This window comes from Rhipicephalus microplus, chromosome 6, assembly GCF_043290135.1.
Source record: "Rhipicephalus microplus isolate Deutch F79 chromosome 6, USDA_Rmic, whole genome shotgun sequence".
Classification (NCBI taxonomy): domain Eukaryota; kingdom Metazoa; phylum Arthropoda; class Arachnida; order Ixodida; family Ixodidae; genus Rhipicephalus; species Rhipicephalus microplus.
In genome coordinates this window covers 119252228-119396406 of record NC_134705.1, presented here as the reverse complement: position 1 = coordinate 119396406, position 144179 = coordinate 119252228, and the positions used below count along the sequence as shown (strand labels likewise).

The 144179-nt window shown below is 44.2% G+C and overlaps 2 protein-coding genes and 2 long non-coding RNA genes across 4 annotated transcripts; all 4 read left to right on the top strand.

Moving 5' to 3' along the window:
* Positions 1-30803: 30803 nt before the first annotated feature.
* Positions 30804-32657, top strand: LOC142764905 (uncharacterized). Its single transcript, XR_012883955.1, has 3 exons — positions 30804-30871; positions 31302-31335; positions 32595-32657. It is a non-coding gene; the product is annotated as an uncharacterized LOC142764905 (long non-coding RNA).
* An 18682-nt stretch (positions 32658-51339) lies between these two features.
* On the top strand, positions 51340-80407 carry LOC142766008 (uncharacterized). The gene is made up of 10 exons (XM_075867820.1): positions 51340-51409; positions 52227-52366; positions 55703-55814; positions 60243-60465; positions 64773-64923; positions 71641-71756; positions 72989-73100; positions 76315-76482; positions 77444-77560; positions 79638-80407. Exons 1-10 carry the CDS (start codon positions 51340-51342, stop codon positions 79806-79808), a joined length of 1380 nt encoding a protein of 459 aa, XP_075723935.1. The 3' UTR covers positions 79809-80407.
* An 8271-nt stretch (positions 80408-88678) lies between these two features.
* Positions 88679-100611, top strand: LOC142764903 (uncharacterized). Its single transcript, XR_012883954.1, has 3 exons — positions 88679-88810; positions 95027-95095; positions 100582-100611. It is a non-coding gene; the product is annotated as an uncharacterized LOC142764903 (long non-coding RNA).
* A 3047-nt stretch (positions 100612-103658) lies between these two features.
* On the top strand, positions 103659-125424 carry LOC119168025 (uncharacterized). Its single transcript, XM_075865445.1, has 10 exons — positions 103659-103838; positions 106021-106103; positions 108456-108720; positions 112761-112974; positions 113996-114173; positions 115909-116033; positions 120669-120786; positions 121732-121905; positions 122961-123068; positions 125244-125424. Exons 1-10 carry the CDS (start codon positions 103805-103807, stop codon positions 125382-125384), a joined length of 1440 nt encoding a protein of 479 aa, XP_075721560.1. The 5' UTR covers positions 103659-103804; the 3' UTR covers positions 125385-125424.
* Positions 125425-144179: the final 18755 nt, after the last annotated feature.

Genomic DNA, 144179 nt, shown 5'->3' with positions numbered 1-144179 from the left:
AATATGTTCGACAGTAATGCGGATACAGACAGCATTTTTCCTTATGTGAAGTTTAATTCCTCCAACGCTTCCCGATAGATCTCGTCTACACCAACGTAGGAAATACCTCGGCGGCTCTCCGCTTTTCCTTTCCTTAAGTAGTCAAGAGTAGGAACCTGGGAACGATATAAGCGGCAGATTGTAATTCATGACGCCTGTTCGCTGTTTTCCCCCTCTTTTTCTCTTAATGGCTGCCTCCCCCATGATAATGTGGAAATTTACGACGCTGTTAGTGTCGAATTCAAAGGATCGTTGGCCACGTGAAGCCAGCTGTTTTGTGACTAGCAACAGCATTGAAAGTTGGGTAGCTTGGTGAGGTAGCATTCGAGGTATATGCCTCGCAGTGGTCGAGGGGCTAAGGCACTCGGATGATGACCCTCTGGTCGCGGGATCGAATCCTGGCTGCGGCGGCTGCATTTTCGATGGAGACAAAAATTCCGCAGGCCCATGCACTCAGACTTGAGTGCACGTTAAAAAACCCAGGTAGTTGAAATTTTCGGAGCCCGCCACTACGGCGTCTCTCATAATCATATGGTGGTTTTATGACATTAACCCCACATATCAATCAATCAATTTTAGGTACACAGCACTAGAAGATACATTATACTATTATTTTCCTCACTTGCGTGGTTCTCTCTTGCTTTCTCCCGCCCGCTATTCTCGCCGGCTATTTAATTCCAGAAGCCTCCAACGTCTTTACGGTACGACCGTTGCAATAAATAAGTCATTTCTTCCTGTCGCCATCGAGGAATGGAATAACTTACCGGAAGCCATCGTCTCAGAGTGTGACTCGGGCGCATTCAAACAACTACTAACAGCTCACTTAAACTTGGAAGCCCATTAAAACTCTATCACTGTCACGGTATTTTGCGCTCTTGTATGTGTAAATTTTGTGCGCGCATGTTTTTATACTTGTATAAGTACATTTTCTGTGCGTCTGTTCTCGGATCCTGCAAAAGTATTGCTCGTGTGTTTGTAAAACTTCTTATTTTTTATTTGTTTTGTATTTAGAAAAATGTCCCCCCCCCCTTTTGTAATGCCCCTAAGGGGCCCTTAAGGATCAAATAAATGATGATGATGATGATGATGATGATGATGATGATGATCTCTTTTGTATTCCTCGTAGAGCTTCGTCTTCGTTGTTATCGCGCTGTACCTGAACATGCACTTGGTGATACACGTCTCTCCACATCTTTCAGAGAACGAACGATGCTGAAATGAAAAGAACCGCATATACTCGTGTATGAGCTGCCCGCACGTATAGACTCACCCCCTACCCTACTTTTCGGACACGTAAACATGGGGGAAAAAACTCGAACGTCCCAACACAAAGACTACAGCGGCAGACTTGCTGCTGTACCTCAGAGGCCATCTGGTGCATCGTCGCGGAGTGGGTGGTGTTGTGTTTGAGCATCGCTCGCCGCTTATCAGCCAGCGCCTAAGTTTGTCTCATCCGCTCCGGACGATAATCTGTTTTTGCGTATGTGCCTATATGTCTGCCCCCACCCCTTGATTCATGGCGTGCCTTTATAATCAACTGAGCACCACGCCGTGGGGCCATTCTTGTTCACCGGCTTTCGGCAAGCATGCAGCATTTAAAACCTACGTTCTTCTTTCTCATGGCTTCTTCCTCTCCCGGCTTGGGGCCCGACTCAGTCAAACGAAACAGTGTGCAGCTCATGGAGACTGTTTTGTTGTGTGTCATGTCACTCCAACATTGTGTGGCAGAGGACGATCTGCTCAGGGGCCATGTCGATAAGTCAGCTTGTCTAGTAAGTGATTAAACATTGAATGATGAAATTGTGTTAAACATTTGTTTCCAGTTTTTTTTTAAATTACCTCCGCAGTAGTTGCAGTGGTGTTACAGAGTGATAGTGAAAAGCAATGATTGATATGTGGGGTTTAACGTCCCAAAACCACCATTTGATTATGAGAGACGCCGTAGTGGAGGGCTCCGGAAATTTTGACCACCTGGGGTTCTTTAACGTGCACCCAAATCTGAGTACACGGGCCTACAACATTTCCGCCTCCATCGGAAATGCAGCCGACAGCCGACGCAGCCGGGATTTGAACCCGCGACCTGCGGGTCAGCAGCCGAGTACCTTAGCCACTAGACCACCGCGGTGGGGCTAGTGCAAAGCAATACGCCCGGTTCGTGTATAACCCACCCGCGAGCAAGAGCTGATGAAAAAAGTGTCGCTCGCACAAGATTCTCATTTTAAGGACTCAGGATATCGCATTCAAAGATCGACTTACTTTGGACCTCACCAACCGAAAGCCGCCCTATCGGAAAAAAACGAATGGTGGGCATGGTGGAAACCACCACCCACCATTATAGTGGATTAATGTAGTGGGTGAATGGTGGGAAACACCCACCATGGCGCATGGTGGGTATGGTGGGTGCTGCAGTGCCGGCAAAACTTGAGCGCAAAATGACGTCAGAATCACCGTGACGAGCTGCCACAAAAAATAAAAAAGAATTCTATAAAAACGGTATAAAAAAACACCCGTCTCGTAAAAAAAAAAACAAGGCGCCACGGAGGATCGAACGTGCAACCTGCGGATTCCCATTCGGAGACGCTAACCACTGCGCCACACCAACATGACGGTGGTTGCGTGTTAAATACTTAGTTGGCGTACAAACTTAAGGTTAAACTTAAGTTATGTTTGTCGTCTACACAACATAGACAAGATCTACACCTGCTACTAAAAATTGCACATTTATTAAACACAAGCAACTGCGCCCTGTAACGATTGCCACTATGTTATTGGCACTAGTGCTATTTTTTTTTACAATTCACAACTTGAAGGAAAAAAAAAAACCAAGTGGACTGGGGAGCAGCAACAGTTTACCGGCGGGGTCTGCCAAGTTTAATATCCGTTTCACGCTCGTTCTAAAGGGCGACATCTGCTCACGCTTTATGACGCTTCTGGCTCATTTCATAGATACGCCCGCCTAATTTATTTGAGTGAGTATTGGGATGCTTTTCGCGCAATGTAGAGGGCGGTCGCACCAGCGCAATGCTGTTGCTCTTTCGCTAAAGCAACAACTACATAACGGCTTGGCCAAAACGAATGCAGTGTACCGGAAACATTACGCTATCATAATGGTTCACCAAGCACACGAATTGCCACGTCTGAGTTCTCGTACAAAAGCTAGAGAATTAAGTGCCGGCGAGTGCGACCGGCGGCTGTCGGTGAGAAGACACTAAATTACGTTCTCTGGGAGTGCTTTAATCGCGTCGCATCGATGTTTGTTGCTTCTTGAGCGAACAGCATACACAATGAAAAATGCTTCATTTAGGTTAATTGATGCCATATGGCTGCGCTGTATTGTCATACTTAATCGTCGTAATCGTGTATTCTGAAACCCGGAAGCACGGATAACGCAATTGTACGGGCTCGGTCAGTAGGCCTAACCTTTGGTGGAAATCATGATGGTAGAACATGTAGTGTACAGATCCCAGCTTGGTACACTATATAATTTGCCCGCCATTATAAGCCCACCCATCATCTGCTTACTGCTTCCCAGCATTATCGCGATGGTGGGCAGAGCTTCTCAGCTTGGTACACCATGTGGCCCACCATAACAAGCAGCACCCATCATCTGCTTAGTGCTTCCCAGCATTATCGCAATGGTGGGAAGAGTTTCTCAGCTTGGTACACCATGTAGCCCACCATAATAAGCACCACCCACCATATGCTTAGGGCTTCCCAGCATTATCGCAATGGTGGACAGAGTGTCCCATTATTGCCCACTATCTAGCCTCTGCTTTCCACCATCATTTCCACTTTACCCATCATCTGTACACCATACCACCCAGTATGTCCCGGCATAACCACCATATTTTCCACTACGTCCCACCATAGCCATCATAATTTCCACCATGCCCACTATTATTTCCACTACGCCCACCATGTTTTCCAGTATCCACCATGGCGATTTTTCCAATAGGGCGGATACCACAGACAGGCTAATGTCAGAGAAGAGGCACCGAAAATTTCCGTTTCTCACTTTACAGCGAGACCTGTTATGAGACCACGACGGCCGATTTCCGCGCCGTAGCAGTCCGCCACCGCAACCGATGTGCGCAACAACTTACGCACGAAAAAAATTAAACAAAATTGATCCTGCCCAGAGGCGGGTACAAGGGGGGGGGGGGGGGTGTGGTAAGGACAATCGCCCCCTCCTAATACTTGTGGCAGTACTCCCAACCTCTCTTTTCAGTACCTGTCGTCCAATGCATCGACGATAAGGGCAAACGAGTGTGACCACTGAGAGCGGTAATAGAAGTATTTATGCCGTGATGGGGCGCTTGTGGCGATAGTAACAAAACTAAGTACAAGAGAGAAGGACTGCCCTCCCTCTCTCAAGCTTAACTTCAAGGGACGATCCTCCTCTTGCCTAAAATATAAGCGGCTGGATCTGCCCGTGGTCCTGCCTCTCGCAGCCAATATTCTACCATAACGTCATGCTGGTGCTCGAAGCTCCTTCTAAAAAAGACCCTATACCGGCATCATGTCGAGAAGTTACCACATTACCATGTGTAACGGGGCGTGATAGAACAGTAAAATAACAACCCAGCGACAGAGAACGCGAATTTCGTAACTAGTTTGTCACTGAACCCTTACAACCTATTGGAAAAGGCTCAACCGTAATTCACCGCCGTCATCAGCTGTAGTATCAATGATGTGCCCACAACGCCTTATAATTGTGTAGCGGGTACCTCAATCCTCCAAAGAATGACAGCTAATGGTGTTGTGGGTCCTTCCCAACTTGACAAATTTTATGATTTATGGCGAAGTACGTACCTTCCCTGGATTAGGAGCCCCAGAAGAGTTTAGAACAAGTTCTGTAAGTGTAGTTCATCCAAGTTTTTGCTGTGACCACCTTTGTCGCGCAGGCATGACGTTCTTTTTTACCCGCTGTGAAGGTTTTTACCTATGACACACACACAAAAAAAGATGTGTGTGTGTGTGTGTGCGAAGGGGGAGGGGGCGTGAGTGCGCTGCAGTAGAACTTCACTACTCGTGAAAAAAGGATAACCCTGTAGACACGCCGATGGCCCTGTCAACCTTGCTTCTCAAGAAGGCTCCCTTACCGTGCGTCGAAGGAGACACCACAGCTTGTCGTGGAATATACTGTGGAGCAGACCGTGGTGAACGTCGTGTAGCTATCCGCGTCGTCAACCGGCGCAATGGTGCCTTGGTCCACGCGAACGTGCGTGTACATAATGATGTCACATAGGTTGTCGCCCGGGTACATTGAAGCCACCGTAGCCGTCTCGGACACCGAGCAGAGTAGAGGTTGCCCCTTGTACGGGGCTGCGCAAAGAACCTGTTTCGGGTCGCTTTTGAAGAATCTGTTAGTGAAAGTCATTACAAGGATGTTGGCAAACCTAGAATAACCACCATTCTTATAGGCTCGCGGAAAAATACCTGCGATGCAGTGTTACAGTGACATTTGTTACATTCTACTTGCGGCCACATTTACGTGTACAGCCAAAATGAAATAATGAAATGCATTTAGCGGCTTTCCCTAGGGGTAAGGATAGTGCTGCATTGATTACAATGTTTATTCGAAGTTTTCGACCCAAGCAATCCAAGCAATTTCCACGAGGCCCAGTTGCTGTTTTCGAAGGGGTGAGGTATTGCACGCATGTATATATATATATATATATATATATATATACATATATATATATATATATATATATATATATATATATATATATATATATTTATATATATATATATATATATATATATGTATGTATGTATACAAGAAGCCTCAACACGAGGTGTCAAAGTTTACAGGGAATGTCATTCGTTAATAATGCAGGGACCAAGAAATCGCGAATAAAACTTTTCGCACATTCCAAGAACACGAGCAGGTGACCAAAGGAGCACTTCGTCGCCAGAATAAAAAGAGACGTCGCGATGGAAGCAGCCGTAACGCTGTTTGCGATCTTGTTGACTCGCTTCTGTGCTGAGCCGAACAAGTTGCCGACCTTTTTGAAGTCTCAGAATCAACTGTTCGGGTGGGGTTGTGGAATTGTCAGTTTAAGTGCGAAAGAAGGAAGCGCCGATTGTGAATGTCGCAGAATGACCATAAAATAATTGGTATTCAAGTGGCGCCCGTGAAATTCGTCATAGGCGTAATTGCATCTTGCCTAGTGTACATATTTATTCTTTGTTTGACAACAGGCATTTTCCCTTGAGGCTTGCAGATTACAAAGGTCACAGTAATAAAACAAAAAGGCGACAAGAATGATCTTTCAAATTACCGCTCCGTATTCTTGCTGCCTGTTTTTTGAAAGGTTTAGAGAAAGGGAAATTAGAGTGATTTCGTTCGTTGAGTTACCACTTTATTGTCATAAGTCCTGCACAATTCGGTTTTCGTATAATACAAGTCATCAGACTTAGCCCTTATGACCCAAAAAGTGTTCATATTGCAAAAACATCAGAAAAAAAGTGCTTGGAATTTTTCTCAATATTTCAAAGCCCTTTGGCCTTATAACTCATTATGCCTTGCTTAAGAAACTTGATCACTATGGTATTCGGGGCGTATCTCATTTGCTACATCCTACCTTCAACACAGATGCCCATTCGTAGCTATAAGCGGGGACCATTCGCAGCTGGAATCTTTAAAAACAGGCGTCCCGCAGGGGAGCATAGTGGGTCCGCACCTCTTCATATTGTATATCAATGATCATGGTCAATGTTGACCCATTGGCAAAGTGCGCATTTATGCAGACGATAAAAGCGTGTTTTCTGAGGGTGACTTAAGTTCTTAAATATCAAATCAAGCTAATAGGACGCTTGCAAGTTTGTACAGGTCAGAAACGAGCAATTATTCTAAATTATTGTAGGAGAAACAAAGACAGTCATGTTTCATTCGCGTAATAAACAAATTCAACCCCATTAAATTGAGCAGGACTGAAATAGAAATACTACCGTTGTTCAAATGACTTGGCGTATAATTTTTCTGAAATAATGTCATAAAATTGCCGAGTGAATCGCTTGGTAAATTATCTAGAGCAATAGGTGCTATGCGCCACCATTGCAGTTACCTTCTTACATATGTTAAAAAGACTTTATTTAATTCAATGTTTCTTTTTTAGTTCAATACAAAAACACTAGAGTGGGGGACCACTACAGCCCAAAATATCACTGAGTCGTGGTACTACAAAAGAAAGCCATGCTCCAGGTTTCCATGGTGCCAGATATTTGGCATACAGCTCCTTTGTTCGCGAAGCTTAGTACCACTAAATTGAATCTTTGTAAACGTATAGGCTTTGTCGCATGCGTAGACTGGGACATATAAAAATGATGACTACCTAATACAACTGGCATTCCTACAACAACATAATTATTTTTATAAATTTTGTCGTTTAAAACTATGGCTTGTTATCAAAAACAAAACTCGATACGGTGGCGAAATGCTACAGTTTTGTTTACCGGCTATTTTAAATTGGTTGCACAAAAATGGTCCTAATGTATCCACTCGGTCACTAAAACGCCTACGTGACATATTTGTACGAGTGCTTGTGCTACCAAAGGTGTATCTGATGTTTTTTTTGTTTTTTTTGCTATCTTCATCACTAGAGATATTTTTTCTCTGGGTGTTGGAAATGTTTACACAATACCCTTGTTCATTATTTACCGTGTTTGTTTATGGTTCTCGCTGTTGTGTACATGCACTAGATATAGAGCATGCTTTCAACCGCTGTAACCACTCAGTGTGTGAGGTGGCCAGGTCCTCCTCAAGCTGCTCAGATCAACTTTTTCGCCTGGTTTCCTCGCAACGTTGTTGCGCAATAAACTCTATTGAATTCGTTCAATAAACGAGGTAGAATGGTGAATAGCCTGCAGTACGTTGCACTCTGGTATTGTGAGCAAACGTCACAAATGACAAGATGGTGTCGCAGTTGCCGTGAGCTGCTCCAATATACAAGAATATCATTTCAGTCAGTGTGAAGTGGAAGCTTAAAGCACTTCTTCAATAATTCTGGACAGAAAAGTCTTGCCGAAATCGATAGCTAGTGTGCGAAGCACACTATAGCGCAAGACAATGTCTTCAAGGAAGAAGGTGACCATGTCTTAGGTAGAGCCAGAGCACAGAGGAGCGGTCTCCACGTACTGACATGCCAGATGGTCGATCACTGTCATTACCCAGCCAAGTATGGCAGACGTTACGTGTAGATGTTCATTCCAACAGTGGCAAAAGGTTACTTCCTCTAAACATGCTATCGGTTGTAACAAGCCAGCGGGAGGTGAAGTCGGCCACTTGAGCCTTTGACCCAATGCGCCTGAAGAGACGTACTAGGTAGTCGAAATGAAGAGGTCAAGCCAGAAGAAGCGGCGCCTAATTAGGCTGCGTGTTTTATAAAACCCGAAGTTGCCTGCTAGGGGTTGTCGTAGCAGGTCTCAAGAACTTGCGCACTAAGCAAGCGTGGAAGTACTGGAATCCACCGGTGCGCATCTTCAGTGTAAACGTGCCGATGCAGCACGTCGCTTTCAAGTTTGAATTGCCCGAGTTGTCAATGCGACATGGCATTGGTCGAGGCGATTTTCTCCGGGGGCATTGAACTTGCGATGGCAGTACGGATCTTGCTGTTTACAGGAAGACAACTGAGTGTAGGAAGGTGAAAACAGTACGTCAACACCCGATATTTCTGATAACATAGGTGGATGGTGAGCGTCATCATTAGAAATGCAATGAAGAGGCTTGCACAGAGAAGATAGCCGTGGTAGCCCCTCCGTGGTGGAATAGTGGCTAAGGTACTCGGCTGCTGACCCACAGGTCGCGGGATCGCATCCCGGCTCCTGCGGCAAAATTTTTCGATAGAGGCGAAAATGCTGCAGGTCCGTGTGCTTAGATTTGGGTGCACGTTAAAGAACCCTAGGTGGTCAAAATTTCCGGAGCCCTCCACCATGGCATTTCTCATAACCATATGGTGATTTTGGAGCGTTAAACCCTATATATGAAAACCGCAGTGGTAGTGAGCAACGAGATAGGATGATTTGATATGCGGGATCAAATGTCCCAAAATCACCATACAATTACAAGAGACGCCGTTGTGGAGGACTCCAGAAATTTGGACCACATGGGGTTCTTTAACGTGCAACCGAATTTGAGCACACGGGCCTACGGAATTTTCGCCTCCATCGAGAATGCAGCCACCGCAGCCGGGGTTCGATCCCGCAACCTGCGGGTGAACAGTTGAGTACCTTAGCCGCTAGACTACCGCTGCGGGGCAGGCAATGAAATAGGGCGTCAGCATCTTGGTGATTTTTTTTTTCAAGATTTGTAAAAAACGTCTGCAGTGTACTCTTGCCGCCGGAGAACCGAGCAGCCGAGGCGTCCGGGCAAGTTCTTCAGTGACGACAACCAGCACAAAGCGTGGTGGTTGGTAATCACCGTATAGTGACGTCCATAAAGATATGGGCGGAATTTATGTACGGCCCAAACGACAGTCAAGAACTCTTGTTCTGTAATTGAGTAGTTTCGTTCCGCATTCGTGGGTGCCCAGCTGACGTAAGGGACAACTCGAGAGAGTCGTCGCTTAGGGTCTGTTGTGTCACATTGCAGGACGACGGCACCGATGCAATGGCCGCTAGCATCGATGTGCAGGCCGGTATGGGCATACTTACATAGCTGACTGAGAACGGGATCAGATGTCAGCACCAAATTTAGGGTGTCAAAAGCGATGTCGCAATTGGTTGTCAAAATGAAGACAGTGCCCGACGTCAGCAGCTTGTGCAATGACGACGCAATAGAGGCGAAGTGGTGAATGAAACAGTGAAAATAAGATGTAAGGCTCAGAAAATTTTGTAACTACCTCTAAAGCGTGTCACAGCAATTACCTTGTCAGGATCTGGGTGAACGCCAACTCTACTAACAAAGAAGCCCAACATTGTGATGTTCGTTCTGGCGAAACGAATTCTTTTCGTATTGAGTGGCAGGCCAGCGTTTGATATACACGTCGAAACTTCGTCCAGCTGCTCTAGATGCTGAAGGAAAGTCATGGTCATCATTAGTAGTTGGCGGCCATGGTGCATCCGTGTGAAGACGCATCAGGGCAAGAGGCTCAGTGTCAGCAAAACAGGCCACAACGATAGCTTGGGAGAAAACAAGTGGCTTAGATGTAGTATTACACTCAGTGACAAACGTACTACTGTCTTGAAATCCGGCCAAACTAGGCCCAATTACCACTATAACAGACAGCCACCAATCATAAGGTGCGAGAAACACATCACCATTAACGATCGTGTTGGACGTCAATGCCAGAACATTCTCGTCGCCAGATGAAATAAAAAAGTGGGAAACTGTGGCAAAATGCAGTTTGCCAGCGTACTCAGAGGAAAGTTTTGTGTCTATCATGTGAAGGACTCGCTGATGACAAGGTCGATGTTGTGACTAAGTCTCAGCCTAAAATAAGTACGTGAGTACATGGCAACTGAACGAGAGCCTCAATGTGATGAAGTATGACTTCGATGAAAACTCGCACAGTGCACACCCCAACAAGCTCAACAAGAACTGCATTGGCACACCGAAGGGGAGGTTCAGTATGCGGCGTTTATGCTTTCTTTAAAGTGAGCATAGAGTTCATCAGTAATAACGCAAAACGCTGCAGCCGTGTCTACCAACGCCTCAATCTATATTTTCAACACAAACTAACAGTAAATTTTAGGGCTGCTACAGAGGAGTTTGACATAGCCTGAAAGATTTACCTTTTCTACCCGAAGCTGCAATAGTTAGTTTTCTGGGTGATGACCCGCGGTCGAAGTAGCTGGCCGAATGGAATAATAGGAGCGGCGCATTGATAACAGATAGCGGCGACGCGGTAAACTGGAACCGCTTGCTTCGTCGAGGCTCGGCAGAGATTGTGAGCGATGTTCGCAGCGTTGTTAAGAGGTACTGTGTTGTGGGAACAGCCATACTAAACTCGTGTCTTTCGTAGTAGTCGTAACCGCGTCTTTCGTTCTACTGATATCGCCGAGAAAAGCTGAAAACGTGTCCGCAGGTTCCAAATTAGTTGCAAACTGGTCAAGTCAGGCGCCAGGCGTTGGAAAATAGAGGCGACGGTGGTAGAACGTTTGCCGACCCGTGCATTGCGGGTGCGTAGGGTATTTGCTGCTCAGGTGACGCGAGGGCCGCTAGGTGAACGTAAGTTGGCGTCGGTACATGGTCACACCTGGTAGTCTCTGTACAGCTGATAGAAACAAGCTTACCCCTGACAATGTTCCGGAGGCTGTTGGCAGGAGGCGTAGGGAGCTCAAATGGGCAGTGAGTAGCCTTTGCTTGAAGTTCCTCGCACAAGATGGAACGAGTCAACGCTCGTAAGTCACTGTATTTGGTTGCGGTAAGATGAGATAAGTTAGGCTGTAAATGTAGAAGATGAAGTTCATTAAGGCTCTGACACGTGGCGATGACTTCTTCAGCGGTAGTGGGGTTTAGCACTGCAAGGGTGTTGAATGTTGCAGCCCCACCTGTCGCTCCGTATCACTGAGTCATTTGCGCGTCGAGCATCGACAAAGTGCGAGAACAGTAGGAAGTGTGCGACTCGCCGGTACGACACGCTTCGATAACTTCATTTACGCGATGTCGCAGCGGATGGACGGGTACGAGATAATCTCTCGTAATTGGTGTCCAGTTATGAGATCCAGTCGATGAAATCCAGCTAGAGGTTAAAAAACCAAGGGTTCGCTACAGCAGTCAGGTGTAATGCCACGCGCACGAGTTTCGCAGATCGGCTCAGCAGTTCAGTGCATTTACATAATCAAACTGCTTCAACCAGTCGTCAACGTCGTCTCTACGAAGTCCTGTGAACATTGGCGGGTCCTTCTGGGGTATGGTGACCAAGTAGATGCGTGGGCGTAAGCGGCGACCTGAATGAAGCTCTAGGGGCGTATTGGAGTGGGACTCGTAAAAACACCGGTAGAACGAGAGGACTGAGGGACCAAACAGCGTGATCCACAATTTGTGAGACTACGTTCAGGCAGCAAGCCGCTTCTTTATTGCCCTTGAGCCTGGGCCCCTCTGTTAATAAGCAGCTTTGATGAGTATCTACAGATGATAGGATTCACATGCATAGATATTTTCTGTTTATCTTTCTCTCTCTCTTTCTCTCTCTTTTTATATATAGATATACGTAAATCATACTAAACCTAAAATCCCCAGTATACTTTCTTACATGGAGAAGTAGTTGGCCCGGTAGGAGCAGTAGGGCGTAGTGTAGGCAGTACTTCGGTGGACCAGCCTCCAGGGCCTCCGGTTCTGTGTGAGTAGCTCGTGATAGTCTTGGAGCTTGAGATACTCTGGGTTTTATAAGGGTGTGTAGCCAGAACCTGAAAAATTTCCACTTATTAATGAACGCACAAATGTACATTAATTCATTTTTGCGTGATACCCAACTTATTGCAGACTGCATGGCTCCCAGGCTGATACAGCTATATCAGGTGCGTTAATCATTCTTGAAGGGCTTGTTTTGTTTAAGAGTCATTACAGTACGAAAACGTGATCACGAGAATTGCCTTAGAATCCGACCACGTTTACGAAAGCATTTATATAAAATTACCTCTATTTTCTTCGTGAAACGACAACCGGACACACATCACTTTCCTTACCAATCTCTTCAGTTTGAGGTACTGTATAATAATACCAGGGTAAATATTCAAAATCACATAAGCCAATGCACGCTGCCACATAAATGACGCAATATCCGTACCTACCGGGAGGCCGAGGGGAAAAGAGAGTGTTCTTGCTGTCTCCCCATCACACTGTACCAGGAGTGGGGAGCATATACCTTTTGAAAGATGTTCCTGTGTAACTCAGTGACAAATATTGAATTTGCGGCCACGTTTTTCTTCTGTTTGCAGCAGGGGAGTAGCGTAATGATATATTTTATTGGAATAGCAATTTACGGACACAATTTTATTTTTCGCTGTCACTACCATCACCACTGTCGCCGTGAGGCACTGTATAACATCGCAGGGCAATAATGTCGACCCACTTATTGCATTTTCCATGTTGCAGTGAAAGTGTGCGAGAAAATCGCGAAGCGAAAAAAGGCACAGCATAGATAAACAGAAACGGCTGACACAACAACAATAAACAGACAAGGACCCCATGTACTCATCGGTTTTGCGTGATTGTGTCATTTGTGTCGGTTCATCTATGGAGCACATCGTTTCACTTGGCAATGTCATACCAACTAGCTACAGTCGAAGCAAACGTGCGAAGGCAGCCAAATATTAGGCTTCAACAGAAAAGCAAACGCACAGGCATTCTTCGCTGCAGCAAAAGTCCGATGGGGGAGGACGGAAGAAGGGCTGCTTAACTCCAACAGAAAAATCACGGCATGGTATTGACAGAAAATAGCAGATGACTCATGTGCTTGTCCTTAGATGTATGGTAACAGCCCTTTTTGCATTGCATCCATCGATAACAAGAATTGTTTCAATCACTACAGTGTCCCCGGGAGCGTTCGCGCACACCCTATTTTCAAAGGAATTAGCAGGAATTTTGCAGGTGTTCTGGTGTAAATAGCCTGCTAGCTTTTAAGCGCTCTACAACACTCAGAATCAATTGGCTTACTACAAGGGCTGCATGGTCTAACGGCAGAGCTTTGTTGCATAGGACAGCTCGAATGCTTAAGCACAAAACCTGCCGACGCACATGCGCAAGGCTTTACAAGCCCTACTTGTATCAATGACATCCTTTCGGAATGGGTTCCCGGGTACGGAACGCCTTTCTGCGTTCACGGTTCAAAATGTCACCTCACATTCTTGAAGCGCTGTGCCGTACATGTATGATGAGCACAGGCATACGTTACCTTATATCAGGGGAGCGTGCGCACAGGCGTCTCGAATGTTGGCGCTTTGATGCTTTGAACGAGTGCGAATTAAGTGGCAGTACGTATTCTGTGCTTCTTCATGCCATATTTGCTCAGGATTCACCATATACAATGCACATGTGTATCTTAGCTACTTCAGCTACCGCAAAGGTTCATTCATTACCATGGACGATAGTTATCGGGATTGTTTTATGTGCTGCCTGGCGTCAATGGGGGGGGGGGGGGCATGCACATAGAGCATGCCAAACACCAATAGATATTGTGAAATCAATCCTTCGTAACTTCCCGCGCATGATAAAAGTAAACTACTTTTGTGAAGAAAAGTTATACTTTCTTGTTACACGGATTCATATGACAAATGGATCTACCATGTTTTTGTGCAACAAGAACAATCATCATCCGGCTTGCTCATGCTGCCATTTCTTATTATTTGTGCCTCATCAATTACCTACCAGGAATGCTACGCCATGCTGCTCTATGACGCCGAGTGAGAGAGAGAGAAAAAAAAATAAGGAGAAAGGCGGGGAGGTTAACGAGGGCTGAGCCCCGGTAGGCTACCCTGCACCAGAGAAGGGGAAAGGGGTAAAGAAAGGTATCGAGGAGGAGAAAAAAGTCACTGACTGGGACTACGCGTAACAGCTTCACGTTTCACAACGCAAGCGATGAAACAGACTGGTGTCTTTGAGAAAACGCAACAGCGCGTTCGTTGCCTCTCGGAATTGGGATGGGCAGTGCATAGGCTAGGAAACATCAGTGCAGCAAATACGGTCCTTTCGGGCATACGACAAGGAAACACATTTTGTGAACTATCTGCCTTAGCTCACGGAACGCAGATATACTGGTACAACCAACCCTGCTACATAACTACCAGAAAGTAGTTGAGTCAAGCAGTACCTACACGTTTTGACAGACATGTTGGTTTTAACAACTCCACAGAATGTAGTTGTGACAATAAAGTTTCCAGTGAATATATACAGGGAACTCTGCAGCGCTAGCGTCTATGGGTGCTGCAACGCATGTCACTTCAAGAAGCTTAGACATGATGGGCAGTATTTGGATTGCTGTAATCTTCGTACTTCCGGCTTGGAGCTGCTTTGTCAGTGCGTAACTAAAAATGTTCAGCGGTTACGTTTCATCCACTTAAGCTTTTAGGCTCACCAGTTTAAATCAGGTAACGAAGTTCAAAGCAGTTTGTCCTTTCATTTGACACACAACTAAAGTGCGTTGGAAGCCGACAAGCACTAATACCAGGCAAATCTATGCAATATCCATCATTTTATGTGGTGGCTGAACAATCGCAGCACCTGAGTCTCCTCCGGTATATTTTAGAAAATTATATGGCTGTGACACGTACATGATGCACTCAACTGCTACACCAAGTCGGTGAGGTGGCTCGAAAAAAGGATGTGCAGAGGATTCTTGGTTTAAACGTGGTGGCGTGTTGTCAGCTTTAAAACTGAATTTGCACCACGTTTAGTGTTTATATTCCTGTGGTGCAATCTTGTACGCGTTCCAAATCCATACGGAGGCGTCCGGCTAGATCCTCTCACCGCAGTCTTTCTTACTACAGGAATGCATAATACAACATCACAGAATTAGAGCAGCCAGCTTAGAAAATTCGGTTACCAGAAATCTGAATATATGTTGGTAATACACTATTTGTGCCAAATAGCTACGAAGAAATTGCGTATTCATTGGGCCGTGCTATAACTGTGCTCAATGCTGAAATTTACCATTTCGACTTATAAGCAATCGTATCAGTGTGCACGCAGTACGCAGACATACTCAATACACTGATGCCAGTTTCTTCAACGCTTGAAGCGCCTTCTTACAGGGAGAGTTAAACGACACGATTACTTTTCTTCGACCCACACGGAAATCATGCAATTTATTTTAGTCAGGCGTCGGTGTAACAAAAATTGAAAGAGGTTCATTCGTTTTAGAAATTTCGCGCACTTGGTGTAATGGTTGCCTTGGTACACAAGAACATGTCTCTTTTTTGCGTGTTCAATCCACTGCCATTACTAGACGGCTGTAGCGTTCAACTTCCCGTGGTCGTTATTTGTATTTTAGCTTATTCTTTGTATTAACATAGGAGGTCCCGCCTGTGGTTTACTACCAAGGGACCTCCTCCTGCATAATTACTCGCAATGTACATTTCTGACGCTAATAAAGAAACATTGGTTGATAAAAAAACTGGCCATGTAATATCGAAGAAAATACAGAAAACAGATGTTTTCTTATACACATTTAGGCAGAGATCTTACATGTAATTGGAGTACTGTTGTTATTGTTGCGCTAATGTGCCGGGCTAACTATACATACACTAGCTGACAACCATTTTGTTCTATTGTGCAAGAATATTGCTGAAATAATTCAATATGCTAGAGAGACTACAAGCAATACACATTTTAGGAACCGAATCATCAATGCAATAGATAAAAACAAATAGACTGTAATAACTTGAACTCGATTCTACCTCGCACGTTGTCAATTTATTTATAGTACCTAATGTAAGAATTGCTGGCCGTATTGCATTTAACTTGCAAGTATTTTCATGTATGTGAAATTGTTCTAATCCGGTGCGCATTTCGTTTTTATCGGTAAGAAACAGCTCTTCTGGCATATTTGTCTCATATTTCTCCCATTTCAACAGAATGTCCCAATTAGTCGTTGGTTGTATGCGTATTATAGTAGTGTTTATGTGTTAACGTGCTGCCTCCTTCTGAAGTGCCTCATGAAGAGCGGGCGAAGTCCAGAGACAGAATATCTCCTCTTGCCCACAACGCTTTGTGGGCATTTTACGAAATGTCCAAATAAACGAAATGAAAATATCAACATGCTGGTAATTAGCATAATAGTAAGCGCAATGCTTGGTCTGGAGGGAGTTTTCCGAAATCTGGCCGCATCATTTTACATAGCAATGCTCACGGAAGTCAAATGCAATATGAAGCAACTTTTACCATTCACCGCTGATAACTTTGCAACTACTATCGATGAATAAGAGGTGACTTACGGGAGTTGAGCGATTTGGAAGTGGCTCGGGCACAATGAGTTCACCCCCTCCATTTCCCCCACCACCCCCGCCGCCTCCACCGCCGCCTCCACCGCCGCCTCCGCCACCACCACCCCCTCCGCTGGAAGCGTCGAAGCCGCCATACTCGTTTTCATCCAGATTCACTGAAACAAAATGGAATAAAAGAAATAGATAGATAGATAGATAGATAGATAGATAGATAGATAGATAGATAGATAGATAGATAGATAGATAGATAGATAGACTGATAGATAGATGTAGATGGGGATGGACATTTCTTTTGCCAGACGGTAGTAAGAAACAATTTCGTGAAAAGTGCATAACAGATCTCTATAGATATCGAACTCCTTAGAAGCCTGGTTAACGGCGGCAGCAGGGTACCTGAAATAGCGCACTGTCTGGGGATCCTGCTTGTTATATAGGGTTACGTTCGAGTGGGTTAACTGAGCCGTGTAAATAGGCGGGGTACAGGGGCGGCGCCAGGTCTTCTAAATATTCTAAATGAAGGGGCACCCACGAGTTCCAGTAAGATCGAAATGTGGCCACTCGTCTATCCGCGTCGAAAGATTTTTTTTTTCAAAATTGAACGAAACTATAGGAGCGTTGCGTGAACGCGCTTAAGTTCTACCAATCAATATTTGCGTTTAGCCAACTGTGAATGGTGCATACACATAGCTCTCCGTTATTATCCAGGCTCAGGTGACTCGCCCACAGCACGTGACCGAGTTTTCTAACGTGGCGAATTGGGGTACGAGCGGTCACTTTCTTTGTGCATTTTCTCTGTATGCACGTCCACATGCATACATGGGGTATGACGGAAAGAGCTGAAATCTACCAACAGTCTCTCGAAAATTGCACCTGCATTTATATATATATATATCATTACCACTTCAAACTCCTCTACAAACAGAGCTTCGAAAACAAAGCACAAAGAAAGAAAACACACTCACGATCATCGCTGAGGACGAAGATTACCAGGCCTACCAGGACGATTCCCGTGGTCAAAAGGCAGCAGGTCATAGCGAACCACACCTTGCCATTACTACAGAGATGGGAAAGAATTTTGAATTGGTCTTGCGCGGAAAAAAAGGCCTACAATGTAACCATGAGATGTATACTGATTGGCTTGTTTGAATAAGAGTAAACAATTTGATGCTTTCGCTAGAAGTATACGAGGGCTTTGAATTTCAATGACGTATGCAATGCGACGTAACTAACAGAGCAATAACCTATGTCTCACACGAGCCTTACTGTTTTACTTACCAAAAGTTAGGAAAGAGAGGCTAGCAAAGTTTGGATTGTGCTTGCATGGCTGTACAAGCACTACCTACCTACCTACCTACCTACCTACCTACCTACCTACCTACCTACCTACCTACCTACCTACCTACCTACCTACCTACCTACCTACCTACCTACCTACCTACCTACCTACCTACCTTCCTTCCTACCTACCTACCTACCTACCTACCTACCTACCTACCTACCTGCCTGCCTACCTGCCTACCTGCCTACCTACCTACCTACCTACCTACCTACCTACCTGCCTGCCTGCCTGCCTGCCTGCCTGCCTGCCTACCTACCTACCTACCTACCTACCTACTTACCTGCCTGCCTGCCTGCCTGCCTGCCTACCTACCTACCTACGTATTTACCTACCTACCTACCTACCTACCTACCTACCCACCTACCTACCCACCTACCTACCTACCTACCTACCTACCTACCTACCCACCTACCTACCTACCTACCTACCTACCTACCTACCTACCTACCTGCCTACCTACCTACCTACCTACCTACCAACCTACCAATCTACCAACCTACCTACCTACCTACCTATCTACCTACCTATCTACCTACCCACCCACCTGTTTGTCTATCTATCTATCTATCTATCTATCTATCTATCTATCTATCTATCTATCTATCTATCTACTTTTGTAATTCACGGCGCAGTGCTCCATCTTGACGTTTTCCTTCCTTCACGACGGAAAGTAGACCGTGATATGTTTGCTTAGCAGTACAACACTTCAGTTACTATATCAGCAGCGACGGCGTTCATATTACAGTGGCATGAAGCATCCAATGGTAATTGACAAGTAAACCCGACACAAGGGCAGATCTTCCTATCAGAAAAGCCTGACCATCGACAAGCCCACGATCGAAAAAAAAAGCACGAGTTACGGGAATTCAGCACATGCATGTAACGAGCGCACTAACACCCCCCCCCCCTCCTCCCATCTAAAACGGTCACCAATGCCGTGTTTGTTGTGTGCCGTGCCGAAACATCCGAGTTACGCAAGCTTCACTTAATAAAATATTGAAACGTAACACCGCTTTCATACGGCAGCTTGTTCAAATGGCATTGTACTGCAGGCGATTGAAGTATTTGTTACAATTCTTCTATAAAATTTTCATTTTATAGATTAATTCAGCAAAAAAAGCATGAGAAAAAAACAGCCGTGTTGCTAATAAGAAGGTGCAACGAACTTGTTTATAATAGCAGTGAACAGTCCTTAGTTGCACAGACATACACATGGTTATTAAGGCAAAAGCTCTCGACGACAGATCGAGCGCCAAAAGACAGGGAGATGAGACATCACAATGCGCTATATTGACAAAACAATGCATCGCCTCTCTCGTGTTCTTGTCTGTTAGCGCTCAATATGTCGTCAAGTTCCGCTTACGAACGCGTCCAATAATGGCAAGGCAAAAGCCTCAGTCTTTTCATTAGGGGGAGAAGAACTCGGCCTGCAGCAACCCCCACTATACCATATTGGTCGAGTAGACACCGCTTTTTAAAACGTAGGCACCGCAAACGTTTTAAAAAGACAAAAATAAATAAAATGAAATGAGGACCAGTTTCTCACAATAAGCCACGAGTTCCCGGATTTCTGGGAATATACTTGGGAAGTAAACAGTTATAGCAAGGTTAACAATACTCGTTGGTGATTGCCGTCAAGAACATGCAGTAGCTTAACCCTGCGCTGAGCAACAATGACTGGACATGTCCGATTAAGTAAGCACGAGGAAGAAACTAATAGGGCAGCGCCAGGACGACATAAAAGACAAGATGACAACACGACACAGCACATGCCAGTCGTCATCCCATCCGTTGTATTGGTCCCAGCACTGCCCTTGTTCATATCGTTATGAATCCAAACCTACTCGACCATCGGTGATTTTGTATTCTATAAAGAAGACTTGGCGCCCCTCTTGGAGGATTTGAGAGGATGGCCGTTATTCCTTCCTCCCTCTTCATGTCTGAACAGCAGGATTGTTAAAAAAAAACACTGAATCATTCGGGTTGAATCAATGTATGATTACAAACTAAGACGTTTATATAAATTCGGTTTATTGAAAAATATTGATATGATGGCTAGAATGGCTAGGTTGGAGAAAGGTTTTCCTGCTTATAATGTACGTCATCCTGAAGTGACTGATTGACATGGGGGGTTTAACATCCCAAAACCACCAGATGATTATGAAAGACGCTGTAGTGGAGTGCTCCATAAATTTCGACCACTTGTGTTTTTAAAGTGCATCCAAATATGAGCACACGGGCCTACAGCATTTTTGCCTCCATCGAAAATGCAGCAGCCGCAGCCGGGATTCGAACCCTAGACCTGTGGGTTAGCAGCCGAGTACCTTAGTCACTGGACCACCATGGCGGGGCCATCCTGAAGTGTGGCACATATAAAATCGTAGAATGAAGTACGGAAATCAATTGTCAAACTTTCTACTGCCTACATTTCTAAACTGCTTAATTAGGGAACATAACATTGACATATCTAGCATATCACTAAAACAGTGGCGATTAGTGTTTACGTATTGATGCAACCTGATGACTACATTTTTTATTCCTTTATTGTATGCTTTCATTGTTTCCTTTTTTAAATGCACATTGCGAAACACTTTTATTTCGGTTGTCCTTAGCCACAAGTCTTTTGTGCTACGTTGTGTATTAAGGAGTCAGGGCTATTTAAGCTGTTCTCGTAGCTTTTCCCTTCGCTCCTCGTAACATTTCTTTGTTGCGAAATAAATTTCAATTTCAATTTCAAATTGAGGACGAAGCAAGGATTAATATGGGAGCAACCTTGAGAGACGGGAAGATAGCAGAGTGGGTCCGGGAACATACAGGAATTTAGGATGCCATAGTTGAAATCAACAAGAAGAACTGTACAAGGCCCAGACACGTAGCTCGTTGGAAGGATAACCACTGGTGATTAAGGGTAACTGACTGGATTCCAACACAAATCAAGTGAGTGAGAGGGAGAGTGAAACGTACTTAAACAGATGAGATTAAGTAGTTCACAGGCACAACGTGACAGCAGAGAGCACAAGACCGGGTAGATTGAAGTAACATGGGAGATGCCTTTGCCCTGCAGTGGGCGTTGTCAGACTGATGATGATAACAGTATGCATAATAGAAACGCAAATGTAAAACGGGCAGTTGCTATCCACTAACGCATGACTGTTGTAAATGTCAGTAGTTTTATCGGAAAAAATGTGGATCGTGAGAAAAAGAATGGTTGTCAGAAAATGCAGTTTGTATGTCGAGGGTGACGTTGCACAGCAGGTCCTAACTTCCCTGGTGTAAACACATCATATTTCGCTAAAGTCAAACACATAGAAACACAGATAACACGTACGTTCCCCTTGGTTCAGGCTGTTCGATCCTCCTCACTACCGGCACTTCAGCGGCCACCAATGCATTCCTGCAAAACACGCAGAACCAGTTATAACAGTTATTGGGCAGCGCAATAAGCTTGCTTACGAAAGCAGCAAACCTTACATTTTTGCCAGCATATAAGAGTGTCATGAACAAACATATCAAAGACGAGTTTTGATGAGCTACTATGAGAGCGATGTTTAGAATAATTGTAAATATATCAGAGAAGCATGCAGCTCCGAAAAAAACTAATCGCGTCAGAAATAATATCGGCACACCAAAGACTTGGTGTGCACTACTCCAACACATCGCATGAGCAAAATTCGTATAACTCTCTTGAAAGGTGAAAGCATAGAAACAGTGATCCCACGTACATCTCACTTTGCCATGTCTGCTCTAAATTCTTGTCTAGCGGCGTTTTGTTGGGCTCCCATGGACTCCTGCAAAAAAATGTTACGGATTATAACAGGTAATTTAACACTTGGATAAATTGAAACATGCATCCATTAATTTGATAAAAAATGTTATTAATAAATCAATGAATGCGCTCATTTGTGAACATACAAGCGCGTAATAGGCTTTTCTGATAAAAGAGAGAACACCAATCACGGGCTTGTGGAATATTTATTATCAGCCCAGAGGAGGTTGCAATGGGCCGTAATAAGGGGAGGTTATAAGTATTAGATAATAGGCGGACTTCTTGAGGCCCTAGTTACCGCATATTGACGAGCTTTGCTTACTGCTAAAAAAAAAAACATTGTACACGAGAAAGGCACATAGTTAGGACAAGCGCTTGTCCCTTTCCCACTGTAGTAACCTACTGCTACAGGTAGCCGCAGCATGAACGACACCCTAGCTAGTGGTGGAACAACGTTTATTGATAGCACCACTGCAGCATATATAGTGCAGGGGTGAAGGGGTTAGGGAAAGAGAAACATGACGATATCTCTGATATGAGCGTTGTTAACAGAATAGTGTGCACGAACGTGTGCGCGCACGGCTGGCTTGGATGGTCGGCAGCAACGAACACAAAGAAAACATAACACCCGTGCTCTGTGTTTTTTTCTTTCGCTAAGTAATTCTCATCGAGTGTTACATCATACACAGACGACTATGGATCATCCCATTGTACTTACATCAATTACATCAGACGACTGTGGATCATTGTAATAGAACTAACGTTAGGCCACAACAAAATCATTCTCTACCCTAGAAAAAAATTGCTCAATACTTGGATACTTCGCTTCTGAAAACGTAACGTTCTTATTTAAAACAAATAACTGATACTGATGTAACACAGACAACACATACACTGTGCCCGGTGTTGGGGTGGCACTGCTACCCGGCGATGGTCCTTTATACACCCAAGGCCTGCAAACATTATAAAAATATGAAAATTCGTGCACTGCGGATGTAGTAAAATCGCGAAGACCATTTGACACGTCTTGCGCTAGCCACTCAGACATGCTGAGCTCCTGGTTTGGTGCAGAGACATGATTTCTCAATGAACGTAATCTTCTAGTGCTCACTCAAAGAAGTGAATACAGAAAAAAAACATTCAGACAACGCAAACAGTAGGAAAGGCATTTGTTTTAATAAGGGTGTAACAATTCAGTCATAAAATAAAACGAATTGAATCAGGCCAAAGAAAAAAAAAACTTTTTCCCTAGGTAGTATTCCAACCCACAGACACCGACCTTTGAAAGGAAGAAAATGACGTTCACTTGGCTATAAACAGCAAAATCTGTTCTTTCAGTTTCTTATTTGGCCATGTGATACTGCGAGTCCGTTTTAGGCTACCCTGTACTGTCATTTCGGTCTCTACCGCCGTCATCGTCATCGTAGCATTGATTTTACTTAATAATAATAATAATAATAATAATAATAATAATAATAATAATAATAATAATAATAATAATAATAATAATAATAATAATAATAATAATAATAATAATAATAATAATAATAATGTAATATTCAAGAGCTCGACCAAGTTCGTCTGATCAGGTATTATGATGAGGATGTCGATGCGGTCACTGACCAACTCAAGGTGATAAAACACAAACGTTTCGGGATACCTTCGGCTTCTTTGTTCACGGGACGAGGAAGCCGTTCGAGTGCCGAAATGTCTCAGCGAGTTTCCTTTTTGACTTGGTCAGTGACCGCATCTACATCCTCAATGATAAAAACTGGCCGCGTACCCGCATGCTTCGGTGCAAATGTCGTCGAAAGACTCTTCTGCCTGCCGCGCATATATGTTTTGCCGAGCCTCAGACAGCACCTCCTCCATGTTGAACCGGCCTCATCTGATTCCCATTGATAAAAAGAGGAGGCACTGCGTGGGATATGAACGCCATCTGGCAGTGCCATCGGGTATCATGAGCTTGTGCAGAACCCAGGGTCACTGCCAGGTGGCAGCGTAATATCGTCAGAAGAGCACTTTTTCGTGCGTAGCGTCGAATTTCATGCGCAGCATAAGAAACACTAAGCTGTTGAGAATTACATGTCTGTGTATTTTCTAGTAAAGTAACACACGACCTAATACCTAGATACGGAAGTCGTGCATCAAATATGCCTAATATTTGCGTTTTGTTCGAGAATGCTCACAAATACGAACGCCGCCCCCAGTCCAAGATGGCTGGGCACTGAGCAAGTGCTTAAACATTGGCCGAGTGGCTTACTCATTTACAGTGCCAGATAAATAGAAAGGTTAAAATTTCTTTGTGCAAGTTTCCTATGAAAGATAATCGCTTTTATAGTAGTAGTAGTAGTAGTAGTAGTAGTAGTAGTAGTAGTAGTAGTAGTAGTAGTAGTAGTGATAGTAGTAGTAGTAGTAGTAGTAGTAGTAGTAGTAGTAGTAGTGATAGTAGTAGTAGTAGTAGTAGTAGTAGTAGTAGTAGTAGTAGTAGTAGTAACCATGCATGTCGCGTGACTAGAGGGAAAATTCATGAAGTGAGAAAAAAGTGATGATGGTGATGACATTTTTACACTAAAGTAATAATTAACATATTCATCACAGCTTCGCCATCCTTTTGAAAGCACTAAATAACTCAAATTGAAACAGAGCAGACAATTTGCAAATCTACTGTCAAATACAGGCTCAACCTATTGCCTTTCCCCGACGTTTGGAAAGAAATTTATTACAGTAGGAAGAGCCTGAGAAATTATTCGTGAGATTTGAGGCAAATAAACATGGCTTATTGGATTTTACACTCCCTGAAACACATTCGAATATGCGTCTTCGATGTGAACGAAGCGACACGTGCGAAGGAAGCGACCCTCCTGTACCTATCGTTTCGGCAGTATGCAATCCCCGGGAAAGATTTCAGGTGGTTTTTCTAAAGTTTTTTTATTGTAACTGCAGCAGCTATCTCTGTCAGTGAGATTATTCACCCCTCTTGCAACGCACATCTCCCTGAAGGCCTCGCTATCGCAGTCTCAAAAGCAATGAATATGAAGGTCGGAAATAATACTTTCAGGTTGGTCAACAACCATTCCCTCTGTTGTATGAATTGAAGTCAATAAACATCTGTGATGACGATTCGATACGTGAGATAATGCTGAACAATGAACAACATGCTCCCGCAAAAAACAAAACAAAAACAAAAACAAACCAGCCGACATCAGTTCATTCTTCCACTTGTTAGCTTCCTAGCAATGCGAACAGCCTTCGATCATAGAATGTATACCTTACGAATTCCAACATGGTAAAAAATCAGGTAATACACGAAAAACCAGCAAATATTTTCGTGAATGCTTATTAGCAAGCTTGCCAGGCAAGAAAGCAAATGCTTTGCAGCATTAAAGGCTACACAATGAATGTTAAGAATTCCGCACGCAAATATGCGTACAGGTTTCAAAGTATCATTTTTATAGCGTGGGCACCTCCATACTGGCGCATCGATGGTGGGGTATTTCTAAGCTAGTACTTGCGAACATTGAGAAAGTTAGTACATATTTGTCTATGGGGACGTAGAGAACGTCATAGCGTAAAGCAGAAAGGCCTCAAAAAAGATTGGCGGCTCACTTTGGGGATGATGGTTGAGCGACAGCCCCTTGAAAAAAACATAATTACAAATTAGTTTATACTTACTAACAAAGAATCTTAGATGTCGTTAATGTGCATTGAAACTATTCAATTCAATGTACCTTCAAACTAACAACCAATTCAATTATACATCTCAACCAGCTCAACAATAAGTGTTACTGATACATCGCCTTCATCACCTCTTACAGCTGAAGCATTCAGTTGTGTTGCATAAGTTTCTTTGTAGTGTTTAGGTATAAGTTGTGCTGTCATGAAAAAAGTTTCAAATTATATTATTTTTAGGTTTCCTGCGCCTGATAACCATCATCTACTTATCGTTCGCACGAACTACAGTAACTTCAATAACAAACTTGAAATTCCCTTTGTGACATTATTGAATCGTGAGCCTTATGTTCTTGGTTCGTTGCCTCTCTCGTAACACGTAAGAGAGGACGTGGCTGTACTCCTTACACAAGAGATTACGCACGAAGAGTCTTATAATGTAAATATTTTTTAGAAGTTAAGTATGTTTTTCGAAACTCGGCTATATGCCTTAGCGCCAAATTTTTCTTTCACTTGCAAAGCGAAAACGTGTGGCCAGAATATTTTCACATGGCAGAATCTTGTGATTGCAGCGTTTGCCTTACCAACCCCTGACGGTGCTGTGTCATCTGCGGGAAAGAGTCGAAAAAAAAAACGGGCAAGACATTGTGAATGTTGGTTGGTTGGTTCCGCAACAGCTTAGCGCGACCCACACGGGGGGATAGGTAATGAAACGGACGGCGTCTTACTTGTTAAACTAATTCACTTATTGAAGAAAAGAGTTGAAATCATTAGGTATTACAGGGAATAATTTAAACTTGTAGGATTTCAAAAAAAACTGTAAAATGCATGGCATAATTAACACACACACACACACACGCACACGCACACGCACACGCACACGTACACGCACACACACACACGCACACACACACACACACACACACACACACATTTAGTATTCCATTCTTTTATACTCTCGCAAAAACGTGTAACAGCGTTTCAAACGCTGATTCGAGCACGAAAACGGCCCAGTAAGCGAAGGAGTGGGATGAGACGTCTTAATTGCTGTTCTCGCTTACACGACATGTGCGAGTGCCAAGCGATCATTTCAGCCTCATTCATCGCTCGCCAGGACGAAGTTCCTGTAAAAAAAAGAACACAATTGTTAGCGTGCACGAACAATGGGGGTGGGTATTACTTATGACTTCAGTGGAACACAAGAGCATGAGCACAAAGACAGTTAGGACGAGACGAAAATCTCGTACTGAGGCAGTTCTATAGAACCAAGAATCACATTCTTGTCTCTGTCCTGTTATCCCCCCCCCCCCAATGTATTGGTCATTTTGAAACTCACACTAGAAGAACATGGCTCTTTTGCAAGGCGGAAGTTTGAGATGCCTCATCCAAGTTGAAAAGTGACTGTCAGAAGCATTGGCGACCCCAGTGATGCAGAACGAATTCGGCCGAACGAGGACGAATTCGGCCTTGTTTGTGAGACTTAGCGCAAAGTCACGCAAAGACGAAAAAGGAGGACACAACGCGTGCGCTCACTTCCAACAAAAACATTAACACACTGTTAAAAGTTAGTGCACGTTGTGGGGGTCCTCCCTTCTCGCCCTTGTTGGGTGTTCGCACTGAATATTGCCCGATGCAAAAAGTCAGTGCGACGTTATGACGTAACTATGTAAAGCCAGCAGGACGTCACAGGTCGCCAACGTTCTCTTTTTACATTATCGTAACGCCGCCATGATGTAGCAGAATGACGCCATCACATGGCTCCGTCAACTACTCAAAGCTTATCCAATTCACACACACCGAGGCACCAAACATGTACAGGAGAAACAGATGGAAATGATCACTGTACGTGTTCGGTGTCTGGCTGTGTACGTGTGTACATGTGTGAATGTGCCGTGTATTTGGGCGCTAATTATATTTTTTATGAACAGACAACCAGCAACGTGCAGAAACCTTTCAGGCAAAGCGGAGAGGAGGGGCAGGGGGTGAGGGGGTGATGTGCTGAAGGAGAAGATGATCAAGATGTATTTGACCTTCCAGTCATCTTAAGAAATTTTTTGTCTTGAGTATCTTCAAGAATGACCTAAACGAACCACTACCACCTCATTGACCTTTTTATCTCGGTGAATGTAAGTTATATTGTGAATGAGAACACATTCTTGTAACTAGACAGAACCCTATAAAAACGAAGTTACATAAACGACTCAGACTTGGACGTGGTCAGTATTCCATTCAGAATGTACCTGAAGTCGCCGGTTCGTGCGCTCTTGAAGTTAAAATATGGGCACAAGAACACTGCTCCATGCATATTTAGGTGAGCTCAATAATCACAGGTGGAGAACAATAACTAATGTCACTGCCTCTATGGTATTCTCCTTGTGCTATGGTGGGTTGGGAAAAGGTAAACTAAACAGGCGCGCTTTGTTTATTATTATTAATGCACTCCTTAACTTCTTTTTTCACTAACAAAGTGCTTTAGGTAACCAGTGCACCAAGAATTGTACCAACATAAAAAAATATGAACATCGATCGGTTCTACGTACGATATTGTTCATCTCTGATTCGATTTGATTTAGATTGTTACCTTGAGCACTCATGCTGCCCGCTGTCGTACCTGCAAGAAAAACCAAACAAAAAAAGTGCAACATGACTAATCATTCCACTTACCATGATGAAAATTGCCCAAGCAAAATAGCATGAAAAATACTGCTCCCATGCTATCGTTCTGGAACAAGAATGTGGTAGTTTCTCACCAGGGTCATGGAATCCAAAGACCCATTGCATGATCTTCGTATTTCACACTCCTGCAACAACGATCTGTATCCCAACAACTATCTAGCCAAAATGTGTAATCGCTTAGCGAATGCTGAACCTTTAAGCAAGCCTGCACTAGAAACTCAAGCTGGATGGCGAGTGTCTTTAGACATCTCGAAAATGACATCGTTTAACGTGCTACTACAAACCGTGACTTCTAATGTGTTAACTGGACGATCACTTATAGCTATTGTTTCGATTGGAATGCAGAGAAGAGAGCTTACTGTGCTCAGTGCTTCAGAATACCAAAGAGCCACAGTCGAAGCGACAGGTGCAATTGCAAAGCTTTTCTTCTTCTTGACCAGTTCTGGTTTATGCCCACTACAGTGACGAGTGACTGCGATGACAATTATGATGAATATTCCCGGAATAATGGGTCAACCCACCACGGGGAATCGGTGACGACATGTGCGGCAGTAGACTACTTCGCTGAAGGAAGAAAAAAATGTCGCGAAAGTCAACTTTCATTAACACATCTTGCAAATCAGCAGCGAGAATTTTTTTTTGCGTCTAGTTGTTTCAGCTGATACTTTTAGCTATGGCGGCCACTTACAAAAGGTGTGAAAGACAAGCTGTCACACTGGTATGGTTGTCGAGGACGTCGTCAAAACAGACTTGGAGCTTCGCCTAGAGGGTCCCTTCTGAATATTTTACGTATAATGGCATCGCGCAATTTATCGTGCCCTAAAGGTAAATATATTTCATTGAATTCACGCGGTCAATGCCACCTTTTTGAGTTGGCGAATGTACCACACCTGTTCGGAGGCATAGAAACTGAGTAAAGATGCATAGTTGATTTGCGATAATATAGAAAGGGAAAACCAACAATGTTTTCTGTGCACAATGAAAAAAAAAAACCAAAGGGGCTTTCTTTACTCCATCAAAGTGCATGCACAGCTAAATAACAAGCTTTTTAAAAATATTCGAGTATTATGAGCCAGAATTACATCAGGTGCGCCATAGTAAAAGACACCGATTTTGTTTGTCACCACCGTACAACCTAATCTAACGACATGCGCGCTTTTTGCCTAACGCCTTCATCGAAATACGGTCAGCCTGGTTTATAATCAAACCCGCTTCGACTTTCTTAGCAAAAAAACACATCTGCTGCTTTGCTGAGACACAGAGGCTTTTATCAGGAGCACTATCAATGATTGCGATGAGTGATTGATATGTGGGGTTTAGCGCCCCAAAACCACCATATGATTATGAGAGACGCCGTAGAGGAGGGCTCCGGAAATTTTGACCTCCAGAGGTTCTTTAACGTGCACCCAAATCTGAGCACACGGGCCTACAACATTTCCGCCTCCATCGAAAATCCAGCCGCCGCAGCCGGGATTCGATCCCGCGACCTGCGGGTCAGCAGCCGTGTACCTTAGCCACTAGACCACGGCGGTGGGGCCATCAACGATTGCGTAAAATGCTTATGGCTGCAGCGAAAGCCTGAACGGCGTTTCGCACACACACACACAAAAAAATGATGACGTAGATGATGGCTTAAATGCATAGCTCATACCTACTCTTGGGGATTGACTAAGAAACGAGTACTTAGATAGAGCGGATCACTTATTTCTTGTAAATCTGATGAATTATAAAAAAAGTTGGAATAAATTCAAGTTTACTAATTGAGGGATTTGCAATCAAAACAGCCTTCTTTCGACTAGGAGTATTTCTACAGCAAGACAGATATCCCGGCGACAATTACACAACGGCAGTGATTTCACGTGTGGCTTTTTGGGCTTTATGACCAAAGTCCTCTACGCGTCTGTGAACAACTTCTTTCTCCTAAAAGAATGTTTGCGCACTCGCCAGCTAAGAGTCGGCAATAGCAACGTGAAGCCACTGCAGCATCTTTACCTCTATGTTGCAATGAAATGCATAGCGCAGCACTGAAGAAACAAACGCCACGCCTGCGTGAAGAGCGCAGCGCAGACACAGCGGATTGTGGAAGAGCGGAATTTCCAGAAACCAAAGCAAACTATTCTGGGGCTGCTAATTGAAGTACGCTGGATGAGGAATATGATTTTATTACTAGTTTTCAGATGAAGATGACAATGTGGCGCCTTGAAACACTAAGGCCACATTTTTGAAACTCCTCGAGGGGGACATTATGCGAGCACTTCGTAAGTGGCTGCCATATGTAAACAGTACTAAGAAAGGAACGAACTAATTATTCAATAATCTGGTGATATACACGTGTGAAATTTTATTAGCACATAATTGGCTTTCCATAATGAAAACAACATTGTCCCGTCATTGTAGTGGGTATCAACAACAAGTGGTCGAGAAGAAGAAAACCTTCTCACCGGCAGCGGCTGCGTCTACGACGGCTCTTGGAATATTTCAGGTGCTGAGAGGTAAGTTATATCGCGCCGCATTCTAGTGTTAACAAGAAGTCACCGGTGATGGGGTACGACAAAGTTCTTGACTGTTTGGAGCCTGTTAAACCGTGTCAATGTCCGAATTACCTGCTGACCCACTGACAGCCAGCAATACGGTTACAGGCTCCAGTAAAGGCTTGCATTCAGTGAAACGTGTCAAGCCCTGTAGAGGTGGCGGAACATACTATCACGATAACCACCAAAATAGGAATAAGTGTTGCAGGAGTGTGCATTTGTAGCGGCATATACGGACCGTTCGCACTCCTCAGTTGTGTGTCGCATAACCTCAATCTAGTTTGAGAAAGATAAGGTGGGAAGAAAAGATGGAAACTTGCTGTCTTTAAGCTATGCAGGGCACAAAACGTGACGTAGCGCTCATTTATCCGCTCTTTTTTTTTTTTTGCAGGAACACCAGCGGACTGACTACATGTATGCCATAGGTAACGGTCGAGATCATATCTGTTACGAATAGATCAGCTTTGGAGCCCCGCCGCGGTGGTCTAGTGGCTAAGGTACTCGGCTGCTGACCCGCAGAGCGCGGGTTCGAATCCCGGCTGCGGCGGCTGCATTCCCGATGGAGGCGGAAATGTTGTAGGCCCGTGTGCTCAGATTTGGGTGCACGTTGAAGAACCCCAGGTGGTCTAAAATTCCGTAGCCCTCCACTACGGCGTCTCTTATAATCATACAGTGGTTTTGGGACGTTAAACCCCACATATCAATGAATCAATTAGAACAGCTTTGGACATGAACCAAGCCCTGAGCAAAAGCGGTCGGCATTGTTTTTATTTTCATGAACGGCCTGGTTCATCTCGTTCCAAACCCCTCTGTGGACGAGGTTGTTATCATAAACGAAGTCTTAAGTCACAGAAAATTAATCCAACGTAACTACCCGTCTGTTCAGAGAGACAGAGACAGGAGGAATAGCGCTGAAGCAAGTGGCTTCCTAGTATAACTCTTTTTTAAATGATTCTTCGCTAGCACCCTTCACTAGCCTCCGAAAATACAAAAAATAAAGGAAACAAGCGCAATGTTCTGCCCTGGCATTTCTCGTCCTTCTGGCGCACTTCCTGACACAAGAGCAGTGTTTCACTTGACATCGTTTCGGTGCGTACTCTTGATTCGTCTATATACGCGAAACACCAACTGTGAATTGTCGCCTAGAATCTCTCGCTATGTGGTCGTCCACTTGCTTTTCTTTGTCTTGCTTGACTATCGTGCGTGGCTCACTGTTTTTATGTCTTCATCTGCACATTTAAGCGCGAAGCCTGATAAGGTCCATACTTTATGTACAGAAAGAAGGGGGGGGGGGGGGGGGGTCCAAAGGTCCCATGCCGCGCTGCCCTAGGCACACATAGCATAGTGCCATAGGAAATTCTGACTGCCTTTGTGCTTCTAAAAAATAATTTGCGAGGAAGAGATATCGCCAGTAGCTAGGTTGGCGGGGACGACAAACAAACCACTTCTTCGGCTTCGAACTCGGGGTGTTGAGGAGCTCTTTAGGTGCAACTAAATGTACCTCAGCGAGCATTTTGTGCTTCATATTAATTGAAAAGCGAGATGCATTTGAATCAGTGATTTGAAGTATCCACTGGTGAGCAGTACGAATTGCTTTTGCACTGGCTGTTTTATTTTTCATTTAAATGGGCCATACGTGCTAGTCAGTCCTGCACACTGAGATCTCATTCTGCATTGCTTTCAGAAACATCTGCGTGGCGAGGGGGGACGGAGGCCGAACCGGTCGAGTGGCACTCCCATACAATTTGTAAGTGAGAACAAATAAATCCAACTTAAAAACTTTTAAACTTGAAATTTAACAAACCCCCTGTTTTATTAACACAACCCATTCGCGTTCTCGCTACAATAGAAAGTTTTCTGTACTTGTCTTTTTTGACAGACGATAAACCACCACGTGAGAATGGTAAGACCACGTATCTTCAGTGGAAGATGCATGAAATGCACAAATATTTCGGCTACGCATCTTTATTTTCGTAACCAGATAAAAATGTGGTGCTGCTGGAAATGCGAATAAGAAAAGCGTATTGCGTCTTGCATAACAATGTGTACATATGTAGAAATAATAATAATAATAATAATAATAATAATAATAATAATAATAATAATAATAATAATAATAATAATAATAATAATAATAATAATAATAATAATAATAATAATAATAATAATAATAATAATAATAATAATAATAATGATAATAATAATAATAATAATAATAATAACAATAATAATAATATACATTCATATCTTAGTCATATAGGATGTATATATATACATTCATATATAATATGTACTATTCATTTTTTCCTCATTCTTTTTCATTATGCAAGAAGTTGGCGGGAGAAGTGTTTAATGCTGACACGACAGAATCGTTCGCCCATCTCCTCAATAATCTCCCTCTTGATTTTTCAAATGCTGCTATATCTTATGTTCCTCATTGGTGCTGAGAATAGTACTCTTGTAATACTATATATTTATTACATTCCTCATTCATGTTGCAAGTTCTCGTAAGTTTTGTAACTTTATTGATTTCTTTTATTCTCACACACAGTTATGTATCCACTCCTGCTTGGGCCCGGAAAGGGCCTGCAGTACTTGTAAATTAATAAATAAAATTGATATTATACATGTAATCCGAAGTTGAAACTACGCCAACTTACACAATTGATACAGTTCACACCGGGTGTTTCCTAAATTGTCTCCAAATCTTTTGTCTACATCAAGATATGTTCCTTTCTTCATATTTAAGAATGCCACGTGCCTCGGATCATTCTTGAAGTGCAACAAGTGAAAATACTCGATTCCCCATTTTTCAGTAACAAGTTTGACGATGCGTGCGAAAGTGGCTTGTGGTACCTTGCTACATTACAGTTGACAACATTGATCATGTCACGACCTGAAGCGATTCAGTAAGGACCTTGATTACACATCTTCTGAAGCAAGTTTAATTGCGTGCAATCGGAATTATGAGAGCAATAAGAGAATGAATGCCGATATTAGTGTGGCAACGCCTTCTTGAACTTCCAGCACGTGGTTGCCATGATATCCGCTAATCTGTTGATGTCTTCTGGTGTTTATTTATTTCATCTATTTTTCATTTCGATAGTGTTTCACTTCAGTAATCAATTTGAGTGCATTACTTCATTGAGCGAGACTTTTAGGACGCAAAGTTTATGACGTTAAAAGTTCGTTCAAGGCGCTCTGAAGTTTACATGTGACATCGACTAAATGGTGCTGTAGTTGTTCTTTCGAATAGTAAAAATGTAACTTGTACACCCATGCGTAGCCAACCAGACCACCGCCCCATGAAGTGATGTTAAAAATGTTCGGGTTTCTCTTGTTCTGTTTTCTTTTAGCTCCTCCTTATGGACCTCCATCCCCCAAGTAAGCTTTTTAGTGTCTTCTTGCTTGCCACAAAGTTTTTTATGTGCACCTTGAAAGTCTACAGAAGCACTTGCGAAATCAAGACTTCAAAGATGGCACCAAATGTGCATCATCCTGGAGGCTGTCGCGCAATAATAATTGTTAGACAAATCTACATACAAATTCTAAAGCGAACTTCTCTTCATGCTGACTACTTATCACCTATATATGTCACATTGACGGCACTATCTGACCCGATGAAGCTACGCATATTTTAACCATTAAAGCATTGCTGGTACTTTGTACGTACCTTGCTTGGTTTGTGCTCAATTGAGATTTCCTAAAATGTTGATGCTGTGACAGAATTCTGCTTGTCTTGCAATTGAGTTGTTGAGAGAAGCCACTAATGAAGTCTCGCTCTCTGCGTACTACTGTTTTAAGCGCTGAGTGATCAGGGATATTGATTGATTTGTTAGAAATGGAATGATGATTATACAATGACGCTAACTACCAGCTATGTCTCCTGCGTACATGTTCTATACTTTCGATATGGAGATGCTAACGCCAACTAAGAACGGTGCCTCGAAGCAGAGCACATGTAGAGCTCTCAAACAACGACTATGATTGCTACTACGGTTAAGAAAATGTACGTGCAGGGGCAACGTCACCGGTGTTTATCGAGGTATCATGTTGGGGAACTGAGGGGCCTCAGAGTAACCAGCAGACATCACTTCGTTCACGTAGAAGACGTTGATACGTAGGAATTTCAGTGTATACAGGTTTATAGGGCACATTTAATCTGACTGGTACACCGCGAATGATTTTTCAAGCCTTTGTGATTCAAATAGCTATGAAATATCAGAGACGATAAGACAATGAGGTGCAGCCTCGCAACAATTTCACTTTTTGTTTCCAGAATTGCTGTTTCAGTGCTTTCGATGGCCATGCAGCTCTTCTATCACAATGTAACAGAATAGCTGTCAAAAGTAACCATCAACAGACAACGAAACGATATTCTATTTGAAGGAGCCAGCAAGCACAAAATAAATCGTGAAATGCCTACTGCACGCTATTCTGTTGCGTTAAAGATCACTGAACGCACCATCACATGAATTTCTCGATAATATTTCGCAGCCGAATTGTCCGTTCAAAACGTGAGAACGGCAGACCAAGGGCGTGCTGTATGAGTTCACTACATCACGGCCGCGCGGAAACTAGTGTTATTATTAACTTTATCGCAGGCCTTTATCGACGCATAAGAGATCAAGGGCTGCGAGCAGTGTCTACCAAACACCAGGAGCAATGTACGTATTCTTTGACGTGAATTGTGACCTCTGTATGTTTGCTTTGGGAATGCTGTGACTCTTTGCAAGCGAAACAATGCAGTATTGCGCAACTTGACTTCAGTTTTCAGTGGTGTTTATTGGGGTATCATGTTGGGGAACTTAGAGGCACAAGAGGGACCTGCAGATATCACTTCGTTCATGTCGTTACGTTAATGCGTAGGAGCTTCAGTGTATACAAGTTACATGAAGGCACATTCAATCTAACTGGAACATCACGAACTATTTTCCATGCTCTTATTGTTTTATTGTCTGTGATATTTGACTCGCAGGAGTCGAATATCGGAGACGATGAGGCAATAAGGTACACCTTGACAACAATTTTCCTTTTTGTTTCCAGAATTGCCATTTCAGTGCAGCATTGCTTTTAATGACCTTGCAGCTGTTCTGGTATGAAGTAACTGAATAGCTGTATAGCTGTTAAAAAACCATTAGTAGACAGCAAAACAACAATCTATTGAGGAAGGCAGCAAGCACAGAATCAATCCTTAACTGTTTACGGCACTCTATTCTGCTTCGTGAAAGGGACACTAAAGTCAAATAACAATTTTCTTCAGAGTGAAAGCTCAATGTATAAACAATTCTAAAACGACTATATTATAGACATCAGTGCTCTATACTTACTGGAAAATTAAGGTAAATGCTCAAGAACCCATGCGCCGCAGTAGAACATTCTCCAAACGATACTGATGACGTCAGACGAACCACCTACAACTAATCACTCGTTCTAGTTGCAATAAATAAAGAACCCTCCAGGCATTAGGAGATGCAGAAAAATGCTGCTTGTTCGTTTCTTTTTGATAGATAAAAAAAAACACCGGATGTTTCTATGGAGAATAGCACAAGTGCATAGTTCAAAAATCAATTTTCGCGTGGTTAAACTTAGAGTCACTGTACAATAAAAGTAGTATATACAGTCATCATCATCATCATCATCATTATCATCATCATCATCATCATCAGCCTGACTACGTCCACTGTAGGACAAAGGCCTCTCCCATGTTCCGCCAGTTAACCCGGTCCTGTGCTTGCTGCTGCCATTTTATACCCGCAAACTTCTTAATCTCGTCTGCCCACCTAACCTTCTGTCTCCCCCTAACCCGCTTGCCTTCTCTGGGAATCCAGTCAGTTACCCTTCATGACCAGCGGTTATCCTGTCTACGCGCTACATGCCCTGCCCATGTCTATTTCTTCTTCTTGATTTCAGCTATGATATCCTTAACCCCCGTTTGTGCCCTAATCCACTCTGCTCTCTTCTTGTCTCTTAAGGTTACACCTACCATTTTTCTTTCCATTGCTCGCTGCGTCGTCCACAATTTAAGCTGAACCCTCTTTGTAAGTCTCCAGGTTTCTGCTCCGTAGCTAAGTACTGGCAAGATACAGTTGTTATATACCTTCCTCTTGAGGGATAGTGGCAATCTACCTGACATAATTTGAGAGTGCTTGCCGAATGTGCTCCACCCCATTCTTATTCTTCTAGTTACTTCAATCTCGTGGTTCGGCTCTGCGGTTATTACCTGCCCTAAGTAGACATAGTCTTTTACAACTTGAAGTGCACTATTACCTATCTCGAAGCGCTGCTCCTTGCCGAGGTTGTTGTACATTACTTCCGTTTTCTGCAGATTAATTTTAACACCCGCCTTTCTGCTCTCCTTGTCTAACTCCGTAATCATGAGTTGCAATTCGTCCCCCGAGTTACTCAGCAATGCAATGTCATCGGCGAAGCGCAGGTTACTAAGGTATTCTCCATTGACTCTTATCCCTAACTGTTCCCATTCTAGGCTTCTAAAAACCTCCTGTAAGCACGCGGTAAATAGCATTGGAGAGATTGTGTCCCCCTGCCTTACACCCTTCTTGATCGGTATTCTGTTGCTTTCTTTATGAAGCACTATGGTAGCAGTTGATCCCCTGTAGATTTCTTCGAGAATGTTTATATATACTTCATCTACGCCCTGATTCCGCAGTGTCTGCATGACGGCTGATATTTCTACTGAATCAAACGCCTTCTCGTAATCTATGAAGGCTATGTATAGTGGTTGGTTATACTCTGAGCATTTCTCTATTACCTGATTGATAGTATGAATGTGGTCAATTGTTGAGTAGCCTGTTCGAAATCCTGCTTGTTCCTTTGTTGATTGAATTCTAATGTTTTCGTTACTCTGTTAGCAATTACCTTTGTAAATAGCTTGTATAATACAGAGAGCAAGCTGATCGGCCTGTAATTCTTCAAGTCCTTGTCATCTCTTTTCTTATGTATTAAGATAATGTTAGCGTTCTTCCAAGACTCTGGTACTCTTCCCGTCAGGAGACACCTCGTAAACAGGGTGGCTAGTTTTTCTAACACAATCTGTCCTCCATCTTTCAGCAGATCTGACGTTACCTGATCCTCACCAGCAGCTTTGCCCCTTTGCATGCTCTCCAAAGCTTTTCTGACTTCTTCTATCATTACTGGCGGGGTGAAATCTGGGTTACTGCTAGTTCTTATAGTAATAAGGTCGTGGTTGTCTCGGCTACTGTACAGATCTCTGTAAAACTCCTCCACTATTTTAACTATCCTATTCATATTGGTAGTTATTTTGCCTTCTTTGTCCCTTAGTGCATAAATCCGACTTTTGCCTATCCCAAGTTTTCTCTTCAATGCTTTGACACTTCCTCCGTTTTTCAGAGCGTGTTCAATTCTCTCCATGTTATACCTTCTTACATCGCATACCTTACGTCTATTAATCAACTTCGAAAGCTCTGCCAGTTCTATTTTGTCTGTTGTACTTGACACTTTCATGATTTGGCGCTTCTTAATTAGGTTCTTCGTTTCTTGGGAAAGCTTGCCAGAGTCCTGTCTAACTACACTGCCTCCAACTTCCACTGCACACTCCCTAATGATACTCGTCAGATTATCATTCATTGTATCTACGCTAAGGTTGGTTTCCTCACTAAGTGCCGAGTACCTATTCTGCAGCGACACTCTGAATTCCTGTACTTTCCCTCTCAGTGCTAGCTGATTGATTGGCTTCTTGCGTATCAGTTTCTGTCGTTCCTTCATCAAGTCTAGGCGAACTCGAGACCGTACCATTCTATGGTCATGCATCGTACCTTGCCAATCACTTCCACATCCTGCACGATTCCAGGGTGTGCACTCCTTATAAAGTCTATTTCTTTCTTATTTTCGCCATTAGGGCTCCTCCATGTCCACTTGCGGTTTTCTCGTTTTCGGTAGAAGGTATTCAAAATCCGTAAATTATTGCGTTCTGCGAATTCTACTAGTAGCTCTCCTCTGGCGTTTCTAGTACCGATGCCATAATCTCCTACTGCCTGGTCTCCAGCCTGCTTCTTCCTTACCTTTGCATTAAAGTCACCCATCACTATAGTATACTGTGTTTTTACCTTACTCATTGCCGATTTCACGTCTTCATAGAAGCTTTCAACTGAAGCGTCATCATGGCTGGATGTAGGCGCGTAAGCCTGTACTACCTTCATCTTGTATCTTTTATTCAGTTTAATTACGATACCTACCACCCTTTCATTAATGCTATAGTATTCCTCTGTGTTGCCAGCTATGTTTCTGTGAATTAGGAACCCCACTCCCAGTTCTCTTCTGTCTGCCAAGCCCCTGTATCAAAGGACGTGCCCGTTCTGTAGCACCTTGTAGGCCTCATCTGTCCTCCTAACCTCACTGAGCCCTATTATATCCCATTTAACACCCTCTAGCTCCTCGAATAGTACAGCTAGACTTCCCTCACTAGATAAGGTTCTAGCGTTAAACGTTGCCAAGTTCAGGTTCCAATGGCGGCCTGTCCGGATCCAGAGATTCTTAGCACCCTCTGCTGCGTTGCAGATTTGACCGCCGCCATGGTCAGCTGCTTCACAGCTGCTGGGGACTGAGGGCCGTGAGTTATTTGACGTAAGCATGTGGGAGGTAGTGGCCAGATACTGCACCAAGGTGGCCAATCCTTCTTTGGTGAGGGAGTGCGTTCACGGCGGTGTTTGCCGGTGAGGCCGCACCCCAGGCCTCTTATTGAAGTTCCCTCAACACGCGAATTTTTTTTTAAAAATCCGGTTGGGAACTGCGCGGTACCGGGATTTGAACCACGGACCTCTTGCATGCGAGGCGGATGCTCTAACCACTACGCCATCGCCGACCGTGTTGTATATATCAGGATATATAATGTGCGAGAGTGCAGGATTCGGATGCGTCGTAGTTTGTAACTGCCGCCATTCGACAGACTGTCTTTTTGTTAATTTTGGGTGAGGGGGCGGAAATATGCCCCTCTGTAATCTATAATGTTTTGTAATGTCATTGTATCTGGTCATTCTGTCTTCCTACTCCCACTCATCTGCTGCGCTGTAATCACCGGAGGAGGCTGGGGCGGCACTTGAGAGGGCAGCTTGGTCGGTGAGCCCTCAAGCTTCGTCATATACAGCTCCGTTGTTGCTGTCTCCCGCGATGGCGTGAGCAGGTGTCTATATGATGTATGTGTTTCTGGGGCTTGTTCGACACCCTCCTTGTAGAATACGTAGTGCCTCCGGGGAGATGCGGCCATTGGCGAAATTTCTCACTGCCGTTTGCGAGTCACTGACTATCACGGTTGCATTTGTCTGAGCTACTGCGAGTGCTATGGCAACCTCTTCCGCTGTCTCGGTACTTGTGGTGCGTATCGTCGCGCATGTCGTACCGTGTTTGTTGCTATCGATTACGGCTGCGGTAAACCCCCGTCTGCGATACTTCCGAGTTCGAAGTATCGATATTCGACTGTACTTTGGAATAACATGCACAAAGTATATAGAAAATTTGGTGCTAAACTTGGCATGCAAATTAGAACAGAATTTCGGTGTGCAGGTTGGGTTCACGGGCACACCTTAACGGTAATGCAAGGAAGGCCACCTAGCAATAACACGCAGGTGCTTACTTTCTTTCTCGTCGGTTTGCAGCCGTAAGTGGTGGTTAAATACGGAGTTATGCACAAGAAAACACGAAGTTCTAACAACCCTTGGAGCATGCCAACCATGCCGTGCCTCTTACGAGCTTGCAAAAGCTTCCAAGTACAGAGAAGATGTAACACTTCATGCTTTAATTTTAGGCTGCGCTATATGCCTATCTATGAAGCGTATTCGCTACCGTTGAACAAGATGATAGCGAACGTGGTTTTCTGTACAGCGGCTGCGGCGAACGGTACTTCTGCTTACAATTTGTGCATGCTCTTTGTCTGTAGTGTTGCAGCAAGCAGCATCAAATTGAGTCGCTACACGTTGGATGGTACTTTCTGGTGGCCCATCATCGTATCAACACGACCACATTTGTGTTTGCAGCATTTGCGACAGTTATGCTGTCACGCTTAAACTAAGCGCGCGCTAGCTGGGCGTGTGCCTTTATAACGCCGTTGTTCTCATTCACAATTGCACGGCCAGTGATGATGGGCAGTATTTATGCTTTGAGTGCAGCGTTTGTGAGTGTATTCGAAGAAACCACTTTCGCCATAGGGCGGCAGTCTGCCACTAGGCCCTCCACAATCACACAAAGGCAGTTTTGTTTCCAAACCTGATCAATTATAGCTCGTGGAACGTATTGTTACGGCAGAGCACACAGGGAAACGAGTGACAGATGAGATATATTTACACGATGCAATGCGCAAGCCAAGATAGCGAGAGAGAGAGGGCACCCCACATCCCAGAATCACGTTGTCTTTCTCGCTATCCCTCTTGCTTCTATAGCGTGATGTAGTCTTGTAACATGACCCCCGAGTGCTGAAGCACCGTCTCGGTGCTTTCTATGATGTTGCTGAGCAGTAGAGCTTAAGGCAGGAGACATAAAGACTTCAGCGGGGCTATTCCATAGGTGACGTCGGTCACCTGGTGCAATACGTGGTAAGGTCCCGAGTACCGGAAAGCTGTTTTTAGTGGTGAAGCCCCCTTAGGCGTGAATCTGTCCATCCTCCGTCGTTGTTGTAGCCACCGGGATACGAGATGGCAGTACTTGGAGTGTCCACTAGATGGATGCATGGACGAACGAACAAACAGACTAGCAGACGAACGGACGAATGAATGAACGCACACAGCGGGCATGTGCCACAGGGAATGCGAGATGGAGCATATACAGTAACTCATGTTAAACTGGGCAGGTCTTCACATCTATCGGGGTGCAGTTAAAGCAAAACACGTCCACCATCTTGGAGCGAATGACAGAAAATTGATCAATGACCGTTGTTGCTGCTGAGGCTCCCACTGCTTCCGTTCTGTTTACTAGTGTCGGTGACCACGCAGTAAAGCCGGGCAACACTATGCACCGCAACAGCGACGTGAGCCGCTCCACTTCTTAAGACGGGTAACTTGAAGTGCGCCAACCCGGTGCAGGCCACTAAAACGCTATTTTATTTCAAAATAAGCCATTCCTTGGCACCAAAGTATTACTACAAGGTTTCTGGACTGCTATTTAAATAATCAACGTCGACTTAATAGTTGCCGTTAGTGTACCTTTAAAGATAACTGAAAGCATTTTCACATGAATTTCTTGATAATACTTCGCTGCCCAATTGTCGGTTCGAGACGCGAGAACGGCAGACAAAGTGCGTGTTGTAGTATCTCATTATATCACTGCCGCACGTTAACTAGTATTATTACTACTACTTTACCACAGGCCTTTATTGATGCCTAAGAGGTCACGGGCGGCGAGCAGTGTCTACCAAACACCAGGAGAATGGTACGTGTTCTGTCACGTGGATTGTGACGTTTGTATATATATTGACACGTGCGGTTCTTTTGGTTTACGAAGGAAGACGCTATCACTTTCTGTTAAGCGCAACGCGGGCCGCGTTTATCTTGTATGCTACTCTGGAACGCGTTACGACGCGTGTATAAAAAACTGACACGTGCGGTTCTTTTCGTTTGCGAAGGAAGACGCTATCACTTTTTGTTAAGCGCAACGCAGGCCGCGTTTATCTTGTATGCAACTTTGGAACGCGTTACGACGCGTGTATAAAAAGCCGGCGCAGTGCGCCACTGGGGTCTTTTTTTTTCCGTCGGCCGACGACTGTTCACGCCGCTGTTGCTGTGGGTTGTGTTTGGCCCTGTTTTGCTGGGCACAAGTTCGCCCAATAAACAGTTCGCCTGACACCGCCCTGACTCCTGCGTGCTTCCTCTCAAGTGCTGCGTGTATCACAACCTCGTGACATCTGGTGGAGGTGCTTCTCGGTCCATGTACCGTACGCCCCCGTCCAGCCGTGAGCCAAGCCCAAGCCGCCAAGAGGACGACGCCGACCCGGTCGTTCGAGTGAGCCGAAGACAACAAGGACTACCGCCCGAATACCTGCCGCTCCCCGACAAGGACAAGAAAACAAAGGCTGTTACGAAGCCGGCATCCACGATGACGGAAGCAAGGTCTTCGGCAACCGTGGTCGTCAACCAGCCCAAAGAGCCGCCTACCTTCCGCGGATCGACCAACGAAGACCCGGAAAGCTGGCTTGACATTTACGACCGCGTCGCAGCCCTCAATAAGTGGGATCCGGACGACAAGCTGCGTCATGTGTATTTTTACCTGGAAGACGCCGCAAGGACTTGGTTCGAGAACCGCGAGTCAACGCTTCGAACCTGGGACGACTTCCGCGTTGCTTTCCTGCGCACCTTTGCAAGCGTCGTGCGGAAGGAAAGAGCCGCATCACTGCTTGAAACTCGGGTGCAGCTCCCCAACGAAAACGTAACGATCTTCACGGAGGAGATGACGCGACTTTTCCGCCACGCCGACGCCGACATGTCTGAGGACAAGAAGGTTCACCTGCTTATGCGAGGAGTGAAGCAGGAGCTCTTCGCCGGACTGATCAGAACCCCGCCAAAGACGGTACAAGAGTTCCTCTCCGAGGCTACCATCATCGAGAAGACTCTTGAAATGCGGACCAGCCAATACGATCGGCGCATGTCGCCAGACGTCGCAGAAGTCCGAGGACTCTGCCCCGACGACCTGCGCGAGACCATACGCGCTATTGTTCGTGAAGAACTGCGCCGCATGTTGCCATCGTCTCAGCCCCAAGTCGCCTCTCTCGAAGACGTAGTCCGCGAGGAACTACAGCGCTCACTGAGCGTTCCTGAACGGCCACAGCCCCAACCGGAGGCGATGACCTACGCCGCTACTACACGACGACCTGTCGCCGCTCCTCGCCAACACCAGGACCCAACGTCTCCGCAGTTTCGTCTCCAGCCACCGCCGCCACACCCGACGCCTTCCCGCTCGCCAGTAATCCAGCGCTCGCCGAGGAAAACTGACGTTTGGCGCACCCCGAACCACCGCCCACTATGCTACCACTGCGGCGAAGCCGGGCACACCTACCGCTACTGCCAGTACCGTGAGATGGGACTGCGTGGCTTCGACGTGAACGCACCGCGTCCGCGCCCAGGTGAGCGACCTCGCGACATCGCCGACTACATCGCCGGATCGCAGTGGCAACAACGACGACCATCCCGTTCACCTTCGCCTGGCCGCTACGTCTCCCCGGATCGCCGCCAGTACACCGGCCCTAACCGGGGCCGATCCCCAAGCCCCTACCCGGGAAACTAAAGGCAGCAACCGATGGAGGTGCGGTTGCTGCACGACGCAATGCCGAAGATCCTCCTCCGCCGCTGCCGCCGCTGCCGATGACGACGACCACGACGCACGAACTTTCCCGACGTAGTCGCAGTACGCCGCCTGAGCAGAGTCTTTACGACAAAGCCTCGCCGCCGACGCGACATAGCAGCACCGGACCAAGTCGACGCAGCCGTGATCCGACGCCCCGACCTAACCGGAACGCCAGACGACGAACCACCGACCTCGACGTGATCATCGACGGCCACAGCGTCACCGCCCTAGTCGATACCGGCGCCTACTACTCTATCATCAGTGGTCTCTTCGCCGCTAAGCTCAAGAAGGTAAAGACTGCATGGGAAGGACCGGATATTCGAACAGCAGGGGGCCACCTTATAACACCGACTGGAACCTGCACGGCAAGAGTCACGATTCACAGCCAGACGTATTCTGTGAGTTTTGTGGTCCTGCAGCAATGCTCGCGAGACGTCATTTTAGGCATGGATTTCCTGGACCAGCAAGGCGCAGTAATCGACCTAAGATCCAGGTCAATCACGCTGTCCACGGATAATGCAACGGCGTCAGACTGCAACGTCGCTCACAATGCCTTGAATGTGACAGAAGAGCAGGTAACTATCCCGCCACTGTCGAGCGTCATCATTTCCGTCAGCACCAAAGCGTCTACCAACTTACAAGGTGTCATCGAAGGCGACCAGCACCTGCTCCTAAACCGTCAGATGTGCGTCGCAAGAGGCATAGCCAAGCTTCATAACGGCGAAGCCAAGGTAATGGTGACGAACTTCAGCAACGAATATAGGCACTTAAATAGGGGCACGACGGTAGCACATCTAAGCGAATTTGTGGAAGCGAGCAATGCCTTCGCCCTCACTGATTCTCAGGGAGCCGCAACGTCGACAGCAGTGTCCGCGCCCGCCTTCGACGTCAATCAAAGCCTTTCCAGGCAGCAACAAAAGGAGCTCAAAGCCTTACTCCACCAATACAAGGACTGCTTCTCGTCGTCGTCGAGGCTTCGTCAGACCCCTCTCGCGAAACATCGCGTCATAACCGACGAATATGCCCGTCCGCTCCGTCAGAGCCCCTACCGAGTTTCTGCACGGGAACGCGAGGCCATCAAGCAACAAGTGGACGAAATGCTGCGTGACGACATCATTCAGCCGTCTACGAGTCCGTGGGCATCACCCGTGGTGTTGGTGAAGAAGAAGGACGGAACCCTACGTTTTTGCGTCGATTATCGTCGCCTGAACAACATCACGAAAAAAGACGTGTATCCACTCCCACGGATAGACGATGCTCTGGACAGACTCTACAACGCCAAGTATTTTTCGTCGATGGATCTCAAAACCGGCTACTGGCAAATCGAAGTAGACGAGAGAGACCGAGAGAAGACTGCCTTCATAACACCAGACGGCCTATTCGAGTTTAAGGTCATGCCCTTTGGTCTTTGCTCGGCGCCTGCGACGTTCCAACGGGTTATGGACACAGTACTCGCAGGCTTGAAGTGGCAGACTTGCCTCGTCTACTTGGACGACGTAGTCGTATTTTCTTCCAACTTCGACGAGCACCTCCGGCGCCTTGAAGCTGTTCTTCGGGTAATCAAAGCCTCGGGACTTACCCTAAAGCCAGGAAAGTGCCGCTTCGCCTACGAGGAACTATTGTTCCTTGGCCACGTTATCAGCAAGTCGGGAGTGCTCCCTGATCCACAGAAAACAGCTGCGATCGCCGACTTTCCTGCACCCACCGACAAGAAAGCAGTACGCCGATTTCTTGGCCTCTGCGCTTATTACAGGCGCTTCGTGAAGAACTTTTCGCGGATCGCCGAGCCACTGACGTACCTCACGAAGGCCGACGTCGACTTCAAATGGGAAACGCCGCAAGTCGAGGCATTTCAAGAATTAAAGCGACGCCTGCAAACGCCGCCAATACTGGCGCACTTCGACGAAGAAGCTGACACCGAAATTCACACGGACGCAAGCAGCACAGGGCTCGGCGCCGTGATCGTGCAGAGGACCGACGGACTTGAAAGGGTCATCAGTTACGCTAGCCGGTCACTTTCGAAGGCAGAAGCCAATTATTCCACGACAGAAAAGGAATGCCTTGCCATCATCTGGGCTACATCAAAGTTCCGCCCCTACCTGTACGGCAAGCCTTTCAAAGTCGTGAGTTACCACCACGCCTTGTGTTGGCTAGCTAACTTGAAGGATCCATCAGGGCGCCTCGCACGGTGGAGTCTCAGACTACAAGAATTTGACATCACCGTCGTCTACAAGAGCGGACGAAAGCACTCCGACGCCGACTGCTTGTCTCGCGCCCCTGTCGATCCGCCGCCCCAGGATGACCAGGACGACGACTCTTTCCTGGGACCCATAAGTACCGACGACTACGCGGAACGCCAACAAGCTGACCCGGAGCTCAAGATCCTCATGGACTACCTGCAAGGCAAGACCGCCGACGTGCCGAAAGTATTCCGCCGAGGACTGGCTTCGTTTTTCCTGCGAAACAACGTCCTCCTGAAGAAAAACTTCTCGCCGCTCCGCGCCGACCACCTCCTCGTGGTACCTTCAGCGTTACGTCCAGAGGTTCTGGAAGCATTACACGACGACCCGACAGCCGGACATCTTGGTGTTTCCCGCACACTGTCACGAATACAAGAGAAGTACTATTGGCCTCGCCTCGTTGCCGACGTCGCCCACTACGTAAAAACATGCAGAGACTGTCAGCAACGCAAGACGCCGACAACTAGGCCAGCCGGACTTCTGCAACCCGTCGAACCACCTCAACGGCCATTCCAACAAATCGGCATGGACTTACTGGGGCCGTTCCCGACGTCAACTTCTGGCAACAAATGGATTGTCGTAGCGACTGACTACCTCACCCGCTATGCCGAAACAAGGGCCTTGCCCAAGGGCACTGCTGCCGAGGTCGCCATGTTCTTCATTGAGAACATCGTCCTCCGCCACGGAGCCCCCGAGGTCCTCATCACCGACAGAGGTACGGCCTTTACGGCTGACCTAACGCAAGCGATCTTGAGGTACAGTCAGACAAGCCACCGCCGAACCACCGCGTACCACCCACAGACGAATGGCCTCACCGAGCGTCTAAATAAGACCATCGCCGACATGCTGGCCATGTACGTGGACGTCGAGCACAAGACGTGGGACGCCATACTCCCGTATGTAACCTTCGCGTACAACACGGCCGTGCAGGAAACGACGCAGTTTGCTCCATACAAGCTCGTCTACGGACGGAGCCCAACAACGACGCTTGACGCCATGCTACCGGTCGGCACCGACGAAGAAGACCTCGACGTCGCCAGCTACCTGGATTGCGCTGAAGAAGCTCGACAGCTAGCCCGCCTGCGTATCAAGAGCCAACAGACGGTCGACAGGCGCCACTACAACCTTCGACGACACCACACCGAATACCAACCAGGTGACCTTGTCTGGGTCTGGACGCCGATACGACGACGGGGATTGTCTGAGAAGCTCCTGCGACGCTACTTTGGACCCTACAAGGTAGTCCGACGTCGTGGTGAACTGGACTATGAGGTCGTGCCCGATGGCTTAACGTCATCCCAACGACGCCGTGCACGACCCGAAGTCGTACACGTGGTGCGACTTAAACCTTATTACGCGCGCTGATTAGCTGTGACGCATTTTTAATGTAATTTATTGCATGTACTCTCTCTTATGTTCTGTCTTTAGCATCAGGACGATGCTTTTTCAGAGGTGGGTAGTGACACGTGCGGTTCTTTTGGTTTACGAAGGAAGACGCTATCACTTTCTGTTAAGCGCAACGCAGGCCGCGTTTATCTTGTATGCCACTCTGGAACGCGTTACGACGCGTGTATGAAAAACTGACACGTGCGGTTCTTTTCGTTTGCGAAGGAAGACGCTATCACTTTCTGTTAAGCGCAACGCAGGCCGCGTTTATCTTGTATGCTACTTTGGAACGCGTTACGACGCGTGTATAAAAAGCCGGCGCAGTGCGCCACTGGGGGTCTTTTTTTTTTCCGTCGGCCGACGACTGTTCACGCCGCTGTTGCTGTGAGTTGTGTTTGGCCCTGTTTTTCTGGGCACAAGTTCGCCCAATAAACAGTTCGCCTGACACCGCCCTGACTCCTGCGTGCTTCCTCTCAAGTGCTGCGTGTATCACAACCTCGTGACAATATATAGACTTTGAGAGTGCTGTGATTCTTTAAAAGCGATGCGATGCAGTATTGCGCAACTTGCTTCGACATTTTTAATTTTTTTTTGTTCAACCTACGTTAGTTTTATTGCTACATAGCTCCACGTTCACCTGGTGCAACTGCAAATTTTTACTACCTTGCTCTTGTAAGACATATCGCACGCTGAGTTTCACTCCACCTTTAGGCTATTCTTAAATCCTTTTCATACCAGAGAGTGTTATCCGAGGGAAGCATGCTGTGACCTTTTTGTGTTAGAGAATCGAACCTCTTATATATTTGTGTTTAAAAACAAGTTGAGTCGTCTTTATGGGTGCAACCTTCCTTGTATCCTCCCAGCACGTTAACTACATGTTTATTATTTTTTTTTGCAGGATACCACGAGTGTCCATTAAACCGCCGGCGGAGAGGAACATAGAGGAGATAATGCAAAATGAAATGTACGTGTGGATTAGTGTTTCAGTATACGTTAAAATAAAGGAACATCTGTAACATTTCTACTGCCAAAGTCAAGGAATAAAGTGCACCATGTCTCGAACGGTTCTACAAAGCAAATACGTGGCAACTTTCGAGAAAGTTGCCACGTAGTTTTCTTGTAGCAACATTCGGTATTTAGGAAGTTCGATAATTTTTTTCCGAACGTTTACGAGCATTTACGTGCGTTTTGTTGTAGCTGTGAGCGAAACCTTGTTTTATATCTGAATATAGTTTACTGATGACGTTTTTGCACTTTTGCAAGTATATAATACTTCCGGTTTGTGTAACAAGCTTACGCTATTGCACGTTGATTGTTATTATTGGATGCACGAATCACTTCGCAGGATTGCACTGGAGGCCAACAGAGTACCGGAAGTGAGACGTGTTGACGGCGAATTACCGAGAGAAATGTACGTGACATGTCGATGTCAGTGTTTTTACGTATTGTTTTTTTTCGGGAAAGCTCGCTAGTGTTTTGCAAGCGAAGTATCAGAGCACTGAGCAACGTGTATCTAGAGTGCCATTTTGTATTGTCTGTGATGACGTTGGTATTTTACATGTTTCTAGATTTTCTGAAATAAATATAAATATTTGTAAATGTGCGTTTGCAGGTGCCAAAGCTGGCTGCTTGTTTGCTACGTGCATGTAGATTACGTACAATCATCTTAAAGCCCGGCAGCAAAATACCTATCCTCACTTTATTAAACAACTAGCTTATTGCATATTTTTGCGTAAACAGTGTAGTGCGTGTGTGAGATTGTATGTATTATGCGTTTATCATTGTATATATCATGGTCATCACCCGCTACTTGGAGTAACATGTCATGTAAAATGCCGGACAAGCTTCTCCAGCTCTCCGTCAAAATATTATATATCCCTCTTTTTGCTTGCGCAAGTCTACGAGTTCCGTAACTTGCGCATGTTATGCTCATTTAGCGAAAATGGCGAGGACTAATAGTTGAAGATTTCGAAAAAACAGTGTACATTTAAAAAGTGTCAGTTTTCAGCTCTTCAGTGCTCGTCGAACGAACTGCTGAATCAGTGCAATTTTATGTTTTTGGTAAGAAGAATGTATTTTCCAACCAAAAGTACTTTGACCATTTCGTTCGATAGTTTCACAGAAAAGTGCACACCAGCGCAGTTTAATGGAGCCAAATTTAAGAACTGCCTGATACATGAAAGTCTATATTCAAGTCATCGACGTTTTGATCAACACTTGCTTGTTTGAGTTTAGCATATCATGATGGAGCTCGGATAAAACGTCTGAGCTTGTTTCGTTTATTTCGCTATTTTGCGATACATGTGTCCACAAGCTGTGATTTACCCAACATTTCAATAAACAGTACTCCTACAATAGTTGCACACGGGTATGGTTGTTGAATGGTTGTTCTAAAATAATGCTTGGTCACTGACATACGAGCTTACGGCCTTTTGGTAATCTCAGAAGCCACAACACACACACACACACACACACACACGCACACACACACACACACACACACACACACACACATATATATATATATATATATATATATATATATATATATATATATATATATATATATATATATATATATATATATATATATATAACGAATCTGGTCACGCGTTGCCAAAACAAAAGATGAAAGGCCTAAAGAATATTCGACGTTTTGAGCCAGTAGCTTGACCAAACCAATACTGTACTATTAGTAACTACATATGACGTGTACATATGTAGCAAATTTTTTCGTAACAATTAAACACTGCAGTGCTATAAGCCGTAATGTTCGCTTTTTGTCGAGTGATGTCTGAAACTTGACACTTGGTGTCTGCCACACTAATACCATAGCCAGAAATGAGTGGCCGTATATAGTAATACTGAAAAAGAAAGCAAATAATTGGCCGTGTATCTTCGTGCTTTGCTGCAAATGCTGTCGAAAGATGATGCAAATGCCGTCTGGAGGCTCTGCGTAAGAAATGAGCGCCATCTGGCACAAATGTCGGGAAAAGAAAGTTTGTGTAGAACGCAGAGCCACTGGTAGGTGGCATTACCATGTTCTCGCAGCCAAGTGTAGAAAACACCCGCTTTTCGTTCACTGCGTTGCATTGTTAGCGCAGCGTCAAAGACGCCGCAATCTTATGAACAACGCATATATGCATATGCTATGAGCGAAACACTTGCGGATAAATGTAGCAACTACTATATGCATATTATTTGCTTTTTGTTCGACATTGTTGGCAAGTATGAACGCAGCCAACAGATTAATGTGCTTGGGTGTTGAGCAAGAGCTTGAACTTTCACTGCGTGACTCACTCGTGCAACGGACAGACAGACAGACAGACAGACAGACAGACAGACGGACAGAAATTTCTGCGATAATCTATGGTCTTTAAGTATAGAGAGCTCCGTAAAGTATCACGTTGTGACACTGACAGCTACTGTTAACACGCAATGCCAGTCCTAATTTACGTTTGTTCTCATTCCATTAGCGGCAGCAAGGTGTGGGTTGTCATGACTAGCAGCTGTCTGGCCATCGCATTCATCTTAGTATTCCTGGTCCTCTTCGTCTTCGGCAACGATGGTGACTATGTTTTATTTGTTTTTGCTATCGAAAACCACGTACCTTAGAATAATTCGAAAGTTTTGAACCAGGCCGTTATATGGCTATTGCTACCGGCACCGCCACGGTAGTCTAGTGGCTAAGGTACTCAGCTGCTGATCCGCAGGTCGCAGGATCGAATCCCGGCAACGGCGGCTGCATTTCAGATGGAGGCGGAAATGTTGTTGGCGCGTGTGCTCAGATTTGGGTGCACGCTAAAGAACCCCGGGTGGTCGAAATTTTCGGAGTCCTTCACTAAGGCGTCTCTCCTCATATGGTGGTTTTGGGATGTTAAACCCCCCATCTCATCAAATCTATCGATGACTATTCCTACCATTCGACGGTAAACGATGCCTTACTAGAAAGGAGGACTCTTGCGACCCGTGCAACAGCAGCATTCCTTCAAAGAATTTAGATATTTGTATGAAACAAGAAAGAACTATCCGCCATAAATGGTATTCTTCTCTTCATCCACTATACACAGCTACTGCACTTTGAAGCCCTTTAGGTGCCTGTAGATAGTGATTTTCCAGTGAATTCCACAACGCCAACGCTGCTCCAGTACATGACGATGATTCAAATTGAGATCTATCTATCTATCTATCTATCTATCTATCTATCTATCTATCTATCTATCTATCTATCTATCTATCTATCTATCTATCTATCTATCTATCTGTCTGTCTGTCTATCTATCTATCTATCTATCTATCTATCTATCTATCTATCTATCTATCTATCTATCTATCTATCTATCTATCTATCTATCTATCTATCTTTGTAATATGTTTTGTTCCAGCGGAAATAAGCGATGAAGACGGTTACGGTGGCTCTAGCGCTCTCAGCGGAGGCAGTAGCGGTGGAGGGGGCGGTGGAGGTGGAGGCTCTCCCATCCCTGAACTATTTGTGCCTGACGCACCTGAAAGTCACCCAACTGCCGTAAGTTTTCTCATATTCACCAAACTGATCCTACCTTTAGGCATCGGTAAAACACGAAAGTGCGTCGTGTTTTTGAAGAGGTAGTTATAAGCATTTATTGTGCGTTGTTTCAATACAAGGGCAAAGGAATGATTGCTGCAGACACAAATTACAATGTTACGCGATTAACGGCAAGCAGCTCGAAACTTTCAGCGCACACCTCAAGTAGAAAGCACGCACGAAATGAGCATACACAACATGAGCGCGGACTAACGACTGTTTCAGCTCTACACTTAAAGCACGCCGTTCAAACAAAAAGCAAGAAGCACAGAATGAGCGCTCAAATCTACACAGTAGAAGCGAGAACAGTCCCAGTCCTAACTTCTTTTTTTGTGAGCAACGGGCGTCTTTTGTAACCGCGGCCATGGCAGCGAGCGAAATGACTTCGTACTTTTCCGAATCACGAGTCTGATGAGTGTGAAGGACAGGATAGACGACGTAGGTGGTGATGCCGGGAGCATGCCGATAAATGCTGATGGGGAATGAGGGAAAAAAGACTTAGATGGGCCAAGCACGTAGTGATGGACCGATGTTTTCTACCGGAACATGCCAATCACTTCTAAAGGTCAATGAGAGACAGGAGACTCGTATCGGACACAGAAGCCCACAGTCTTTTTTGAGTTAACGTGCTCGCTGCAGATTTTTTATTGTTCAACAAGGCGCAGGAGAAATCTCCCACCAGCACTACCTTGGAGGTCGAGATCCAGTGCCTATATATACGGGGTGGCCAGTGAACGGTTGTGCAGTGTGAACAGTCTTTTTTTTTTCAATCAAGGAACTCGCTAGCATACGCTGTCTGTGTCGGTGCTGCGAGGTGAGAGGAAGAGCGTAGGAGAGGAGAAAGACGGGAAGGGGTCTACTATGTGTATTCGCAGTGTAAATAAACGCTGCTGGGAGGGATGCCTAGAGGAGAGTGAACGGTGAGCAAGGAGAAACCGCGTGCGTCGGCGTTGCGAGGCGAAAGAGCGGTAGCGTAGGAGAGGAGAAAGGGGCGCTCATGCGCTGTAAGGGTAGTCACGCCGCACATCGGATTAAGTTCGACCACATGACTGTTCGCTTCTACAATCCACACGATCAGTAGAGGAATCGAGGACGCGACGAAAACACCGAGGACAAGGTTCGGCAGGTCAACGGGCCTCGATAGTCAGCTGAAAGGCATGCCTAGTTGGAATAAAAATGACAACCACTCGCGAGCGAACAAAACATGCACGTTGTGCCAGGTAACGTCAATCATTTCCTTTGTTGCCAGAAACTATCGCCGCACTATTGGCAAGCGCGAAAGACCGCTTTATAATTCAAGAAGCGTACGGTGGAGAGCTAGTCGCTTCGACACAGAAAACATAAAACTACACCAACATTCAGGATACATCAAGAAAGACGCTTCTAGATGTTGTTAGTCTGCGCTGGTCTCGCCGACATCTTTTTTTCTTGTATCTCATTTACAGACGTAGTGTTATGTTTTGCACCTCATAAATTGGTTGAGCCCCTGCCCCGAACTTCTGAGAAAAATGGAGGGGGAGGGTGATACTACTTAAAAGGTCTTTTTGTGCCCTCCGCTCATCACTCTCGATACATGCATGGATAGATCCAACGTTTCCAAGGCGCATAAATTGGTGATGTAAGTTTTCCGAATTCGCTATATTATTACGCAGCACACCATACTCCCAGGTCCTCCAAAAAGTGTATCTATTCACTAAGCATTTTTAAGTGAACAAGGTGAAATAACTTTGGAATGATGTCTCAGTGGGCTTTTTTTTTCGCTTCGTGCCCTGGCAGTGCCGGTAGCTGTATCTCTTCTTGTTTATTATTCTAATCATTCATAAGCAAAACAAATCATTCAAGGACCCCTGGGAGAGCAAGTGAAATTGTGCTGTTGTTTTGTTTTCAACCACACTCTAAAAAAAAAAAGATGCATTATTCTCAAAAAGGTTCTCCTACACAACAGTATTTGTCGTCTGACTTGCTCGCATTTCTTTTCCTTGAAACCCAGCCCTGGCCACTTTGCTGTAGGGAATGCTATGTCACATTTTTAACGTGCGTGTCGTTCAGGAACCATGGTGATAGCGCAAGGAAAGTACTCGAAGTAGATGATGAATACTGTTGTCTTGCAGAGACACTCCATGGTGAAATTGCATTGGTCGTGAAAGTTGGACTGTAAAGTGTCGTAAACCTATCGCCACAGGCATCAACGCCTGCCGACGATTGAAGCGCGATTAGGTGAGGAGGGGACAAACAACCAAAACCTAATATAATTTTTTTCTTCAAGTAATCGTAATTGTATATATGGTAAAGTTAACTAACTCTAAACTTACCTTACGGTGTATGTCATCCCTGGCTAAATAGCTGATTGTCTCAATTTTTCGTCGAGTGCCTTAAATGGGGAGGAGGGGGGCTTATCCAGGCGATTGGCTATCAGAGCTTGCGTTTTGTTCGGCGTGTTCTATGGTTCAGCGCGGTGCCAGGTCAACGAGGCATCGCTCCCTTTTTCGTGGTCATTTCATGCGTTCCTTCAGTCATTTTTCTGTATTTTATGTGATCTTTACTGGTGTAACATTCAAGAGCTTAACTAGCTCACAGATTGTGTAGATGGCCACTCTTGTGACTGCCGACTGCTTTCGCTGGCGCACGGCCGGCGTGCCCTCAGCGTTGGTGACGGTGAAGCAACGAGACGCTGTACTCTACAGCTGACAAAGATACATATTCAAAGCTGCTGTTTCGCTGCATTTGTATTAGGCAATTGGGCATCATAAGGTTTCGAACTATTGTGCTATTGTGCTCATGAAAAGTTGTCTCACATTTGCCTCGGCAAAGTTTTTCGGGCATGTTGTACGTACATCATTTGGATAATAGAACAGCTTTGCTTCCTCAAGCTTTGTTTTTTTGTTTTTCTCCTCCCGCACGCATTTAGTGAGCCACAAGACAGAATAAAAGCGCGTATTAAAAATGACACCTGAAAGGTCGGCATTAAGGAAAAAAAAATCCATTTCGTGCAATGTAGGGCAAATGTGTGACGTCGCAACCGCTTCCGTTTGTGACGTCGTATTCCCTTCTTCATTTCTTGTTTGCACTTAGTTGGCTCCTCCTTACGTAGGTTGCAACGGTGGCAACCAGCTGCCGACTACTGAATCCATGGGCTTTTATACATATACCTTGGACACTCCCCAAACACTGAACTTTTTTTAGAGTGATAAAAAGATCACTATCAGGGGGTCGTGTAGGTAAAAATAAGTTTCAGACGGCAGAAAACTGTACAGCAATGCGTGCTCGATGTGTAAATTTACCGATGACATTTTCCAGTTTCTGCCGCCCCGTGCTCGTACTACCCAGCGCACCGAAAGCCACGCAACCGAGACGACCAAAGGCGAAGTGACCTGGCTCACCCAAGCCACCACGCCAGCACCTACAACTTGTAAGGAAAGGCCGAACTTATGTCGCGAATGACATTTTGGTCGCAGGATTCTGACGTAGGCTGATCCTGCAGTAGTAACTTCATCTATTTAGTGTTATCCTTTGCCTTCAAGGTTGTTAGTCTGCGCTGGTACCATCTACATATTTCTGGTTGTGTCCTGTTTGCAGGCGAAGTTTTATGTTTTGCGGTTTATGAGTTTGTTGAACCCCTGCCCAAACTTCTGAGAAAAAATGAAGGGCGAGGGTGAAAGTGGCTAAACGGTTCCCTTGCGCCCCCCCCTCACTCCCGATAGATACGTGAATATATATATATATATATATATGGTTTCTAACAAAGAAAAAGAGCCCTTAAATGTACACTTCTTTTCTTCCTTCATAGCAAGAGTCTTGTTCTGGCAGACGTGGTGCCTTCAGGCAGCATACGAGGGATATGGGTCAGCGGCCAGCTCGTAATCACATACTGCGGGACGCCAAACAGGCAGAAAAAGTGTTCCACAATCGCCGTCAGGGTTGCAGGCGGCGCTGACTTAAACTCCCACGTTTGATGTATGCACATATTGTCGCAGTGTAACAATATGTCTATATGTTGTTGCAACGCGAACAAAGGATGACAAGAACTTGCGGCAGCCTAAGAGCGTGTTCGAGATCAGCTATACAGCAGGACGCCTTTTTCGTCTTTCTCCAAAAATTCACGGTCCCAGTAGTCAGAGTCAGCAAAACATTCACATCGTCAATCGCTTTTATTTATACACACGTGTCACGTGCCTCTCCTTATAGGAGCATCGCCCGGATGCTAAATCAGATCAGCAGTATTTTAGGGACGAAGCTCCTTAGCCCGTGCGTCATTCCTTCCTTTGTATGTAGCCACCGCCAGTTTTATTACACGATCTCAATTGATGGCGTTATGTATACATGTCCAATGATATACCTTCATGGCGCTAGTGATTTTCACAACATATCGATGATGTGAATGATAATGAGTGGAGCGAAGCATCCGTCCGTCCATTTATCTGTCCAACCGTCCATGCCTCCGTCCGTCCGCCCGTTCGTGCGTCCGTGCTTCTGTCCGCTTCTGTCCGGACGTACGCCGGTCTGTCTCTCCATGCATGCTTCTGTGCGTCCTTTTTCCTTTTTTCTGTACGTCCATTCATCCAGAATCACAGCATATCTACAGAGGGAGTGATAATGAGTATATATATATATATATATATATATATATATATAAATGTGACGCTATGAGTACTGGGAGACGTGGCCTGGCTCATACCCCATGTTTATTCCATTCTGATCTTCTTCTTCCTCTGCCTCTACCAACCATCGCTTCATACGTCACACGATTCCCCCTCCTCCCGAAAGATGGCACTGGTTACAAACTATAACAAATTAAAGAAGTGAACGAACAAAACAATGCCAAATTCACAGTTTCACGTCCAGACGGAGTTCCACAATCTCACTAAATCTTCAAGGCCGATTGAGCAGTCCAATGAATTTTATGACAACTCTGGTGGGCGAGGTTGACTGTTGCGTTTTGGCCAACTGAAGCACGCCTTGAACGTAGAAATTACTGATGACACAGCGATTCTCGTCATGAATGAACAAGGGTCGAAGTGCTTGTAGCATTTGGGAGTCGGATGTCGTAGGCACGAAGTTCTCCGTCGTAGACGCTGCTTTCTGTGTCGTGGCTGAGACAGAACGAGTACTTGCCGCCTGCATGTGCGAGAACCGAAGCTGATGGTATGATGCCTTTGTTCCTTCATTGTACACGTGGTAGCTGCACGTCTCTTTCGTAGCTTTCTGTGGTCTTCTCTTAGTTCGTTGAATCGTAGACACGGCGTTGAGAACTGGTGCAGAAAACTTTGTCGACGTTGCTTTCTGCGAAGATGGCTTAGGCATCGACTTCGTCTTTGCTCCTTTAATTGATGTTGTCTCTGATGATCTTTCAGCCACAAGTGTACTCGTGAGGAGGTTTCACTTGATCGTTGTTCTTGTTCGAGTAGCCGTTGCAGTTCTTGGAGTTCGTGGAGTTGCCTTTGTTGAAATTGCTCGTCTTCTTGTGAAAGTTCGTCAGATGGGCCTTTTTCAGGAACATGAGTCTGCTTTTCTTTAGATGGTGATGTGATCAGTATATTGTCGGTAGTCGACACTGTACTGCTAGGCTTGTCCTGCGATGAAAGCAGCGTGACAGGCTGATGAGAACGCTCCCAAGATGGTTGTGAGTCATCCTTGATTGTAAATGCTTCTGTCAGTTGACAATGCGCCGGCGTTGGTGGATTCGAAATCCCTGCAGTGCTTTGACTCCCATATGTGTTGTCACTTGACGATGAGAGCACAACAGACATGGATTCAGGTAGTTTTGATGACGTATGTTTTTCATTTTGCAGCGTAGTTAGGCTGACAGTGTTTGTCGAACGACCCTGGTCGGGAACGTCAGGGTGGCGGCTGGTATTGCGAGGATTTGCCAGCTCGTCACACGTAAATTCCGTCACACGCTCGAAACCATTTGGGCCTTGTGTGTGACACGATGCATCAAGGCATATGGGTGGTTCTGTAAAATCTGAAGTGTGGTGGTGCAGTGAACACGTTGAAAATGCCGATTTCATTGCACTTGGGAAAGGCGAGTTTAGGTTCAGTTTTTTGGCGAAATTTTCTAGATTCCTTTCGGTATACGGACGCTTTACCTTGTCTGTTGTGACGTGCACGTTACCAGTCGGTGTTCGAATGCGTGAAGTTTTTTCGGAAGAGTCATATGATGGTACAATGGTGGTATATTTTCTCTGGGATATCGTTTGAAAAATAGGCTTACTGCTGGAAGACTTCGCGTAACTGTGATGGGTCAGTTGAAAAGCCTTCCGCTGATGAGGTATGAACATGTCTTCATCGTATTCTTTGAAACGGGTAATCATCTCTTCCGTGATCGTTTGCCAAGATTCGTCGTTTTCGAATATGTGTGTCAGGTAAAACTTGAATGCCTCACCGGAGATGTAGTCAGTGAAGTTGATGATCATCTCCCGTTCCGACCAGGATGCAGCGGTAGCGTGGAGCTCGTACAGGTAGAACCAGTCCTGCACGGGTCCATCGTCCGCTGCTCCGGTGTACTTGGGGATGTCAGGGTCGGCCGATGAATCTGTCATGGTGCTGGTCGTTGTGTCCAGGTTGAAGATGAATTGGTAGTGGCTGTATGATCAGGGCGTCTTGTGGGGAACTGCGTCGATGACGAGCGACTGATGAAGGGGCAGGCAGGTCTCCATCCTGTCGACTTGTGTGACGCTATGAGTACTGGGAGACGTGGCCTGGCTCATACCCCATGTTTATTCCATTCTGATCTTCTTCTTCCTCTGCCTCTACCAACCATCGCTTCATACGTCACACACACACACACACACACACACACACACACACACACACACACACACACATATATATATATATATATATATTTATATATATATATATATATATATATATATATCTTGATGATTTTCCTAATGGCACCAAACAATACCTGAAACGGCCAACCCCATCCGCAGTGCCCACCAATATTTCTCAAGCTTCAGCGTTCATATTTGTGCACTTGTCAATTAAAAAGCAACAATTGCGCATATCTGAAGCAACATAACACCACCTCGACGCGTTGTATGTGTGCCTACTTACTTGGGAAGGCACACGTAAGGAATTCCAAGGACCATAGTGTTTATCACGCTGCGCTGACAGTGCAACGTGATGCTCAAAAAGGCAAGTGTTTCCAACGCTTCGCTAAGACGTCACATATCTGTCTATGCAGCATAGACAGGTGTGTCGATTCTGATTGAAAAAATAAAGCTATGTGGCACACGTGACCTATGTATTGCAGCATTTGTAGAGTGCAGATTGTGTTATTCTTACTCGCTTACGGAGTGCAACCGGACAAGAATAAATGATGTGGCTCGATATTTATCGATGAAAATGGCAAATACTTTTCGGCACAGAGGCGATCAGGTATGAATGTGGCATGACTATCATAGCGATCAACACACTGCGCACAACAAATGGCGTAGCGTGGCGTACGAATTTGGACACCCCCGCAGTGGGTGCAAAATTGCATCGGCCCGCCTGCTGAAGGTGACACGGCTAAATTTGACAGCTGTGCTGTGCGCGCTCGTCCTTTTCTATCTACCAGACTGTTGGTTCGATTGCTGGTTGATAATTCCTAAAATTTTGCTTTTTGATGCTTCTGAAAGCATGTTCACTGTTAAAACTTTCACATTAAAAAGATACCCTTCCGTGTCGATCAATAGCGACTTCAAAGAGATCGTCCTGATACCGTACAAGACTACTGATCCTCATCGAAGTTTTCTGGACGGCAGCTCATCTCGGTTTCAAAATATCTATATAACAGCACTCTTTTTGAGCACGTTCCACTAAATACTGTTCCAACTTGTGCCTTGTGCAGCGACAACCACGCCGCAACCTCTTCTGTGCTCGGTCTCCGAGACGGCCACGCTGGTTTCTCTGTACCCGGACGACAACCTGTGCGACATCGTCATGTACACGCACGTTCGCGCGAGCAAGAACCAAATTGTGGCGGTTGACGACATGGACAGCTACACGACGTTCACCACCGTCTGTGGAGTAAAATACTCGAAGACCACCTGTGGAATTTCATTCGACGCCCGGTGAGTGCAGTTTGTCTACAGACAGGAATACACAAGATTTGTTCGACATGGCCCGATTTTAACATGAAAGTGACCGTGTCCATACCAGCTCCGTTTAGAAGGTTCCATCACGCATATGACGTTTTAAATGTATGCTAACAGATCGCCAAGAAAAAAAATCAAGCAGGAAAGATTCTGTCACACGGAATCGGACCGGAAACCTCTCAATTCAAAGCGGGCGGCTCTAACCATTACGCCAAGGAGTGTGCGTTGTCAATAAAGCTAACTGCAAGCCATTCATATATATATATATATACCATACACCGTATGGTGGTGCTAAGAACTCTGAAACCTTGGCCATTTTCTTATCACTAGTGAGATAGCATGATGGGTTTGCGTTGGGTAAATAGCTTTGGGCGTTGCGATCGCTCTAAAGGTTGTCGCCTCGACGGAATGCCACATCCACGGAACGTGGTCTTTCCTGCCATGTCCTCCGAGATGGCGGGAGCACGGCGTGCACCTGCAAATCTCGGAGGCCATGCTCCTGCATGCGCGTTCATCAGACTCACAATTCGGGCGAAGATGAAGGCCATATAGTTGGCTGCCGCGGCCCCGTTTACGTAAAGAGAGCACTGATCTACACGACGAGTTAAGAATTTTGACAGTAGTTCGCGCGTGTACTGTGTATACTTTTGCGCTTGTTTCGTGCGTCTTTCTGTTTGAAGAGCGCACTTGAAAGGGGCCCTGAAACACTTTTCTGAGTAACCATGGAATAAAGTCAGTGGAAAAGCGTATTGCCTCACAAATTCAACGCCGCAAAATATTTTAAGAATCCGTCCAGTACAAGCGGAGTGACAAAGATATATCAAACGCTGCAATCGCATTATCTTTTCTCTCGTTCCGACAAAAGCGCTGGAAGCTAAGCAGGGAGGGATGGGAAGGGCAAAGAAAAAAAAACAAAAAACGTCACGCGTGCCTCGTGACGTCGAGAAGCTTTTTCTTTTTTTTTTCTTCGAATACGCGGCTTTTCAGTGTGGTCGGGGGCACAACATGGACAAGTGTAGGCCTCTCACAGCAATCTCTGTAACAAACGAGCGCGCCAAGTTCAAATCAGCCAATGGCTGATAGATGGGCAATCTACGTGTGATTTTTGAGCGTCATCCGTAATTAGTCGAGGGAAGATAAAGCAATTGTGAACCGACTTTGATATTGTATTGTGAATTCCAGGCCATGTGGTGTGCTATAACATCTGGCTCACGTGTTCTCGGGAGCCTCTACTACTGATCTGCAGCGTTTTTGGCTAGGCTCAAAAAGTGTTGCGGGGCCCCTAAGTTACCGAGCTGTGACAATAGTTAGTCCGCCCTCGTCCTGTGTACGCTCATTTCCTGCGTGCTTTCTGCTTGAGATGTGCGCTGAAAGCTTTGAGCTGCTTGCTGTTCATCACGCGACTTTGCAATTTGGTGCTGTTGCTAAAACAACTCACAATAAGCACTCAACTATACCTATGAATACACGTTTCACTTTCGTGTTATACCGATTCCTAGATAGGAGAATCGATGTAATATTCTTAATCTCCATTTGTTCCTTGACCTACTCTGCATTATTGCTGTATCTCAAGATTGACTTATCACTTTCCCTTGGATTGCTCCCTCCGTTTTCCAGAATTTTATTTGAACCCAATTTGTAAGCCTCCACGTTTATGCTCCGTAGGTAAGTACTGGTAATATTCCGCTGTTATATATACCTACCTCTTGAGAGATAGTGTTTGACAAACCATAACTGGGGCCTATTAAGCTAATAATTAGGAACACTATTCTGCTTAAATTAAGTCATAATTAGCCCTAATTATCTAAGTGAAGTGAATTTGAGCGGTTGCAGTCTTCATTTTTAAGCATACCAAGCAGACTTAATAAGCAACAAACTCAAAAAGCTGAAAGAAGCAAGGTGATCACAAGCTGCTGTATTGCTCAAATGGCTTGTAGAAGTAGTGCAAGCTGAACACGTTACTTTACATGCATAGAAGATGCTGCTTAGCGACCGCTGCATAAAACACTTTATAACTATACCAGCACCATGACAGTCGCAAGTTGAATTTTGGGGCCTTTTCAGTATCTAGAATTTGTACCTCAGTTCACTCATCAACCACTTTTACGTGCGGAGCATCTCTTTCTCGGGTGTATGTACCGCGGCGTCGGCGTCCGCACTCTCTCTAAGCATGCGCAACTTCTTTCCTCTTCTACGCTTTTTCCTCTCACCTCGCAGTGCAGAAACGGGGAGCGTCTGCTTACGTACGCTCGCTCACCCCTCTTCTCTAGGCATTCCTCTCAGCGGTGTTTACACCATCACTTCGCATGCGCGTCCTCTTCCCCTCTTTCACCTCGAAGCTCCGACGCAGGCAGCGTCTGCTAGCGAGTTTCCTGAGTTAAAAAACCGACTGCTCGCGCTGCACAACCCTTCACTAGCCACTCCATATATACAGGCACTGGATCCCGACCTGCAACCACCATGATACAAGTGCTCCTGCGGACAACCTGCCCGTGTAGTTGTCAGCTATGTTTGATAGAAGTGAAATGAGCTTCACGACATTGCTGCGTGTGCACCTCTGCTGCCCTCTAGAGTGGAAATTTCCATGCTGCAGGTGGAATGAAAGAAGCTCTCCGAAAGTGGACAAACACCCTTGAACGCGCTTGTGGGAGGCACGAACGTCACGTTGACGTAGCTGCGCTGTTGAAGTGTTGACTGAGTGACGGCGCTGACGTGCTCGCACGTGTTGTTTCTTTCATAAACTCTCGAAATACCCACATGCATTTTTGACGCCACGCTCGTTCTTGTATAGTCGTTTCTATCAACGCCGTTATCGTGCACTCCACATGGTCGTCGTGTTATGACCACCGTAGTGCGAGAACGAAGCAAAGTCGTGTGCGCGAGAAGCCCGGGAAATCTTGCTTAGCACTTTTGCTGATGTTTTCTGTGTTTCCATGGCAACCTTGGCCTTCGCTGCCAAGTGCGACCACGGTTGCTCGCACAACAGCGGAGGTGGCATACGCTGCTCGTTCTGCTTGCACGCAAATCTGCAGCTTTACGGGAGAGTTAGTGTAAGCGATTCATAACGGAGCGAGTTGCTCTGAGAAAACAGAGCGCACAAACCCTCCCCCCAATCGACCGGTGAAAGTACTTAAGAAGCTTGTGTTGCTAGAGCCAACGCCACTTCTATTTTTTTTCAATGCCAGCCAGATGTGCCCAATTCAGCCTTTCACCGGAAGCTTCCGCAATGCTTTGCCAGCACTGGTGAAGCCAGATTTTGCCCTCCAAAGATGTCAGAGACATGCTATTTTCTGGTGGTGCCCACTTACAGATAAAGTGGTTTGGATTTGTTTGTTTAAAGAGTGCGTTAACTATAAATTAAAAGGTAGGTGTTTCCGAAGAAATAATCCGCAGGTGCTAGTATCAGTGGCTTAATCTTCAGTGAAATTTGTCTTTAATTAAACTAGTAACACAAAGATGCACTTTGAGCACTATCTGAACCTAAAAGTACGCCACGTTAAACTCGTTCAGTGTGCGAGGAAAATGCTCCTTCTCAATCGCCGACCGTGAACAGCTCATCATGCCCCTAGTAAGATGGAAGCCACAGCCGCCATCTTCCGGTTGGCATGGCTTCTCTAATGGGCGACGGTTTCCACTCCAGCAATTTTTTTAAACCTCCTTCTGGCCACCCAACGTTGGTGCCTCGTGACGGAAATCATCTGAAGTAATTTGTTGTTAAAGCTGCGTACAGATTCCTAAGGGAGGCTTTGTGTTCACAATGTAGGCGGTCATGCTGGATCCGAAAGAGATACGATGATCTGAGATAGCGTGTCACTGTTAGTTGCGCTGTGCGGGCAACCGTAGAAGAAGCATCACTGCGACGCTGCTCCAGGTGCCGACTGTAAGAGCGCTGTGAGGTGGTGGCAGGAATGCTTCAAGCCACGAGGAAAGAGCACGAAGGAAGAAATCTGATAGACGTGTGATATTTGAGAGCAAAACACGTCTATTGTACCTCCATGGGAAAGCACTCAGACGCACGTGTGACGCAAGCAGCGCTACCCATCGCATCACAACCACTGCCTTGAACTAAGGCGGACTGACGGCTATACCGTTGAGGAGCCTACGTTTGCACTAGCACTGAAGCAAATGAAAGAGGCGTTGGTAGGTAGAGCTTGGATGACGACTACCCAGAACTAGGGAAACGTATGGCAGTGGGTATAAAAAAAACATCATGATATTGCATGTCGCACTTATGCGTGATGATTCACAGAGGTTTTTAAAGGGTTCCTTGTATCTTTTTGCAGCTTTGTCAAGGCCTCGCAATTCACGAGCGACATATCAGAGGAGCTCGCCCTCTTACGGCGGCAGAACGTCGTGCATTTAGGCATCCTCAACATGTACGACTACGACAACAGAGTCCTGGAGGCGTCCTTCTACGTGGAGCCTGCTCTCGATGTAAGACGCATTTAAAAGCACTGACTTGCCGGCTGCCTTCACTACTTCGTAGTGCCTAATGATAGTTATTAAGAGAAAGCAATTAAGATGATCAAATACAGACGCTGAAATAAAAAGCACAGCAAAAATGCTTTATGGTATTTCGAAATAAGAAACAAATAAATGGATAAATTGTTTTAAGAGTAAACGGAATACTATTGGCGCAGTTTGGTAATTGTTGATTCCTTTTCGTGTTAACGCTGGTCATTGCATCACTCGAGAATAATTGCTAGACTGTTTGTTATCAACAGATCAACCCTATTCGTTCGACGGTGGCAGAGGCAACGCCCATTGAGGAATCAGGAAGTATATGGCATGATGTGTTACAGAGTATGCGGTTATAAGGACCCGATACCACTCCGAGTTTGAAGAAAAGATAGTGTATTCTTTCTTGCTTTTACACCGGCACTAGCTTTTTCTCGCTATTCATTTCTACATAAAACATGCACACAATGCCAGCTCTATGTGTTGAGCCTATCAGAATAAGGCTTTCGGCAATACCTTATTATCTTTGTTTTCAAAGTAAAAAAGAATGCCTGAAACGAGGTGAAACGAGCTGATCACGAGTGATAGCCATGCAAGAAAAGGCAGTACGGCTGCACAGTAATTAACAACTTTATACCCTCGTATACTAACCTGTTGATAATACTAATATTAAAAATGAAGTTTTACGTCCCAAAGCCAATGATGTGATGATGAGAGACGCCGTAGTGGAGAGCTCCGGAATTTCGACCATATCGTGATCTTTAATGTGCACTTACTATGCACAGTACTCGGGCCTCCTCTACCTTTTCGCCTCCATATAAATGAGACCACCGTGGTCGAAATCGAATCAATGACCTCCGGCTTAGCAGCCGATCAGCCTAATCGCTGATCCAACATGGCGAATGTATAGGCAGCAATCGAGAACTTATTATGAGGTCACGCAAACAGACTGCTGGCTTCGTGAATCGCGTCTAAAGAAAGGGAAAGCTGGAAGAGAATGGCGCACCCATTCTCCGTATTTTAGTATGCTTAGGTTTGCTTTGACAGTTTAGGAAAGATATGCGCAAATTAACTTTAACGAGCTTGATTTTTAAAGACACACTAAAGAGACAGGAGATAATTTGTGTATTTGGAAATCATAATTCCACATTTCCTAAATTGTCACTCTTACCGTGAGATGGCACATCGCTAGCGAGCAAGCCCGCGAAAAGAAAATGTCGGTGAAGACGCAACCTTGAGGTTCCCGCACTAAACAACTTGATGTAAATATAGAAGATTTTTAGGGAGTCTACGAAATCCTACGTAGTTCCTAATGGGTAAAATTGAAGTACGTTGTCATCTGTGAGCGCCATAGACTTAGCGTACGATATTTCATAAAACTTCATCTAGCCAGTGTCGCGCAAGTATGAAAAATACATATTATTACCAGTGACGTCACGTGTGGAGATTTGGGCGCAAAATTTAAAAATGAAACTTCAACATTGATTTTCTTCTTTAATTATGAGCGTATGATGGTGAAACGTAGGCAGTGAAGTGCTCAGAGTGCACTTCATCATTCTAAAATGATTCATATTTTCACTTGAGTGTCCCTTTGAGCATAGAATTTCCCAAATATACACTAGAGTGAACTTTGGCACTAGTGTCTGTAGGAGCTGCAGCGCACGGCGCTTCAGCGAGTAAGGGAATGATGGGTAGTACACGGACTTGTGCAGTCTTAGTACTTCTGGCTCCGTGTTTGTCTGTGTGGCTTGGAGCTGCTTTCTCGCGAAACAAAAATGAGCAACTGTTCAGCGGTTGCGTCTCACCACCTTATACTTTTAGGCTTACCTTTTAAATCAAGTAACAGAGTTCAAAATGGTTCGTTCTTTCTTTTGAAACAAAACCTAAACACAGTGCGATTCATCACCTGCATGGGCGAAGACTAGGCAAACTTGTGTACTACCAATCATGCCCCACCGCGGTGTTCTAGTGGCTAAGGTACTCGGCTGCTGACCCGCACGTCGCGGGATCGAATCCCGGCTTCGGCAGCTGCATTTCCGATGCGGAAATTTTGTAGGCCTGTGTGCTTACATTCGGGTGCACGTTAAAGAACCCCAGGTGGTCGAAATTTCCGGAGCTCTCCACTACGGCATCTCTCATAATTATACGGTGGTTTTGGGACGTTGAACCCCAGATATCAATCGATCAACTACCAATCATTCCCATGGCCACTGAACGGTCGCAGCACCAGAGTCCCCTCTAGTTAATTTTAGGAAACCGTATGCTTTTGAGCCTGTTAGCTCGAATAAGGCCCCGACATCAAGGGGGCTTGAGATTTAAACGCTCTATAGCATCCCTTTCCAAACAGTTCACGTTTCCGGGTGTCGTCTTCATTCGTCACAGTTCCACGAAAATCCACTTACGACGGTTCGAGCCGACGTCAGCGATGCGGGTATTACGAGAGGTAATGCGGTGGTGACATGCCTCACTGCGGTAGACTACGAGGCTCCATAAAATCTTGCACGGGAAAGGTTGTGGCACATAAACGGAGTACTGGGCAGCGAAAACACACCGTATACACATTTTTTCGCCTCAGATCTGCGTTTTCATTTTATTCACATACCCTAAAGGCCCTTGCCGGGCATTACATAGGGGGGGGGGGGGTTACAGTAAACGGGATGAGGGTTAGGTTACATTTGAACAAATAAACAGTTGGTAACACCACTAAAGCACAGCAAATAACAATGAAACACTATCGTACAAAAAAATAATTCACTTTTTTTTTTTTTTTTTTTTCATACAATATTAGGTGAGCTTTTTAACATTTCTACAAAGGCGTCGAAGTTTCTTACAGACACAACATCATGTGGTAAGTCATTCCAAAGACGGAGTGCGCACAACAGAGGCGAGTTATAGAAGATGTTTGTACGCGCATATGGAACTAAAACTTTGAAGGGGTGATCTAGGCGCGGAAAATAGTGATGGGCAGGCAATATGTAAGTGGTAGCAAATGACGAATGATTATGATAAAGTTTGTGAAAATGGGATAGCAGGGCCAGCACTCTTCTTTTCTCTAGTAATGGGAGGCTCAGTGATGCTTTGATATTAGTGATGCTCGAATGACGCAAGTAGTTTCTGGTTATGAATCGGGCAGCTTTATTTTGCATGGATTCAAGTTTGTTAATTAAGTAAATTTGATGTGGGTTCCAAATGAATGAAGCATATTCTATTTTAGACCGAACAAGTGAGGTGTATGCTGTAAGTTTTGTCTTCCAGTTAGCTTGATGTAAGTGGCGTCTAATGAATCCAAGTGTTTTAGATGCTTTAGATGTTATTGCGTCAATGTGGGCATTCCATGACAGGTCGGCGGAAAGATGGACGCCTAAGTACTTTATTGATGAAACGTGTTCTATTGGCATTGCATTAATGAGATAGGAATTGATCGGGGGCTGGGTAGTATTCGTAAAAGTTATAACTTTTGTTTTGGAAGCGTTAATTTTCATTTGCCATTGATCGCACCAAGTAGCGATGCTATCAAGGTCTTTTTGTAAAGCAGTGTGGTCGTTTGGGTTAGTAATCTTTCTATAAATCACACAGTCGTCGGCAAATAAGCGAGTAGTAGATGCCAGGTTTTTAGAAATGTCGTTAATGTAGATGAGAAACAGTATCGGTCCAAGTACAGAGCCTTGGGGTACCCCGGATTTAACTTGAATCAATGTAGATGAACAATCATTTACAGTCACGAATTGATAACGATTACACAAAAAGTTATTTATCCAAGTGGTAACGTTTCGGTTTATCTTAAGGCAGTCTAGCTTCATTAATAGACGACTGTGGGGAACTTTGTCAAATGCTTTGGCAAGGTCGATAAATACGGCATCAATTATTGTAGACGCATGAACGGCATAATGGAGGTCAGTAACTAATTCGAATAATTGTGTTTCGCATGAACGCCCGCGCTGGAAACCATGTTGGTTAGGAATAAAGTAATTTTGCTCGGTTAAGTACGTCATTACTGCAGATGATATGATGTGTTCTAATAATTTGCAGGGTATGCTGGTGAGTGAAATGGGCCTGTAATTAGATGGCATCGATGAATCACCGGATTTAAATATCGGCGTCACGCGAGCGATTTTCCATGTGTCAGGCACAGTGTCAGGCACACATCCAGTGTCAATTGACTGCTGAAATAAAGCTACAAAAATACGGGATATGACTGGCTTAGTAATTTTAAGTAACTTCGGGCATATACCATCTGGTCCAGGGGATGAATTGTTTGCAAGACGTTCAATAGCCGATTCGATACCTTCCGGAGTGATCACGATGTCATTCATTGTGGCGTTAATGGAGTCAAATTTTAAATCGGCCGAAATGGGCTCCTCTTCAGTGTAAACAGATCCAAAGAATAAGTTCAGTTCTTCTGCAGCCTCTGACGGTGACAACAGTTTATCGTCTTTAGTTAGATGAATTGGCTGTCCCGAACATTTCCTAGGATTTACCACTTTCCAAAATTTTTTAGTATTGTTTGTTAGCAGCGCAGGTAGATCCTCATTAAAAAATTTGTCTTTAGCTGTTTTTATTTCTCTGTCGCATATCTTTGCATAGTTTCTGTACTCTTCCCATGCAGCATCGGTGCCCGAGAATCTTGCCTTAGAATACAAGCGCTTTTTTTTGTTGATGCACCGCTTGACATGCGAGGTGAACCATGAGTTGTGAGTCGAAGATGTGATTGTAATTGTAGGAATGTATTGGTTTTTTAGTTGCATGAGTTTCTCATGAACGATTCGCCAGTTTTCATTCGTGTCACGAGAATGGAGGCTGGTGAGAAAGTGATCAGAGAAAGACGACAGGTCGGACAGAATGTTCAGTACGTCAGCTCGTTTGTAGTCGTACAATACTTTCATCTGTTTTTCTGGTTTTACCACTTTTATCATGGCCTCGCAGTGTAGAACATTGTGGTCACTAATACAATCTAGTACGTGGACGCGCATATTCTCAGGTTCAGTAGTGAGCACTAAATCAAGAACAGAACTTCCGCGTGTAGGGACAGAGACCATTTGAGTCATGTTAAATAATGAAAGTGTATCAAGGAAATCAATACATTCATTTCTTCTTGTACCACCCGTAGGTGTGCATGTCCGCCAGTCTATTCCCGGATAATTAAAATCACCGGCTAATATTATTGGTGATGTTGGATGTTTGCATTGAACAAAACTAAGTGAGTCATTCAAATTATCGACAAACTCGATAGAAGCGTCTGGCGGACGATAGCATACCCCGACAATACAAGTTTCACCTGCTGACAGTTGCAGTACAATCCACAAAATTTCTAAGTGTGCGTCTGTGTCTAATAGTTGCGCCTTAAAATGACTTTTTACGGCAATCATTACGCCGCCACCCCGCTGGTATGACCTGTCCTTTCTGAAAATATTGAAATCAGCAGACAGAGCGAGTTCGCCGTTCGATACATCAGCATTTAACCACGTCTCCGTACCGAGAACTAGATCCGCAGTGCAGCATTCAACGATTGTGGCAAGTTGATCTTGTTTGTTCAAGATGCTGCGAAAATTACATACAACGAGAGATAAGGTATGTGCACAACGATTCCTGCGTCAAGCCGTGTTTACACGTGGTTCGTGCCTTGGTATTTGAACAATTGTGCTGTCATTAGTATTCCCTAATCCGTACAATCTATTTCCCAGGAGAACCTTATCAAAGAGCAGCTTATACTTTTCGCCAGGCTTTCGTTCTACTTTTACGAAATCGCGAAGTTTCTTTCTTATCATCTGTATCCTTGGCGAGAAATCCTCCTCTACCCAGACTCGAGGGGAAGATTTCTGTAGCTTGTAGGCGTTTCTTAGAATGCTACTCTTATCTTTGAAGTTCAAAAATTTCACTACAATCGGCCGAACTCGATCATCTGTGACTCGCCCTACTCTGTGGGCACGTTCTATTTCACCCGATTGAATTCCAAGATGCTGTGTGACAAATTCAGATACTATTTTTTCTGTGTCCTTCCATTTTTCTGCTGTCATTCGTAACGTCTTGTTGAATAAATTTTATTATCACAGGTTGTGCGTCCAAAACCATGATGTGATTAGGAGACGTCGTAGTGGAGGGCTCCAATAATGTTTGTCCATCTGGCGTTGTTCAACGTGCACGGACATTGCACAGTATACCATTTCGCCTCCATCAAAATGCGATCATCACTGCCGGGAGCAAGAGCATGACCTCCGGGTCAGCAGCGAAGCACCATAGCCACTATTCACTGAGTTGAGTAAATGTCGAGTTTGCAAAGGAAAAGTTTACCCGTCCTGCCTTGCGTGCTAAGCGATCAAGCTGTGAGCAACTCAACAATTTCAAAAAAACTACACTATAACATGGATATCGCAATGTTCACTAGAGAGATTTATGTCATTGCCGCACCACATGCCTTAGTTTTCAATAAAACGTTCAAGATCATCAAGTGCAAGGAAAGCTTTGCTTTTTCGGTATCTACGGTTGTGAGTCATTGTATGGACTGAGACGGAAGAAAGTCAATCATTGAAACAACTAAATAAAAACGAAGACGAGAAGTGGACTTGGTCGTGTTGAAATATCATGGTCGTCTGCGTTTCCTCGCGCTGTTAGCCACGATGAATATGCGCCGATTCTCCCATTGTTCTGTCCTATTTTCGAATAACAGTTTTCTTTGTCTACATTTTTAATTCTCAGAGAATAACGAGGCTGAAGGCTCCGACGTCACGAGTTATTTATGGAATCGGCTTCTTCTTCTACAACAAAAAGATCTCCTGGAACAGGCTGCAGGTTCTGATCCTCGCGTCGAATGCGTAAGTTTTAGCAAATCTTGAATTTGGGCTAGTTTGTGTACGGCATTGTAATGTGGCGCTGAGCAGGAATGTACGAAGATGTCACGAAACAAGAAGACTGGTCAGGTGGTGCATGCGCAAACTTTCAACTCTTGTAAGTTGAAACTCTCAAATCTCAACTCACCTGTTTAAACTTTCAACTCAATTGAAAGTTTGCGCACCCTGTGTCCCGTGCTATTGTTTCGCACTTCTTTGTACCTTTCGCTCATCGCAACTACATTACACTACGTAAGTTCTACATCCCGGACACCATTAGCTGATCAATTCAAATACCCAATGCCTCAAGAGTGGTGTTAAAGCTTCCCTACTCAGTTTTATTAAGGCGCAAGTGCAGAGAAAGTCACAGCACGGATGAACCAGCAGGCGAATGAACGATTGCATGGATTGCTGAATAGGTGAACTGAATTTCAAAGAAGTCTCTCCATAGCCGTAACAAAATGAAGGAACCGAAATGGCATGCCCGAAATATGAGATGAAGATGACAAGTCACTCCAATCACATCTCCAAAACGCAGATGTGTTCGTAGCGAAATGATAATATTGGGGTTAGGCACTGAACATGATGGCATGTTAATTCCGCAACAATCGTCATGGAAAAATAAATTATAAGCATACTTAAAAAATTTTTTTGGGACTGTAACACTGCTACTATCTCAATTCCTATTTTACTTCAGATTTATTGAGCTGGAGAGCAGTACTGTAAATTCTTCGATAAATATTTTTACTTATTCATAAAATATTTCACATTGCTCGATGATCCTCGTGCACTGAAATCTCGAGCATTAAGGGTTTCCCAAATGCAAAAAAAGCGCTATGGCTCCTTCATTAATCTATATATTTTCGTCGGAATGCACCCGTTGAATTAGTCTCTCCGTAGCTGTCTTTTACCTACAGATACAACGGTCACGTAATTTGTTTTCCATTCAGCTGCAGTTAAGTAGCTGTCTCATCGAGACCGTTCCTCGTATTACTGTGTTTGGTATACGCATTGCCTTGGGGAGTAATTTTTCTATCCACTGGTTTAAATTTCTTCACGCTTCCTTATGGTCCCCAGCCTTCCGCAAGAGAAATAAGCGGGTGGGCTAACTAACCTCCATAACTCATAGCTCAGGCCCTTTGTAGAACAAGTTCTTGTTAAAGCAACGTGTGAAGCTATCATTTTGGTCTATTGTGTGAACCTCTTTTTGCATTCAGGAAGGACATCATCGTGGTCATCACCTGCGTGTTGAGCGTGCCAAGCACCAGTGCGTGCATCGCTCTGCCTCCGACGACCTTCAGGAGCATCAATGACTACCCGCCTAGATTCGTGAGTGTGGACTGTCACATAATGGACCCTTTCGCGCTAAAGAGAAATACGTTTTTGACAAAACTTTGACATAGTCACATATTACTGGGCTAATTGGCGTAACGTCTTCAATTCAGCAAGGCTTGAACTCGGGAAAGCTGGTGCAACATTTGAATGAAGTGGCCCTGAGTGAAACGCAGGAAGGCCTACGGACAAAGAGAGCAGGGTAACTATTTAGAGAAACTTGCAACAGTTCATTTTGGTGAAAGGACGTCTAACATTTTTTTTACTGAAATTTTACTGGAATTTTAGGAGCACATTGTTGGTCTCTTCTATGTCTCCTTGGCGCATTGTGCCTTTCGCTCGGCGCAGTTGCATCAAAATATTCACCAACAGCTTTGGCTGCTCTTTCGAAGAACACACACACACACACACACACACACACACACACACACACACACACACACACACACACACACACACACACACACACACACACACACACACACACACACACACACACACACACACACACACACACACACACACACACACACACACACACACACACACACACACACACACACACACACACACACACACACACACACACACACACACACACACACACACACACACACACACACACACACACACACACACACACACACACACACACACACACACACACACACACACACACACACACACACACACACACACACACACACACACACACACACACACACACACACACACACACACACACACACACACACACACACACACACACACACACACACACACACACACACACACACACACACACACACACACACACACACACACACACACACACACACACACACACACACACACACACACACACACACACACACACACACACACACACACACACACACACACACACACACACACACACACACACACACACACACACACACACACACACACACACACACACACACACACACACACACACAGCGCTTAAGTGCTGTGTGATGTGTGTTATTCTTGTCATTGCGTCAATACGCGAAAGTCTCTAGGAATCCGTACATAACGCTAAACATACGTACAATATGACGAGTTACTAACCAGCCCAACTGCAAGATCTAACTGCTACCTTTCTGCATCCACCCTGCTTTTCGTTTCTTTTTGTGCACTGCTTCCTCAATGGGCTCACCACTTGCCATATGACAGTGGCATGCAATGTTGACACCATGTGATGTCATCGTGATGCCACGATCACAAGCTTCGGCTATCTTTATCATCACGATGACGTCACGTGTTAACGGCATCACACAATGATATTTTTTCATCACTCGTGTCGACGGCGACGCCACCAGACGTCAACGCCGATGGTCCATTTTCGTGTCTAATGAGCATCTAAGGCTTTCGCATTAATATGCACCCCAAGTATGGCTCCTACAAGGCAAATCCTCAGGGCAAGACAATAGCTCCATTCAGGTAACAGACAAAAATACTGAGCGGGAACCAGCCTGTCCTGCAGCACGTGTTTATCCACCAGGCAGAGTCCCGCAAGTGTAAACAGATACTTAGAGTGCAAGTTGTAGGTAACAAGATCAGTTTATTCATCGCCTAATGTAACTCCCCTAGATGCCGATGCCTGTAATGTAAAGAATTAGACGTTAGCCAGAAAACTCTCCTTAGAAGGGCAACGCTGAGAGTATTGCAGTGTTCGTGTCTAACGAACCTACTAAATGCTGAAAAGAATGTAAGACCTAATGAGAGTGGGTACTTTCCAGTTCTTCGCTTTTTAGGTGAATAGCTAGAAAAGAATAGAATTATTTGGCCACACTAGCAATTAAATTTCATAATTAAGTCGTAATTGTTCGTGAAATTTTGTGGCTGTGTTGTCGACTTTCGAGAGTTATTGATACAAATGCACCCGAGAATCGTGGAATACGATGATAAAATATTTGCTGATGTTTTTTCAACGCGTTCTTTGAGCACCCAAGGGCTTGATGGGCTGAATTAAGTAATGTTCTTGGTTTTCCGGGTGCAACACAATTCCATTATTAAACAAGAAATTAAATTCGTAGTGGGCGCTGCTCACTCTTGTGAATTTATTAAGTTCATTGCAAAAAAAATTACACTCGAATGCATTCTAGCTCAGTGTCATTCCTGTTACCGCTACGTTTACAAGGTGCCAGATGTGTTAAATTCTACTTCTAGAGGTGTTCTAGTCACCAGGCATTCTACAACGTCTGTCGTTTCTGAATCCCATAAGCGCAATGTTAGTTGTGTGTTAGCCCTTCATAGAAGTGTGGCAGCTTGGACTAGTTGGTATCACATGGCGATAGTTGTAGCGCGGGAACAGAACGACGACACAGAGACAACAAGGACACGTGTCCTTCGTGACCTTCTTGTCTCTGTGTCGTCCTTCTGTTCTCGCGCTATAACTATCGTTAGCCCTTCAGCTCTGATAATTTCGGGAGCAAGATAGCTGGGACATAAAATCAATTAAGTATGCTATCAATATGTTGGCGCCGCCTATGGACTGAGTTAGTAACTTCACAAAGAACTATGCCGTTAAAGTGTTTTGAGAAATGCACATATTCAAGACCGTTTACTTAATGTGGAAGGCTCATCAAACATGCACAGAGCCATGCAAACTGCCATTCCTATGTTAGTATTTAAAAATCACAGTAATCCATATCAGCACAATCAATCATTTAATCAGTCATTCTGTCATAAAAGACTTGAAAATTTAATTCAGATGAGAAAGATTCCCAATCTTGATAATGAAAAATAATTATTTTTAATTTGCACGCTTGAACAAGAAGACCTTGCTCTTTTTATTCATAGAAACTGTGTAATACGATTCGGTTTGCTCATGCATACATCAGTATTGCGCCCGAATGAACCAGTGCAGCTTCAGAGAAATCAGCCTTGCCTCTATGAGGGGCAAGCTTAATTATTATGAACAAATTGAAGCTCACAGTTATCCATCTTCATTGTAATAACTGCGTATTTTTGGACGCACACTTGGTACCTTGAAGTTTCTAATTTGTGGCAGCAGGGAAACAACTCACAGAGTTCCCCACTGAGTGAAAAAAAAAAACTCACGAAGCTGACTAGTTTCACAACACTCGCCGAATTCTTCTTAGTGACAGCAATTGCCCGAAAATTGTCCACTACGTTGTGGCGGAGTTCTCATTTTTCTCGCATTTTTCCTCTCCAACTGGTACAGGACTACGTGGTGCAAATGGCTAACGACAGTTTCAAGCCCCCGAGCCAAGTTTTAGCCTTCGCCTTCCAGATGGGCACCCTCATCTACAACATGACTTATCCCCACCGGCGGCCCGCCGACGCAGTATACGAGAACTGTAGTGGCTTCATTATCGGCGACAGTTCACAGGTTAACCGTGTTCTATGAACTGTGTTGTGTCGGAGGATACCAAAAGCGCGCGCGGTGAACAGAAATATTCAGAACCCTTCACTACGGCGCTTATACTAGCCTAAGTTGCTTTGAATCATTGGAACCCCTAAACCAACACACTTGAAGAATTTCAGTATTTATTTCATGGAGACCTCCAGTATGCCACTCTCCCTTATTAAGAATAAAACATTTTTAGTTTTGGTTGTGGGCAACCTTCAAGTTACCTTTAGCCAAAACATAGCGCGCTTTATTAAGCTATTCCAAGTGCAGTCACGAAAAAAAGCAAAAAAAAAACCAAGAACATTTGTACAATCTGAGCTCTAACAAGCACGAAATCTGACCACCACCCGTTGTACAAAAGCGCATATGCTGATGAATACCCAAACAGGTTATAAAACACGCTTTCCGAGTTCTTTCATATGTTTATTCACTATATCATTGCAGCTACAACTTCTAGAACGCTTTAGTTTTGCTTGTCATTTTCCAAATAGTGATGTTCCTTTAAGATGCTAGTCATCGTCTCTTTCTAAAGAGCGCCCCGAGCGACGTTTACAGCGGTGGTTGTGGCCTCCTTTGAGAATGGCATTACGTTGGGTTCGGCATACCAGTGTGACGTCATGTCATCGCCACATACGCTAGCCCGAACGCAAGATTTGTCTAACGTAGCGACAGCAAATAATGATGTGCGTAAAAACCAGCGCGCTGCTTGCTGGGCGTGGTGCTGTGCGTTCGGGTGAACGCTTGCCTAAATGCATAGAATTATTTTAAAATTTCGCAGTGTAATTTTCAATCACTACCCAATTTAAATGCTTATAACACCAAACTTGTCTCCCTAGCCGGCAGCTGTTTCGTGCTCTCATCTACTTTTGATTACGGGGGAGGCGGACATCTTTGTATTAGTAAGTGGATCTTTATTTTTTTTATAATTTCTTGCCCTTAGACCTGCGAAGCTGAGGAAGAGATTCTGACAGCTGAAAAGGCCGCCGGTAGCGTCGCCAATGTTCAACGCAGGACGCTGTTCTACACCTATGACACCGTTGAAACGATGAGGGAAAAGGTACATATTTTCACTTATACTTTTCCGCGTTAAAACTAGAAGCAGACAAAAATGTAGATTCATCACAGCTTTCACTGCCAAACTTCTTTACGACAGAATTTTATTCGTGTAATAAATACTTCTAACACATCCTCATACCTGTACTTTTTTTATAGATGAAAAGGTGCGCGAATACGTTATTAGTTAGTAGAAGTGCATTAAATACAACTTAGAAATATATCAAAACGCACTTGAAATTAACAGTGGAATACTTTAGGCTCATAGAAAAAGATACAATTGTGTTCGTATACCCACGTTTTTTTTTCTTTTGGGATCAACAAACGCTAATCACTACATCTTTTGTGATGGCACGCAAAGCAGATAATAGAATAAAAATATTAACTGATGTGCTTACGGATGCGTAAGACTGTCGACGTTCTCAAGCTCGATGAGAGATTTCATCCGAGAGGGCTGAAACTGCGTGAGATTATCGGCGTTTCAAATCTTGTTGGAGATGTTGCGGGTTATTTGGCGCAGTTGGCTTCAGGATATTTTCATAGGACGCTTCTGGTGTTCGGTAAAGGGCGAACGTTAAGACGTCCAGAAATAGAGAAGGAACCAAATTAAAAAGAATATTGAAAGAGTAAAAAGAACAAAACAAAATTTAAGTTTAAAGCTTCCACTCAGGATTCAGCACACTCGATATTCCAGAGATGCAGTGAAATTCCAAAGGTACCACTCATACCAGCCCTGCAAGCTGTGTAGTGGGGCAACCTGGATTTATCTACGATCTATGCATTTCAAGAAATAATTTATCCAATGATTCCATTGGTATGCAATAGATTAAAAACGGCGTACCTGTTTTGAATGAAGGAACGCACATAACATCCACGCTCTGCAAGTATGAGCAAGCAAACTTTGTGCGTGGTATCAAAGACGACCGCTAAGAGCTCATACAAACCAAGTTCATTAGATACTACGACATTTTCACTGCTCTGACACAAAGGATATCTTAAGAAGAATTGCTTTCAACTTTTGTATCCGTTACTTGTGTATTTCGTATATATACACTAAATACTGACTAATTTAATATGTACGTTTTTTGTTTCAATATTGAGTGCACGTTGCCTTGGCTTTCTTTTTTTGTATTCTGGCAGCTATTATATAATCATATACCGAGGAATACTTTTACGCTCGTATAACAATAATTGTGCAGTTTTAAGAAGCTTGTGGGGCTATGCATAGCGTGCGCATTCAGTAACAATAATATTTGCTGTGGTTTAATGTCCCGAAACCACGATATGATTATGAGAAACGCTGTAGTAGAGGGCTCCGGAAATTTCTTTCACGTGCACAATTTTAAGTACACGGGCCTTAACCCTTTTCGCCTTCCCGGAAACACTGCCGCCATGATCGGTATTCGATCCCGTGACCTGGGGTTCAACACCATAGCCACTAGGCCACCGTGGTGGATGGTGAATTCAGCAGTTACAGCTTCCAGGATGGTTGTACCCGATTCTTTCCAGTAAAATGTTGGATCTTTGCAGAGAAACCCGCAGGTAGTGTTTAAAGTTATATTCATGCCATAATTATTGAAATTCTGATTAGCTGAATGTTTAGCGCTGCTGGAATGAGGCACTAAGTAGTTGTAGCTGCACGCACGAAAATATAGGCTTGGGTTTCAGAAAGTTGGAATAATGAATTCAATGAAACGCCTAACTTTGAATTCGACCTATTTCTGACTGCGACATGTCCAAGCATAAGTGATTTGAAAGAATATATGTCGGGATGACTTGTACCCTTGTTATGTTTTAGATACGAGCGTACGTGCACGACATTTATTGCCTGAAAGGCTGCTTCACGCAGTTTCTTTCTTGCTGTAGTCACGAATTCTGTCTCTAAGAAAAATATTCATTCCTCGTAGTTATCGCATTTATATGGATAATTGTTGAAATTTGGGAAGTTGTTTGCGGGACGCTGGTTCATCTCAAGCTGTCCGTGACACCTTCATTGCCAGGGGACCACCAGCTCGAGAGATAAAGTTAAGTTGAGTTTTAGTTGTAACAAAACTTATACTGCAATACTATTTTTCTTTCAGGCCGAGTTCGTCATGACTACAAACAGAAACAGGGCCAACTTCACGTGGTTCCTGTTCAACGTGCACCTGACAGACATCTCTAAGAAGTGTCGCCCCAACGGTCCTTTCGAGCGGCTCAGAGAATTTAGAAAGTTCCACTACGACATTAGCCGTCGTCAGCAGACAATATGAAACTCTCAATGCACGGCCACGTTCATTCGAACACCGATGCTGGGCGTCAGCTGTGCTATTACAAATATCACCGGAACGAACGTCATTCTCCAACGTTAAGAGTGTCCACCTGTGATTGTTGTATTTTTTATACCGCCAAAGCGAAATATTCTACAATTGTTTTGCACATTATTGCAATGCCTTCACAATGTGCTTGTATTTAACATTACGCTTCACTGGTTTATAAGTTTTATAAAATGAAATAACGTTCCAGACCTCTTGCAGCGTGTGTGTGTCTTTGTGCAGTTTTTCAGCGATGTGGATCTGTGGATTACTGGTCGGACACCACAAAGCGGGAGACCCAACCCGGCTTTCAAAAGCATCAGTGGATTACCGCCTTCGAGACAAGTTGTGTGGAATGTCCAGTGAATTGAACATTCTTTAATTTCCCTACTGCCATCCTCATGAATACATCTTTCCCGGAGAGAAAAAAAAACGAATAAGACAGTGATGTGCCAATAGTTTGTAGTCTTGCCTAATAAATATATTGAGTGCTCAGACTATTCTACTTTTTGCAACAGAAATTATGATGTATGCTAAATTGTTTAATGGCAGTATTCCACAGAGAAACATTCTTGTTGACGGCACATGTTTTTAATGCTTTTCATTTGCAGATACTTCATTCCCCTCCTCAGGCCAATGCAGGAGTGAATACATTGGATAGTTTGGCATAATTTGAAGATTAAAAGAATAAGCAATTTAGAATTACGCATTTGGACAGTCATATCAGTGTGCACTACATATATGTTTTTGTTATGCGATAAGGTGGCCATCAAAATATTTTCATTTTAAGTCACTCAGATTCCATAGAATCATGCCATTTTCTTATTAAATTGAGCGTAAAGCATAGTTTCGTTTATTTCAGCTTTGTTGATAATTTATGATTCACTATACTCTGCAGTCGTTTACAATCAGCCCGCAGTACAAATTTGCGGCTCGGCAGAAATATGAATACCATTATTATAAACTAAAACAATAGGATGCCTGGGAACTGAGTTATGCGGTACACTGGAATACACTGATAACTCTTCCGAGGCACACATTTATGCTATACGCCTTGTCTTATGTTTCTTAAGCAGCATGCAGCGAACGTTAGCACCTTCCTCTCATTACGCATAGCTATTAATTGTTCTTAAATTCTGATGAGAAACGACGTCAAATGCTTCAAAGAAAAAAAAATGGCATAGGTGTGGCCTTTTGTATTCATCAGCAATTTCCGCTGCTGAATAATGGCAGATAAACCAGATCTAAATCGATGTCTGAATGATTTCCGAAATACACGTTTACCTCACCCAGACAATTGAACAGGCATTAATGCATGCGTGTCCGAAGCTATGGAAGCTAAAGTGCAGGGTCTGCAAAGCAGTACTGAATCTAGCAAAAATGATACTATTGCCATGGGAACTACACAGACATTCTCGACGGATGCTTGAAGTTGGTGTCACCATCACTGTCATGTTATGTATAAATTGCAAATTCATGATAAACCTCGCGCAGCATATCTTCCACCCGTGGGTAAGAACGCGTGAGCAGGTGCGATGATGGCAACTGTACAGCAAAGATCAAAAGAGCCGGCTCGGAAGGTGAATGCGATAACATCACCCGCCGTGTTTTAGATCTGCCATCGAGTGCTTTTCGAGCGGAGACGAAACGACTCACCCGTCTTGAACGAGCATAAAAGGATTCGCTCAACAACTCTCCTTAGAACATTATCACTCAGTAAAAGATTGTCTAGAATCACACCTCCAGACAATCGCTACATATATATAGTACTGTGCAAGAAGCCACGACTTCGCTGGTGCAAACACTTTCTTATGCACAAATTTGTTTTAGTGACACAATAAAGCACATGACACCTGCTGTAATTTTTTCTCTCATTGCTTGGTACAGGCAGCTTCGAAGAGGCACTATAGTAGAGCACGCAGTTTAACATAAACGTTATAAAGCATACCTTGAAACAAGCTTCAAAAAACGTGGCCAATAAATGTCTGTACGTTAGAAAGTCATCGGAAATTGTAACATGCATCTCTATTAACACAAATAATTATAGTAGATCAATTACGTAGTCACGTACTTTTGAAACATGTCGCGCATGTAGCGTTTCATAACATGCGTTTTTATTTTGCATGGTTTTAGAATAAAAAGATGGACAGGTGAGGAAAACAAATTTACTTTCAACAATGACCGAGGGCCTTGAAAATTTAGCAAAACAAAAGAATGGTAAATGCACATAGAGGTGATCGCGTTTATCCCTATACAGCCAGGCAGAATAGAAGCTTCGACAATCTCACACACAAATTGAGGCGTGCAGTTCTCCCCAGCAAGCATTACGGGCTAGGCCTTACTCACCATCCGCGTATGACAGCTATGCTTACAGTTTTTCGAGAGGAACGCACTTGCATTCAGGTTCGTGATTCGTGAAAATGTCACTCCTAAAACGAGGATGCGGAACGACTGGCATCCACACGCACTTACTAGGGGACGTTTGCGTAAGTAAAGTAGACCTCCACGGACCCTTTGCCCAACGCCTCCTCCATTTCGAGCAGGCCTTGCTTTGCCTATCGTGAAACACAGAACTCTACGGTACTTGCGAGTGCGTGCACTCATCAGCGTTTTTGCCTCATAAAATCTGCACTAGCTTGAACTATGCAGCTGACGTCTTAATAATCAGCGTTCTTGTGGGACACGGAAGCGCACAAAGGCATCGATGAGTGTCTTTTGCGTGCGATCGCAGATGCCGTGGAGTTGCATCACATCACGTTGGAATGTATACGGTACACACCGAAGGACAGGAAGGGGACAACAACAGAGAGGTGTGGGAGGCAATGCTGTCTATCCCGGCCCTTGAGGAGCAGCGAAGTCTAGACAGGATGGCTTAAATGAAAGTGAAAGCCAGCGGTGCCTTGGAATAGGGGCCCGACCAAACAGCGTTGTTCTGTTTTAGCCAAAACGAGGTCTTTTCCACAAATTAATTTGAAGTATTCTTCCAAGTTCCTCCAAGGGATGTCTATGTAGGTACACTTGAGCTGATGCGAGTTTAATTAGCGCCTGTGGCTGCTTATGATGCCGCATTGTCGTTTAATAGCGACCTTTCCATGACCCCTTTAACATGTCTCGAAGTAGCTTATTCGCAGTGGCGTTCATGCATACTTTCCGTGAATTACGACTTTCACAGAGCGCGGATAAGGTGAGGGGAAATCAGCATGGCACGCGCGACCTGCACATCTGCATTCCCCGTGCTTAACTGACACAGGAACAGCCACGCGGACGGACACACCAGCGGCTCGGCCAGGCTAGCCAAGGCCTGGAAGCTCATCGCTAGTTTCGGTTTCAAGGAACATGCCCGCTCCTAGCAGTCGCAATGCATTCTAAGATCCAGTTCAATGGAGTGAAGTTGATGTGAATGTTCGCATTTATTGGCTTTCACAAGTTTTTACGAATAAAAAAATTATACTCCTGTAAGACACTTTTCTTTTGTTTATATGCCTGTTTTATTCCTTATTTTGTAAACTTTTAGGCAAGGCGAAGCGCGGGAAGAGATCGGCTTGCGTTCATAGCGCGTGTCTCCGCTCCTGCTCGCCCCTCGCTCAGCGACGTGAAAAGTTGAATCGCGCTCAGTTATATCGCTCAGTTGGCGCGTCAGCTACAAGAAAGATAAAGACATCAAGTTGTGGTGGGCAGAGAACGGAAGCCGCAGTGAGCTATACGCCGAACAAGTCGACCAGACAGTCGTCAAAGATGGCTTTGTCGAGCAACGCATGTTTCCAGTGACTCGGCGGTGTGCTAACCCGAGGGTTTCAAGTTACGTGAAGGTTCTTCAGCGTTTCCTAAAGGCAACGGGTGAGCAGAAACGTTCGTATCAATTATTTGAGCAGGTATTCGTTTTGAACGTGCACATATGATTAAACTCAGTTCTCTGCAAGCCGGCCTGGACTGACAGAAAGGCAGTGTGGCTTGACTAATTGGTGAAGAGAACAAACAAAATACTGTCAGGAAAATGCGTTTACTGAAATGATTGAATTGATGAAATCATGTAGCCGGGTTGACTCGGCTACATGATTTTAGTTTCTTTTTATTTCGGCGAGTAGTTCAAATGATGTCAAGTAATTGTAGGTTGCTTCCTCGCCATGAAATTCTTGTAGCAGCGGATTGAAAATTTGTTACTCTTTAATTCTAATAGTGTCACTCAAGAACACGTGATGGACTATTTGCTCCTAAAGATTATTACAAAGAATGTCGTTGCGCCGAAGTTTTGACAAGCGAGCTTTTCTTCCTCAAGGCAACGCTGTTGCCCGGACGAAGACAAGTAATCTTGCCGAAACACTGTTTCCAGCGACGTTCTTCCTCGAAAAACTTCTGATCGCTTCAAGCCTCCCCGTGCCTTTGAACTTCCGTCTTGTTTTGTACTGAAGTTCCGTAAAAAAAAAAAAACTATGAGAACTGCCATAACAAACGTGATTGAGTCAAATACGACGTGCCCTAGTCGTAATTGGTGGTAATTTTTGCTTTATTTCGGATAGTTTGGGCTAAAAGTTTACTCATTTTGTCCGTATTATAAGATGAACCTCTTTTATAGATTAACACTTTAGCTCTACGTGTATATCTGTTTTTTATACAAAACGTGCAATGAAAAAGTTCATTTCATTTTGGCTGATTGAGTTTTGTTTACTGAAAAATCGGTTCTAAACTTTGACCTCTTCAGAAAAGACGAAAAAAAACGAAATTAAAAAATAACGATTAGGAAAATTTCAAGAATGTCCGCATCGCCCGAGCGGTGAGCAGACCTAAAAGAAGGCACGAGAGCATTCCGCTTGCACGCGAAGTGGGAAAGGAGGGCTTCCGCGGCAACCCTCCTGCTCTCGATTTTTCGTCCTTTTTCTCTATTTCTGGACGTTATCAGGGATGTCATGAAAGACATTATTTGTTCCTGAGTTATTTCTAGTAGAACGCCCGGCAACCATCAGTGGTAAAAGCGGCGCTGTCGCTGCCGAGAGTGAGTACATTGGAGGTATAAGTAGAGACTTTCCGCCCCCTGGATAAAGGCCTAAGCTTAGGTATCCCCCTCCCCCTTTCTTTTATAGAGGCGAAAATACTGGAGGCATGCTTTGACTTTAGTGCACACTATTAAGCCGATTGTGTTTCCGATTTCTGAAGTCCTGAAGAACAGAGTGTCTTATAACAGAACGGGTGTTTCAGCACTAATTAGGCTGTCTTTGTGTATTTAGTTGCAGCAGTGAGCGCGACAGCGCACTCCGAGGTTGCACTTATATACGTTGCTTTGGCTGCTGCAGGAAGGAGTAAGCTATGCATTGTTGCCGTGAGAAGGGTTACTAGGTGAGTTCGTCGTTTTATCTAATAAGAATGAACAGATTCAAGAAATCACTGCTGTGAAGACAGCTAATACCGATACGAAAGGTGGCCGCCAACGGACTGAAGGTCTTTGTATTGGCACTCACTCTTTCCGGTTACATTCGTAAAAAAGTTTCCTACGCTTAACACCCTCGGTAATTACTGCTCATACATGCAATGGTATTCTGAATGTTTGGGCTACACTGTCATTTTTTTTTCCTTAACGACGTATTCTATGATATACTCATCAGAAAACTTCTCAATATATCTCGGGCAAGCTGTACAGTTTTTAACAATTGATTTAAAGTTGGCTGCTGCAATAAATTCTCAGCGGAGTTTCGACCACTACTGAAGAGTGATTTTTTAAGGGTCAGAAGATGCCTGAATGGCATACTACAGAAGAACACGTGGTCAACACTCGTCCGGCCGGCCGATGATGTATAGCTGCGCGTAGGAATGAATACGGGTGCGCTCCACAGTTCAGACAAACCTATCGCAAAGAATCATTACTATACACCTCGGCGCATAATGCCCAGAATTGGTGTATTAGCGTTCCGCTATCGCCTTCCTGTAAATTAAACCTTGGAATGTAATTGGGAAACTTGATGTTTTTTGTTTTTTGTGTTGCAGTTTTCTTAGCGTTTTTCGTGTCAGTGTTTTTTGAACTTTCGCTCCGCCTTTTCTTAATCACGAACTTATATACCAGCCGTAGCAGGGAATCCCGTGTCTTCATCTGTGTTTCTATCTCCATCCTCACTTCTCTCATTCCTTTCTTCTCTACTTCTCTGCCTCCCCTTCTCCAGCGCAGGGTAGCCAACCAGATATTTGTTTTCCGGTTAACCTCCCTGCATTTCCGCATCACATCTCTTTCTCTTTCTTTATCCATAGCAGAACACCTAACTTGTCTTGGGAGGTTCTCAGTATATGCGCGCTCTTCGCAAACTATTCTTCTCTCACGCTTGTCCCTTAATTTTTACAGCTCTTTTCTGAAGAAAAGTATTACACTAACGTTTAACGCCACGCCAATGTCAGGCGTTTTCTTGTTGGGGGTTCCCGTGCTGATTAGAAGAAGAAGAAACCCAACGAACGTTTTTCAACATAAAGCCCACGTTAACAGATATTCAAAAAAAGAAAAACGGGTCGAGAAGTAATTTTCAATTCTGGATAAATCTGTGACATACCAAATTAATCGGGTTTGGCGAAACCAGCTGTCTGGTCGGCACCAAAATCAAGTTGTAGCTATTAGTGTCTACTTTGTTGTTGATTCTTTTTTCTCACTATCTAAATCTTTGGTTTCTTTCTTTTTTTTTAACATACTGTCTTCACTATACAACTCCCCCAACCCCTCCTTTTTTTTTCGTTGTAAACAATAAGGCAGTTATCTTCCATATGAGACTACGGTATATGTTCTCTTGGCCAATCCCCCAGAGTGGGTACGAGCCATGAATTAGAGGATACAAACAAACAAATCGGCGCACGTTCGTTCGAAGCAGCCGGAAAGCAAGCTCTCCCATTCCATCCTTTCTGGTTTTGAAGAGAATCGATAACAGTAAGTCAGAACCAGTACGCATTCCTTAAGGACGACTCGGAAAACTTAGTGCGCAGTCTGAATCTGTTTGCTATTCCCTTTAACATGGATGAAGCACTGAAGCAGTGGCACGAGGGTAAAGGCACAGTTTTTTCCCCTGAAGATTACACGCCAATGCCACTGAAGAAAAGTGTGCTCCTTGCATTCTCTTTTCTGCAGCCTATCAACATCTCGTTAATGTACAGTAATGAGCTCATTCCGCAGGCGAATTCCCTTAAATATTTGGGCATCATATATAATGACACATTAAATTGGAGAAGTCACATTGATGATGTGTACTCCAAGGCAACACGGGCCATGGGGTGGCTACGGTAGCTTGCAAACCGTAAAGTGGGTTTAAGAAGAGATGTGCTAATAATGATATATAAACTTTATGTGCGGCCCATCATGGAATTCGGTTGTGTATTATTTTCTGGCAGCGCAGCCTATAAAATGAGACCCCTAATACTGCTGGAAAGAGAAGCGTTGCGTTTGTGTCTGGGTCTACCAAAGTTTGTTGCAAATAACGTGTTGTATATGGAAGCTCGCCTACCTTCTCTGCTAAAAAGGTTTAAAATTCTTACTGTGCAAGCATTCTTAAAGATATACAGTTCGCACTAAAGACTCTCATTTTACGCTTTCATTCAAGAACCGACTTTATTTTTCGAAACCCATTGGTCGCGAGTACACACCCCGCAAATAGTATTTGCACAAGCGCTACTAAACCAACTGAATGTAAAAAGTAGACATATTGGTCCAATACACAACCTAAAGTCAATGCTTAGCATACAATTCGAAGATATATTTCCTCATAACGCGAAACAATTGGCATATAGGTATTTAAATGACCAGTTAGCAGATTATCTAGCCCACCTAGAGATAAGCAATATCATAGCGACTGATGCATCTGTGTCAAAAGAAAAGGCTGGGGTTGGCATCTTCTCTCCTTCTTTGGACTGGTCCTTTTCAATTCGACTCCCAGATTATACCCCGGTATTCATGGCAGAATTATTGGCCATTGTTCTTGCCCTACGCAAATTACCCTCTAGCGAATCATTAGCAGTTATCATTACAGATTCATTATCAGTTTGTAATGCACTTTCTGCGGCAGTAAATTCAGAGCTCATGAATACGTTTCGGCATTTAGTACCGAAAAACGTAAAAAAACTGCATTTGCTATGGGTACCAGGCCACCGCGGATTATATTTGAACGAAATGGCGGACTCTTTAGCAGCAGTATCCCTGGGTGGGCCCACCATCCCAGTTTTGCCAGATACGGCTTACGTAACCGCGCTAAGGTTCCGAAATGCTTGCCTGCAATGGGGAAAAGATAATTTGGATAAATTCAAAGATTTCGAGCATTTGAGCTATTGCTGGAATAAACAGTGGTGTGTATCTCGCCAGTTAGAGGTCACTTATACCAGATTGCGCTGTGCAGTTCCACAACTAAATTATTACCTTAATAAAGCTCAGCTTAAGGCGTCACCGCTATGCATTTGGTGCAACGAAATTGAAACAATTGAACATTTCTTTTTATTCTGTCATCGTTATTCTTATCAGAGAAAAAGAATTTTAGTAGCCCCATTACAAAAAGCTAGGAATACAAGTAAATTTACCAGTAATTTTATCATTTGGCGGAACTTCATTTGGTTACTGCCACAGGGATGTATGCTCCGCTGTGTTTGATTACATCAACGCAACTAAAAGATTACCATGCTAGTGAACCACTACCTTTTCAGATCTTTGGTTTATAATTCATAGTTATGTCTTTCGAAAACAAAAGATGGTTTGACCTCTTGCTCAGCACACATTTTTGTTTTTTGGTAGTATTATTTTAAGCTTCTTTTTCAGATTGGCTTGATTTTCAGTTTAGTTTCATTTAAGTATCCTGCCGCCCGGTTCTTGGCCCATCTTCCTTTGTGGGTAAGCGCCATCCATCAGAGGTCATCAGCATCAGCATCAGCAAATCGGCGCACGTTCGTTCGAAGCAGCCGGAAAGCAAGCTCTCCCGTTCCATCCTTTCTGGTTTTGAAGAGAATCGATAACAGTAAGTCAGAACCAGTACGCATTCCTTAAGGATGACTCGAAAAACTTAGTGCGCAGTCTGAATCTTTTTGCTATTTCCTTTTACGTGGATAAAGCACTGAAGCAGTGGCACGAGGGTAAAGGTACAGTTTTTTCCCCTGAAGATTACACGCCAATGAACCAGCTATGGGATTCCTTAATACCAAATACTTTATAAATATGCTAGCATTTGTGCACCCACAATTCTCTCGACGAGTTGTCTTGGTTCCAAGCCGCTTAATTTTCTCTTCGATTCATTATCTCGTGCAGTGCTGACCTCATTAGTCTTTGTCTGGCAGGGTAGATTAGAAGGCTCAGGTAGATTTGCAGCTCAGGCTAGCGGCTGCAAAGCTGAAGGGCTTGGGTTCAATTCCCATTGACATGACACTTTTAGAAGATAACTGTATAGTGGAGCTGACGAGCGCAGCCTCTTTTGCGGGTTGTCGGAGAGATGCCTTATCGAAGAGTTTTATTGCAAATAATTTTCGGAGTTGTCGAAGAATGCCTAATGGTAGAGTGTAGAAAACAGATTGAAGATGAGGAAGGCGAGGAAGAAGAAGTAGCCAGGGTCACGCTCTGCATATTTTTTTTTCCTGTTATGTCATTAATAAACCGAAGACGTATCGGTCCTGCGGTCTCTCTGGTCCTTCTGAAACATGGTGCCGCGACCAGGATATTTTTCTTCGAATTTATCCAAAGACGATAAATTGTGGCCGCTAGAAGGAAGCTACTTGGTGTAGTTCCGAAAGTAACCCTTGTCATCCTCCATGTTTTTATCTTCGGGGTTGGCATATCTTCGCTGGGTATTCTTTCCCACCACATGAATCGCAGTGCGTCTCGGTCATTTTCATGTATCTTGATCTGCAAGAATGCTTTTTCAGCGTCGGCTGACATAGCGATCTTGTGATGTCGAACGTTCATCAGCAAGCTTGTGATGTCGGGGTTTAGGTTTGGCCCCTTTTCCAAGTTGTCATTTAAGGATTCACCTGGGTTCTGGCTTGACGATGCGTCAAAGACGATCCGTATTTTTGTCATTGTTCGGTCCTTCTTAATACTGCTTGATGCGGCATGTAGTATACAAATTTGTTCTGTATATCGAATCCAGCATCTTCTTCAACGTTTTCTGCTATTTCTTGCTCAAAGTGCTCTCGAATAGCTTTGTCATAGGCTAGAAGTTCATCTTTATCCTTGCATAATTTTTTGGTCACCTGGATAAGCCTCTTATCTGCAATGGTGGTGTTGTCGTCCAATGTCACGTTTTCCTTCCATGGTAGCCGCACTTGGTATCTTCCTGCCTTGAACTCCATTGTTTGCCGGACGTAGTCTAGCACTTGTTCATTGCTCAACTTTGTTGCTAATTTCTCCTTGATGCCCATGTTTTCCAAGTCCCAGAATCTCTGCAGTTCGTCCGCAGTCGTGTCCGACTTGGCACTGACCTTGAGTACTATAACCGTTGATGATTTCATCGGCACACAATGAAGTCCTACAGGACCTTGGACCGTCCATCCCAATATTGTTTCTATTGCCATTACGTTTGGATAAATCTCGCAAATGCGACCAGTGACTACAGTCCAGTAATAATCTGCTCCAATTAATATAGAAGTTTCCATATTTTTTCTTTCTTTGTCCATCTTCTCGTTGTCATCAGCCAAACGAATTCCCATCGATCTTGCTCTTTCGTGTATTGTCAACGCTGGCGATGGTAGCACGTCACAGGATATAACTTCTATCTCCAGTGCCTCAATCGTGACTGGCTCCGAGATGGGATCCTGCCTCACGCTGACCTCGACGACTTTCATGTCTAGTTCCATCTCTCCTCCTCCAAATGATTCTACAGTAATCCTTTCGGATATTTTTACCTTGCACGCTTGTTTTCTTGCCAATCTTTTGAGGATGAATGTCCTCTGGCTCCCGTTGTCCAGCAGATTCCGTGCGTAGCACCCGCTGTCTTCTCCCTCCGTCCACGAAAAGGCTGTCTGCAGTAATATGCACTTGTGTTCATCGGACTGCTGTGCGTGCATGTTGCAGGACTTGCTGGTGTCTAACCGGTCAGGTTGCGCGCTTTTACGCACTTGCTCAACATCACCGGTTTGCTGCTGTGCTGACTTTCCTGCAGGCATACGTGGTCGACACATGGATGTTGCGTGCCTTCCCTTGCATGTTTTGCAGCGTACGTTAGCGCGGCATATCTTCGCGGTGTGGTGAGGTCTGGTGCATCTGAAGCACCTTCGTTCCCGTTGCAAGGCTTCTTTCTTCTGTTGCATACTAATGCTTCTTCTGCAATCTTCCGTGTAGTGTCCAGTCATCTCACAGAAGATGCATTTTTTCATCGAGGTGCTTTGAAGCGCAGATGTTCTAGTCCGCCTCATACTGTGCGGTGACTGGGTAACGTCGTATTTTTCCTCTCGAGTTTCTTCTCTGCTGCGTATATATATATGTTTAAAAACTCCATAATTTCTTTCAAACTGCTCGTGCTGTCTCTTGACGCTGAGTCCGGTTCCGTAGTTGCTGGTTTGTTGTCACCTTTCTTTAACTCCTTCATCTTCATCTCAATCCTCATATCCACCGGTAGCGCAGATTTTACAACAGTAGCTATCACTGTGGCGTAACTACCCATTTCCACTCCTAATGACTGCAATGCTCGTGTGTTCACTTACAACTTTTGGAAGAGTTTCTTCAACCCATCTACATCTTTAGGACTCTTCACTGCTTCCAAATTTGCAAGCTCTTTTATGTAGGTCTCTTTTAAATTATCTTTTCGTCCGAAGGTTTCTTTCAAAAGAGTGACTGCATGCTCGTAATTTTGATCAGAAAACCGCAAACCTTCTATGAGGGACGCAGCCTCCCCGCTCAGAGACGCCAGAAGGTAATTAAACATTTGATTCTTCGGCATGTTCACTCTGTTATGCACCGATGTCTCGCACTGATGCCAAAACCTTGGCCATGCTGTTTTTAGATGCGGAGCGTCTAATACTCGAGGCTTGTAGTGCGGCGCCGTCCGGAAGCTTCCTCCTCCTTCTTCCACCATCTGTGCATCCCTTCCTCCTCTACACACCGCGCGCGCTTCACTCCTCCACCATCTGTGCACCCTTCCTCCTCTACACACCCAAGGAGGATTAAAAAAATTGCTGGAGTGGAAATGATTGCGCAGATGTGAAGCCGTTCCTCTGGCAAGATGGCGGCTGTGGCGGCCATCTTACTAGGGGCATGCTAAAGTGTCACCGTTCAGCGATCGAAAACGAAGCGTTTCCCTCGCACGCCCAACGAGTTTAATGCAACCAACACTTTTGGGGCCTCATGGTGCTCCAAGTGCGTCTTAAAGTCACTAGTTTTCCGTAGTGAGCCTCTAATTGGAGGCAAAGTTCTTTGAAGATTCAGTCATCCATATTTGTTTCTGAGTGTTATTTCGTCAGGAACAACCATTCTTTAATATAGAACTACCGTAGTATTTACATAAAGTATCAAAGCCACTTGATCTTTAAGCGGGCACTATCAGAAAAGAGCATGTTTCCGCCATCTTGGCAGTGGCAATAGGTGGCTTCACTTCTGCTGGCAAGGCATCGCAGGAGCTTCCACTCCAGCAACTTTTCTTTAATTCTCCTTGTACACACCGCGTGCGCTTCTCCTCTTCACGAACATTCGCTAGCTGTATAATGTAGCGCGCATGCGCCGTCACGCTTCGAGAACATCGGCAGCTGACGCGCGCGCATGCGCCGTCGCGCTTCGAGAACATCGGCAGCTGACGCGCGCGCATGCGCCGTTGCGCTTCTCCCCCTTCTCGAACATTCGACAGCTGACAGTGCATGCGCCGTCGCGCTGTATATATACTCAAGGTCGGCGCTTGCTCGCTCAGTTGCCGCTCGTCGTTTGGTTTGTACGGCGCGTCGACGTCCAAGGTCGCGGTGAAATGAATTCCAACGAATCCACAAACACAATGATCGACGTCCCTTCGACCAGCGCCGCCCTTTCGCATACGTGTGTACGTGTTCACTCATTTAACACCCCCTCCTACAACCACGTTAACCAATTTAGCCATCGACCCAAGTAAGTCGCACTTTAACACCCCGTTAACCGATTATATGCTCTACATCCTCCTCAGTGTTCCCCCGAGGGAAGCTGCGGGCAAATTTTTTCCCCATCAAACTTGATCATCTCAAGACGTGGCAACTTAACAAGCTCTTGCGTCTCCGAGGTTTGGTTAGTACCTTGCACTGAACTCGCCTGTTCTGTGACTATTTTCGTTGTCAGTTGCGTCGCTTGTTCTAACTCGCGTAATCGCTCCTCTATTTTTGTCGTTGCAGCGGCGATCTTCATCTCATAATGCAAAACTCTTTCAAATTCTGCCTCCGCGTCGTCTTCTTAAATGAGCGGTTCTATCTGTTCGTTAACTTGTCTTAGCGTTTGTGACACGCTCTTAATCTGGTTCAGAAGCGTCATAAGTTGCGCTCGGTCGGCGTCTTCTTCTATCTTCTTATAGATTTCGCTCGTAAGTGTCGTCACATTTGCTCGAAGCGTCTTCCGCTTCTTCGATAGGACCTCTTTATTCATGCCTTAAATGTGTTGAAAGAGCTCTTGCCTTTTTATGCGCGTCTCCAACAGTCGTCGGTCATGGTCCTTCTCTCGACGGTTCGTCCTTGAGCCAGACGCCGCTTCTTCTTTCTTCAACCCGTTGTTGCGAATGGGGTTGAAGTCTGTGCGTCTGTCTTCAGATCATCCTGGTCATTAAATTTGTGTGGGGCCGTCTATGTCTTCGAGTGGCGACGTCGTTTTAGCGTTCGTCAGCTTTCAGAGCAGCACTTTCAAAGGTGGCGAAACAAATTTATGAAACGAAACTTTTGGATAGCAGAAAGTTTCCGTATGTTGACTGGCATCCATACTAGCTTTACACAGTGTGGCTCCTTTATAGCCTACTCATTTTATTGGACTTTGGTGTTGTTTTGAAGTGTCTAATTTTAAGTAATTCTACGGAAGAATATTTTGGAAGAACGACATTAGTGACCTGTCCGACTTCTTCAGGTGTAATGCAAAAAACAAGATAAAATACGAAATAACAAAACTACAAGAAATATTATACAGGCAGAGATAGTGCGCACATGTAAGACATCAAAAACTCTTTTTAAATGAGGCGTGCCGAACGTGTTGGTAAAGGTCTGTAAAGGCTATGCAGGTTTGTAATTGGTTATCCGACAGCATACGCTGAAATAATCACCCGAAACGTCAAACTTTTTTGACTTTTACAGTATGCAGTTTTTTCATTGTTATGAATTTCGCAGAGTGTCACAGATCTCGCGATGCGTTATTTATTATTTTTACTGCATTTCACAACCACAACAAAGTTGTGATTATATTTTCAACTTTCCTGAATGTTTTTGTCCGTAACCCGCATAAAAATTAGTAATTTATAATGAAACTAGACCCCAGTGAAGGTGAATATAAAAGAATTACTCAGTGAGGTAATCACAGCTAGATCGCTCATCGAGTCACTCAATCAACTAGAGAAATCGATATCAAGCGAAAAAAGGAGTAGGCAAGATACCCCTCCAAGTGTGTAAGCACAACAAATAGGTTCGGCTTGCTATCGAAGATAGTTGTCTCATTTCGCCTATAAACGCAGTTGTGGGTTAGTACTTGTGTGTGTTGCCGACTGTTTGTCTGTTTGCGATGTAGCATTAAAGTATGCCACTCGTGTTACGTCACAATAACACTCTTAAAGAAATCAGTATTACCTACGTCACCACGCGTTTGCCTTTGGGCAGTGTCTCCGTCACATGTGAAAATTATCACCTCTTTCTAAACTCTGAGTCGCAGTAACGTGAATGGCCGTCATACCGAACACAATGTACGAAGAGCGATCGGTTGTCGTAGCAAAGCGCCGTCATAAACAAGTCCCGCATTCAACTGTCACTCAAGAAATGTCTGTAATAGATGGCTTACAGACTTATTGCGAGGTATGCCCAAATAATATTAAAGCAATAGAGAAAAAAGTGTTCTTCCGCCTTCACTGTTTCACTAACTTCTATACAATGGTGAGGAATGCATGGCCGAGGCAGCAAACCAATTTGGCTGTGGAGATCGTCCCGTGAGTCGCCATACCACTCACTTTTCAACGGTACCTTTGTTGCGCCTTTGGGTGAAGGTCCGAGACAAATCTCAGTCTAGTCTATGTAACCATGTCACGATATCTTGCTCTTTTTTCCAGGAATGGCTGACCAGTCGCAAATGTCCTCCATGTCTTCGGTAGAATCATCTGAGATGTCCGGCATGTCAGGTATGTCGGGCGTACATCGTCTTTTTCTTACAACACTACCACGTGCAGGAATCGAACATAAAATCTCACAATGTCACCGACATCATGGTTTTGGTTTAGGTGATGTTGCAGGAAAATAAAAAAATATCAGAATATGCTGTTTAAAAAAAAGACATTGTTTGAACCACGGAGGCTGTGCCCATACTTCAGCCGTAGCTGCAGTAGCAACCTGAAGTGTTTATTGGGCCTACAAAGGAAGAATTATTCATTGCACATTGGTAAGTTATGCAGATCACTCAGCTAAAAGTTCATGATCAAACGAAAGTGCTGTAAATGTGAAGTAGAAGGTTTACGCCGACTGCAGTACACCAGCTTAGGATACAGTACACCTGTGGTAAAAAAGGTCATCAGGCTAAAACTATTCTTTTAACAGTGGAGCTGCTCTAGCTAGGGCCTGACGACAGATGAGCGTCTGCGTCCGCGTCCCACTACAGCTCCCAGATGCACATACAGGGGGCGTAACTGACTGGGTTGCGTACTAAGCGGTAGACGAGCAGAGGAAAGTGGCAAAAACGGAACTCAAACTTTATCTCGATGCGAACTCAAGCGTGAACAGCCTTTAGTCACAGTGCCAGGTACAGCTTTAGTCACAGTGCCAGGGTGGGTGTGCCAGGTACAGTCGAAATTGCAAGTGAAATACATAAAAAACCACAGCGGCATTGTTTTTGCACATTTGACGCCGAGTCTTATGGGTTAAGTTGTTTATCAAAGTGAAACTGTTTGAGGCTCTAACAATTTACTCTCACAGTCGCAAAATTGCGTATCGTTAAATACGACAGCAAAATAGACATGTTTTTCAACTGGCAGACGTTTTTTTTCATTGAATACACAATGTAGAAATGAATTCGAGCTATAAGGAAATACTTCCATTCCTATGGCAATCGTAAGCTGTAGGCTCATGGTTCACGTGTATTCACTGAAATGTTCTACCAATTCAGCTGAGCACTGGTGTGCCCCCCGCCGTGGTGGTCTAGTGGCTAAAGCACTCGAATGGTGACCCGAAGGTGGCGGGATCGAATTCCACCTGCGGCGGCTGCATTTTTAGATGCGGAAGCATCTTATACTCGCGCCTTGTAGTGCGCCGTCCGCGCCGTCCGCACCGCTTCTCGAACATTCGACAGCTGACGCGCGCGCATGCGCCGTCGCGCCGTCGCCCACTCTTCCACCATCTGTGCATCCCTTCCTCCTCTACACACCGCGCGCGCTTCACTCCTCCACCATCTGTGCACCCTTCCTCCTCTACAAACCGCGTTCGACATCTACAATTCTCCTGATTCTCCAGTGGACGCGCATGTGGCGTCGCGCTTCGAGAACATTCAACAGCTGACAGTGCATGCGCCGTCGCGCTGTATATATACTCAAGGTCGGCGCTCGCTCGCTCAGTTGCCGCTCGTCGGTTGGTTTGTACGGCGCGTCGGCGTCCAAAGTCGCGGTGAAATGAATTCCTACGAATCCACAAACACAATGATCGACGTCCCTTCGACCAGCGCCGCCCTTTCGCATACGTGTGTACGTGTTCACTCATTTAACACACCCTTCTACAACCACGTTAATCGATTTAGCCATCGACCCAAGTAAGTCGCAATTTAACACCCCATTTCACAACCACGTTAACCAATTTAGCCATCGACCCAAGTAAGTCGCACTTTAACACCCCGTTAACCAATTATATGCTCCGCATCCTCCTCAGTGTTCCCCCGAGGGCAGCGGCGGGCAATTTTTTTTATGGAGGCGAAAATGCTATAGGCCCGTGTGCTCAGCTTTGGGTGCACTTCAAAGAACCCCAGGTGGTCGAAATTTCCGGAGTCCTCCTCTACGGCGTCTCTCATAGTCATATGGGAGTTCGGGGAGGATAAACCCCACTTACCAATAAATCAATCAATCAATCAACTGGGACGCTTTGATTCGCGTCGCTAAATATGCCGTGCAGTTTGATCACCCTTCAAAGATCACGGTTAAACTACGTTGTCGTAGTAATTGAAAACAGAAAACTTAACTTGGTGGCAAGTGTTTCAATATGGTTGATTGGGCGAGTTGAAGATTCATTTTTGTTTCACATGCGAGCGTGATACGTAGACAGGGACAAAAAATACACGGACTTATCACACTCATATTTTAAACTGAAATTAGTGGAATAGTATCTATTTGAATATTACAGTCAGCCACGTTTGTCAGATATGTGGACGTTTAAGATGCACATTGCATAAAACTAGCGCATCATACGGCTGAAGTCAGATTAAAATGGAGAAATATACATTCGATTAGCTGCACTGTGCCATTATATTTCAGTGTGTGGTACTGTTTATGTAATAACAACGCTAATACACAGTATTCACAAACTGGACAAGAAATGACCGTATCCTTGTGCGACAGACATCATTGTACCCCAAGAATGTGCCGAATATACGAAATTTGACACTAAAGTTCTAGAGAAAAAAATTTATGTGAGTGGGAGTGTTCGAAAACATTGCCGGAAATTTTAAAGTTCGTAATTAAAATAGAAAATGTACATAATTATCTCGTTAATTCAGACTCATTTGTGATGTATTTCTTCATTTAACCGAATTCAAGGAGCCGCTCCAGTTACATGCGACAAATATCAGCTGAGAGTGAGCATTTCTGAAAAGGTTAAAAAGTGTTTGCAAATTTCTACCGAAGCACTCCACCTCGAACAACTCATTGGACGTGGTACGGCCTTTATTGAAGCCATTATTCACACATAAATTAAGTCACCCATAAGTCACCCATAATTGATATTGATATATCCCCCATATGTCACCCGTAAGTGATATAAATGAAGTATGGGTGACCACAACGCTTTATTGACCATTAGCTCTGTTCGTGGTCTATCCCTTGGAAACAGCACACAGAAACGGCAAAATTAAGTCACACACCTAAAGAAAAGTGCTGTGTCACAAAGGGTTATAGAGATTTGCTATTGTTATTCATTCGTTGTACTCATGGCATTAGGCGACAGTTGCACAATAATAGAAACTGTGCTCAACACACACGGTATTGTGCTTAAGCAGATATCTTCATTGGGAATAATTGACTGCCCATCTATGTAATAGGGCACACCAAGTTGGCACATTTGGTGAATGTGACATAAAGGTTTTCTGCACTATACACTGTCGAAGTCGAAATCTGGCGTCAAAAATATCTTGAGTTCTAACCATGCACGCACCGACTGAATATCACTTATTTATCATCACATGTGAGCCTCAATGTTAATTCAACTGGAACGGCTGTGCTGTGAAAGTCTAATGAAACGAATAGAAATCAAAGCCAAGGAAGCGATCGGCACGTTATTAGTCTTTGAAGTGTATAATGGTAATCTTGAAATAAATGTGAAGAAATAGAAGCGGACGAAAATGCCACCGTCCACTGGTAGGGATCGATCCTGCAATCTTTTAGAGCTTGATGCTGAGCTCCCACCTTGTAGAAAAGACCGCATGCTACGTAACGCCAACTGACAAAAGAGATTATTCCACACTAACCTTTACGGCCAAAAAAAGCACTAGCTCGTGATTACATGTACATGATTACTTGTGCTACGTATAACTGCCGCAAGACAGTGGAATACAATAAACGACATTAGATCGACAATTGGTGAAGTAATTGACATGCTTGACACCACAACCTTTCTTCACAAGACCTGCGTTCATTCTGCTTTGTAATTCAATTCTAGAGCACATTTGCTGCAGTTTTCCACGTGCGGAAAACACAACGTCAAGGTTGAATTTTTTCGCACAATGTTTATCTTATGCGAAAACTCGTGCACATATGGGACTACCGCAAACTTATGTCGTTTATCTGCCTCCTTTAAGGGGCATTCCTTCCCTTTCTTCATACGCAGTACCTACCTTCTGAGCGGCGAAAATGAGGACATTGGACGGAAAGCCTGCCTGTCGCAACCTAGTTATTTGATTAGAAAATACACGGGCCATTTTGTAAAAAACATTATTTCGTTACAGCGGAATTGAGAATTAAGGTTGTGGTGTCAAGCATGTCGATTCCTTCATCAATTATCGATCTAATGTCGTTTATTGTATTCCACTGTCTAGCGGCAGCCTATACATTGGGCAGACTAGGCGCTGCTTGAATATTCGCTCGCGAGAACTCTACAAGGCGCTGAAATCAGCCCCGGGTTTACATTTGTCCGCCCATTGCAAAAAGTGTGGCTGCGTACCTGAATTTTCGCGCACATCTGTCTTATGCAGCCATCATGACATGCAAACTAGAAAGATTGCGGAAGCCTTTTTAATTAAAAACATATTGATAGTTGTGTCAGTTCACCGTCTATATAACTGATAGATTGTGAAATAACTTTTCTTGACGACACCTGATCATGGTGGAACCATCTCCCCAGTTGTTTCCCTGTCCATCTTTCTGGTGTATAATTTCTTCTCTGAATAAATTGAGTTTCAGTCTGCGCTTGTTTGTCTCTTCTCTTGTGTCCCGTTGGTTTGTGCTTCTAATTAATTCATTATGAATTTTTACCAACTAGCCCGCCTGTCAACCCGACTGCATTATCAGAAAGTTGCACGTTGGATACCTGTAGGTGTAAAGTTGATTTTCATCCAGTTTAATTTCTTGACATGTGCACATTTAATACTGCAATACATTTAGAGTACTATATAACGTCCCCGATACATTTCTTGGCGCCATTGGCGATTGGTTTTTCAGTAAACTTTTATCTAACAAAAAAATGGACTCTTGAAAGGCTCTCACAGAAAACTACTGCAATGATCTACTACACTGCGTTGAGAAAAAAAAATCAGCAGAAGCAAACAGACACACTCACGTTGGTCGATATAGCTAAATCACAATGAAGTTTTTTTTCAGAGCTGTCAACCTTTCTCTATGTACAGAGCTATACGCGAAAGCACATTGTGCGGGAAAATGAAATAAAAGATGGCCACTACTCAATACCATTCAAAATTATGACCGGTTGATCGGAAATGTTTGTTGATGCTTTTGCTTTGGAGTTGACTCAAAAAATAGGAGTGCATAATTACAATGAATATTGGGGGAGTACTTTATGAGCTGGGTAATATGAGCAAATACAATTTTCGGTTTTCCTGAACTGTTATCAAGACCGTATGGTTGGAGCTAGGGACAGTGAAAGCATATGTTGACGTTAACCATTGTAAAGCAGCAAAATTCATGTGGGGCATATGCTTTGCTGTGGCATGTTTAGCAACGTTCTGTCTCATGGTTGATTCCTCACTCGCTGTTCGTTTTTTTATTTACTACGATGTCGACTGCTTAACTCTTGGTGTATCAGAGACTTTTAGAGTTTTTCAAAAGTACATAAACAAAATTTAAATGCGAAACGAAAACTATTATCCAAGCAGACGGCAACTGGATCGTATAACCTTGTATGCAGCAAAAGGTAGTCGCAGTGAGCCGGTACTAACGACGCTTTTTTTTTTTCGTTTTCACAGACACGAGTACGACAGATAAGCAAGGAGGCGGTAGGTTCATACATCTCAAATATCATATATCATATTACCGGATTACGCTATACTTCCCTATCGTAAGTGTTGTTGATGTATACATGAACGTAACTATAAATAACTCCGCATCTCTTACATCGACTGAAAATCATAAAAATGACCCTAATAAAACACATTCTTGCCAGTTACATGCTATAGTTTTTCTTGCATCGTCCCATGTTCCCGTCGTCTTTTACAAGTGCTGGTCGCAAAACAGTACAGGCGTCACCTGAGCTTCGATACAACAAAAAAAGCGGGTCATACCTTCTGCGCTGCCACACCCGTTGGCGCTCTGTAGTCGATTGGGCTACTGTCACAACTGGCAACAGTAATGATTGCCTCAGAGATAGGTCGCGTTATAGGTGTTTTTTTAATTCATCGGTACAGGATGAAATAGTAGATAGGAAAAAGGGAGCACACACGGACAACGCTGTGCGGTTTTTTGCCTTCCGTCTCCAATTTGCCGCTGCGCAGATAATTCGAAGTGAAACAAGATCTGGCTCTCTGAATCGTTATCATGTGGTCGGGGTCTGCCTTGCAGGAAATTAACTAGACCACCTATGATAGGAACAGCCTCATTTACTTCTTCGCGGAGTCTTCATCGATTGAAGTTCAGAAGTTCGTGGCCACATGGTCAGGCGCAATATCAAGGCGTGGCCGGATAAGCGTGCCAGTGAATCGCGACCATCAAAACGCTCATACGGGCAAAGCCAGCTGTCACACCAAAAGAACGCTTGGCACCCAAATCACTAAAAAAGCTAACGCAATCGAGTGCGTGATCAAGGCGCTGCGAAGGTGTTACGAACAGCGGCAGTGGTTGCAGCTTGGCCACATGACACCCTGACAGCCTAAAATATTCAGCGAACAGGCAGTGCCTTTGCACACTCCGACAATGCTTGCAGTTCAATAGAACTTTATGAGGGAGCGTCATTTATTTCTCAAATATGGGTTAATTTAGGCCTGCATGAACCATAAATTGACGGCGACGCAGTGAGCAGTGGAAAAAACATGGTAGGTGTAACATTAAGGGACAAGAAGAGAGCAGTGCGTATAATGTAACAAACGGGTGTTGATGACATGATAGTCGGAATTAACAAAAAAATGTTCATGACCAGCGCAGGTAGCGTGAAGGCAAGATAACCGCTGGTAATTGAGCATTATAGACTGGATTCCAAGAAAATGCAAGCGTGTGAGCGGGAGACACAGTTAGGTGGACAGATGAGACTAGGAAGTTTGCGGGTATAAAGTTGTAGCAGCAAGCACAGGACCGAGTGGATTGGTGGAACGCAAGAGAAGCATTTGTTCTGCAGTGGGCGTAGCCTGGCTGATGATGATGATGATGATGATGATGATGATGATGATGATGATGATGAATGAGAACGCATTCATGAACCAGACTAGCTGTAATTCTTCCATGTTCAGCCGATTAGCGGTGCTATTTCTTTAGTCGTGCCGGCAGTCCGCGTTCGCGCTTCAGCCTTGTAGTTTTATCTCTTGTAGATTTATGAGACTATAGGTTATTCCCGTAGCTTTTGTTTGTGCTTGGAATCTCTGAAACCTGTGCTGTCAATTCCTGTCTGCATCAATGGAGTAATTGTGTCTTTCTTGAGAACCTGCCTATACAGTTTGCAGAAAATGAAGAATCGAACAGCACTACCTCTGAAATACGCGCTGTGGTGGAGAAGCCACTTTTTAATACTAAAGTGAAGAGGTCCTGCCACACATTCTAGGCATGTTCAAAAAGCGCCACCAATCGGCAGTTGAGGCTCCCGAGAACACGCGAGCCAAATGATATTGCGCAGTATGTGGCCTGGACTTGCGATAAGTTCTCAAAGAAAGCTAAAAAAATGCTTTCTCTTTTCTCGAGAAAAGACGCTACAGGCTTGAAAATAGCTGCGTCACAAGCCCTTTTCCCGCAATTGGTTGGCTTGTGCATGACGCGCCCAGGAGTTACCTGGGCCGCTGCGAGAGGTCGTGGCCTGTCAGCGCGTACCCGCGTGATCACACTGAAAAGCCGTGATTTGAAGATACAAAACAGACAGAAAAAGTGCTCAATGTCAAGAGGCGCGTGAGATACACTTTTCCCAAGTTCCATCTTTTCCTGATAATCTCCCAGTGCTCTCTTCGGGACGAAAGAGGAGGGACTGTAACTGCAGCGTGTGACAAATATTTGTAACTCCGCTCGTACTGGACGAAATCTAAAAACATTTGGGGCACTCAATCTGCCAGGCGATAAGCTCCTTTATTGTACAAATTTTATGGCTGCTTAAAAAACTGCTGCAGGGCCCCTTTTCTAAGCGTTTATTGACGTTGGTTTTGAGAACATGTCGGATTCCACGTTTTTGCTTTGTTTGATGCGTGCTGCAAGTCGATGTAATATTCCAAAATGTTGATTGACTCCAAAGTTTATAAATTCATCATCTACACACTGCACAAATCTGTGGTTTATTGCTAATATGCTACGACTTTTACGAACTGTAGGCTATCCCGAAAAGAGAGATCACACCGTTACGATACCCATATTGGTGTTCGGCTGTGTCTATAGATTGTCATTCACTGCAACTTCTACTCTTTTACAGCCCAAAGGTAAGTGTAGCACCCTTCTCTTAATTTTGGTTTTTCGCCATTAAGCAGGTTTTTTTATTTGAAGAACTGGGGAGGGGGATAAAGTTGTTTTCCAACGCTACCACGTGGGAGTGGGGTGATGGTACAGAAGTTGATCAATAAATTTTATAAGATAAGTGTCAACCTGTGAAATTATCATGATGATGTGCTGGTACAGTACGCACGGATTGAAAAGCGACATCATTTTTGTTTGTATGAGAATTGTTATGAGTAATCACTCGAAATCACCACTTCGGGTCGGTGTAAGTCTTTCTAGTGAAGGTAACGTTGGTTGCGCTGATAGCGCACGAAGTGTGCTTGTACAGTTTCAGCACGAGAGGCATGTAATATTCTGTGGACATGGCTTTAGGTAAATTTTCCTTACACTAATGTAAAAAATTGTTCCTCAATTGAAAAATATTGACTTTAGGACCATGTATTTATAATATAGACTACATTTCTCCCACTATCATCGAGTACGTCGGAATATGCCATTCTTTTTCGCAGAGACCATCGGCGATATTGGTTCGCCATTTGCTGTGTTTTGCTTCTCATCCTACTCCTCGGGATGGTGCTTCTGTCCTCTTCCGACAGCTCGACTGGTGAGCAAGCCATTGTCTTCTTTACGAAGTGGTGCCGATTGTTATATTCAGGCTCAACACGGTGCTCCCGAGAGTAGTTTTGTTTGACAGATTCACGAGGAAAGATTTTCTGGCCACATTTGCAGTAGGTCGTGTTTTCAACCTTGCATTTAAAGATTTGCAGCTGTTTCCAGTGGGGGGCACCCCTAAGAGACCTTACAAATGCAGCGCTTGATTGTTTACCACTACGTTTCTAATTGGAAAAATATTATATCGAAACAACAGGCGCATTCCCGCCATCGCTGTAGTGTTTTGTATAAAAACCGGATTGATAACATGGCCTCGCACGTCGTATTTTCTATGCGTGAGTAAAAACACACGACAGGATGCCTGCGAATACTGTTCAAGCAGATATGAAACACGCTGGGAGCTTCTGTGAAGTAATTTGTCCTTGGAAAAAAAAAAGGCAAAGGGTGGACGGAGAACACGCGCTAGTGGCAGACAATGCGCACCATGACCGAGCGTTTATAGTCGGTCACGTATCTCAACATACGCGTGGTATACTAATCTTTATAAAGTCATGTTGGGAGATACGGTGGTAGTAGGGTATGACTATAGTGCATTTTATAGTTCGGCTTTGTGACGGCGACTGCAGAAGAACCGAACAATGCAGCAGTCGTACCTTGCTTGCATCCTATATCCCACTACCTGCTGAAGATAGGCAGCAGAGCCGACATGCCGGTCGCGTTTTTTGCACCTGAGTGTCTTCAGGATCTAAGTGGCTGAGTAAATAGTAAAAAACAAATAATGGGCTAGAGACTGCGTCTACCGTCTGTGGGGCTTCATTCACGCTGCCCTACAGACGTTTTACACAATGCACGCGCAATGTGGTCTGTTCTATAACTTGTCTTGAGGTCGAACGCATATCGGACAGACTGGCAGGTGCTTAAAGAAAAGTCTCGAGAGCACTATTAGAACGCCCAACAGATCCTTTAGGGTTACATTGCTGTGCTTGTAGCTGCGTTACACGCCTCGAAGGTATGATAGTGCGCAGCCTCTCATCAGACAAGATCACTATAATCGGTTGCAACTTTAGAACAGCACTTCCTCCTCAAAGGCCGATGCACGCAAGCCTGCTCCATTGAGCATGTTCTACAGACTTGCGTCATGGGACGGACGGCTGTTGTTACCACCTGCAGAGAATGTTGCAGAGAGCAAGAGTGGGGCTATTCCCTTAGTCGCTGAGGTGGTCGGCTGCCGCGCTTCTGTCGTCTCGACTTGCCCGACTTCTTAAGTGGTATAGATTAGGCAAGAAAGCGGTAAACATAGAAAAACAGGAAGAAGCCACTACCACTGACCAAGAAAGAAAACCAGTTTCTCGATCTGTAGTTAGATAAGTAAGCGTTTGCAATAAATGGATGAAAATAGCAAGAAATTGTTGAACAGTTTTTTTATTTTCGTGTATATGATATATGCTTCATGAAGTGCGTCAAATAATCAGCTGCTAGCGCTAGAGTGTGTACCCATTCCGTTCCCGTCTTGCGCCCTTATAAATGCGAGTACATATTTAAGTTGGGCTATGCCAGGCATTCGCGGTGTCCGTGCGCCGTAAGGTGTTAGCTCTTCGCGCTCGTCGTTTTCCCATAGCAACAACTGCGGACGTGTGCACTTATCTTCGCCCCTAGAAACCGAACAATAAGATGCGAGAGAGTGTATAAGGGCGTAGGTGCAGTGCTTTGCCGCTCCTTCTCTCGCCGTTTGCTCTCTCCCTTGCCTGCGCCCCACTCTCCCGTGCGGTCGCGCCTTACTCAATACTGTTCGCTGGCTGGGTGCCTCTCAAGAACATCCGGAAACGCGCGAACACGCCATTCAGAAACGCCAACGCCGAGTCGAGAATGCTGGCGCCCAACTTTCCCGCCCACTAGCTCCTCACTCTCGACGGATGGCTGGCTGGGTCTCTCTCAAGACGATGGCAGAAGTCGGTGAAGATAATGACGCTAATGCTACACTCTCTCGGTGCAAGAAATGCATTCGCATTTCCTCACGATTGCCTTCGAACAGGTAGGCTCATTTTTCTTTTCGTTTCAAAGCTTTATACTTCGCGTGGGTGAGTCATTTTTCTCTAGATTTTCGTTTCATTGAAGAGACTAGGAACTTGTATGACGACTGTATAAATCCCTTTGCTCTTTATTCTTTGCTTAAGAAACGACCGACAATAACGGCGGAGGGAACGATGACAAGTCTCACTACGTTGTAAATCCATCTGGCGGCGGAAAAACCCCTCCTGTGAGTAACAGTCACCCTTGCGTTGGTCGCAAGCTTAGCTCGTAAAAAACTAGTGGTGGTAACAATGAAGAAAGCGTATAGCCGAGTGGCCTCATTGTTTATATTTTCTTCTTTTTTGATTTATCTCCGTTTTTTTATTTTTTGCATGTTTATTTGTACTTATTTCTGTTGTATCTATTTTTTTGTCACTTGGTTTACATGTCTTTGTTTTTGTTGGCTTTCTGTCTTTCGTGCCCTCTCTGTTTCTACATATTTCTCTCTCCTTTCTCCATCTCGTGTGTCGATTATCTATCTTCCTCTCTTTTATTTATTTCTATTTCTTCTGCTTGTTTTCATGTTGAGCTTTACTCTGTACTCTTGTTCTTTCCCTCTTCGTTCCCCTCACATGTAAAGGGTACAGCCACATCAATCCATCTATCAATCGGTTTATAGCGCGAGAACAGAACGACAACAGAGACAAGAAGGACACGAGTACTTGTGTCCCTCTTGTCTCTTTGTTGTCGTTCTGTTCTCGTGCTATAACTATCGTCATGTCATAACAACTAGCCCAATCTGCCACGCTTCAACTCAGCAACGTTGGCGCGGGAGCGTGAGCTTCCCGCTAGCGCATGTCGCCTCGATAAGCAGACGCTTTCAACCCTGTAATACCCATGATCAATTTTACCTTCAGGAAAATTGCGAGCAAACGCTGAACGTTCTCATTCTTCTTGTGCTGTGCATTTTAGAGAAAATATGAGTGGAATTTCGTTTGAGGCATAAATATAATTACCATAAATTGAAATAGTTGCTACTGTATTATATGTAAGTGACTGTACCTTCTTCATAACATGTGAAATTTGCAATAGCTGCTTATTGTGACACCTATGGTAGCTTTTAGTAGCTTTATTGAGGTATTTTATTTAATGTATCAAACATGATACAATTGGCATTATAAGGATTATTAGGCAACGCTCCTTGTTAGCAAGCTTGTTTAAACTCTTCGCTACTTTTCCCAACGCTGATGATTCACTAGAAAATTGGTTTCATGATCGCGGTGTCGTCGACATCAATGGCGCGTCTTCTCAGTTTGAAATTATTCTTGTCTAATCACCGTTAGGCTCATCGCGTCGAAATTAACGCAGTAACTGAATGGCAGTTGCATTGTTTTCTGCCAATGATAATGGCATAATAATGCAACTATCACTGAGCTAATCGTTGTAGTCGTGTGCAATTCTGCCGTTTTTTTTTAATATTATGGGCAGGGGCAAACAGAAGGACTCGAAACGACAGCCAGGCTGCCCCTGGCAGGAGGAAAAAAAGAGAGCCACGGTTGGGGCGTGACAACCAAGCCTCGTTTTTTACTGCATCTACAATGATGTCACCTTGCGCCAATAATGAACACTGCGCTCAAAGTGCACATGTCTGCACCCCCCAAAAAACAAACAAACAAACAAACAAACAAAACTTGGGGCCCTACGACCGCGCCAGAATCGGGCGCTGTTTAAACATACTGAACAATAGGGCCAGTGCTGATGAAAACATATTGTCACCCAAACAGAAGAACGCTCTCACTCTTCAACTCACTCACATGCCCCCACACTGACTGTGGAAGACGCCGTACGGTCAGACGCCCATGTCCCATTGATAATGAAGACCTAGGGCTACCTTTCTGGGGCACGGTAGCACTTGACAATATCGGCTCTAGCGAGCACATGCTTGCTGGATGGAGGATGCTGACACACAGAACACGACACTATACAGTTTCATCATCACGCTAGGATGACGAGTGGAAGCCGGCACAGGATTTCTGATTGTTCTGCGATGTCGAGTGCGTTCATCGCTCATGTTTCAGCAAACGCTGTTGAGGACACTGATCACAAGAAAAAAACGCCGAAAGGGCACCAGGTAATGAGAAGCACATGCGATCATAAACTGCCAAATAATACAAAGGGAGGCACCATGATAAACGCGATGACGCAGTGTGACATCTTGAAGCAAGGGCAAAATTTCATATACAGATCCCCTTAGACGGCATCCACAGGAATGTGTGCATGAATTTTGTTTACCGTGACACACGCCATGCATATGTGCTTACAAGGTTTGGTGCCAGTTGGCACCATGCATTTCCTGTTTCGTTTCAGCTGTAGCTTCCTCGAGCGTCCATGGTGTGCTATAGATGGGCTCCGCACACACGGCGCAAGCGCGTACGAGTAAATGCGTCAGTATGTACCACGAAATACGTCAATGCGCGAGCAGTGTTTGAGGCACTGTAGATCAATTTTTGAGTCATCCCTGTCTCTCTGACCGAGCGCGAGATGTGGGGACTTTGGCACTCGAAACTATATAGATGACTCGAAGCTTCACGGCGTGCAGAGCCGTGGCGCTTCTACAAAGGTTGATCTATCGAAGACGACTTCTGGAGGAGGCCACAAGCCTGGCGGGAAGACGACTTCTGGGGGAGGTCACAAGCCTGGCGGGAAGACGACCTCGAGGCATGCTCCAACCCACGGCGGAAAGACCATAAGACCCGGACCTATCGTGACAAAGCCAGGCACACCGGAGCCCGGTCACCATACCAGTGTTGCCCCCAGAGGACCGACCCATAAACCTACGACTACTACTCCACCTCCAATCATCGGTTTGTATCTTTCCGGACATTGTACAGCAAGCAGGGCTTTCTGACGCTGTGGGGACGAGTATACAAATGAGCATACACGCGTCCTCGAAAAAACAATGATACATTCTTTATTCTGTCTAAAATATAGTTAAATAATCTATAGTTTGTCTAAATCAACTTTTGTAAGGACAGAGGCAAAAAAAAAAGTGGGGACCCAAGAACTTTTTCATAACAAGCTGTAAAAGGGCGCTTTTTATGTACCTATGTTTTTGCGTCTTTCTGTCTTATACCGCCGAAGAAATATCAAAGCATCCTCCTGTAGCATTTGGAGGCGAATGAACTACGTAATTACTGGTAGATGATGGGCTCTGGTGTTATGCGCATTGTAGTTTCTGTACACACTTGTTCCCGAGCTTGTTGTCTCTCTCTTGCCTCTCATTCGTAATTCAGGTGCACTGTATAAAATTGAAGATGTTCTCGTGAGTATTCTCATATCTCTCGCATTTCATATTCCTCTATTTTGTTTGCACTGTATTTACCTGTTCGCCACGAACAACGTTTATTTAATTCTGATGGACAAGCCTGCTTTCTATAATGTTCGAGGGCCCTCCACCACCCCACGTTGAAAGACGAGGAGGTGGTTTTCTCCTTTCTTTCGCTATTGTTCACACAAGCAATGCATCCTCCTCACCCCTTACTTCTTAAAAGCAAATGAACAATGTCAGCAATATGCGCTATAGCCTATCAGGTTTTAAATCTTCTCGGCTAGGTGCTGTTGACACCGCTTGCGCAGTTTTAAACAAACCAAACGAAGTGTTAATCGATTCATCCATCGCGCACGATATTCGTGCGAGACAAGGAAGAACGGATGAACGACTGCTTGGCGAAATAGTGTAGGAGACAAATGACACTTTATATTTCACGTAAATGGACCAATCGAGAGCATGTACGCTATAAACGTCACGGGAAGTGCTATCTGCGTCACAGAAGTGCACAAGAAGGATAATAAATATCAGGAGAGAATATTGCGCTTGCTTATTTTTTGTATTCGCCCAGCCGGGTGAGTGGTCCTTTAACGGAGCCCTCAACACTGCTTCAACTAGTCATAGAATAGATTTGCTACAGGCACTCGTGAATTCACTGCTGTAAAATGTTTTCGAATCCACCCCCAACAAGCGGAGTTCTATTTATCGCATGCTGCAATTGCATTCTCTCTTCTCTCGCCCCAAAGAAAGCGCTGGAAGCTAAGCAGGGAGGGATGGCATGGAGAAATCAGGCGTGTCGCGCACGCCTCACGACTATGAGCACTTTTTCCTTTTTTTTTCTTTGAATACGCGGCTTTTCAGTGCGATGGCAGGCGTGTGTGTGAACAAGTCGCGGCCTCCCGCGGCGATCTCTGTAACGACCGAGCGCGCCATGTTTAATTCAGCCAATTGCTCAACCAACGGCTGTGACGCGTGAATAATGAGCATCTTCCGTCATTTGTAAAGAGAAGAGAAAGCAATTCTTTGAATTTGAGAATTCAAAAGGAGTTCCAGGTTGCATGCTCCACTATATTACGCTGATGTGTATTCTGGTAGCCTTCACGGCTTCAGGTATTAGAGAAAGATTATTGGTCAGCTGCCAGTTTGTGATATAATTACTTGCTACGTGACGCCCACTGACTGACAAAGTGTGTTCTACACTCGCCGTCGCGGCTACTGGCGGCGCTGGAATTTTTCAGGATTGAATGGATATATATGGTTCATAATGTGGACGGGGTATGCCTGCCGCTGTAGCTCAGGTGGCAGAGTGTTACAAATTACTTGCCAGTGCACGGAAGTTTTCCTTCTGCTTTTATTTCTGCGGTTTAGATTACATTTACTAGATGTAACATTCCGTATACTTTATTTAAACCATTGTCTATTAGTTCTTGCTAATGTTGAGTTTGACAGACACGATTCCTAAAACTTCCCCTTCTTTCCTTTAACACGAAAAGGTTTACTTGAAACACGGGTATCATGTTGCTGATATCATGCTGCTGAGATATCTTTGCCATGTTGGCAAGCCGCTTTCGCTAGAGATACGTCAAATGTTAGGACCAGCAGACTTTTACTCTCACGAGCTGTTTTATCATGACACATTTTTGAGGTGCACAGGCCTTCATTGTCGAGCTTAGAGGTGATCTGGCCCCCACTTTCAATCACACGACTATTTTGTTTTGGTGCACATTTGCACATTTCAACTAATAGAAATTTCCGAATTGTTCTTGTAGAAGTAGTGACACGAATTTTGGTGCATTGTTTTAAATGAAAAGCCGAGTGCCGAGAACTCTAGAAAGAGTATCGTTACACTTACATCACATACATACGTACATGCATACACACATCCATCCATCCATCCATCCATCCATACATACATACATACATACATACATACATACATACATACATACATACATACATACATACATACATACATACATACATACATACATACATACATACATACATACATACATACATACATACATACATACATACATACATACATACATGCATACATACATACAAAGAACTTTAATAAAACAATGCATTGAATATATTCTGACTACTCTTAACCTAAACCATCGATTTTGATTTTGGTAAGGATGCGGCGGCTTTGAACTGACATGTTAACAGAAGTCTGACGTCATTAGAATACTGCAATTCACCACACACTAGCAATAGTTGTCATGTTGCTGTCAGTCACAGGTGATTCACCTAAGCAACGATGAGTTAATTGCCATCCGGAGACACTGGCAGCAATTTCTGCGATTCGGGCGTCATGCAGGGCGCAGACTTTGAAGCGCAGTGAACTGTCCTTACTTGCGATAATGTACGTTGAGATAGGGCATGGTTTCAGATGTTTACAGGAGAAACCTTTGGAGTAAATGTTTGATACGTGTTGTCCCTCTCAGTTGTGCGGAGGAGAGTGTTGATAGTGCACACATTGGAAATAAAACTGCCCTTCTTGGGATAGCTCCAAACCATGTTAGTACTTGTTTAATGTGATGTCTGATGGTCCACGCATCTTGTAAACCTGAGGGTATTTCCGTTGATGTGAGCTAAAGTTGCACGTAGTAGAAGCCTTTGAGCTTCCAAAGACGAGCACGGACATACATGTTCCCCAAAGCCGTCAGTGCACTAGATGGTATCAGCCAGAACGTTTTCATGCATGTCAAAGCATGTCAGTTCTCTTCTATTGCGATGTCTCATTGCCTGCGCATCTTGTCAACTGTGAGGGCATTTCCGGTGAAGTAAGCTAAAGTTGCATGCTGTTCAAGTCTTGATCTTCCAAAGAGGGGCACTAACATCCATGTTCCCCAAAGGCGTCAGTGCGCTTGACGGTATCGGCTATAAAACGCTTGCTTGCTTGCTTCTATGAATATGCATGGGCGAATACTACACGAAGACACAGATGTAGGGAGGCTAGTCGGCCAGGTGTAGGGAGGCCAGTTGTCACAATATTTGAGGTGGTAACCTTATGTGTAATGTACGAATAGAACAGATGTCAACGGTATAGACTTTTTACTAGTGATTTCTGCACTGAAATCTGTTCTTCTGTTGCTGCACGTATTTCTTTCAAAAATGTGCAAGAAATTCGCTCCAGATATTGTTGACAAGATTTACCGGGCATGGAGCGCCTAAAAAAAAAACGGCAGGAACGTAGTTAACAGGGCTCATTCATATGAATGTATTGTCGTCAAGTCTTGAAAAACAAACAAAACCACAAATCTGATGAAACACAGCAACTCGAGCAACCACTCACATTCAATTGAAGCGTTAGTTTCACAAAGAAGCACTTATGAAGAAATACCCGAAATCACGTAGAGCACGTGCAAAAATTTTTTTACGCTATTCCTACAATGAATCCCCTAAATTTCTACACATAACTAAGCCTCGCCCTCGCATGTTTGCCAGAAAAGCACTCGCCATTCAACGGAAATGAAAGACCAAAATGTGTAATGTGAACGAAATTGCATAAATATACACATTGGTGCCTGCAGAAGTGAGTGACTCCAGTTTTGCCATCTTGTGCAGCGACAAAGATGCCCCTCGTGTGCACAGTGAGCAGCGTGGGCAGCGCACAAATCCTGCTGCCTCAGTTGCATGTGTGCTCTTACGTCTTCTTCACGCACGTCATGTCGAGGAACAAACGCCTGTACGCCTCGGATGGCAGTGGGGCATTTCAGGACTTCGCTCGTGCCATAGAAGCGTCTGGTGGCTACACTGGTGGAATCTCCTTTGACATGCGGTATGTGAGCATAAGACGTTCGGAAAATACCTTTTGAACCCCCCAAAAGTACCATCGACAGCATGAAGACAAAGTATTCATGATTAAAAAGAAGCAGGATAGCGGAAAAAGCTATGGACCAGCACTCAGACATATAATGACGCTGTTTGTCTGCGCTCGCTTGTTTCTGTTTGATAGTCCATCGTTTTTTGCACTGTTATATTTTTTGATCATAGAAAACCAACTGGCCTGATTTAACGCAATCGACATGTAATTCAAAACATAATTTTTCTTTAAAGTGTTTCGGTTCTGATGTGATCGCGAATGGTGATCTATATGACAAGAACACCTGTAGATTATATCGCCAAATGTAGTTCGTCACGTACCATGGCGTCATGCGATGACGTTATTGCTTGACGTGGTTCCTTGGTCAAAAGTAGGCTCATCACGGAGGCAGTGCGAGAAGCTGCCCGGCGAGGTTCAGGTAGCTTGCTGGGCCATCGATTCAAGAGGCAATGCAAAACGCCGATGAGCACCGAAAGCCTTCGGAGGAGAAAGGGGCAGGATAAAATGGTTTCCCCCTCTAGTATTTTCAGGCGTATGTATGAGGAACATTGAGTCTTCCTTAACATGGCTCTCGTACGACTGTTATATGTCACAATGACACAATATAGGCTACCTTTTTTTATTCGTTATCAAAATCAAAAGTTGGTGCGACGCAAAGTATTCGATAAAGACTAGCGGTGCCTTGAACATTTCATTCGATGCCGGAATCAACCGCAAAAGCTTTACAGAGAAAAACATACAGGCACACACCAACTTTTCATGCATGAGAAATGGCTTAGGCCTTCTTTTCCGCAATAGGCGGCCATAAGTACGAAAGTTGGTAAATAGGCGCGACGTTTTGAGTAGTGCAGTTATGCTTCAGGAGCACAATGAGCTGCACTCTGTATGGTGATAAGCCACAGTAAGTCGGTTTAGAGTTTGCAAGTTTTGATATGCATATAAAGTGGAAATTCAAGCGGAACCTCTTTGTGCCCAGGTACGGCATCAACGAAAAAACTGGGGCAGCCTTACTGCCTACTGCCTTGGAGGAGGCCCGCACTGAACTGCTCGAACTGTACAACAAGAGCAACATCAAACACTACGGCATCCTCAATTGCATCACAATGCCAGGTCTTATGAGCTATCTCGTGGCGGTTCTGCCCAGCACGTTTTCGGTGAGAAGTATAGTCATGCCTCTCGACAAGCACAAGGGCAGTCGTTTCTTACTTGTTTCCGCTGTTTTTGCCAGGTTTCTGATATTTATTTTCCTGTGTGTGCAGTGTACCAAATCACTAGTGGTAATTAACAATACTTGTGCCTAAATGGCTATGGTAAAATCTATCTTAATGTATCAAGTGGCAATATATTATTCCTATTTCATCAAAAGCATATTCTTGAGTTTTCAAAGAAGAAACACCTTAAAGTGTCGTCATTATTATTTTCATAATAATTCTTCGCCTATCCTAGGTCTACTGCAGGCTGAACGCCTCTGCCAGCGATCTCTAATTTACTATATGTAGAGCAAACTACATACATATACACTAGCGAATTTATCAATTCACCTCTTTGAACAGGGTAATGAATGATAAAAAAACACACTCACTGCCAGAACGAGCCTTTATACGCTGTTTTGTCCGAGTCCATTGCGGTGGATTAGCGATTACGGCACTAGGCTGCAGACAGGATGGTCGTGAGGTCGATCCCAGTCGTAGCGGTCTTGTTTCAATGAAAGCAAAATGCTACAGGCCTGTAGGCGTGTATTAAAGTGTACATTACATAATCTTAGATAGCCATGACTTCCGGAGCCATTTAATACGGTGTCTTTATTATTCATATCCTTGTTATGGTATTCAAAACTTCAAGACCTATAAAACTTGGCGTCTAAAAACTTGTACAGCGGGACAAGCAAAACGGATGATGCCTAGTTTTGAAATCTTTCATGAAGTTTCATTACAGTTCTAATTCACGAATCGTGGTACGCTGTTCTTTTAAACTGAACACGGCATATACTGAAAGGCCTCCGAATTCCTTCGGGTGTTTTTCAATTGTTGATTACTTGCTCAGCGCGAGTAAATAGGAGCTAAAATTTGTAGTATAGTGGTGCCGCCGTAAAAAAACAACTTCTTGAAAGAATTTCCTTTTCAAATAAAAGACGTGCAACTTGCACCAGCTCATATATGAAGCCATTTAAAGTTTTTCAAATGAAAACAGAGAAGCAGAGTAATTGAATGATTTACGTATCAGCAGCCTTTCTACCACAGTAGATTATGAAACTCAAATTCAACTCAGAATAAGGCACTTTGTCTCTTATGCAACAAAGCACCACGAACAATGAGGTGCTTGCATTATGGCAGTGTAATGAAGAAGAAGTAGATCGGTGCAAGGACAGCAACATCGAGTGCGCAGCAGAGGCTAAAGTGCTCCTGCACTGTGCACAGTACTGCAAACTATAGCTCAACAGATCTAGTGAAATGAATCATTTTATTACAGTAACGCTATAATTACAACATTTACCACCTGTAAAAAATAATGTCGTTAGGATTTTAAGTATGTATACTTGTGTACTGCTGCGTCTGTTCATTTACCATAATCCACACTGCCATGAACTACAAAAATGAGCTATTTTTATTAGGAAACAAAGTAGTCAAATCTATAAAGCTTCGGTTTCTACCTACGGCAAGTTGATTTTTCTTCCTCCGCAATCCTTTCCCAATTAAAGTTCAAAAGTTAAAGCATCCATATACTTTGGCATAAACGTCTCTTTCCCTCTCTTTCTTGTGATTTGGTTAGGTGGCATTGACATTCACAGTTTATGATGTCGCATAATTTACTGCTTTCGTCGCAACGTCCAAGCCAGAGCTGGACATGGAAATGACTCGTGCGCCGTGCGTCTTTTTTTTACATGTGCAGAAAATGAGGTCACTGCAGAGAGGCGACCCGAACGGTGTGATTGTCCTGGCCTTTGGCGCATTCCAAGTCAACGTCTCTTCTGACTGGACAATGTATTATCGGCGGTACTTCCAGGAAATTGGAAAGTGAGGACATCACGCACGTTTGTTTAGAGGTGTTCGATTTGCAGAATTACGTTCCGCAAAACGATGTGCTATAGTTTTTCAGTGTACAGTCAAAAGTCCTAATAACGAAAGTATCGCCCTTCGCAAGTCGTTTTGTTTATGAAATTGGTCATTCCGTAGAATCAAGACGGAAACTTTTTTTGTCCTTCTACATGCAGAACTTTAATCAACCGTCATTGTTTAAAGCTATGAAGCACCGGACCAGACAAGAACAAACCAATACAAATCACACCACATCCAACTCGCCTGTAGTGACTTATTTACGCTGATATACTTAAGACATCAGGAAGCAGGCGCAGGGAAGCCCTAGCTACCGACGCTAGCTTGCTTTATTCATGAGTTTTAATTCTTTTTGGCCGAGCGCTATCGACCAATGCTATTTCTTATTAGCTGAGCGCTTCCACACACGCCTACTGTAGCCGTTAAATTAGTACAAACTTCAATGACCTCCCCTTTCGTCTTGTTACAATTAACACGTACCATATATGCTTATTTAAACACTGCACACTTCTGTGTACCTGCTGCCATGAAAGTGTTGCAGATTTACCCAAGCAGTCACTTGTTTCTTTTTTTCAGTGACAAATTTTATTGAGGGAACAGGAGTTTGTAGTACATGGAGGGGTGGCTGGCAGGTCACTGAGAGAATGATCACTCAATGTGCCACTACAACGCGGCATCCTTTGGGAAAGCAGATGGGAGGGGGGAGGGGTGATAAGTGAAATATACCATGGGATGGAAACTTTCAAAGCCCCGGCATTCTTTGCAGGACAGCAGAAAAGTACGCATATAATTGGCCAGTCAGATGTTAGCCATTATTTCAATGCACAGATATGTAGTACAATTGTCTAATGACGGATACAGCTTAAGCATCAGCGTACTCTTCCCAGCCGTGTTCCTCGCTACCGTACAGATGGCGCATATACGGCCAGCCTCGGCGGCGTCGAACTACACCTGGTTGCTACCATTGCCTCCGCACTCCTATAGGCTGAAACAAAAACTTAAGAAAAGTCAAATGAATGTGGCGTTTCAAGTCGTCCCTCTCGTTCCGTGCCTACTACGCTTTTTAGGCGAGAGCAGTTCACTTGGTTGATCTCCTCTACTCTCGGCGGCGTGAAAGTGCTCTAGCACGCTCTGCCACTGTGTGACAGTGGTAGAGCGAGGGTGGTTTGAACGAGTACATATACTCCGGTTGGAGCCCTAAAATATGCTGACACACTCTGGCAAACGCGTTTTTGAGTGATCCTGCCTTCTCAAGAAAAATCGCCGTACAATTGTAACTTACCGACCTCAAAAAGCGAACGCGGCGTCAGGGCCCATTCCGCAAGCAAGGATCGAAATCGGCCTGCTTCGGAAATGCAGGTCAGCTGGATGCAGGTCAGTCACGTAAAGCCCTGACAGTCAGCCGATATGCCAGGATGCGGAGAAATCAAGGGATGCTTTTGCGAGTAGATGGATCGAGAAAGTAGCAAACAGACCATCAGGGTAGTGAGGTCACCGTAGCCTCTAGCATTATGTGGTGCGTACGAACGCTATTGATCTGCAGTCCGGTGTTCCCTTCATGCACACGGCGTGCAGCATGGTCAAAGTAAAAGCATTACAGCGGCAAGGATGCCCAGACGTTTTTAATGCGACAACGTTACAGCGTTGACTCGGAGAAAAACCGGTCTCTCTTTAAATTAAGAAGAATTCACTTTCGAGGCTGTTTCAAGAAAGCACTTTGTTTAGGTGGGTTTGCTGACCACATTTTTTTCACTAATGCTTACTGATGAGACCATAAAATCCCACGGATATTTATCGGGGAATGACATTTTCTGGGTTTGATGGAAAACTTTGTAAATTAAGCTTGCTTATATCAAGTTCTAGCTTTAAATCCGGTAAGACTTCTCTTTGGAGTTTAATTGAGCTTGGAAGTTCACCCAGGTTTAGAGTCTCAACCATGCTGTTTCTTTTTTTGCCTTCCATGTCTGTACATGGTCGTCCTTTATGAAAGGGAACACGCGAATGCGTGGCCGGCACTCTGCGGAGGCTGCCTACAGCACCATCAACCGACAAGTGAAGAAAGCACGTTCGCTTTTGGCGTCCTCTATTGCCAAGCAATGTAACGAGTCATGGCCAGTAGACAAGCGCTGCTAGATTACGTTCCCTTCCTCCGCGCGTGGTGAGTGATATCGGGCGATTACTGCTGCTTGCGCCGTAGCCGAGCACAGCGTTTGATATTTGATACGATGGCAGTGGACTACGCTAGGCGTCAGCAAAAGCAAGTGCAATCTCTCAGCGCTTGTCTACCCGCCATCACTCGCTATAATTATGTTTAGGGGCGAAACAGAGAAGTTTATTGCAAACTGGTAACAACATTTCAGGTGAGTACAACCGTCTGGTGTAACAAAATCACTTAAAAAAACTACTTTTGGCGGCACCCGTTCGTCCCTCGTGGCCGTAGTAGTAGTGTGTAACAAGTATAAATTTTGACCTCCAAGGTGGTGCCGGTGAGAAATTTCTTCTGTGCGTTGTTTAACAATAAAAGATAGTGCTCAATGTACATGCCAATGGCTGCTAAGGGGGAATGAGAGACAGGAGAATCCGGCTTTTAGTTAACGCGCACGCTGCGAATTTTTTATTGTTCAACAACGCATAGAAGACACGAAAGGTTTGCAACGTTATACTCGCTAGGCGTAACCTGCTAGGTTTCAGAAAGGTTTAACGAACGTCGGGCCACAGTGCCATGAATACAGTGAACTAGTATATACCATTAACTTGAGGTGGTTAAAGGTGGGAAGTAGACACGAAGCGCAAGCCGTGAGAAAGTGTGCGTGTGCCTCCTCTCGTTGAGTCCTTGGAATGTCCGCTGGATGGCGGTGCTTCTATATGAGGAATATATGATGAAAAGATGCAAAATTGTTGTACTTAGAGTGTTGACTAGGTGGACGAATGGACACAGAGACAGATGGAGGATGGACGCACGGATGTCTGCACGGACGAATGGACGCATGGACGAGCGCAGGCGCGGATGCATGGAAGAAAGCAGTGACGGACGCACGGATGAACGTGCGGGCGCATGAACAGACGCACGCACGGACGGGTGGATGGACGCATGGGCGGCCACACAGACGCACGCATAGATGGACGGAAGCAAGAACGAACAAACGGACGGATGCTTCGTCCCACTATCCATCATTCTCTCCGTGGATATGCTGTTATTTTTTTCCAACAGATGACGCTGAAAAGCAACGTGTTTTCTTTTGCTGTCGGTATATGGTGCTGTAGGCAGCCGCCGGAGAGCGCAGGCCGCGCGTTCGCGTGTTCTCTTTCATAAAAAACGACAGTGTGCAACTGTTTTTCTTACCAAAAAAAAATAATTAATTAGACAGCAAATTTTTTTAAACAGTGTTCTTCAGGAGCGATTTGAATTCAATCAAAGAATAATAAGATATTCGGCATGATTCAATTTGAGCTTATTTATTTAAGTTCGCGTTTTTTATCTTAGCGATGAGCTGTTGATTCCCTTGAATTTACTAGTGTTCGCAGGACAGGTGGCGACATCCTACGCCGAGGTTTTTCCACGTGTTACTTCTGTCATCCGAAAATAGATGTATTGAAGCGCTGTCAGTCCGTAGGGCCCCTTATTCTTTCATTAATTGATCATTATATACGAAACTTCAAGCCGATGCTGTGCCATGCCTTGTTACAGCGCCTGATCTTCTCATTTATTTCAGAGAAAGTAGCAGCAAAAGGCGAAATCTTCCGTGGTAGAAAAGCTGTAATTGCTCTGTGACGTTTGACAATGAATTGAGTGCCGCCTTAAGCATACATACTACTGTACACGTAATTAGAAAACGTGCAAGAAGCAGCAATATACAGGTGTAGCAGAATAAGTGTACTGTTAAAAAGGCAAATGTGGCGTATTTCAAGAACATATCTAAAACATTTTTCTTGCCCCAGACAAAGAGCCTACAATGAATTTAGGAGCATTACGCATAGCTGTCAGTGTACCGGTAAACAATCAAATTATTGCTGAAAAAGTTTGATTTTGTTTTTTCTTAGGGTACACTAAAATACATCATGCAAAATTTTAAAATTACCTCGGGCAGAGAACCGTCATAAAACTGTGGTGCATTAAGCATAACTCCTCTTAACTAAAACAGCATTCCAGTAAACACTAAACTTATGAGACCACAAAGTTTGATTCCGGTTTTGTATTTTTTTTCTTCTCATTTCTGTTACAAAGCTGGAAAGAACGGAATGTGCTTAAATGAGGAGCATGACGAATTGTTATTATTCATTGGTTATTCAGATCTTACTTTTCTGTATTGTAGTTAGAGGATGCTCAGTGTGCTCAGTGCATGTTTTCGATGTGTCGATAGCGGCGTTCTTTGTTCATCTCATAATCTGTCAAACACGCTCTCTCTCTCTCTCACACACACACACACGCACACGCGCACGCGAACGCACACACACACACACACACACGCACACGAACACAAACAAACAAACAAACCAACCAACAAACAAATTCAAGCGTTCCTTCCGAGAGCACTTTTAGGTTGACAAATGTGCTGTTATTTCTTTCTGCTTTCCTACCATCTCAATGACAAACAGCTACGACGTGGATATCCTGATCGCGGTTACCAGTGAAGAGGGTCAGATAGGAGACAAGGTCTGCTACGCCGCACCGACGAGCGTCTGGAACACTACAAACACCAACTTCTCCTCTATCGTGAGTACCCGCAAAATTTTCCTTGCCGCCGATGAATAACAACAAAAAACCCTACGTTTAGCATGTAATCTGTCCTACAGAGTCGTATTACGCCTGTTTATTCGGTGAATAATCGCCAAGAATAAATAGTACCTACGGCACACGCACTATCCAGCGCACTTTGAAGATCGCATTGTGCACTTTCAGGATGGGGTATTCATGATCTTTTTTGGTTTTTATTTTTTGAGCGAAGACGACCAAACGCGCACTGGTAGGCGAAACTAGACAAGTGGCAATGGTTTCCCCTCAAGCGCACAATGGTCCATGTGATGAAACACGCAATGCCTCAAACGGTAGATCGAAGAGGCCACGTTTTTCGGCCTCTGCCTATGATTGTCGCTATATTTGTGCTTGAACACTTTTGTAGCTCTGACTTTTTATAAGCTTTCATGTGGCTAGTTTTATTGAGGGGAAAGTAGGCTGGGCTCACCATGTTTCCATATTGCCACCATTTATGAATGAGCCAATGTGGCTCATACTCGTTTTGGGGCCGCGAAGAAGAAGAGAACATTTTGGTTGCTCTGGTTTAGGTGAACTCCTGACTGTAGGTCTTGTTTTGCTCGTGACATTACTGATGGAGGTGCTGGGTAGACCTGAATAAGAGCAACCAAAATGTTCTCTTCTTCTTCGTGGACCCAAAAAGAGTATGAACCACAGGGGCTCGTTCATCAATGGTGGCAATATGTTCTTATACAAAGTTCAGTACAGCGGAAAAAAATATTTGAGAACAACAATCCTGGCACTCGAATATCTTTTGGTATTCGTGGATAATACGGTTCCCAGGTGATCTCCAATTATTCTTCTTTTGTGCGAGTACCTTCCTTACACACATTCTAACGAGTTCTGCCGCCAACGCGGGTTCCAGTTCCAAGGGTACTTTCAGCTTGGACATTACCGCCTTCGCAGGAGAGGCATTCCAAGCTGCTCCTCGACTCGCAGCATTACCCGAGAAGCAGTCTGTACGTGGGCCTTTCGTTCGAGATGGGGGTCAATCTGTACCAGCTGTCGCATAATGATACTGCAATAGAGGATGCTCCATTTGCTCCGTGTGATCAGTACACGCAAGTCGCATATGAGCAGGTAAGTGTAAAGAGCCTGGCTTGACACGGTCGAGCCGCTGATGGCATATGAAAGCGCTGTAATAGTAAAGCGATCCCCACATATGTTATAGTTTGACCAGTTCACATGACGTATGCTCAGTCATATATCGCTATGATATAGAACGCAGCAGTGTAAACTGGTCCGGTTTAGTGGAGTCCCTTTTCGAGGCTTTCACGTAGCGTGTGAGCAGGACCAGGCCTTCTTTAGGAGGAGGCACTTTCGTGAAATTGAAAGGGTTGAGCTGTGCCCGTATAGTTTATTGAAACAGGGAGCAAGTGTACCAATACTATGCCGTGGAAATCTTGCCATACATAAAATGAATATCGGAATTTGCACGTTTCGATACTGTCTGTTATGTTCTCAGTACAGTAAAGCCACACTGTATAAATGCCAGCGTAGTATTTGTCGTGCAGTGAAGATTGATAATGTCGCTATCTATCGGCTACGCTGAAATAGCTCAGCGAAATTTCGTAATGCCAAGCAACTTCCTCAAAAAAGAACCGCCATCGTGAGCCCGCTCGTATCGAGATGCCACACCAAAAATTAACACCCACTTCTGAAAAAGAAAACTTCTGCCGACAGACAATAACATTTTTCGACGCCGCACCGTGTTGAATTTCGTACAGGACAAGGTCGTTCTTTTTTTTCAATGCGAAATTCTTTACGATTTGTTTTGAAGCTTAGTGCTGAAATCGAGTAAGCGACGTCCGTTCATTTCACATATTAATGTAGAGCTTGATTGACAAGAAGCAAAACTAATTATTGCCAACAACGTGGACATAAATGTCGAATAAAAGCGCATCATGGGCTCCTCCTTAGACAGCGTAGGCACTTTGTTTCTTGTTATCATCATGTTTTGACACGCTGGATTTTCCGCAGCCCTATGCGTTTTTTTTTCGCTTGAACGATGTTGCACAGAACGCCAAAAAAGTTGCGCGTTTCCGATTGGCGTTAAACGCATCGTCACTGCCTAAATTAGCGTTGGCTAATGCCACAGAAACAGTGATTAGATATCCCTGTACCTGTACACGCAGGTCTGCGATCCACACGTGAGACTGAAAACTCTTAACAACGTCGTTGAATCGGGAGTCATCTCTAACTATGTCTTCTTCTACGACAGCTGGGACACCATAAAAAAGAAGGTGAGTCTGCGAACATATGCAGACGTTTTTGGATCATGCGCTGATGAGATATTTTTTTATGCTGCTTAATTTAGAGATTTCAAGATGAATATTACTAAGTCAGTAATATGGTGACTTTGTTTTTTGAGATATTTTTCGAAAACTGAAATGTATACATGCCGCTAAGAAGATGAAAGAGCAAATTCGAAAAAAAAATTGGTTATCTGAATGTTCACTAATATTTCCAACTGTTTAGAATAGCACCGGTAAATCATTGTGTTGCAAAAAAGATTCTGCTTTTTAAACGCTATATTCGCATTTAGAAGAGTTTCAAGTATGCCACAAAAGATTGCGATAATTTTTTCGCAACGCAAACCACCTTTTTGGACAGTAGTGGCTCTAATGCAATAGCTACCGGTGATGTGGCAGCTGCGGATGCGGCACATAAACTTTGAGAAATTGCAGGAAGTGTCACAGTCATCTTAAACATGCTCTCGATAAATTAAATAAATGGATATAAATATGCTTTCTGCCAATAATATCACATATATATATGAGGAAAATCGCGAACACTGGATCACTGCAACTGCTGGATTTCACTCCACGCATGAAATTTTCTATTTAAAAATTGGACGCTGCTAAACCAGTATACTTGAGTCATCGCTTCAAGGATGAAATGACCAGATAATGTTATGCGTCCACTTGTGACAAAAGCGGTAATGACCTTTGAAAAGACTGCTCTCAAGATTTGGACAAAGGCTGCATTTGCTGAACAGAATATATACTTCCGAAAAGGCAATATGGCGACAGAAAAGCAGCCTAAGAACAAGCGCATTTTTTAGTAGTTTCTATACTTTCGTACTAAGGAAGTTTGAAATTAAACTGGTGTCAGTATTGTCTTATTTATTAGGCCAAGCCTGATAGCAGCGAGGGCTTAGATATAGACTATTTTATGAATGTGTGTGTGGGCCGCCATAGTGGCTTGTTAACCTAAGTGTTTTGCATGTTGAACACCTCAACGAACATTGTTAGAATAGGCGCATACGCACAGAAACTGTTGGGTTCGTGCATATGATGTTTCATGGGCTTATTCATTCCCGTCGCGATGTGCAAAAACACGAAAACATGGGCTTAAGAGCCCAAAACGGTGGCGCCCATTTGCCTTGCGGAAAATAGTCTACACAGGTGACAGCCTGAACAAGGCTCGCAGTCCAGACAGCGTCTGGGCATGTAACTCAAGGAAGAATCGTTCATTCATTCATTCTTCATTTCATTTCACTTTATTTCCAATTCCAACATGATAGATAAAAAAACAGTTTGGACCCATAGCCAAATGCTAGAATAGGGTCCAATGATGCGATATAAGATGGCACAGTATCCAAACGATAGCACAAGGCAACAATAGTGGGTACGTCCCAATGAATAAAGGGGAAGAGGACGCACGCTGTCGCCTTGCTTTCAGGGTTCCTGTTATTTACACTCCTTTCGATTCCTACAGTATTTGCGATGAAGGCGAAAATGCTCGAGACCCGGGAACTATGGGGTCACTATATAAAACAGATGGTGACCGAAATTTCCAGGTCCCAGCACTGTACGCAGCCTCCCAGAATAATTTTGGGGTGACATTGACAGCCAGCAATTCCATTACAATATATATGCTTTTGTGTTGACTCATTGTCAAGGTAGTTCATTTCACGACAGACGTTCCCTGCAGTATAGTGTAGTGATGGTAGAATAATATATGACGGTATTTTACTCCAGTAATATTTCCAGTGATCGCGATCACTCTATATAGTATATAAAGAGAGCTCTGTTTATATATTTATTCATTCTACTTTCAGCAAGGATATGTTTACTGTTTATTTTATTTAAAGTACGCATTTTTGTATTATGATTGCATTATAGCGAGACGTGTTTACATTTTCGCGTTATCTACTCACCATTATTTCTGACACTGGAACCCGTGTAGAATAATATGTACTGTTGAACTTTCCGCTTATATTGTACAGTGATGTGTTCGTTTTGCTTTGCTCCCGACGTGGCTCCACTTTTGTAGTCAGGCAAATACTCAGCCTTACACGGCAATTTTGTATCAAATGTAAGTTTGAATAAACGAAGCGTTACTTACCTAAACCTTACTAACCTAAAAATGGTTGATTACATGTTGACTGCTTCTGTTGCGACTTCTTGTGACAGGTTGATGCTGTGTTGAGCCTAAAATTGCCACCAAAGATCGCCTGGCTCTTGTACAACACTCACTTCTCTATGACTCCCGGAACGTGCATTTCGAGCTTCGACAGGGAGCGGAAGCTGCGGGACTACCTGGCCAGCAAATAATAAACATTAACCGCGGAAGTCCCCGTAATGGCACGTATCAATATAAGGTTGACGATGAATGTGCTTTTGGTGCTGTGTAAGTGATGTGTGAGCGCCGCGTTCATAGCCCCTAGATATTTCCCCTTTACCTAAGTAAGCACCAACAACGGCATTTTCTCTCAGCCCTCTCTCACACACAGCCAGCCTCTGCCACAATTATTTGTCTAACTATGTCTAAGTACATTAGCGACGCATCCTTAAGTGAATGAGATGTGCCTTTCTCCTCCGGTGAGCAGACGAATCGTTTCACCAGGTGCTGCCAAAGACTTAAGACGACCATTATTGCCGAAAATGAGCGTTAGGCAATGAGATTCTTCTGAGGTTCCTCGATGGTTGTCGGTACTAAAGAAAGAACAGGGAAAAATGTAGGCACTTTAGTGGCGTCTTATTTCGTGGCAGCTGCTTTTCACGAAACCCCTTTTGGAGGGCGGCATTCGTTAATCGCATCTTTCGTCTTCTCTCTGGCGCTCGTCAGAGTTTCAGTCAACTGGCAGGCGCACTTCCAGGCCACCGACCCGCGTCCATAGTCAGCGTCGAGAATCTAAAAGAATTGAATGCTAAAAATAGATAACTTCAGTGGTTTATGTATAGAACTCTTTTTTTTCTTTTTGTGTGTTTATTATGTTTGTTTAAGGTTCTTCTTTTAGAAATCTAACAACTCTAAATTATTTCCTATATTACCTAATTAATCCGACCCTCCCTTTCAACAAGTGAAATAATTTAAAAAGCAAGGCACCGTCACATTCTTGGCCTATCCCCCTGGGCGGCCTGTGCGAAGGTGTTGAGGAACCAACCAACCAACCAACACCCAAAGTTTCAGCTTCACTCAGCGGCATGGTAATGCGTTTTGGGTTTGCATCGTGTCTATCTTGTGTTGGTTCAAGCTTATCGAGCGATACATTTTACAAAGGTTACGAAATAAAGCATCGATGTTAAATAATGTATTAGGAGCGCTATTATCGATTGCGTGGCTTCTCAGGAATATATGAAGCGGTATAGACCGTTTACCTTTGAGAAAAATAAAGAATGGCGAATCGTCAACAAAGAGCTTTCTCTTTATGAACACACGCGGCCGCCTTTGCTCGTCAGAATTGATCCTCGAGACCCCTTGGTGCATCCATCCATTCAAGGGCGTCGCTTCGCTGGTTTACAAACTGCACCTACCTGCACGCTTCTATCGCAGCTCGGCACGAGGAGACGGTAGCAAAAGATCTTCATTATACTTGACCGCTCGAGGGGGCCAGGGAGTTCGGATGTGCCTCGCATCAGCTCCGCGGAAAGTTGTATGGTCTGGTGGAAATTGTGCAGTTACAGCAAACAACTCCTACAATCTCCTGCCTGAAGTTCTCTGGACCATCTAGACCACGACTTCAGGACTGTGAGTACGTTTTGGGGCATTTTATGGCTATTTTGGTGTCGACTGCGTCTCCGCCCAGCAAAGCCTAACGCTAGCGGTGAACAAACGCGGCGGCTCGGCGGTGGCCGACGCCCCCGGCGTTCGCTTCAGAGCCCCGTTGTGGAGACGCGACGGCAATGGAGGTGACCGTGGAGGGTACTGAAATTACCCCTGAAGAATTTAGAACCGCTGACTGGATCACGAAAGTTGGAAAACATGTTAAAGAGCTGCGTGACGCCGCTAGAGGTGACAGACAGGGACGCCAAGATGGCAACGCCCGGGCAGAAAGTGGAACCGAGCCCGGCGAAGACAGGAAGAAGACGGCGGCTGCGAACGCAGCATACAAAAAGCTGGGGCACAAGATCGCGGAGCGCTCGATTGCGTCGTACCTACCGCGGTTGCCGGCGAACGACTACAAGATAATCATTCGTCCGAAGTGCGGGCTGGCGCTCACAAAAATTCCGAACACCAGGCTCAGTGAAGCGGTGCGCATGGCAGCGCAAATTCCGTGGATTAAGGGACAAGAAAAGGAAGTGTTCATTGTTAACTACAAGCAAGGCACCCTGATTTTCAGCACTCCAGACATAGACACTGTCTGGAAGGTGACCAGGATTAAGTCTATCAAGATTGAAGGCAAGAGCTATGACGTCACGGCGTACCTCGCGCCGCACGAGGATAGCGGGCGGGGTGTGGTGCGCGACATCGACCCGAGATTGTCAGTAGAGGAACTGACAGAGGCCTTCGACAACTCAAGGAACCCGCCGATACTTGGTGTTAGGAAGCTGGGGAACTCAAGTTCAGCGGTCATCATCTTCAAAAATGAGACAGTGCCCAGGTGGATGTACTGTTACGGCGTACCGCTGAAGTGCGTGCTTTATAAGAAACGATACGAGGTGTGCTACCGATGTGGCCAGCTAGGACACAGATCGGACGTGTGTATCAGCGACCATGTTCGCTGCCGGGGATGCGGAATGACAGCTCCACCCGAGGACCATGTATGTGAGCCCAAGTGTAAGCTGTGCGGCAAAGGTCATCTGACAGCAGATCGGAAATGCAAGGAAGCTTTCAGGACCCCTTATACAATAAAGAAGAGACAGTGGGAGGCCTGGCGGCGAATGGAAGGAGAAGAGCGGAAGGCGAAAGACGCCGATCCACAAACGTGCAGAATGGAAGAGATCAAAGAACGGTCCAGGAGCCGGTCGAAGCATCGAAGAGGGTCAAGAGGAAGAGCAGGTTCCTTCCCAAGACTACCGGAAAGACAAGAAGGAGATCTGCCACCAATGACTGGTCCAGTAAACGAGGGGACTTCCGGCAGTGCTGTCCTCAACAGTGGGAGACCCACGTCGCCAAACCGCAAGGTGGGTTGGGGAGATAGGGCCTCCCAGGATAAACGCGATGAAGCAATGTTAACCATTAAGGAAGAGAATCGCATGCTTAAAGAGCAGCTAGCAATGATGAGTCGGCAAATAGAGGAGCTTCAAATAGCTATTAAGTCATCTAACACAACACCGGTTTCCCTACCACAAATGCCACTGAATCAAAATATAAAAATGCCGGAGGAGCAGAGCGCTACTCCACCTCCAGCGAAAAAGAGGGCAAAAGAAGCGGAAAAGCCCGTAATAGAGGAGAACGTAGCGACAGTGATAGACATGAAAATAGCGCAACTGGAGGCAAACATTGAAGCCAAATCTACCCAGGACGATGAATGGCGTAAGGCCTTCGAGAAACGAATGTTCGAAATGTTTCAAAATCTGAATCAGCAGTTGCATCAGCGGGATAATAAACTTACCGAGGAACTTAAAACAGAATTCGCGAAGAGGGATCGCGCGTATGAACAGCTCGCCCAAGAAGTATTAGGCAGGCCGATTAATCACCTTAGTGGCAATCATGGCTCACAGATTCAGTAAGAACACCGTTTGGCAATGGAACTGCAGAGGCTTCACGCGCAAGCGTGCGGTTCTGCAGGAATTCCTGAGGAAAGGGGATCGACCGGATGTTATAGCTTTACAGGAATGTGGGAGAAAGGCGACGTTGCCGGGTTATAAATCCTATGTAAGCGAAGGCACGAGTACGCAGGTGGCCACCCTGGTCAGGCGAAACGTTACGGCGGTGCAGCATGACATTGGTAATGCACACATCGACCATGTTCTCATAGAACTAATACCCCAAAAAAAGAAAAACGCTAGCTTATTCGTAATAAATATATACAGCTCTCCCAGACAAAGGCGATGCGACTTTGGGGACCTCTTCGCTTCTACGCGACGTAAGAGTAAGAACAACCCATTGCTGATCGTCGGTGACTTTAACGCTCACCACACGGCATGGGGATATAGGCAGGCTTCAATTAAGGGCAGGAAATTGTGGGATGACATGCAAACTCATAATCTGGACTTGATAACCGACCCGTTGCAGCCAACAAGGAAGGGAAATAGTGTCGCGGTTGATACCACACCCGACCTTACCCTGACGGGGAGCGGCACTAGTGCCACGTGGTGCAACACAAACGAGGACCTAGGCAGTGATCACATGATCATAGAAATAGTGGTAGAGGGAGGCCCGGCAACACCTCGGAAACGAAGGGTAGAGGCCGTAAATTGGGACTCTTTCAGGGACCTCAGGGGCGACCCGACTCCCATTTCCGACATTGCCGAGTGGTGCGATGGGGTGTTACGTAATGTTAAGGAAGCCACTGAAGTGGTGGAAACCGAGGAGGACAACGAAGTGGTAGACACGAGATTAGTAAATCTTTGGAAGAAAAAGAAAGCTTTGGAAAACCGACTCCAACAGAGGAGATGGGATCGGAGTATCAGGAAACAAATAGCAGCTTTGAACAGGCAAATTGAAGAGCACGCCATCACGCTCACGAAGCAAAGGTGGGGGAACGTCTGTCAGGAGATGGATAGAAATATAAGTACGTCAGGGACGTGGCGACTTCTTCGTCTTCTTTTAGATCCGGAGAGCACGAAGACAGCGTCTAAACAACAATTGGAACGAATGGCGCACCAATTTGAAGGTACTAGGAAGGAACTCTTAGAAGAAGTTCGGAGCAGATACATTAATCCCGCCGTATCCGAACCTCTCCCAGATTATGGAGGGCGGGAAAACGCAGCCTTAGACGCCCCTATCTCCCTGGCTGAGGTGCGAGCGGAGATTAATCGGCTAAGGACTAGATCAGCGGCAGGGCCGGACAGAGTGACTAACAAAATGCTCCGTAATTTAGACGATAGGTCCATCGCTAACCTAGCAACGTACATGCAGGAGTGTTGGGAAAAAGGGATGATACCACAGGAGTGGAAACTCGCAAATGTAATTTTCATTCCTAAACCGGGTAAAAAACTCTGTTTCGAGAATCTTAGGCCGATATCGTTAACGTCTTGCGTAGGTAAGCTCATGGAGCATGTCGTTCAGACGCGGCTCAATAGGTACATGGAAGACAATGGTATGTATCCGGACACCATGATCGGTTTTCGACCCCGACTATCAGCGTGCGACGTGATGCTACAGCTCAAGGACCAAATTATAGACAAGCCAACGCGAGACACAAAAGTTATCGTGGGTTTAGATGTGGCAAAAGCATTTGACAACGTGAGGCACGTATCAATCTTGGAGAGTCTGAGCTCCCTGAATGTCGGAAAGCGACTTTATGATTATGTCAAAGACTTCCTTTCGAACAGGACAGCCACTTTAAAAATCGGGAAAGAATCCATCGAGGACATTAAATTAGGCAACAGGGGGACACCTCAGGGCTCGGTGTTATCACCCACCCTTTTCAACAGTGTGATGTTGAAACTGCCTGAACAGTTAAAGGATATTGAGAATTTAAATCACACCATTTACGCGGATGACATAACATTATGGATGAACAAGGGCAGTGACGGCCAAATTGAAGGCTCTCTGCAAATCGCCATTGATAAAATCGTGGAGTACCTGGACCCCAAAGGACTTAAATGCTCGGCCGAAAAGTCGGAAGCACTCTTCCTCACGCCCGCCGGAAAACGGCGGCTCCACAACGGGCCTGAAGTGGACATCCACTTGTATGTTAACGGCGCAGAGATCCCCGCGGTCGACAGTATCCGTGTCCTTGGACTAAGGATTCAGGCGAACCGTAGGAATTCTGAAACTCTTGCTAGGTTGGAAGCCAGTTCTAATCAGACATGTCGTCTCATCAGACGAATAGCAAACAGGCATGCTGGAATGAAGGAGGCGAACCTTCTTAGATTAGTGCAGACCTTCATAATAAGTAGGATAGTGTACGTGGCACCTTATTTAAAATTAAACCAAGCGGAGCGGGGCAAACTCGACACCATTATCAGGAAAAGTGTGAAAGTCGCGCTCGGACTTCCCCCAAACACGTCAACTGACAGACTTATGAAGTTGGGGGTATCTAACACACTCGATGAGCTAATTGAGGCTACTCTGACTGCACAACATCAAAGACTACTCGGATCTAAAACGGGGAGAGCAATATTAAAGAGATTGGGCTATGAGCCCACGCGTGAGCAAGCGCGTTCAAAAGACATACTGATACAGATCAGGGACAGGATAAAGATACCTCCGCTACCCAGAAATATGAACCCTAACTTTCACGAAGGCAGGCGTAAAGCCAGGGCAGAGGCATTACAATCTAGGTACACTGGTCGACAGGACGTCCCGTATACAGACGCTGCGGAATATGAAAGCAAAGCGGCACACACGGCAGTGGCGGTCAGGGGAGATGGTGGCCTAATTGCGTGCTGCACAGTACTTGGTGTCGAGACTGTAGAGGCCGAGGAAGTGGCCATAGCTTTGGCCATCAGCCAAAAGGGGATCAGGGTGGTCATCAGCGACTCCAAAAACGCTGTGAGAAATTACGAATCGGGAAGGGTGACGGAGACTGCCGTCCGTATATTAAACATGGTAGGAGTACCCAAAGAGCAGATTCTGCTTGTCTGGGCTCCAGCTCACCAAGGCCTTAGAGGGAACGAGGAGGCTCATTCCGTCGCCCGAGGTCTCACCTACCGGTCGACCCCTGGAACCTCCCAAGTTACCGAACAAAGAAGCGAGTATATGCGCACATACCATGAAATCATCGCACACTACAGGCTGAATCGGCAAGTGTACCCGAGAGCGGACAACTCACTAAGTAAGAAAAACGAGATTTTGTGGCGAAAGTTACAGACCGGGGTTTTTCCAAACCCCGCACTTTACAGCAAGTGGCACCCCGCAGTTTTCCAGTCCCAGTGTAAATTTTGTGATAAGGTAGCGAATTTGGTCCACATGGTGTGGACATGTCCAAGTCGAAACGATGGTTCTCGCACTGTATAATCCTGGGAGGCCCTGCTCTGCAGCCCAGATCCCAACGTCCAGCGCGACATCATCAGTCAAGCCCTTGCTGCTGCCGCGTCCCAAGGGATTCCGGCCGACAGCTAGGGGCAACGGGCCATGCCTGAGCAATTGACTGACCTTTTAATAAAGTTTTTTCTCTCTCTCTCTCTCGAGACCCCTTCAGATCTTAAGCCTGTTCAGGAGCAGACAGACTCACAAAGTAAAGGAGAATCGTGAGTATCACAGGTCACTGTGCTTCCACAGGTTTACTCCAATATTCTTATGCTATGCAGAGAAGCGTTGATATCAACTGGCACTTCAGATATGTAGAGTTTAGGTAATAAAACCATTCCAGATGTGGAACTGTTAGCCTGAATTTATGGTGGGGCACAACACATCCTTGTCGTACGTCGGTGTTCAAGTATATTTTGAGCAGTGTGAGGTTTGTATTTTTTATCTCTCTGTGCTAAGCTGGTGGAATCTTCAGCCGATGGTCACGCCAGCTCATTTTCTGAGATACCCTCTACATCTTGGCACCAGGTAATGGCTTGTTTTTTGTAACAGATTGTCGCTGAATATTCTCGGGATGGCATTCGCTTGTCCACCACGTACACACAATCTATAGACCTCCAGAAAATCAAAGGACTACCGCGGAGGTGTTTTAGGTTTCGTTATCTCTATGAACTAGAGCAGTAGCCGCGGATGCCACATTTGTGGTACAGGTTGTTTCAAGCGGAGTCGCGCCAGTTTCAATGGTATGCGGCAAATTACCATGACGGCTGCCTTACTTGATTCGGCAGCCTTGTTGTAGACTGCCTCACTACGTTAGTCAAAGTATTTTCAAAGCTGTCGAGCTCTTAGCTCGTCTTCTCGTTAGGTGGTACAATTTGCCGAGGAGTTTCGTATTGTGGCAGATCGTTGCGTCGTTGTTCCCTCGTTGTCGTAGAAATGTCCTACGGCCCAGTTTGTTCAAGAACACTTAAGCAAACTGGGCATACTGAACATACAGGAATTAAGACATTGCCGCGGGGTTTGAGACACATCTCTCACGAATAACACTACCTTTTCACTCACCTTACACGACTAGCAAAAAAATTTGCTTCATACATTCCGACATGTTAAATACAGAAATAATAGAATAAGGAGAAGGTAGGGTTCACAAACACTGTGTGATCAAATTAACACACTATTGAAACAAGAATATTTGAACAGAAAAAATATTGACAAATTTCAAAATATTGATGACCTCCAAAATTTACTATGGAGCATGTTAGCAATAGCAATAAAAGGATCAAGAAAATCTATAGTTGACAAATGCTATACTACCAAATTAAAAAACTGTCGAACAACAAATGTATAAAAGGAAGAACTATTAGTTAGGAAAAATAGAGTGATAATAAATCATATACTTTTTTATAGCTATTTGGTGTTGCTGTGAGTATTGCGTTTTGTTTGTGTTCAGGGATTTTTGTTTGCGGCGATGATAATACGTCGGCTATTCTATGTTGATCAAAATTGTACTCGCCCTTTTATTTTAGCGCGTTAAACGGGTAGCTATGCAAAAGTTCCGGCATAGGTATCGGTGTCGTTAGTTGTGAGCGAAAAAGATACTTTGCGTGACCGAAAAATCAAGAATGATTCAAATAAAATAATAAAGTATATGTGTTAGAGGGGGAACATGGGTCTTTGCGCGGAAAGCGGGTGTTCTACCACACAACCATGCCTCTGCTTGTGAAAAACCCTATTGCACCTTTAAGGCCACGTAGTTGGTGCAAGCAAGTTCGAAAAGGTTTCATACACCAAGTCTTTGAGGTACGCACTAGGGACAGAATATCGCTATCGCTTTCAACTCTTAAAGGGTCCCCTGATTTTTCTGCATGTGTTTTTATGTAAGGTTTTGGCCACTTTCAATTTTCTTGCAAGTGCCTCTGAGTGGGCGGTTGTTGTTACAGGCACAATGACGCACTCAGGTGCCAACGTCTATAGTCCTCTTTCCAAAGTGTGACCTCGCTTATACTGGAATAAAATAATTAGGTTGAATTTTATTGCGAACATTGTGGGAGAATGACCGAAGCGAATGAGATTTTCTGTGCACTCTTTCGTCAGGGATAGCCGATCCTTCTGCGAAAGAAGCATCGCTGCCGCAAGCTTTTCTAAAGTGTTGTTCACACCAAGCACTTCTCCTTTTTCATTTGTTGCATTGAGCTGTATACCTAGGACAATGAAGGTCCTTAGGAAAACGTGTAGAGGCGAAACTGGCTTTGTGAGCTCAGCCACGCTGGTGAATGCTAGGATCTGTCGGATTCAAACTTGGCTTGAATTGCCATCGTTCGCGAGGAACCCGAACGCGTATATAATCGATAGGCTTGCCGCGCCCGTATTGGCTGAAAGTGATCACGTGTTCTACGCGTGTTTCCAGTATTCACGTTGTTTTTCAAGCTAGTTGGCGGTGCCTATAAACGCCGCAGTGAGGACGCCAAAAAGTTTGTCTTTTCGAACAAGTGTTGCTCAAACTGGTGGTGCTCTTACCCAACTGTGCCGTTCATTTGGGCTGCCGGGCGGCACTTACGACTTCAGATGCTACCTACGTTTTAACTTGAGTAGTTGTTTCGTTTCTATAACTCGTGCTGCGGTCTTCTGTTCCAGGCACAAGGCACCTTAGTCGTCATCTTAATAGATTAAGGTGTCCCAGATTAAGGTGTATCAGATTGTTACTGCTTGATGAAAACAGTTCACGTGGACTCATTGTTGGCGTCCCTGAGCTTGCTTTCCAGTTTCGTCGAGGTGGTCACCTACGAGAATGGCATACCTGGAAGTGCGTACATGAGTCAAATTTTAGTGAAGGTGAATGAAATGCTGATGCCATAGCTTCCTTGGCTTGATTATTTGTTGATTTTATTTATTAGGCGTACAACTAAGCGACACTTGAATTCGTCAAGTCTGATTGATCTTTATAGGTGCGCCTACGAATTAAGTGTGGAGGAGGCAATCGCTGGTCTGACGAAGACAATTGTATTCTGATTACTTCCTTGAAAGTGCGCTACAGTAGTATAGGCGTCGCAAACTAGCAATTTCAGCTTAGCTACCACTGAAAAGAAGGGCTAATTGCATTTTGAGCGTTGCGTCCACTGTTTTGTTATAATCGGTGCATCTGTAGAAGTACACAATATAGAATGGTCCTTTCAGTGACAAGTTTTCCACTATCCTTATTGTATTTGCCAGCAATATTAATGTTCAAGCTTTTATTACCTTTGTTATTATAGGATATACTTTCAAAAATACCACGCCAACCAATTTTCCGCATCTCTCACGACAAAGTTACGTTTCGTTTTTTAACTTGAAATGGGAAATTCTTTTCCATTTTACCTTTTTGAAGTACGTTTAAACAGTGAAAATAATAAGATATGGAACGTCTGTGAGAAACGCGCAGCACAGTTACAGCCGAAACTGGAGGAACAACATGTTGAAGTTCGCCGTGAACGCTTATGGGATGGAACACTACAAGTACAGGCAAGCAAGATATCCAATGCCGTAATCAATCATATATTGGTGAAGTATGGCAGTACCTACTGTGTTATTACTCGTGAAGCTGCGGAGAAGCGAGGCACCCGCTAGACAACTGCAACGCGTTATATGCGTTTGTTGTTGTGGTTGTTCACCTATTGATAGCGGCGCATACCCACTATGGGGGTTTGGCCAGGAATCGAGAGGGTTTAAAAATTACTGTTCAGATTTGGAATAATGGAGGTAAAACAGAAAGATTACTGATAGCCTAGTAATGTGTGGTGCTTAATGTAATGCATACAAATACATACATAAACAAAGTTATCTTAGAATAGAGCAATAATTTGATTTTATACGTATATAATTATGTGGACATGTTAGGATAATAGAACTGGTTAATTAGTCAACCTATTAGTTTCATCAATATAGTTCCGGACGGCCGCACATACTGTCGCATTAGAAAAACCAGAAATAGAAGCTACAAAAGACCAAATGACAGGCACAGATAAGTCCATACCAATACCACGTAAAGGTATTTCTAAAAGGGTTTTTCGGAATGTGTTAAACCACCTGCCGTTCAAAAAGAAATGATCTATTATTTCCAGTTCATCACAGAATGCGCACAATGGCGAAGCTGCGCGTTCTGTGTTCATAGACCTGTGTTAATAGAAATTCACATTTCGTACCCGGCAGCGCAGCTTTGTGATAGCTACTTCTTGTTTACGAGTGCGGCAAAAGTCTCTTCACCTGGGATATAATGAATGGCGATATTCTGTAGATATTGTTAGTGCTGAACCTTTAAAGACTTCCATAAGCGTACGTCTGCGGAATCAAGCAGCAGTCACATAAGCGATGATGGACAGGGCGGTGGAATCGGTTCGCTGACTGACGACTTAGCCTTGGAATCGGCTATTTCATTTAGGAATAAACCTTTATGTCCAGGCACCAAAACTAATCGTAATTTTCTCAAATGCGCAAGTAATAGTGCACGTAACGCCTTTCTTACTTGATTATCAGCACCAACAGAAAGTGCCGCACAGAGAGATATAGGGAATCTGTTATTATAACAGCTGATGTAATTGCTGTATCTAACTTGTGTAAGGCAAGCACTACTGCCAGAAATTCAGCCATAAAAACGATTATGAAATCGGGTAGTCGAAGGAAATATATTCAATCCGAAATCGTGCTGAAAATACCAACCCCTGATTTTTCATCATATTGCGATGCGTCTGTAGCAATAAAAACGTTCGCTGTGATATTGCGCAGGTGATCTTGTAGTAAACTATCCAAAATATTATGGGAAGGTATTTCGGCATTATTAGGAAAAATGTCGCCAAATGGGATTTCCACCGGGGCTGAATTATCAGGACTCGGCATGATGTCGCATATACGTACGTTTGGAGGCTCCAGTAAATGTTGCACAAATATATATTGTGGGGTCTGCACTCGCGGCCATCTAGCACCAAAAAATAATTCCGGGGTGAAAATAAAGGCTGTTTTTGAATGTCGTAATGATGATTCTTAAATTCTTAAGAATGTTTGACCAGTCAGAAGGGGAATTGTACAAGAAAGCGGAGGGAACATCGATTCCAGATACAACACATTGTTAGCAACTGTTTTGGGAGGGCGAAGGCACAAGCGCAAAGCTTCTTTTTCCAGAATAATTAGATGCCGAAACTTGTAAGCTGGAACTCCAGAGGAAAGTACACAACCAATTTACAAAATAGGACGAACGTACATGCGATATATCATTACCAATATGTCACTTCTCATACCTATGCGGTAGTTGTTTGGCCTACGTAATATGGCAATGGCCCGCACACCTTTTCCAGCAATATATTTGATATGAGGTCGCCAGTTAAGCGGTGTGCGATAAATTACCCCAAGGTATTTAACAGATTCCACCTGTGTTACATCCTCATGATGATAAGACAGAGAGATGTTCACAGGGCATTGCAGCGGGAAAAGCCGGATTAAGTAGAAAGAAGTTGCCATCGATTCAGCTCTCCAATACATTAAGGTAAGTATGAAGCAGTCCATATAAGGTCTGAGTGTTATCTGCCATTGCAAAAAATGTGAAATCGTATGCATAAACATAAGTTGTTATATCCTGCTTACGTGAAATGGTGCTCATTAGTAAATTAAATAGCACCTGGGAAAGCACGAAGCCTTGCGGTACTCCCCTCGTTTTGGTATGAGTAGATGATGAAAACCTATCTCCCATCTTTAAAGCAATGAAATTTCCTGTCTACGAGAAAATTGTGAACCCACGCTACTATGTATGATGGAAAATCAAGGTATTCTAATCGATCTATCAAATTAGAGTGCTCCATGGTTTCATATGCTTTAGCGATGTATAAGGTAACTAAAGCTGCATATTTTTTATGTAGCTGAGCTAATTGAGGCCGACTTTCTAAATCAACGTGGGCATCCCCAATTGAACAACCAGCCCTGAACCCAATTTGACAGGGGCTTAGAATTGACCTCATGGTAATTAGTTCATTAATTCGTATATTGATGGTTTCGTCAATCGATTTCACTATGTTTGATGTGAGTGCGATCGGCCTTATGTTATCCAACATGTATGCTTCATTTTTATTTTTTAGCAACAATAAAATTTTGCCATGAGTTTCTCGATTATATGTCAAATACCTGAGTATATACGTGGCTTAGCTCTTTGTAGTGGGTGGGAATTTCTATTTAAAAACATTCACGGGCATCACGTGACGTCTGGTGAACATTTTATTCTTCTACAATTATTTATTTATTATATATATACTCCTTCGTATCACTGACTCATTCAAATGGTTATTTAGCGGTAATCTCGTCCATGATTTTGTTGTTAATGAAATTGTTTGGTTGTGTGTTCTCATGGTGGCACTGTATAATGTGTGATTTTGCACACCACTTTGAAATTTGACCTTTTTGTGATTTTAATCATACATGATTTACTGCAAAAAATACTATTGTTGATATAGCTTTCCTTTTATATTCTCGATGGGACAAAAAATTATTGAATTTCAGTTATTATAGCTCCTTGCCATTATCTGTACAAACTTCATTCACGGTGTGATCACGCTGTGTAAACTGGACTGTGCCCATAGAATGTGCTAATGCGTTGTAAGCGCTATAGTGTATATGCGTATATACTATTCGCTTAAAGTAATATACTACATACAGAAAGCATGCCCACTCGAGCCTTTTCGCGGCCGAGCGAGAAAGGATCAGACAACCGCTAGGTGGCATACCCATGCTCGCTTTTACTCTTTGCAAATTTGCATATACCAGCCAAGCTGGCGGACTGGTCTGCTCGTGTTGCGGCCCCTTGGGCCCCAACCTCGTCCCCGTCAAACTTGCTTTCCCCTATTTCTCTTCCCCTTTCTGAATAATAAAGTTTATTCCTCCTCCTTGTCAATTCATGTAATAGCCGCCCCAGGAAGATAACGAAAACCCAAGTTTTGCTTTGTCCGTGGCTCACGAAAGAAATTGGTTGTCCAGCCAATCGAGTGCATTGAAGAGCGACTGTCTCTGCGAGCAGTACTGGGGTCATTCGCACTAAACGTTGGGCAAACCTTGAAGTGGTAATGTACAGCTCATCCATTAAAAATTAAAGGAGAGAACAATCCACCTGATATTGACGACATCTTTTCTCAAGCAAGCAAAACAAAGGAATTTTACCAAAGTGCGTATTCGTGTATATGTTTCCACGTTTTATCATCACTCTGCTGGTACAGATTTATTGCCACTGGGCCCGATATTTGGAGCTAATAGGAGACAATTTTATTCAAATGTTCTTCATCAGTTCCCTCTGCTCAAGCCAAGTCTTCAAAAGTGGTTTGAAACCAATGAAAATCCTTTATATGGCGCAAACTCTTTCTTGGGTGCCTGCTTCCTCCGGTGCGGAGTCAATTTATCTCTCGTCCATAGGAGAATTTGAAATTAATTTATGGCGGTTCACGAACTAGGTTCGTCTAAATTATTTTGCCGTGATTTTATTTTGTTTAGGCCTATAACAAGCTTATTATAAACATAGCTTAATTTTATTGTCAGAAGAAAGTAGTTTATTTAATCTGGCGGGTATGAGCGATCATTAAAGTGAAAAGAAAGACGACCAACCAGTTAGCGTTCGTCTGAGCTGCCCTGTTCTATTCTTGCCGGTCTTCGAGAGAACCCAAAGCCCTCAGTAAGTAAGAAATATTAGTGTTTAAGGCTGAATCCTGCGAATTGTGACGTATAGGCAGGGTCTTACTCTTGTATTTGTTTATCGTCCATGTGACCCCCCACAGCAGCAAATATGTTCAGACTAGTTTAACCCGAGTGCAAGGAGCCTTCCAGTCTTAGGATTTCTTTAATAGCACCTGTATTTCGGATTTTCAGTGTATGAATAGCTACAAGTTAGTGTTAAATAGCTTAGTCTCTTGCCGGGCTTGCTTTTCCGTAGATAAATACTATGCCTATTAATTTCATTTTCACCCACCAGTGTAGTCTAGCGCTAATGAGAGCTTACAGTAAGGAGGGAGAGTGCGGCTAAAATAGAGCAAGTTAGCTAAACTATCAGCGATGGCAGCCACGTTAGCCAAAGAGAGAAATTGCAAATTATCTGTGTATTTATTCTTAGGAGCACAATAGTGACCACTGGGTGCATAAATGACAAAATTAAGTCCCGACTTTGATAACAAAAGTGTGTTGTTCCAAACGAAACCCTTATATCATTTTTACTTTGCCCCGTAATCCATGTTCTGATGTAGTAAATGTCTTTAACCGAGCAGCGGTCAAGGATATTTTTTTAGTGTCGGATTTTGTGCCCGGTGATGTTTGTTGCACACTGGAAATGTTTTGTGTATATGGGTATAGGTTCTACATTTTTTGGTGCTTTTTCTGTTATATGTTCTGCAACTTATAAACAAATTACGGCACGTCGTTGAGGTAAAGCCAGCTGGCTATCTTTGGTTGATGTCGCCTTCATATGCTATAATGACTGTATTCGGTTCTCACTGTCGTGTGTGCACTATAAAATCGCCTTTTCTTTTTTCTTGTTATCGCCTGTTAACTTCAACTTATATTGCAAACCACGTCATATTTTCATTGTGCTGATACGCTTTGTGACGCGTGAATTAATTTTGTGTGATCTGTAAAACTTCACCAATTACCCCCTTACTCAATGCCCTGTAAAGGGCCTCTAAGGAATTTTAAATAAATAAATAAATAGAGTCCGTTTCTCACGTCTTTTTCCAATAGAAAGAAAATCTATGTTAACGTCACAGGCCACGACTACTAACGAATGACTGGGACTATTTCTGTACATAGATATGTACAGTGGGGACAGGAGGACAGCTTGGAAGTCTCCTTTCTATCACTTTTCTTCACAGCATGCCTGTTTAATATGTTTAATATTTGATGACCTACACTCTAAAAAAATATCGACTAAAAAGGTTGCCTTTTTGTCCCACAACAATAATCGTCATCAGGCTTGCGTGCGCTTCCTTTCTTGAAAACTCGGCGCTGGCCATTTTCCTATCGAGAATACAATGTAACCCTGATGTTGGGCATGTCGATCGTGACCGGAATGTACTGGGCGCGGGGCGATAGCGCAAGGATGGAACGCAATATAGGTGACGATTATTGTTGTGGGACAAAAAGACACCCTTAGTCTACGCTGAGGCTTCATATATATATATATATATATATATATATATATATATATATATATATATATATATATATATATATATATATATATATATATATATTTATAAATATTCCTGGGAGTGTGCGTGTTCTATGTGCTCTAATGAATTCAGGCTTCGCAGTTTATCATAAAATGCTTTCTTCAAATGTAAAGGCCAACAAGACGAAATGAGTGCTAACAGCGCTAATACAGTTACACGTTTTGAGATATTAAACGAGAAAACATGCCTTAAATATGAGTGTTTTAATGGTACTTGAAATGATTCTTGCAACAAGGTGATTTGTAGTCACTGCAAGAACTTGTCCTTATGTCCTTGCGCTGCGTTGGAACATGCTTCTCAGCAAAAAAAAAAAATAAAATAAGTATTGCTGCTCTAATTACGGTGGTGTGGAGGATCACTTGGTTCCACTAAAGCACCTATTTGTTTCCAGGCTAGCGAGCCTCCACGACTCCACACATTTTTTCGAGCTTATTAGGCAGAGGCTGCGTGCGTACTATAGCCCCTACCTCAGTTGTGCCTCGCCAGCACCCTGTTCTTTGCCATTTTTGTGACATTGCTTCATAAGAACCTCGTAACAGATCTTACACAGAGTTCTAGTGGTTTTGTAACAGTAACCTGACATGTTGCGTTTTTTTTCAGAAATGGCTGAGCAATCAGAAATGTTGGAGTACGCTGTGGAATCGTCTGAGATGTCCGGTATGTAAATACTTACTTGCTTGTATCAACAGAAAAGTAACATCGTTTGGTGCACCCTAGCCTGGTGCACGTTGAAAAACTTCAGGCGGTCTAAATTTCCGGAGCCCTCCAATACGGCGTCTTTCATAATCGTATGATGGTTTTCGGACGTTAAACACCACATATATGTATATATATATATATATATATATATATATATATATATATATATATATATATATATATATATATATATATATATATATATATATATATATATATATATATATATATATAAATACATATATATATATATATATTTATATATATATATATATATATATATATATATCTATATATATAATGTGATCTAACAGACAGTAATGCCAAGGAATGTACAGGGGAAGGTATTAGAAGCAATTGAATGTAAATAAGAAGAAAGAGGAAAGAAAAGTGGATGAAAAAATAACCAGCCGTTAGGAGGAATCGAACCTACGACCTTCGAATAACGCGTTCGATTTCTGCTCACGGCTGGTTATTTTTTCATCCACTTTTCTTTCTTCTTTCTTCTTATTTACATTCCATTGGTTCTAATAACTTCCCCTGTACATTCCTTGGCATTACTGTCTGTTAGATCTCATTAATATTGTGTTAAAAACACGGAAAAAACGGGCCCTTAGGTATACACTTCTTTCCCTTATATATATATATATATATATATATATATATATATATATATATATATATATATATTTATATATATATATATATATATATAAATATGTATATCTTGGTACACCCTAATTGTGGTAAATTAAAATGGCTCTATTACTTCCGTCTGAGCATCTGTCGGAGAATCTTGAATACAAAGGAAGAGGAAGGAAGGATTCGTGAACTAAGGTTCTGTTTGAAACAAAAGTTATTAGGTATAAAAGTATTGTTATTTATAGATGTTCGCATATTATAGGATGTTCTACAGGTTCAATGCATCATTTTAGCACTTTATGTGCTGCTAAATTAGCTTTACGCTGCTCCTCATCCTGTATGTAGACTTCTTGAGAATATTTTGTTGCTAGACAAGTAACAGTCGGCGAAATATCTAAAACAAAAAATTAATGTTCGATAAAATGCCAAAAGAAGGGCGTTTTTATAAGTGATTGCATGATTTCAAAGTAGAGAGCCCTCCTTCCCTTCCAACCTACCTATGTCGCAACCAGACGGGCTAATTTACGTAGAAGTCACTGCGTCATATCTGAAGGCAAAGCCCACCGTCGTTAACACAACACAATTGAAAACGATTTCAATATTTGCAATCAGCACGAAGAACTTCTGAAAAGTGGTTTTAAAAAGGACACGTTATTCTACTCATGAAAATGAAGTAGTAGACGAATGAGCATAACAAACTGTGCAGTCTGTGTGACTGAATTGTGACGCGCTGTAGTCGGAGCTTATAAAGGGGGACAGCTTGATTCGGAATTGAAATTAGCCCTGCGGCTACAGCGTCTGTTTTTTTGGCTGAAAATGCCATTAGCATTCACTTTCCCGTTTAAGACTCTTTTCTCATTTTGTGAATTGTGCTTGCGTTGGACTGTGCTTACATGCTCCGAAGTAATTCCTAAAGTGCTTCAGGTTCCCTTGAAGTGCATAATAAAGCATCGCTTTTTTTTTTTTACAGATTTGACTGCACCTCCTCAGGAAGCAGGTAATTGAACACTTCAGAGGCGACATACAGTTACATTGTATTTATCTCACCAGAACTTCATCTTACCATAACCCTTTCAATCCCAGCGCACACAATTGTGTACGTAAACATTGAAGGCGCGTCACACGCCACATATTTCTTGAAATGACCTGAGAAAATTGTGCACATTACTGCAGGCTTCCTGAGTGGCCAACCAGTGGTCAATTTAGATTTTAGTGCTTCTTAATGCTGTAACAGATCACTTTTCTGGAGACACTGCCATGTTGGACAATATTTCATCCCGCTGCGTTCTAGGACCACCGAAAAAACAGTTCTTTTTTTTTTCCGCTGGAATCGAGTACAACCAAAAAACAGTGTGAATGTTTGAGGCCCAATACTTGATCAATTTTATCAAAGTACAAAAGCTGACTGGTGGCCGAATAATTACATAAATGGTTATATGCTCGTCACCATTATTTGCTGAAACTTGCAAAAAACAATCCTTT

Coding starts and splice junctions, on each gene's coding strand:
- LOC142766008 (XM_075867820.1), top strand. CDS start 51,340: ATGACTAGCAGCTGTCTGGCCATCGCATTCATCTTAGTATTCCTGGTC. Junction 60,466..64,772: donor GGAATTTCATTCGACGCCCG/GTGAGTGCAGTT, acceptor ATCTTTTTGCAG/CTTTGTCAAGGCCTCGCAAT. Junction 76,483..77,443: donor TTATCGGCGACAGTTCACAG/GTTAACCGTGTT, acceptor TCTTGCCCTTAG/ACCTGCGAAGCTGAGGAAGA.
- LOC119168025 (XM_075865445.1), top strand. CDS start 103,805: ATGGTGCTTCTGTCCTCTTCCGACAGCTCGACTG. Junction 120,787..121,731: donor ACACCAACTTCTCCTCTATC/GTGAGTACCCGC, acceptor CCGCCTTCGCAG/GAGAGGCATTCCAAGCTGCT. Junction 123,069..125,243: donor GGGACACCATAAAAAAGAAG/GTGAGTCTGCGA, acceptor TTCTTGTGACAG/GTTGATGCTGTGTTGAGCCT.